This window comes from Haliotis rubra, unplaced genomic scaffold, assembly GCF_003918875.1.
Source record: "Haliotis rubra isolate DU_JTF1 unplaced genomic scaffold, ASM391887v1 Scf394, whole genome shotgun sequence".
In the NCBI taxonomy this organism is placed as follows: domain Eukaryota; kingdom Metazoa; phylum Mollusca; class Gastropoda; order Lepetellida; family Haliotidae; genus Haliotis; species Haliotis rubra.
The window spans coordinates 6,900-110,132 of NW_025767073.1; the positions used below are offsets into that span (position 1 = coordinate 6,900).

The 103,233-nt window shown below is 41.2% G+C and overlaps 3 protein-coding genes, 1 long non-coding RNA gene and 1 pseudogene across 6 annotated transcripts; 2 read left to right on the plus strand and 3 right to left on the minus strand.

The window, feature by feature from the left end:
- Positions 1 to 5,266: 5,266 nt before the first annotated feature.
- Positions 5,267 to 16,416, plus strand: LOC124286879 (annotated as a pseudogene).
- Positions 6,560 to 7,107, minus strand: LOC124286880. Its single transcript, XR_006901140.1, has 2 exons — positions 7,064 to 7,107; positions 6,560 to 6,940 (listed from the first exon to the last, which is right to left on the minus strand). It is a non-coding gene; the product is annotated as an uncharacterized LOC124286880 (long non-coding RNA).
- A 5,627-nt stretch (positions 16,417 to 22,043) lies between the features above and the next one.
- On the plus strand, positions 22,044 to 28,537 carry LOC124286859. The gene is made up of 4 exons (XM_046723304.1): positions 22,044 to 22,648; positions 23,292 to 24,443; positions 25,128 to 26,311; positions 28,444 to 28,537. Exons 1-3 carry the CDS (start codon positions 22,582 to 22,584, stop codon positions 26,150 to 26,152), a joined length of 2,244 nt encoding a protein of 747 aa, XP_046579260.1. The 5' UTR covers positions 22,044 to 22,581; the 3' UTR covers positions 26,153 to 26,311; positions 28,444 to 28,537.
- Positions 28,538 to 32,426: 3,889 nt separating this feature from the next.
- Positions 32,427 to 72,158, minus strand: LOC124286883 (GTPase-activating protein and VPS9 domain-containing protein 1-like). The gene is given in 22 exon segments (XM_046723321.1): positions 32,427 to 39,726; positions 40,410 to 40,548; positions 41,185 to 41,299; positions 43,460 to 43,526; positions 44,275 to 44,398; positions 45,534 to 45,668; positions 46,329 to 46,749; positions 47,369 to 47,440; positions 49,157 to 49,198; positions 51,377 to 51,461; positions 52,194 to 52,466; positions 52,469 to 53,340; positions 53,832 to 53,913; positions 54,282 to 54,392; positions 55,912 to 56,084; positions 57,710 to 57,994; positions 61,573 to 61,702; positions 64,136 to 64,293; positions 64,978 to 65,176; positions 65,574 to 65,705; positions 68,906 to 70,132; positions 72,106 to 72,158. Coding segments are annotated over 21 exon segments (5,007 nt in total). The 5' UTR covers positions 70,025 to 70,132; positions 72,106 to 72,158; the 3' UTR covers positions 32,427 to 39,453.
- LOC124286882 (alpha-(1,3)-fucosyltransferase fut-3-like) lies at positions 64,292 to 83,829 on the minus strand. Of its 3 annotated transcripts, XR_006901142.1 has the most exons (4): positions 83,623 to 83,829; positions 81,591 to 81,653; positions 77,646 to 79,783; positions 64,292 to 64,332 (listed from the first exon to the last, which is right to left on the minus strand). XR_006901142.1 is itself a non-coding variant. In XM_046723319.1 (3 exons), exons 2-3 carry the CDS (start codon positions 81,593 to 81,595, stop codon positions 78,511 to 78,513), a joined length of 1,278 nt encoding a protein of 425 aa, XP_046579275.1. In that variant the 5' UTR covers positions 81,596 to 81,653; positions 83,623 to 83,829; the 3' UTR covers positions 77,555 to 78,510. The 3 variants fall into 3 exon arrangements, 2 of the variants coding, with proteins under 2 accessions (XP_046579275.1, XP_046579276.1); XM_046723319.1 differs by lacking the exon at positions 64,292 to 64,332 and having other exon boundaries at positions 77,555 to 79,783; XM_046723320.1 differs by lacking the exon at positions 64,292 to 64,332 and having other exon boundaries at positions 77,555 to 79,783; positions 83,403 to 83,829.
- Positions 83,830 to 103,233: the final 19,404 nt, after the last annotated feature.

A 103,233-nucleotide genomic window follows, 5' to 3' on the forward strand; every position in this document is an offset into this window, starting at 1 on the left:
CGATTGGGGCGTAACTCAACTTCCTCCGTACTCGGAGTCGGATAAAATGGTAATTAGATCTACTTACACCAGATTGTATTCAGTGTGTGTAAACATAGACCCAGGAAACTATTTGCCCAGCCGTTGCTGTAATGGTATAGGTGTATCACTAAACTAAGCAAGTCTAGGTTTTCCACTTGTGTCTGAACCCACTAGTCTGTAGACATATACCGGGCACTCTCGCCATTTTGGTAAGGGATGTGCCTGAGCTCCTTCCTAATTAAGTAACGCCCATTTTACATCCACAGTGCGCTTGTCCCACACAAAATGACTGGAATGGAATGTTTCCGCGAGTAATGCTACTTCCACGAATTCCCTGTGAATCCCACTATAACTTTAAAAGTCTTATCGAATATTTGTTTGATTTTGATGTATTGATGCCCACTTTTCCATGTTTATGAGCTGCTTTAATAGTCAGTTTCGCATTTCAGTTATTTTAAAAGACACAAAAGTAATTGTAGTCATATTTTGTTGTGCTCCTACACCCAAATAATTAACTTAAGGTAGGTGCACATGAGCAAATCTGTGGTGGGGCATGTAGAAATGTAGTGGGTGGGGTGAGGGGTGACGTGAAGAAATCTTAGAGGATCAGCAGAAGCCTTTAAGTGATAGTATGTGGTCCTACAGACCTACAGAATCAGTGTACAAACTGTCCACATATATATCAACACAGACAGGATTTGTCACGATGAGTGTAAAACGGACTGATAAAACGAGGTGTATGATCATTTTTATTTGTTTTATTTACCATCTTTATTTCCACAGTTTACATAGTACATAATAGAATACATTCACATGAGTATAATTAATACACTTTCACAAATCCCCGTATTACAATGAATAGACATCTTAGAATATGTTTTGCATACTTTATCTCTGTGTTTCAAATAAAAGTAACAGTAATAACATACTCTTACAATATGTTTTCTGACGTAATATTTTATGTAAATAGATTGTGGAAAGATGACCAGAAGGTAAAGAACTCACTGTTACTGCATGTAGAGTAGGCATTGTATTTTGTAATTTCAAAGTATTTTGATATCTCACTTACTACATGCTTGAAATTTGGAACTTGTTTTTTATTTTTGTGTGTATATTACCTGTTTCATAACAAGACATATTGCATTTAGAGAATTATTGTTTTCCCCCTTAAATCCAAGTAAGATGTTTTCTGGTGTAAAGTCAATGTTGCCTTCAGTTCCAGTCATTAGCCATGTGGTCAAACTCTCCCAAATCTTTTGACATGACAACAATTACAGAATAGATGGACAATTGTTTCTAGTTCCTTTGAACAGAATGTACATTTAGACCGATTCTATTTAAGAAAATGTTTGCTGGTAAAATATCATATAATATCTTCATCTGTAACCATTTCAAGTTACTACATGTTGTACATCGATTTGCCATCATATATATGTTTCGTAACATTGTGTTATCATACTGTGTTACAAAAACTCTTTTCCCACTTTTTATGGGCATATGATTTAGTGTAATTAGGGTCTAGTGGAGAAAGATAAAAGGTTTTGGATATATTGAATGGTAGTATTTTAGTGAAGATTGATTTGTCTTCTCTTTAAGCAGGCAGTTATGGAAGATTTGATACTATGATATCTTAAGATATTAGTTTTAACTTGATAAATTTTATAGTTCTTCATTAGTATAGCATTCCCCTGTAGTTGGGTTCATTAGATCATAAATAAAGTGTATTCCTGCATTGTACGAACTGTTTATAAAAATTGTCTTGTTACCTATGTTAAACATATAATTAAACCAAATACATTGATTGGTTTAACATGTCGTTTGAGTTTAGTGTCTTATACTGCTTTCGTAAATATAATCCCCATGAGGAGATTACATCTCTGATTCTGTGTACTCCATTAGATCGTATATCAGCCTTGTGACCTCACCAATATATCTTCCTGGTACAAAACCTTTTGGATCATCATTTATTATTAAAGGTAGTATCTTTTCATTCTATTGGCTATAACAGCCGATGATATTTTATATGAGGTGTTAAGGAGAGAAATTGGCAGCCAACTTTATAAAAATGGTTTTGGTTGGTTTTTTGGGGGTAGGCATGTAATTAATCCTTGTTTCTGAGAAACTGATAGATTTTGTTTCGATATGCATAATTTACAGAATTTATCAAGAATTTATTTAAGTCTCCAAAATAATTTTAAAATTTCGTTGTAAAACTGTCTGTCTGTTTTCGGTGTATGATAAAATGAGGTGTATGATAAAAAGGGCGCCAGAGCTGTTGTTATGACAGATGTTATGTGTTGGTGGCTAAGGGTCAAAACACAGGCAAATTTTCACAGTACTATGATGAGAGTATGATAAAACGGGCTGATAAAACGAGGTGTATGATAAAACGAGGTGTATGATAAAATGAGGTGTATGATAAAACGAGGTGTATGGTAAAAAACGGGCGCCAAAGCTCTTGTTATAACCGATGTTATGTGTTGGTGGCTAAGGGTCAAACAAAAGGTAAATTGTCACAGTACTATGATGAGAGTATGATAAAACGGGCTGATAAATCGAGATGTATGATAAAACGAGGTGTATGATAAAATGAGGTGTATGATAAAATGAGGTGTATGATAAAACGGGCGCCAGAGCTGTTGTTATGACAGATGTTATGTGTTGGTGGCTAAGGGTCAAACCAAAGGCAAATTGTCACGGTACTATGATGAGAGTATGATAAAACCGGCTGATAAAACGAGGTGTATGATAAAACGTGGCGCCAGAGCTGTTGTTATGACCGATGTTATGTGTTCGTGGCTAAGGGTCAAAACACTGGCAAATTGTCACAGTACTATGATGAGAGTATGATAAAACGGGCTGATAAAACGAGGTGTATGATAAAACTAGGTGTATGATAAAACGGGCGCCAGAGCTGTTGTTATGACAGATGTTATGTGTTGGTGGATAAGGGTCAAAGCAAAGGCAAATTGTCACGGTACTATGATGAGAGTATGATAAAACGGGCTGATAAAACGAGGTGTATGATAAAACGAGGTATATGATAAAAACGAAGTGTATGATAAAACGGGCGCCAGAGCTGTTGTTATGAGAGATGTTATGTGTTGTGGCTTAGGGTCAAACCACTGGCCAATTGTCACAGTACTGTCATGAGTGTTGTGATAGAACGGTTTCTAGAGCTGTTGTTATGACAGATGTTATGTGTTGGTGGCTAAGGGTCAAAACACCGGCCAATTGTCACAGTACTGTCAGCGAGTGTTGTGATAGAACGGTTTCTAGAGCTCTTGTCATGTCAGATGTTGGTGCCAAGCATGTAAAATCTATATCTTTCTACAGAATGTGTGACAGGGGTGGACAATACTCCATGCTATAGCTGCGATGGATGATTGCTTAGCCCTAATTTCCGTGTCCAGTTAGAAAACAATAGACCAGCAAAACAAGCAAAGGAAGTTGTCTTCCGGACAGGTTGTCACTGACGGCAAACACATTGATAAATTTGCTATTTTGGTTCAATAAAAATGTATCTGTTGTTTACTGATCTTTTGTAAGAACGAAAATTCTATTTTCAACAGCTTGTCACAAGTAAACCCAGCATATGAGGTAAAGAAATGTACTTTACAACTGATAGTGTTAATCTTCCACAGCTTTTGTCACCAGTAAACCCAGTAAATGATGTAAAGAAATGTACTTACAACTGATAGTGTTAATCTTCCACAGCTTTGTCACCAGTAAACCCAGTATATGATGTCAAGAAATGTACTTACAACTGATAGTGTTAATCTTCCACAGCTTTGTCACAAGTAAACCCAGTATATGATGTAAAGAAATGTACTTTACAACTGATAGTGTTAATCTTCCACAGCTTTGTCACGAGTAAAACCCAGTATATGATGTAAAGAAATGTACTTACAACTGATAGTGTTAATCTTCCACAGCTTTGTCAGAAGTAAAACCCAGTATATGATGTAAAGAAATGTACTTACAACTGATAGTGTTAATCTTCCACAGCTTTGTCACGAGTAAAACCCAGTATATATGATGTCAAGAAATGTACTTTACAACTGATAGTGTTAATCTTCCACAGCTTTGTCACCAGTAAACCCAGTATATGATGTCAAGAAATGTACTTTACAACTGATAGTGTTAATCTTCCACAGCTTTGTCACAAGTAAACCCAGTATATGATGTCAAGAAATGTACTTACAACTGATAGTGTTAATCTTCCACAGCTTTGTCACGAGTAAACCCAGTATATGATGTCAAGAAATGTACTTTTACAACTGATAGTGTTAATCTTCCACAGCTTTGTCAGAAGTAAAACCCAGTATATGATGTAAAGAAATGTAATTTACAACTGATAGTGTTAATCTTCCACAGCTTTGTCACGAGTAAAACCCAGTATATGATGTCAAGAAATGTACTTACAACTGATAGTGTTAATCTTCCACAGCTTTGTCACCAGTAAACCCAGTATATGATGTAAAGAAATGTACTTTACAACTGATAGTGTTAATCTTCCACAGCTTTGTCACGAGTAAACCCAGTATATGATGTAAAGAAATGTACTTACAACTGATAGTGTTAATCTTCCACAGCTTTGTCACGAGTAAACCCAGTATATGATGTCAAGAAATGTACTTACAACTGATAGTGTTAATCTTCCACAGCTTTGTCACAAGTAAACCCAGTATATGATGTAAAGAAATGTACTTTACAACTGATAGTGTTAATCTTCCACAGCTTTGTCACCAGTAAACCCAGTATATGATGTCAAGAAATGTACTTACAACTGATAGTGTTAATCTTCCACAGCTTTGTCACAAGTAAACCCAGTATATGATGTAAAGAAATGTACTTTACAACTGATAGTGTTTATCTTCAACAGCTTTGTCACAAGTAAAACCCAGTATATAATGTAAAGAAATGTACTTTACAACAGTAATAACAGGGTATCCAATTTTGCCACAACAGAAAATGTGGTTATCCTGATTGGGCAGCACTCACGCACGCATGCACCCAACACACACTCTCTCTCTCTCTCTCACTCACTCACTCACTCACTCACTCACTCACTCACCTCACTCACTCACTCACTACTCACTCACTACCACTCACTCACTCACTCACTCACTCACTCACTCACTCACTCACTCACTCACCACCACACCACTCACTCACACTAAGACTATAGGTGACCCTTTGCTGCTCCACTACATATTGTTTTGCTATATGTTCTATAGCAGGTTTCCATGCAGCCCAGGATGGAGGCAGTATTGGTTGCTGTGGTTACATCTTGTACTTGGTATCAATCATCTGTATGCTAGCAACCATTCCATTCTCCCTCTGTCTGTGCACTAAGGTAAGATCAGTGCTTTCAAGGGTGTGGACATGTCCAGTTAGCACATCATTTAATGGGGTCAGGGGCTCGATCCAAAAGACCTATTGAAGTGCTATGAATGTTCTGTGGATTGGGCCCCTGAATGGAATCTTTATGGTGCGGTCCCAGTGCCGACCTTCACGTTACTCGACCTTCTCGACCTGAAGGTCGAATTGGGGGTCGAGTTTGTCGAGTCTCAGAACGAGTTAGGTCGAGTCAGGTCGAATCAGGTCTACCAAGCTTTGAAAAATTTGTGACATGTCAAAAATTTCCCCGACTTCCTCCTCGACCTTCGGTCCGAGATGCTGTCGAGACCAGGTCGAGAATAGGTCGAGGTAGGTCGAAAAAGGTCGAGTTTAGGTCGACATTAGGTCGAGTTGGTCGAGTTGAAGGTCGAGCTGGGCTGACATGCCGATCTGTGTTCGTCTTAGAGTCGATCTGTACTCGGCCTCGATTCGACCTCGACTCGACCTTGAGTCGACCAACCTCGAACTGGACTCGACTTGGACTCAACCTGGAGTCGACCGAGTCGACATGAAGTCAACCTATCTCGACCTCAACACGACCTAATCGAGTCCGCGCCGACCGCATAAATGGTCGCCATCTTCCCAGATGCTTCATAAAAGCCAAACGGCAGCCAGTGGTAGCACATCATCTCCACACCAACATGCTGCCACCCAGAGGTCCACCCTGAGCACACCACCCTCACCTCCAACACGCCGCAAAGCAGCGGAACAGGCTGGCATCTTCCCCAGCTTTGACTCCAGTGCTGCAGCAGGTATATCTCTGTACCTGCCAAGCGGTCTCTTTGAACCCTACACACACCTCAGAGGATCAGTCACATGTTCAGGACTCTCAGCAAGGACAGTGAAACTGAGAAGTAGAACTTGGTACTATATATTGTCATGAGCACTTTATACTGATGTGAAATGTTACCTTCAGATTATTTAAATGAGTTTCAAATACAAGATTTAAAAGCTTTTTTTATCTGATATTTAATTTGTATTTTCCATCCATTGCTAAGTGTAAATGTAAATACATCTTGTAATGATTGTAATAAAGTTTGTTTTGTTCATCATGTATATAGTTAGTTTTCATTGTGTGTTTTTCGCATTTACCAATTGTAAATAGTGTAAATAAAAACAAACAAGAGTTCCTTTGTAAATGAAGTAGTCCTAAATAATAGAGTACACTTTAAAGTCATTGGGATATCATCTTCTCTTGCCAATGAACAGCTCCTGGGCCCATGAAATAGTCCTTCAATAGTTTCTTTGGTTGGCGCCATCTAGTGGGGTAACGTTCCTCGTACCCCGGTTACCCCTTTAAGCAGCTGTGTGTAGGAGCGCCACTTGCCTGGGGTGAGTGAACAGTCCCCATTCCCCGGTCTATGAGGTTCATCTGACTGTTCCGGTTCCTCGTTCTCAGCATGTTGTGTAAAGTGACGCATGCCTGGGATATCTGTTTAGGGAGCCGAGGAAGATCTGGAACCTCATAGCCAGAATCCCGAAGGTATTCTCCACCACTCGTCTGGCCATAGACAGTCTGCAAAAGTCACAAATTAAACATTTTTAAGTCAAATGCATACAAAATTCAAAACCTTTGATATAATATTGCAGACACCCAAAGATACTAAGTTATAATTTGTTTATGGAAAAGAATAATTACCTGCAGTTGAAGATCTGCTGATCGGGGTCCATCTGACGCATGGACTTCATCATCCAGGGCGGAGTGGAAAGGCATCGTCTCCGATGATGAAGTATGGCACACCATACGGGAAATACAAGGTCATCGCCTTCCATCTGATCTCGTGAATGATTGAAGACCATCAGCGCCTGATGCTGATCCCTTGGCCCCAACGTTGACCCACGGAACTTGTAGTCGGCATCCGCGAGTGCAAGCAAGACAATAGAGAAGAAGTTCTTGTAGATGTAGAAGAGGGACCCGCTTTTCGGGGCTTCTTTGATGCGTATGTGCTTGCCATCAAACGCACCGGTGCAATATGGAAATTGCCACCTTTCCTTGAAAGCACGGGCTACAGTATTCCATCTACTCTGATCCCACTCATCTGACCAATACTCAGCTTTGAAGGCTTCAAGGATAGGATTGATGTGCTTACGGCTGAGGCTTTGGCTTTGGAGGAGGGTTGGCATTCTCCAGGTCATCCACCAGTTCAAGCAGGTGCCAGGCTATCTGCACCCAAATGGTAAGCAGTCTTCGCTTCTCGGGCTCACTCAGGTTTATGTCAAGGTTCCTGATGGTGATGGAACCTTGCAGTCCTCTAATTGAATGGGTACCTGGTGAAAATGCACCCTGTAATTTATACAATTTGAAACCAAGGGTCTACTCGGCAGAAAAAATGGAATTTCCTTCGAGAACCAGTCGCCCTGGTTGAACACAGGTCGCGGTGAAGTCGGGCCGGTCGACTTAGGGCGAAATTAATTCGAAATTAGGGTCGATATACAGGTCTAGCTGGTCGAGTATAGGTCTTCTTCAACTTAGCCGACCTAAGTCGAGATAGGTCGACTGAAGTCGAACTAAAATCGAACCAAGGTCGTAAAGGTCCTTACGAGGTCGTTATGAGGACGTTTTGAGGTCGAGATACCCCCAGGTCGAGACCGGTCGAGTAGTTTTACGAGGTCGAGTCGGTCGAGCTCCCGAGGTCGCCACTGGGACCGCACCATTACGATTAGTTTTAAGAGTGTTTTATGCTTTTTGGTTTGGTTTAGTTTGGTTTTTTGTTTTGTTTTTAGGGTTCCCCAAATCAAGTATACAGAAATATGTAAGCAGGTGTAAATTGCTGATACAACCAGGTTCTCCAATAAATACCGGTAAAATATCAAAAGTTAACAAAAGTCATCAGGTTCAAAAACTGGGAAAATGGAGACCATTTCTTTTTAAATTTATCAAAATCATTTTTTCTTTTGGAAATAAATTTTCAACTATTAAAACTTTAAGAAATTGATCAATTTTGGATACATTTTATTCAAAGTGCAAAATGTATATCTAACCTTTATCAGAGAGGATTATATGATTTAATAGTGGGTCTTCATCTAAACTACCAAACCAAACAAGGAATAATCCAATTTTTCAAGGTCATTCCAAAGGTTTTGGTTCCATTACTATCCCAATAAACGTGGCATAAATTACCATATCATTACAAAAGAACATACTGCATTGTCAACCAATCTTATTTTCACCATTTCTTTTTAGTATAAATAGTTCCTTGCAGGAACTTTTATTGAAAGTTTGTTGTTTATATGAGTGAGATATACAAAAGGAATATGCCCAAGCCATCAACAGCTTGTGGTATTTGACTAAGGATATAAATTATTCATGAAGACATATTTATATTCCTCCAAACATATCGTATTTGCATCATAATGTTTTGGTTGCAAACTATTCATGCCATCGCTACTAGGGCTGCGCAATATAACCGGTTTACCGGTATTTACTGGTTCAGACATGAAAACGATACGTATTGCGATACGCTGATCGAAAACCGGTATTTTGACATGCATTCGGAAAACCTCGTAACACTCGGAAATCTTCGGATATTTCCGTTTCTTCAGTTGTTCCTTTCCTTTTTTGTATTTGTGCCAAATATTGTTTACATTTGTTTTAGTCATGATTAAAAGTTTTTATTAAATCTTAATCAAGCATAGTGATTTTGTTGTGTTTTTGCTTTATAAATCAGGCATTAACTCGATTATACGTAGTTTTTGTTGAAAAAACCTTCTTGCAATATATTGGAATACATATCGCAATATACGCTTTGCATCGCAATATATCGCAATATGAAAATTCTCTCTGCAATACCCACCCCTAATCGCTACTCACCCCTTGATGACTCGTTTATCAGATCTGATCTCCCCTGATGACAATATTCATTTTGAACTTCGCTTTTATGTCTGTGTGTGTGTGTGTGTGTGCGTGCGTGCGTGCGTGCGTGCGTGCGGGTGCGCGCGCGCGCTGGGGTAGCCTAATGGTTAAAGCGTTCATGCGGAAGACCTGGAGTCGATTCCGCACATGGGTACAATGTACGGAGCCCATTTCTGGTGTCCCCCTGCTCTGATATTTGTGGAATATTGTTAAACGCGGCATAAAACAGCACTCACCTTTAAAGCGACCCATTTTCTCCACAGCAGCATACAGTGAGTGAGCGTGTGTCAGCCATCCACTGTATTCTGGGACTCGGTAGTTCCGGTAGATCTTGCAGGAATTGGTTCTCAGCACACATATGTCTTCTTTGAGTGGCATTTTAGAAGTTGGGAAGTACAATATGATGCACTCATCCACCAAGCCCAATCTACTGTATAAACTCTGCTGTATAAACATCTCATTATTATTTGTACATCGTTGGATTCCACGCCTGTCCTTTGTCTACTCTCTGGCTTCATCAGCTTACTGCCTTGCCAATTATGTTAATTATGTTGTTTTCTTTGTTACATTGTCACATTCAGTATATATATATATTTCCTTCTTCATGTTCCATTAATGCTTGACAACGGTACAAGAGTCTGTATCGAAAACGTCGCACTCACGAATAAAAGAAGTTGTTATCCATAAAGTTTGTTGTATATTACACATATGTCCCATGTTTTTTACAACAATGTTTTATCAAAATCCTTTATAGTCACTGGTCTAACCACTGGTATTATTGTCACATTGACCTTCATTTCTCCTGAGATTTTGACAAGTTACATCAGATGAATATAATTGATAAGAGGATTAAAAAAACCCAGGTGATTATTTTCAGTTCATCACAATATTTTTTAGAATTATTTGAATATCAATACTGACAACATTTATGATGTGGCGATCTTTGTAGGGTGTGTTTCTCAAATATGTAGATAGCCTTCAGTGCTTGTGACCATTAAAGGTAGGGTTCAAACTTATACACACATGGGGTGTAGGCACATAGCCTGGTCCAAGCTGTATTTCGATGCAAAGCAAAGCAGTATCCCAGTACAAGCCATGATATATCTTGAGTTACCGGTTCAGGATGACTTTAGGCCATAGTATGTAAAGAAGTATGTTTATGAAGGCTCACAGCAAAACGTATGGATGAAAACAGCCTACAAAAACATACATTTTGAAAATATATTTATCTTTTTCTAAATCTAGATTTGAATTTCCCACTGCATCACTATACGGGGGATGTTTCATTCAGGGTTTCATATTTCATGCCGGCTGAGAAAATGACCCCTTCCCACTCTGACCCCAAGCTGTGCAGGGTTAGGGCTGTACATGTATTTGATGCTGACATCATTTTGTTGGAGTTTTTAGAAAATAGTGAGTGAGTGAGTTCGGTTTTATGCCGCACTCAGCAATATTCCATTTTCAGAAAATAAGTATAATTTGACTCTTGCCACTCATGGGCAGATAACATCTTCACTGCTGAGGAGAAGCCAATGGAAGACTAATTGGAAACCCATGGGATATTTTGAAGTTTACACTCTGGCCTGTAACTTTTGATATAATCTTTCATCTTTGGGACAGGTGCTAAATCATTATGAGAAGGTGGTTATATTCCGACTTGGTCGACTGAGGTCCCGACAAGACAAGAAACCAGGTAAAATGTTTTTCTTTGTTTAAGTACCACCTGACTTCCTCCCCATTGTCATGTCCCACTGGACACCCGTGAAGATCCGGGTGAATGGGTCTTCAGAAACCCATGCTTGTCGTAAGAGGTGGTCAAACTCGCTGACTTGGTTCACACATGACATTCCAATTGCATAGATCGACACTCATGCTGTTGATCACTGAATTGTCTGGTCCAGACTCGATTATTAGCAAACCGCCGCCATAGTGCAGCATTCAGATAGGAATAGGTTCCCAGCAGGCAGCGCTGGTCCAAAAAGGTTTCCAAATGTGTTAGCAAAATCAGGCTTTGTTTGTTGTTTATTGTTTATAATATCAATCACTAGCAAATCCCCAGATTCCAGTATATTCAGATCAGTATATTAATGATGGTCAACAGAACAGCGCACCTGGTATATGCAAATGAGCCACAACACAAGGGAAGGTTCACAGGCCAGTGGCCAATTTGCCCACCTTATGCATTCATGCAGACCTGACACTTTCGTCTCATTGAGGCCACAAAATGATTTCCATTCCAGGCATTTTCTTCATCAACCCATACTTGGACTCCTTCATCAAGGTTGACATGAGGACCCTGATCTTGATGTGCCGCCCCAGGAGGTGGGTGTCATTGGGTTTAGGGGACATTTCATGCGTGTGGTGGGTTTAGGGTTGAGGATGGTGTCGCTGCCAGGATGAAGCGTGGTTTGATCACAAAGAAACAAGGAAGTATATCTGGTTGGGGTGGGTTTGGATGGTGTCGCTGCCAGGATGGTGGTTTTATAACAAAGTAACAAGGAAGTTGTCTGGCTGGGGGTGGGTTTAGGGTTGAGGATGGTGCCGCCAGGATGGTGGTTTTATCACAAAGTAACAAGGAAGTATATCCGGTTGGGGGTTTGTTTAGGGCTGAGGATTGGTGTCGCTGCCAGGATGGTGGTTTTATCACAAAGTAACAAGGAAGCATATCTGGCTGGGGGTGGGTTTAGGGTTGAGGATGGTGTCGCTGCCAGGATGGTGATTTTATCACAAAGCAACAAGGAAGTATATCTGGTAGGGGTGGGTTTAGGGTTGAGGATGGTGTCGCTGCCAGGATGGTGGTTTTATCACAAAGTAACAAGGAAGCATATCCGGCTGGGGGGTGGGTTTAGGGTTGAGGATGGTGTCGCTGCCAGGATGGTGGTTTTATCACAAAGTGTATATCCGGTTGGGGTCTGTTTAGGGCTGAGGATGGTGTCGCTGCCAGGATGGTGGTTTTATCACAAAGTAACAAGGAAGTATATCTGGCTGGGGTGGGTTTAGGGTTGAGGATGGTGTCGCTGCCAGGATGGCGGATTTTATCACAAAGCAACAAGGAAGTATATCTGGTTGGGGTTGGTTTAGGGTTGAGGATGGTGTCGCTGCCAGAATGGTGGTTTTATCACAAAGCAACAAGGAAGTATATCTGGCTGAGGGTGGGTTTAGGGTTTAGGATGGTGTCACTGCCAGGATGGTGGTTTTATAACAAAGTAACAAGGAAGCATATCTGGTTGGGGTGGGTTTAGGGTTGAGGATGGTGTGTCGCTGCCAGGATGGTGGTTTTATCACAAAGTAACAAGGAAGTATATCTGGTTGAGGGTGGGTTTAGGGTTTAGGATGGTGTCGCTGCCAGGATGGTGGTTTGATCTCAAAGTAACAAGGAAGTATATCTGGCTGGGGTGGGTTTAGGGTTGAGGATGGTGTCGCTGCCAGGATGGTGGTTTTATCACAAAGTAACAAGGAAGTATATCTGGCTGGGGTGGGTTTAGGGTTGAGGATGGTGTCGCTGCCAGGATGGTGGTTTTATCACAAAGTAACAAGGAAGTATATCTGTTTGGGGAGGGTTTAGGTTTGAGGATGGTGTCGCTGCCAGGATGGTGGTTTTGCCGCGACAAAGTAACAAGGAAGTATATCTGGTTGGGGTGGGTTTAGGGTTGAGGATGGTGTCACTGCCAGGATGGTGGTTTTATCACAAAGTAACAAGGAAGTATATCTGGCTGGGGTGGGTTTAGGTTGAGGATGGTGTCGCTGCCAGGGATGGTGGTTTTATCACAAAGTAAGAAGGAAGCATATCTGGCTGGGGTGGGTTTAGGGTTTAGGATGGTGTCGCTGCCAGGATGGTGGTTTGATCACAAAGTAACAAGGAAGTATATCTGGCTGGGGGTGGGTTTAGGGTTGAGGATGGTGTCGCTGCCAGGATGGTGGTTTGATCACAAAGCAACAAGGAAGTATATCTGGCTGGGGTGGGTTTAGGGTTGAGGATGGTGTCGCTGCCAGGATGGTGGTTTTATCACAAAGTAACAAGGAAGTATATATGGCTGGGGTGGGTTTAGGGTTGAGGATGGTGTCGCTGCCAGGATGGTGGTTTTTATCACAAAGCAACAAGGAAGTATATCTGGTTGGGGGGTGGGTTTAGGGTTGAGGATGGTGTCGCTGCCAGGATGGTGGTTTTATCACAAAGTAACAAGGAAGTATATCTGGTTGGGGTGGGTTTAGGGTTGAGGATGGTGTCGCTGCCAGGATGGTGGTTTTATCACAAAGTAACAAGGAAGTATATCTGGCTTGGGGGTGGGTTTAGGGTTGAGGATGGTGCCGCTGTCAGGATGGTGGTTTTATCACAAAGCAATAAGGAAGTATATCTGGCTGGTGGTGGGTTTAGTGTTGAGGATGGTGTCGCTGCCAGGATGGTGGTTTTATCACAAAGCAACAAGGAAGTATATCTGGTTGGGGGTGGGTTTAGGGTTGAGGATGGTGTCGCTGCCAGGATGGTGGTTTTATCACAAAGTAACAAGGAAGTATATCTGGTTGGGGTGGGTTTAGGGTTGAGGATGGTGTCGCTGCCAGGATGGTGGTTTTATCACAAAGTAACAAGGAAGTATATCTGGTTGGGGGTGGGTTTAGGGTTGAGGATGGTGTCGCTGCCAGGATGGTGGTTTTATCACAAAGCAACAAGGAAGTATATCTGGTTGGGGGTGGGTTTAGGGTTGAGGATGGTGTCGCTGTCAGGATAGTGGTTTTATCACAAAGTAACAAGGAAGTATATCTGGATGGGGGTGGGTTTAGGGTTGGGGATGGTGATGCTAATGCCACACTCTGAATACCACTCTGAAAGTCCTTGAAGACGATTGAAGTCGTTGAGAGCCCGCATAGTTGTGTCTATACTCTGTTTCTGACAAGGTGTTGACACGTGACTCGGTGACAGTGGCAGTCGATGCCGTCATCTACTACCGCATCCAGAACGCCATCATGTCTGTCACCAATGTCCGTGACGTTTACAGCTCCACCAAACTGTTAGCAGCATCCACACTCAGGAATGTCCTGGGAACCAAAGATCTCAGCCAGCTTTTGTCAGAGAGGGAAGCTATCAGCCATCTCATGCAGGTATTAAATATACTGTAGAAATAAAATTACGGGTGATAACTATTTTCTCAATGTGAGTGCATAGGAGTGCAAAGGGAAGAACAGCCAGGTGTGCGTCAAAGGATGGATACACAGCACAGATAAATGTATCAATATCTATGTCGGCACTTGTGTACGTGCCTCGCGTACACCTGGTTGTCCCTTTCTCTGCACTCCTCCCTCGTAACAAATAGTCAACTGTCAACATTTTAATGATAGTTTGTTAAACAAGTTTTTATATATGTAGGACATAAATTCTGCAAATAACTCCCAGATTTGATCTAATGTTTTGATTATGATCAGCGTTTCATTGAGTATTATATGTTTTCGTTTTCGAGTTCGATTGCAATTCATGGGTCTGCTTTTAAGCCAAATGGACTATAACATGGTTAGACATGACTGAGTAGACTTAAATATGATGAGCCTAGACGTGTAACATTCGGGAAGGACTAATGACATTTCCTACACTACCAAGTTTTAATAAGGTTATTGACAACTGTGTAAGTGATCATGTTTGTGGAATGCTGATAATAAGTTAAATCTATTCCTATAGGTCATTAGTTTACACGATATAACACATCGTATCACAGTACAGATAATGTTGAATTCACTTTTCATCCCGGAAGTAAGTATGAGTTAAATATTACAACAAACATTTCTGTTTGTGATGAATTGTCAGTGTTTTCATTGAACATTTTGTCGTCTAGAGTTTACTAGCGGAAGCGACTGCTCTGTGGGGAGTCCAGGTGGAGAGAGTGGAAGTGTAAGTAGAACCCGTTTGTTTTCAAATTTTCTTTCATTCACGACCTGGTTTCATGACTCATTTTCAGCGATCCCTTGATATACTTTTCGTCATTATTCTGCCGTTTGTACCATTTGTACCATTTCCGGAATGACACGAGTACTTACGAATGCCCTTTGCACCAAATGGAATCTGTTTCAGGCCATTAATGATTTTAGTCATTATCTCGTGCTGAAATTTTGAATTTTCCTAAAACCAGGGGGTTATGATTGGAATGAAATTGAAAAGAATTGAAAGATGTTTTTTTTCCCAAAGTGATCCCTGAAACATATTGTTGGAGAAATACAAAAAGCACCTTTTCTATAGCTACATCTCCATAAATATATGTGTTGATAGTACACTGTAATACCGAGACGGTAGAATGTTTTAAAAGTGTCTCCCCTCACCCCAAGTCTCATCATCATCATTACAGCAAGGATGTGAGACTGCCTCGTCAGCTTCAGAGAGCCATGGCTGCTGAGGCTGAAGCAACACGAGAGGCTCGGGCCAAGGTACGTCACTCTTCCATGATTGTTCCACTCAAGTTGTGGATGAACTCGAGATTTTTACGGGGACGTCCCACCGCTCGGTTTCATGGTCGTTATGAAGCTGGATATGAATATAGGGTCGTTGTTCCTATGGTCCTCCAATATAGATTGAAACACTGTGAAAGCTCTATGCGCAGTGAGAGATAGAACACCGGTCTGGTACAGATCACCAGTGTACCAAACAGTCTAGGCCCGTGATGACTACTGGATGTGCTGGTCAGACTAGGTGACTTGGTTGAATAGGTGTCATTATTCGCGGGCTGTTGCTCATGACATCAATCTCTGGTTTGGCTGACCCAGACTCGATCATGTGCAGTTCATATAGCTGGAGTATGGCTGAGTGTGCTGCTAATCAACAACAACGATACAACTGAGACAATAGCTTATATTGATTTACATATGTGATAGGTTGAAAATTCTATAACCTTATGTCACATGGTACATTCAGGTTACATAGGACCAACTCTGACCTTGACCTTGGTATGACCTCTTGACCTCTTGTTGCAGATTATTGCTGCTGAAGGAGAACACAATGCATCCCGAGCCCTGAAGGAGGCTGCAGATATCATCGCGAAATCTCCCGCTGCTCTGCAGTTGCGTTACTTGCAGTCTCTGAGCAGTGTCGCAGCTGAAAAATTCGACCATCATTTTTCCCTCTGCCGATGAACATATTGGATGGACGTCTATCAAAATGAAGTCTGAGCGCAGTCTCGTGCGTGGTTGAGAACGCTATTGTTATACAAATGGAATATTTCTGAGCGCATCTTTAATAAACGCACAAAGAAGCTTGGTAGAACTAGCTTGTCATGAAAGTCATTAGTGCATGAAAAGTCTTCAGCTACAGTGTTTGTGTTATACGCACCAAAAATTAGTTAAGGAACACTCATACATGGCATCGGTGTCAAAAACAAAACCAAAATTAATAAAATTGATAATTTAATTTTTAAGGCGGAATAGACACAGGTTCACACAGGAGAGCGATCTATTGTGCATTGTCCTGTTGTAACAAAGGTTACAGACTTAAGACACGATCTGGTTGTGGACGAGATATGACTTCCTCTGTTCACATCAGCCCTGACATCCTGGCATAGAACGGACAAGCCTCTGTCTCCTTGTACTTGGTATTGCCTGCCATTGAATCTTGCTGAAGAAGTCCCTCTAGCTGAAGGTTTTCTGATTCGGAATAAGGGTGGTTGTTTTAACAGCATTTTGACACCGAAGACAATCAAAGATTTTCTGTTCATTCATTTTGTTCAGATTAAGGGTGTTATAATTTTATAACTGTTTCACCAATTAACAGAGTTTTACGATAAATTATGGGAACCTAAGAATAGGGTTTGATACTGAGGGAGTTTATGAAAGCTAAGATTTGTGAAGATTTTCTTCTTTGGCATCTGTAAAACGTTAAACATATGTAAACATAAGTTTTTCAGTTTGGCATAATGGGAAGAAATTTATCCTGCATGACTGAAAAAATACGATTTGGCTGAATTTCTCCAATCCAGCCCATGTTTAAGGAGGGGCTATGGGGCAGCCTAGTGGTTAACGCGTTCGCTGAGGACCCGGTTCGATTCCCTACATGGGTACAATATGTAAAGCATATTCCTGGTGTCTCCCGTTGTGATATTGTTGGATTATTGCTAAGGCGACGTAAAGCTCAACTCACTTACTCCCAAGTTTTAGGTACAAGTAGCCATGTGAGCACATTTTGGTGAAGATGAAACCATGGTCCATAGCTGCGATAAAATCGTTGAAATACCATATTTCCTCCACTAAACGCCGGATCAAATAAGCGAGGGGGATACATCAGCTGGCGGTTTAAGAAATACTGTATTTCCTCTAATACGTTTTTTAAATAAATGTATTCTCCCTTGATCCAAAAATGGATTTCTTAAGGAATGGTCCCTAGCTTTGACGTAACGTTCACTAACAAGTAAGTACTGTACACCCAGTAAACGGAATAAGCGCCGGGTCTCCAATATGTGCCGGGCACTCTAATATGTGCCGGGTCTGGATGTCCGTTTAGAAAATAAGCGCCCAGCGGAAATACGGTAAGTGTTGGGTCTCTAATACACGCCGGGTCTCCAATAAGCGCGGGGTACGTTTTTCAAAATGTACTTTCCCTTGATCCAAAATTAGAATTAATAAGGATCGGTCCCTTTGGTCATTATAAGTTGTTCACTGGTTACGAGGAGGACATGGGCTGATGTACCCTCGATGTTTGTGTATGTTTGTTTGAACATAAAGAAACATCGAGGGTATATCAACCCATGGGCCCCGAGGGACCAGTGAACAAAGTATTTATTTTACCGAACACCTCAGTGGTAATTTTGAACTGTTTGAAGCACGGGTATCGGATCATAGTTATAAGTATGGAGTACCAGACGACAAGACGACAAGAAATTTAGAGTTATCTCCCTTCCATCGATTTGAATGCGCAAAACATCGGTAATCTCCGTACATCATATGTGTGATTCAATGTTATTTTAACCTAGTGGTTAAAGCGTTGGCTCGTCACGCCGAAGACCCGGGTTCGAATTCCCACATGGGTACAATGTGTGAAGCCCATTTCTGGTGTTCCCCGCCGTGATATTGCTGGAATATTGCTAAAAGCGGCGTAAAACCAAATTCAGTCAGTCAGTCAGTTTAATGCCGAGCGCGTATTAGAGGAAATACGGCACCTCTAAACCTTCTGTCCAAATATTGAAGACCCACATCGTTGGAACATGGTGACACGTTTAAGGTTCTATTGTTTAAGGGGAGCGGTGGGGGGCTAGCCTAGTGGTTAAAGCGTTCGCTCGTCACGTTCGATTCTCCACATGGGTACATTTCGGGTGATATTGCTGGAATATTGCTCAAAGAGGCGTAAAACTAAACTCACTCACTCATTCAACAGTTGTAAATAATATTATGTGACAATTTGTATGACAGATTTGCTTTTAAAAATGACAGTATTTGTTTACCTCTTAGGTAAATGTACAAACCTGGTCTCACCGCTGTATGACTGAAATAACGCAGAGACGACGTTACCTTGGGTCTCACTCACTCACTGTGGGAAACTTCACACGTGCACCCTTTTGAGACCAAAATAACGACCTATGACATATGCGCTTGCTCTGGAAAACCCCACAAGTGCATGCTTACTATAACATATTTTTATCGTACATTACATCCATTTATACAGGGAATATATATATAAAATGAGACATGTCTTATGCATCGATCACCTATGGTACTTGTACGCTATTTATTTTATTTTAACTTTGTTCCTAACCTCCCCCCACCCTGTTTTTTTTTATTCAGGTCCCACAAACACACGCCCACAATTTGATTACGATTTGTCAAATTGTTGTTTATTAATTTGTTGTTTAATGCCGTACTCAGTAATATTACAGCTCTATGGTGGTCTCCTGTAAATACTAAATAATTGAATCTGGATCATACAATCCAGTGATCAACATCATGGCCTAGATTTTCGAAGCTCTCTTAGCGCTTATAGCGTTCATATATCGGCTCTCACTGACTGATGCGATGCACTAACATTACACTCCCTTTCTTTTGAGAACGTTTACGAAGGGAAAAGTTATTGGCCATATTTATAAGTCTCTTTGGAAGACACTCGAGTCTTGAAATTAATCTTCCACAAAGATAAAGGTTATTAGCCGTAATTAACAGTCTTGTGATTAAACTTTCATGCAACACAAATTCCACACGAAATATTAAACCTTTTCACAACTTGAAAGTCACAACATATAATCTACACTTGTTCCGAGGCACCTAAAATCATATATCACTGTTAAGCTGAACTTAAAAGAACACGCAAATTTAAAAAGTTGAGGTTGAGCTGTTTAGGTGGCACTACATGTCTGCTGGATGTGGGCAGTGGTGAACCAGGTGACGTTGTCGTCGATGGCGATGCCTTCACCGGAACATAGGAGATCGTTGTGACGTCGGCAGATCTGCATCTGCGGGTGCTAGCATGGATGCCAACTGCTGTCGTTTTCTTCGAAAGCGACCTGCTGGGGAGTCGATGGATGGCGTACGACTTGGGTTTGACTATCACACCATGGCCTAGAATCTTCGAATAGACTCACTGTCCTGGGTCGAGCTGACCTAGATCTCTTGCCTGGTGTCGCTTATCAAAGTTACGCTTCCGGTCTGCTTTGATTTGCTGTCTCTTTCAACTTCAGCTGACATCCGGTTGTTTCGGGTTGAGTAGCTCCGGGAGGGCATGCAGGAATTGTCGTCCCATAAGGAGTTCTGCCGGACTGTAACCATTCTGTCGGGGCGTCGTATGGTAGGATAATAGGGCTAGGTATGGGGCCTTTTCCTTCTTCAGTAGGAACTTGAAGGTCTTCATCTCTCATTCTGCCTCACGGCTGCTTTGAGCAAAAGTAGGACTAAACGTTACATGAGTGAATCCACATCCCCTTGAGAATTCTTCGGAGTAATTGTTCGAGAACTGTGGTCCATTATCAGACATGATTATCTCTGGAATACCATGTCTGGCGAAGATAGACTTCAGGTGCTTCACTACGCCTAAGCTTGTAGTTTGAGATAGTTTGATACCTTGACAGACTGTTTTGCCCGTCCACGGCTTTGACTATGCTTTGGTGTCCCTTGTGTAACTGGTCTAACATCTCGAGATGCATCGACATGCTGATGACTATTATGTTGCCCATAGGCGGATCCAGGAATTGGAAGGGTGGGTGGGGTTCAGGGGTTCGAACCCCCTGAACCCCACCTTAGCTCCGCCATTGCATAACATTAACTTCAATGTGGTCTTTAGTCATTTTCAAACAAAAAGGTGTGTGTATTTCGAACCCTCTTTTGGTGAATTCCTGGTGTTTTTTCAATAATATCTCTACATTGTCCCAAATTATGTTGGATTGGGACAGTTGATGATGTGGTCTGATATTGCTGATATTCTGTCAGATTTAGTGGTAGATGATAAGTATTCTTTGATTCTGATATTTATAGGCCGGGAGGTTTCGCCTACATAGGCCTCACTTCAGTCACAGTTGATTTTATACACAACACCTTTGGGTTGATCTTGTCGTTTAGAGGTGTTCCTGCCATTAGCTTTCAGTAGGGTTTTCAGTGGTGTAGAGCTGGTAAAGTAGGTTTCGATGCCTGCTTGTCGCTTCAGGAGACGGCTGATGTGGTGGGAGGTCTTCCCTATGAAGGGGAGGGAGATACGAATAGGTGCTGGTTCAGGTTTGTTGGAGGCCGGTTTTCTTGTTGGGTGGAGTGTGGAGCTGATAATTTCATAGACTAGTTTTGACGGTTAGTGGTTGAACTTGTTGAAAACATGGCGGAGGTGCTGTATTTCTGTAGTGGGACTGGTGGAGGAGAGGTTGATGGCTGGTCTGGTGAGGGTGCAGATAATGCCAGTTTTGGTTCTCAAGGGGTGGTTGGAGTCAAAATGAATGTTTTGGTCGGAATGGGTTGGCTTTTTTATAGACACTGGTTTGGATCTTGTTAGCTGGGGTTCTGGTTACGAGGACATCTAGAAAAGGAAGCTGACCATTCTGTTTCTACGGTGAACTGGACCCGGGGGTGCTGTTGGTTGAGGTGTTCCAGGAGGGCTGCTGGGCCTTGGTCTTGACGAAGAATAACAAACGTGTCATCGACCTTCCTGTACCAGCAGGTTGGTTTGATGGTTGAGGTGCTAAGTGCTTGCTGTTCGAAGGAGGTCATGTAGATTTCTGTGAGTATTGGGGACGGAGGGGAGCCCATGGGCAGGCCGTGGATTTGTTCATAGTTGTCGTCTCCCCAGGTGAAGTAAGTGGAGGTGATGCAGGCAGAGGTCAGGGCAATGATGGAGTCAGTGGTGAGGTTGGTGTCAAGGGGGGTTCTAATTCAGAGATGCGTCGGCGGAGGATTTGGAGAGTTTCATCTGTCCGTTACAAAAATAAGCACCCGGGCGCTTATTAGCGGAAATACGGTAAGCGCTGGGTCTCTAATACGCTCGTTGAAATACCTCTAAACCTTCTGGTGAATTTATATTGAAGACACACATCGCTGGAACATGGTGACGCGTTTAAGTGATCCATGTTTTATTAATTGTTTAAAGGGGCGGCCGGGTAGCCTAGTGGTCAAAGCGTTCGCTCGTCACGCCTAAGACCTGGGTTCGCTTCTTCACATGGGCACAATGTGTGAAGCCCATTTCTGGTGTCCCTCGCTGTGATATTGCTGGAACATTGCTAAAAGCGGCGTAAAATTAAACTCACTCACACTATTAATTGTTTAACGCCTAACGGCTTTATGGCGGCGTTTTGTAAATAATCGGCCTGGATCACACAACCCAGTGATTGCAACATGAGCATTAATCTACGCAGTTGGAATACGTTGATATGAGTCAACAGAGTTGTAAAATTGTCATAAATAAGAGTATTAGACTTTCCTCGTAAAATTACCCATTCAAAACGCTACTCTCACAAATAACAGTTTTCAGAGCATTTTCAATGTATGTGTTTGCGAACTCTTCCAATAAATATTATCACATGTTTTTCTTCAATTCGCCATGTTTACAGACCACATTGAGCAGGAAGTTTATTAACAAAGGGAATTAAAGGGAATTTCCTCACAGGGATGAAATATAACATCCTAGTAGCTCTGTTGCAAATATTCCATAGACTTACCCACTATATTTGAAATATCCTTACAACCAAACCGAACCAATGGTTTCCTTGCCACATGAAGGATGTCAAATCGTGATGTATATAGCTGGGCTGGAGCACTAACTATGCGCTGTCTCGGTTTGGTGGACTCTACTCATGTTAATCTGATTTTCAGACATGTAGAGGCATCTCAGAAGGCATCTGACCCATTGTTTAGACACTAACCAGGGAGAAGCTATGAAGAAACTGATGCACATAGGCTTCTCTTTGGGTATTCTTCTGACACTGCTGCATGGCGTCAAGGGTAGGTAACTCCAGCGTCTATTTAACTACAGTATGGACCATAAAACAGCATTACCTGCCCATTTTCTTATCGTTTCTGTACCATTTCGAAAAACAATTATTTTGATATATTTGGACAGCTTGATAACTTGGAATACAGAAAAGCGTAAAGTTTTTTTAAATTTCATATACAAACACATTCTAACGAATTTGATCCTAACGTGATGACAAATTAAAGAAAAATTTAATAACTTTGCAAGAGAATGAATATAAGTTGATGAGTATACCTTAGGTATTTCATACACACGATTGAACGAAGATATAGTAAAGTTCACTTGTACCATGCTCCGACTGCAGTCCCTTTGATCTCAGGCGTGGTGTACACCACCGTCAACTTGGTATATGTCGTTTCTGAATGAGAAGTTTATTCGGGAGTTAACGCCCGTCTTTAAGTTATTTACTATCGATAGGGAAACACCCTTGTGTCGTTCTTGATGTTGTGTCGAAGCTGGATTATACGTATTTCATATTTAGTCAACATTTTGCGCTTGTGACGAACCTCTTATACCTCGAAGTATCCGTCGAACTTCGACACAGGGGTGTTTGACTCTGTTTTTTCTGATCATAAGGTATTGATTTAATACCGTGTTGAAATGACTTTACAGGTGAAGACTACTTGGTGGCCGTGGCATATAAGGGTGAAGACTCGCACATCAGGTTCACAGCAGGAGAAACTGGGGGCCTGGTGGAGATACAGTATCCGCACCTCACCTACAGAAGGGTCGATCTATTGGGTCCATTCAGTTACGTCTCGTCCATGGTACGGGATGAAAATAAAATCACGAGCAGTTTAGAAAATAAGGCTGTCGTTGTGAGCGGAAGTGACGAAGATGTGAACATTGTGGTAGATGCTGACGGTATATTCTCTCCACTTCCTATATCTGCCCTTGGGACCAAGTACATTTTACCTTCAAGTCTCGCAACTGACAATGATTATCAATCCTTGTTACTAATAGCTACATACAACATCAGCACTACTGTTGATATATTCCTCCGAATGAACAGAGGAAGTATCAGCTTTGCCAATTACCGTTACAGTGACGGTGATGAATTATCCCTTAAACTTAATCCGTATCAAACGTTCAGGATGTCCACTCCATATGATCTGAATGGAACGGTCATTGACAGTGAACACAGCATAGCCGTCTATAGTGGTATTGAATATGCCTCCAAGTACACGGTGTATGACCAACTACTGCCGGTCAAACACTACGGACAGGAGTATGTTGTTGCTGTAGATGACACCAAAGTGGAGCTGCAGATCATCAGTGAACACAGCCACGTGCAGATCACCTTCAGTTCTGGAGCCACAGTCTCTACCGGCGAGCGTCGCCTCTATAACCGTTCACTTGAACGGGGAGAGAGTCTTCACTTCACCGCCACACGCCCGGTACTGGTGACACTCAGTCGAGGTGATGGTTACAGCAGTTCCTTCACAACCGTACCACCAGTACACTCGTACGTCACTCACAGAGGAGTCTTGCTGTTTGGTGAAGATCTCAATATAACACAAAAGATACTTACTGACAAGAAAGCCATTGTGTTGATTAAGGACAAAGAGGTCAACGACCTTTTGACATGGAGGGGTATAGAAGGAAGCAGATACAAAGTTGGCACACTGGTACAGTGCAAGTCAGGACGTATATATTCTACATCCATATCCAGCGACTTCCCCTTCACAGTTCTGTCCTTCTATAACGGATCGGTCTATAACAGCGGCTACAAAGTGTCTGTAGATGAACCGGAACATTATACAGGTATGTGGTAGTTCAATTAATTACACTGGCGTAATAATAATAAAATATAACAAGTCTTTCAAGAGAACCAAACAAAGGTGATACTATTCACAGAGGGCAAGTGAAGAATATATCAGGCTCGGCTAAATATACTCATGGAACCAAATAAGGGAACACATGGAAGTACAAGTCTTCCTTTATTCTTTTCCGGGTTTCATCACAGGTATGTATTAAAGGAATAAAGGAAAACTGGTACGTTCATGTGTTCCCTTACTTGTTTCCATGAGTATACATAAGATTCTTTCTTTGGTGTGTAATGTTTGCGTTATTTTGTCATTTTCATAAATAGAATTGTACGGAAGTTTCCATGGCTACTGTCTATACACGTGCTTTAGCTGACGTTATACTGCTAGAAATACTGATTAATTACATATAGGCACATACAGAACATAATGTCTGATGTGTTTCTTCGTGTTTAATTTGGGCGGTGGGGTAGCCTAATGGTTAAAGCGTTGGCTCGTCACGCCGAAGACCCGGGTTCGAATCCCCACATGGGCACAATGTGTGAAGCCCATTTCTGGTGTCCCCCGCCGTGATGTTGCTGGAATATTGCTAAAAGCGGCGTAAAACCAAACTCAGTCAGTCAGTCAGTCGTGTTTAATTAACTAGTGGTTAAGAAATACATGCATGTACTTTGTCTTATAGATCCAAGTTACTTGATGGTGATCTTCGAAAAGTACAGACGTAGACCTCGGATACTCGCCAGTGCTGGAGAGACAGGGGGCCAGTGGCAGGTACAGGATCCACACTCTGGGCGAGTCTGGTCTCGGCGCTTCAACCCTTACAACACAGACTACTTTATCCCCAGTACCAGAACCACCAGTGTAGTGCTTGTTCATGTCAGAGATGATGATATTCAGATCAGAGGGACAGTGGATTCTGTCACATTATTCTCTCCCCTTCCTGTGTCGGCACTAGGCACGAAGTACATCATGTCTTCCTGTCTCCCTTCTACTGACAACATTCACCGGGACACAACGTCGTACATGTCCGTCTTGGTGATAGGCACACACAGCAAGGAGGCGGATATTGACATCATCTTCAGACTGGACGGCAACGTCACCTATGACGGCAGGACCTACATCGACGGGGACACTCTCAGTATTAGATTGGATAAGTATCAGACTTTCTCCTTAAACAGTTCATCTGATATGACTAGAACCATCGTTAATGCTACGGAGACAATAGCCGTCTATAGTGGAACATACGTTGTGAGCATTGCACTCTTCACTACTTTCGAGCAGTTGCTGCCTGTGAAACATTATGGACATGAGTATATTATAGCTATCCAGGACCATTACCATGTCCGCTCATACGTGAGTGCCCTGCCATACCAGCTTCAAGTTGTTACTGACCACAGTGACACAAGCATCATGTTTAATAACGGTTCTTCCATATCAGTGGGTGAAGATGGAGTGTACCGTACACAATGTGGAAATAATGAAACGTTCTACTTCAACACCACAAGGCCAGTTATGGCCACTCTGTGTACTTCGGGAAGGCATTACTATTCTGATGGGCTAGTTGTAGTGCCCCCGGTAAGTCTTTATTCCAAGTTCACAACACTACAAGCCCCAGGTACCATGCAGATATTGACAGACCAAAAAACAACAATGTGGACGTTCAACAAGCCCATTACAATCCCTCTACAGTCTTCAGCCCTCCGGTGACATGGAAGAATCTGTCAGGTACAAGATACAAAGTGGGGACATTGAGAAGCAGGAGCTACACAACAACCATCCGTTCTAACTCTACCTTTGCTGTCCTTGGATACAATCTTTACACCGTGTACAATGGAGGATACAGTTTTAGCACATATCCAGATACAGGTTTGTCTGATATATACAAATATTTAAACACACACACACACACACACACACACACACACACACACACACACACAGGCAGACAGAGGGGAGAGGAGAGAGAGACAGGTGTGCGTGCGTGCGTGCGTGCATCCATCCATCCATCCACTCATACATGCATGCATGCATACATGCATATATACATGCATACACACACACACACACACACATACATACATACATACATACATACACATACATACATACATACATACATACATACATACATACAGAATACACATACATACACAGATGAATGTATCTGTATAGAAGGTAGACCCCTATATTCTCCACGTCTATAATCTACCCAATATGTATATGAATGTATCTGTACAGAAGGTAGACCCCTATATTCTCCACGTCTATAATCTACCCAATATGTATATGAATGTATCTGTATTGAAGGTAGACCCCTATATTCTCCACGTTTATAATCTACCCAATATGTATATGAATGTATCTGTATAGAAGGTAGACCCCTATATTCTCCACGTTTATAATCTACCCAATATGTATATGAATGTATCTGTATTGAAGGTAGACCCCTATATTCTCCACGTTTATAATCTACCCAATATGTATATGAATGTATCTGTATTGAAGGTAGACCCCTATATTCTCAACAACAAGGAGAGTTCTGTGGATATACACCTTCTTTAATATGATATGAGCGACGTTTCGGTGTAGCTACTAACACCGTTATCAAGCAAATGACGTACAATACTAGATGCAAGGTATATTTATATACATGGTAAAGTTGAACAGTAAGTGATGATGTTTCTCCACGTTTATAATCTACCCAATATGTATATGAATGTCCCAGCAGCTATTTAAACCAAACGTAAGCAGAACCTGACAATAAAAAACTGTCGCAATATTTGCCATGTAGGGATTATCCGTCTACAACGGAGGTTACACTTTCGGAACAGGTAATACTTAATGGCCACAGTTCTGTAGATTAAACACAATAGACCACGTCTATACAGTATATCCTAGTCTCTTGATCCAAGTGTATGATTTGCACTGCCTTGTACAGGACCAGAGGTATCCAGTTGCCTTGTCCCTACTTCCCAGCAGAGAATGGACACCCCCACAAGTAAACTTTCTCAATACTGATGTGATATGATGTGATACATTTGTATATGATAAATAAATCATCATTTCATTGTGATCAGAAAATGAAATTTAACAGAAATAAATAAATTATTTTTGTCCTTCAGCTACTTCAACTAGAAGAGTCCACTTTTAGATCATAGGGGTGACACTAGTTTATCATTGCGTAATCAGCAGTCAACAGACCATAAGATGTTGTTTTAAGACTGTAGGCTAATTGAGATGTAGGCGAATAGAGAACAATCCGTTTTCTGTACAGTTAATCTTTACAATCAAGGTTTCACAATCAAAGGCCTTGGTGATAAAAGTGCCAAAAACCCACTCCACAATCACAAGACATTTCTGTTAAAAGCAAATCCTTCTTCAAACAACTTCGGAGCAAGAGTGGTATTAGTCAGTTTAAAACTTTCCATAGAGAAAACGTTCCATGACTGTGTGAATGATTATTCTATTTCTATTCTCCAGTGCAGGAGTGTCAGACATAACAGTTCCAAACACGTTTATGTTGAAATGAGGAGAAACATGCCACTACTATGGAGAAACACATGAACCACTAACTAACGAATTGATCTTCAGCAACCCATGCTTGTCGTAAGAGGCGACTAACGGGATCGGATGGTCAGGCTCGCTGACTTGTTTCAAATATGTCATGGTATCCCATTTGCGTAGATCGATGCTGATGATGTTGATCACTGGATTGTCTGGTCCAGACTCGATTATGTACAGACCGCTGCCATATAACTGGAATATTGCTGAGTGCGGCGTTAAAATAAACTCACTCACCTACTTTTATCCCCATGATATAGTTCTATGAACGTGTCGGGGGACTAACTGTTATAATCTGTTAACATGTTCCCAGGCGATGGGGTGGATTAGTGGGTAAAGCGTCATGCCGAAGACCGGGTTCAGTTCTCCAACAACAACAAACAGCTAACTATCTTTAACAGCCAATTTATATATTAAAAGTCAAGTATAATTTTCAGGTGGCAACCCGACCAACACTGCTATGATCGTGGGTGTAGTCTGTGGAATAGTCATTGTGGCTCTCCTGGTCGCCTTTATGGCATATGTACTCTACTCTCTGTGAGTATTTATGAGTTTACCATTCTTTGTATGTTGTGGTAGGCTGTGAGGTGGGGTAATAGTAGGCTTGTTTGTCCTGTGAAGATCCGGGTTTAGAATTGGCCTTCAGCAACCCAGGCTTGTTTGTCCTGTGAAGATCCGTGTTAGAACTGGTCTTCAGCAACCCAGGCTTGTTTGTCCTGTGAAGATCCGGGTTAGAACTGGTGTTCAGCAACCCAGGTTTGTTTGTCCTGTGAAGATCCGGGTTACAACTGGTGTTCAGCGACCCAGGCTTGTTTGTCCTGTAAAGATCCGGGTTAGAATTGGCCTTCAGCAACCCAGGCTTGTTTGTCCTGGTCAGACCCAGATCAGGCCTGTTGAAGAACTGGTTTTCAGCAACCCAGGCTTGTTTGTCCTGTGAAGATCCGGGTTTTACAAGGCTTGGTCTTCACTGGTCTTCAGCAACCCAGGCTTGTCAGTCCTGTGAAGATCCGTGTTAGAATTGGTTTTCAGCAACCCAGGCTTGTCAGTCCTGTGAAGATCCGGGTTAGAATTGATCTTCAGCAACCAGGCCCAGGCTTGTAAGGGACGACAAACAGGATCGAGCGATTAGGATTGCTGACTTAGTTGACACATGTTATCCTATCCCAACTACATAGATTGAATCACTGGATTGTCTGGTCGAGCCAGACCACCGCCATATAGCTGGAATATTGCTGAGTGCGGCGTGAAACAACAAATAATAAAAGAAATACAATTCCACGCTATATGGACACGTGTCGGCCAGTCCTTCTTTTATCTACCCGTGAAGATCCGGGTAAGAATTGATCTTTAGTAATCCATGCTTGTCGTAAGAGGCGACTAACGGGATCGGGTGGTCAGACTCGCTGACTTGGTTGACACATGTCATCGTATCCCAATTGTGTAGATCGAGTGAGTGAGTGAGTGAGAGGGTGGGTGGGTGGGTAGGTGAGTGAGTGAGTCCAACGGATGAAAAGATCCGATGTGATGCAGGTCTTGGACGTTCCCAGCCCATTAAGAATACGAATACACTTTGAACAAGGTCCGTGAAAAAGGTTCTTAAAGTATGCCATTTAAAAGATTCTGACAACTGTCGATTATTTATCAGTAATGTCTCTTCATAAATTGTATATGTTTCAACGTAAATCTACCCGTGAAGATCCTGGTTAGAATTGATCTTCAGTAACCCATGTTTGTCGTCCGAGGCGACTAACGGGATCGAGTGGTCAAGCTTGCTGACTTGGTTGACACATGTCATCTGTTTCCAATAACGTATACCGATGCTCATGCTGTTGATCACTGGATTGTCTGGTCCAGACTTGATTATTCACTGACTGCTGCCATATAGCTGGAATACTGCTGAGTGTGGTGTAAAACTAAACTCACTCACTCACTTAGAATTGGTCTTCAGCAACCAATGGTTGTCTGTCCTGTGAAGATCCTGGTTAAATTTTAGAAGTGGTCTTCAGGAACTGTCGATGTATTTCTCAACATTTACATTGTTTCTGATGAAAGCGTTTCTTCTTGTAGACGCAGGAAGACGTTGCCAGTTAAGGGAAATGCAAAACCAAGGGATGACATTCCCTCACCTACTTACTACGACGAATTCGAAGTCACTCAAGGTGATGACATTCCTTCACCAACTTACTTCACAGAGCCTCACGTCGACGAAGTCGCTCAAGGTGAACAAAGCGAGCATGTCTACACGGAAATAACATAAAATATCTTCTCGCCTGACAATACAAGGCATGTTTACAGCAATGCTTCAAATTTAATTTTTTCGGGTAGAATAAATATAGAGATATTTATGCAAATGGAAAACAGTTATCATGCTCTATTGCTCTATTTTTGCAACGCTTTGTCGAACATCCATGCCATTTCTTAACATCCCATGAACAGAAGTTTGAATTTGAAGTTTTACGTTCATAGGTGGGGTGGGTTGTGGTGGTAGGGTGGTGCTCATTAAGTTTGTACATGACATGAGTGGGTGGGGGGTGTTGGTAGGGAATTGTCACTTAATTTGTACATAAACCTTAATGGGGGCTATTCACATTGTATGTGCTTCTTCATAATAAAAACATCATTTCGCACACCTGTTAGCATGGGTTGCTGAAGACCAATTCTACCCGGATCTTCACAAGTGTTTTGTTGAATATGCAAATAAAATCATATTTTTTCAGCTACATTAAATCTTAGGAGAGATACCCCAAACTGGCTTTGAAATATTTCCCAAACGGCACATTTGTGTAACCTTGCTGCGATACTCCAGGTGGAATTTTGAAATGAATACGCTGAAATAAACTGAATGGCCCTAGAAACTTGAGACAAATATATCCCCAGAGATACCCCAACAGTTAAAGTATAAAGCTGATTAGATTTATCTATGAATATATTATGACTCTTGATACACGCCAAGATCTATAATTACATTTCCCAAAACGTTTGGAAAGCGAGCGTACAATCTCCAAAACAAGATCGTTAGAAATACATGAGAGTGAGTGAGTAGATTTGGTCTTACGCCGCTTTTAGCAGTATTCCAGCAATATCACGGCGGGGGACACCAGAAATGAGCTACACACATTGTATCCATGTGGGGAATCGAATCTGGGTCTTCGGCGTGACGCGCGAACGCTTTGACCACTAGGCTACCCCACCGCCCAGGGGCCCATGAGAGCCGTTATGTAAACAAACGTACGTGCGTGTATGGCATTATCCTTATTAAAAAGCATGAAGCAATACAATTCTATAGGCCATGTTCTTTGTACTTTCAACATGACGATACATATTTTTCTTCATTTTTTAAATAAAGACGTGTTGCTAAAAAACGATTTTAGTACTCGGGATTTTTATTATCAAAGCACGCAATCATTACGCGCGTTCTGATTGGGTTGTCGTATATTCGCACATAATAAGCATCAATGGGGTGGGGGTGGGGGTTGTTATGGTAACCGATGGTCTTGTCCGTAAAGCCAAGCATCTTTGCAGCGATCTCCCTGAGAAATCGCTACATCTCACCAAGATTTGTCTCCTGAGATGACGAGTATTGAATGATAAATCATGGTCGCCAGGCCGAATGGACTGATATATGAAGATTAGATCTAGTATGGCAGTAAAGTCCAGATGATTCTGAATTCCATTTATCATTTTTTCAAGGATAATATTGCGGGAAACACACCCATTCAGTTTCTGTTCATGATGATAAACGTTTTGTAAACTATAGATTGTTTTGATGTACCACTTGGACAGATAGCAAGTAGCAAAGCTTTACTTGGCCCTTTTGACTTTTCTTTGGCCCTTTTTACTTCTTCTGTTTCGGCCCTTTGGCCCTTTTGACCTGTTGCCAGCTAAATGATGGATCGGAAGATTCAAAGCATTTTCATAAACTGAGGGCAAATCTTTCAAACTCTTATCTGTACAGTGTGGAAGGATAAAGCCAATGAACCGGTGAATTCAAGTCCTTGTTGAAATATAACAGTACTTCTGATGTATAAAAGAATAGGAAATGTTCTGGGTGGGGAAGACTAGAAATAGGCTTCACACATAGCACCCACGTGGGGAATACGAAGGTGGAAAACACAGGGGAGAAAAAGACTTAAATGTTGCTATTGTTGAGGTATACATGTACAATACTGGACGCGACATCTAATAGGGGGGAGAAGAAAGGGGGTTCGAGACTCAGACATTCTCCTTCTTCTTCAATGTGGAGTTTAGTCATTTACATTCTAGTTCTGCAATGTGGACTTTAGTCATTTTCAAAACAAAATGCCCCCAAACCGGATCCGTCCGTGCATCTGCAGTTTGCCATCAAGGGATCTGCATCGGGAATGAATGAATGAATGAATTAATTAATTTGTTAAACAGCTAAACCAATAAAACGACTGAGCAGAGGGAAACTTAATATTTATTCATATATATATATTTTGGGAGCGTCCACCTTCCTCCCTTGTATAATTATACACATAAACATATATATTAGACAGTATTATTTGGCACCTATACTTCTATTTGTTGACAAAGGGGGGCTGGCACAACACCGCCAGGGAATATAGAACCACAATCATAATTAAGACACCAACATCATATTTATATACAGTAAATAAAGCATTAGTACTGCACAACAATGTATCAAAACATTAAACATAGACAAGCTGGGAAGCAAGGCCTTTCTGATGAACCCTCAAGACAGCTGAGAATACTGACGAATGCCTACAATACAGGATATAACTTAGTGAGCAAATATATATGTGATTTAAAACAACAGGGTGTCCGGTTTTATGCATCTTTAGAACTATTTCACAAATATCACAGTGACAGCAGAAACTGGCTTAATTTGTTGCACCCATGTATGAAATCTAACCCAGATCTTTTCGCATAAGCCAATGCTTCACCCACATGACCATCCCTTTCCTCCTGGCGCTAATAACATATACACCACAACTTATAACGGATCGAGTGAGTGAGTATGGTTTTAAGCCGCTTTTAGCAATATTCCAGCAATATCATGGCGGAGGACACCAGTAAAGGGCTTCACACATTGTACCCATGTGGGGAATCGAATCTGGGTCTTCTCTTTGATGAGCGAACGCTTTAACCACTTGGCTTAGCCAATGCCCACTTATAACTGGCACAGAATGGTTGTGCATGGTCCCGTATTGAAAAAGGCTATTGGTTTTTGCCAATACCAAGAATGTCATTGTCTGCAATAATTAGATATTTAGAATATTTCTTTCACACTCTCATCGAGAGAGAGACAACTACTTAATGCTGTACAACCAATACTTTGTATTCCATAGTGGGACCTTCAAAACCATTATGTTCAATATTAGATTCCAGTTATTATCTGCTGACTATCATAACCGAGTATGTTGAGTGGCAGTGTTGAAGTTCCCATATTTGGGATATTCAGATATTTGACAAAACATACCAACATCAATGCAATAACGATCATACCATAACTGAGTCTTCTATAATGAGGCTACCTTGAGGGTTGATCTTGCGTGTAATAACAATACTTGCTTCCTGAGACAAAACAATACAAGAAAGCAAGCTGCACCTGCAGGGGTGACAGCCTCTCAGGTCACCCCCAGCAATATATGTATCAGTGAAAAATGGGGGTGGAGGGTGGGAAAGACGGGATATGGAGAAGGGGTGTGAAGTCTTGCCTGCATATTGCCTTTGATCAAATGAAACATTGCTCACATGTGTTTCCATGTTTCTGTCAGTCAGCCATCAGTGCTATCCCAAAATCCAGACAAGTTATAAATATCTTTTAGCAGGCAATGTGCAGGTGGCAGGCAACATGGAAATGACATTAAGACAAGGAAAACTAAGTTCTATTGAAAGTCAACTTCGTTATTGCAATGAATGTGATGATTTGGAATAGATACTAACACCGAATCTACTACAAATATTGATAACCGTGTTCGTATCTACACCAAAACATTGCATTCATTGCATTAAAAAAGTTGACTATCCACAGAACTTGGTTTTCCTTCATCTTCACAACTTCTAAAATGCCTCTCAAAAAAGACATTAAGAATTTAAGATAATCAGAGCATTGGCAATTTGACAATGTTGTCAGTACTATTATATCATGCTAGTGTCATCCCTTCACGAAAAGGAATGTCATACCCAAATTCCAGTTCTTTGTCATACTAAGAGTCAAATCAAATGCTGCTATTAACAGAATTACCACATACAGTGATACACTGTTTTATCAAAGGTGCAAGGACTTATGTAAATACTTTAAATTTTCCAATGTTAGACACAGCTGTAAAATGACTAAATCATGAATCCACAAGGACTAAGCTTTCACTTCCATGTGAGGAATCGAACCCGGGTCTTTGGTGTGACAAGACAACACTTTATCCACTAGGCTACCCCACTGCCCCGAGTGAGTGAGTGAGTGAGAGTGATATGGTCAAATGCAGCTCTGAGAAGTATTTCTGTTACATCACGGTATATCAGCTGATGAGGGAGGAAAGCCCCAAGTGATGCAGGTACCGTTTACTTGTCAACTGAACCCAAGGACAGGTTGGATGCTCTTAAACCTGCAGACATTATCAGGGCAGAAATGGGATTAAAACTCACTCAGCTATTTTTCTATCAAGCATAAGGGACACAACTCAGGAGAGCCAATCACTTTCCTCATCACTTTTTATCTCTGTGCTGATAACATGTCCTCAAATCAATCTTTTTGTTTACAGCTGACATTATTAAGTAATAATGAACATTAATACTGTTTCAATAATCATTTTGCTTGTGTTCACTCAATCTATTCTCCATCTAAATACTGAACATTACACTTGACAGGTAACAGAAAAATAACACCCAAACTGTGCAACAAAAGCTCATGATATGTGGTTGTGTAATATCAAAACTACTGCACTTCAAACATATTCTGCATCAAAAACAAATACAAGAATCTAATAACTCTAGCACAGAAAACACTTCTAAAATGATTTTAACAAGCAGAAACAGCATGTCATAGTTAGGTAATGTTATTAAACCTGTACAAGATTAAGCATTGTAAAATAATTCAATTCTGTTGCAAGAACTGTTCATAGTTAGGCATGTAAGAAGCATCTTATTCAAATGTACATACATATAATTCAAAATCATCCATTACTTATAGTATGGCAACACATGTTGCCATGGTAACAACAGACAGACTAATCTTATAATTCTGTAAGAAGGCGAATCTTAAGTACTCATTTTGTAACTTTGATTTGATTCAGCTAAAACAATTTAATGACTGAAACACAATAGATTGAGGAAGTGACTGTGAGGAGAATAAACAGCAAGAGTGAGTGAGTGAGTTTAGTTTTACGCCACACTCAGCAATATTCCAGGTTTATGGCGGCGGTCTGTAAATAATCGAGTCTGGAACAGCCAGAACATAGTATAAGTGCATTTCATTGAAAGAAAACAAAATTGAAAAAATATCCAATAACAAAAACTTTCTTAACTTAACAATTAAGAACAAAACCTATGTTAGGTTTTAATTATCAAAGAAAGATCAAATTAAGCAACACTGCTGGTTTAGCTTTAATTGTTCCAAATGTCAAAATACTTTTTTAATTCTAAAGGTGTATTTGCCCTCTCCTTTCAGTGTAAAGTTTCCATGGTTACAGACATACAATAATTAGGATAATCTACCTTTTTCCACAATAATTGAACTCTTAAAAACATACACACCTGTATTCATTATGTAATACCTTTAGTTCCCTTTGACCATTTCATTCAGGTCTGGGCAGGTCATGATAACAATCCTCAACAAGAATCCTGTTTCCATGGTTACTCTTAATTCCACTATCCATGAATGTATTCCATCATCTTATCTTAATTTTCTGTTATGACCTTTTTCGTTGAGATACTTTCCTACTTTAAAGATGCTTTCCGTTTTACACATGCTCTCAAAACCATACTGACATGATCTCACACCTCTTAAGAGAGTATGAGGTGAGGTGAAATTGGGTTTAACGCTGTGCTTGAGAATATTTCGCTCATATGACAACGTAAGAGTATGAAAACTTCATTCTAGTCTAAAGAAAGGAAACATTGTTCACATAAATGTACTATCTTTATATCTTTAAGAACTTTTTATCAAATCCTGTTAAGACGAGAGGTTCTTCCAAAGGTTGTGAGGTGTTAAAGACTTGTCTAACAAATTGCAATGGACAAGATGACAAATAATAGTGAGTTGGGCTTTACACCGCTTTTAGCAATATTCCAGCAATATCACAGCAGGGGACACCAGCTTCACACATTTTGCCCATGTGGGGAATCAAACTCGGGACTTTGGCGTGATGAGCGATCACTTTAACCACTAGGCTACCCACCGCCCCTGTCAAAGCATAAATTACATTATACTATAAGCATAAATCACAGCTACCGGTAAGTAAATAAATTTCATTATCAATATTTAATAACTGACAAGTTATTGATCATGACACTGTTACTACATGCTTGGCATTGCTGTGTCAGTGTATGAAGTGGTAAACATGGCTGAATGTGACTAAATCTTAATACACAGACTAGACAATCACAACTGTATGTAAAAATACTCTGATTAAGTGAGACAGGAATCTAGAAAAACACAGGGACAAGAATGATATTTTTACAGAGCTTCGAATAACATCCTCTTTAATTAAAAATATGTTGTGTATTTATTCAGGTTCCATTCTTTGAACTAATACATTTTACTTCAGATATCATTAACTAAATATCAATTATCGCAAAATCGTAATTACTTATGCCAAAACTGACAAGAAATCCCATAAGATGACAAACCCTCCATTAAACCCGTGTCCTGTTCAAGGGAGTTAACTCTAAAATGTTCTTGACACCAAACAGGAGTGTGAGTATTGATGACAGTTAAATACCATCTTCAGCAACTAATTACAGATGGGCTTCATATACAAAGCAATCGTCCTCTGAATCAAACTCAAACCTTTAGTGGGATAACCAAACCATGATCCACTGGACTAACCCAACTCCTGTCCATGGGAGAAGGTCAGTAAAATATAAATAATAATAATAAATAAATCCCTTGCAGACCCATGGTGGGTTGGTGCAGAGGCAGTGGTGTTCACATAGCTTTTGGGAGAATATTTTGCAGGTAAGGGACAGAAGCATGTTTAGTTTCCATCTGCTTCAAGATTGGAGAGATATAGCAAAAGTACTAAACATACCATAAATAATGATTTCACACCCCTTCCTTATCCAACGTTACATTGAGAACATATCACATACATATCACATGTTGAATAGAGGCATAGTGAAGAGGAGTGAGTGATCTGGACTTGATTGTGATTTAGATAAGTATTTCAGAAATATCTTTGCATTTCATTTCCTCAGCGTAACGTTGGAAGTAAGCTTGAAAACCATTACAGTCTGTTTGATTTCATTTGAGACCGATGAACTGCTCACTAACACAAAATCTAATAATTGCAAGAAAACCAAATTTTGCACAGTGACATGAAATCGACAGACCAACTCTGATGATTTGTCTCATAATTTTGGACACGAAAATAAAAAGTTGTTTAACAAACGATCATTATATTGTCACTTTTTCGCTATGTATTACGAGGGGGACCACTTGCTGGTAGAACAGCCAGGTGTGCGAGTTGCACATGTGAAATTGAAATTTCAATACACACGCTTGTTGATTACCTGGCTGTTCTACCCGCTCTCCCCGACAATTGTGTGACTGATATGAACAGAGATGCCTGTTGTCTGGGTGTAGTGACACGCAATCAAGTAAGACTGACCAGCAAATTCCTACCAACAGGGACCTCCTCTAACCTGGAATTTCATCGGGTGCATGGTGAGTGCCAACAAACCAAGAATCAAATCACAATTTGGAATTCAAATCACTGACTTAATGGACATCTTAATAATTGCAACCAATTTCAAAAAGGAATAATGATAAGAGAGATAATTATCCATATGGAAAGCTATTCCTTAACAAGTCATTGAATATTTTTCTTTAAAAAAAATGAAAATCAACAAACAATGAATGCTTGAACAAGTCCTGCAAAACAATATGAGTGACATTATTATAATCAAACACTAAGCCCACATAAGCATAAAGCAAACTATCTAAAATTAAATTATGCCTATTGAAATTTACATGGTAAGAAATCGTTCCAAGCAGAATGTACAATGTTTTCCTTGTTAAGTGGATAGACACAAGTGACTTTTTACAACACAGACATTCATAAATCTGACAACAGGATAACAAGTGGAAGAATGTTCAAGTAAAATATAACAAAGTTACTCTGACTAAACAATGATCACTGTTTCAACACACAATAACATCAATATGCTCATGTAACTCTCAACAACTTAGTCCACTCTATCTAATAAATCAAGCATTACTTTCACATTTAACCTAAGTCTATCATCACAGTCATCAAACATAGCAAAGACATAGAGTATATCCCCCTGTAATTGAGTTGGTCTCCATTTAATCATGAAACAATACATTCCAAGTTATCTCCCTTGATTCTCCACCCCGAGTTAGATGAAAATTGAATGAACAATAGAATAGTGCTTGGAAAACTCAATAAAGTTAAAGCTGTTTTCCCAACATCATGCAAGTTTGTTTATATAAATAATGGTGTCGTGTTTTCAACAGGGACAGAATTAATAATAGTTACATTTCGAAAAAAAAGGAATAACAAGATAATTGTGTTTCATGAAATAGTTTCCATAATCAGTTAATAGAAGCCATTGTATGTTGCATACGTACATTTCAAAATTACACCTGATGTAATACTAATTTTATGTAATGTAGATGTTTATTCTCAATATGTTGAACAACATATAAAACAGAAATATGGCAAAACTACAAGATAAAAGATATTTACTAGCATTTTTCAACATAATGCTGCCATTCAGGACTGAACACATCAACTTATTGAGATCAACTTGTGTTGTACGAACAGAATGAAGGGAGATAACTACAGCCTGTCTGTCCATGCAACTGAACATCTACCAAGGAAAAGACATACATAATTTATTGATATCAATAATCATTAATAAAATTTATATAAAGTTGTCAAAAATACTTTGTTCTTGTGGAAAGTGTCTTGCATCATCAACCCTGTCGGGACATCTGTGTTGACCGGCATTATACCAGCTTGAAAGAACTTAAGCATTACAAATCCATCTCGTCATTCTTCTCCTGGTTGCTGGGACCAGGTTTCATGTCCAAGCAACTAAAAACAGCATCCCAGGACCAGGGCCAAGCATCCTGCCCGAACCAATAAAGACAACTGCAACATCACATAATGCCCTTCGATCTCGTGGTGTTGCTTCAATTCTTCAGTTTCGTATCCGATGAAGAAACATGCTTTGAGATCCTCTGGTCTGGAAACAACCGTCCATGAATGTGAGCTCATCATCTAGGTGGAATAATCCATGGTCTTGATGAACTCGACTGCTGATGAGAACTGCATCCACCAATACTGCTCCTCCCCTGCGAGTCGACTCTCGTAGAAGCTGTTCACATACTGTATGGTAGACAGTAGACATGGTGGGTTGGCCTTGATAAGGACAAATATAAGTACTGGGATGAAGTCGTCGGCCGCGGGCACAGATTTCTCGTTGGCCATACTCAGAAGGTTCATGATGGTGGTAGAGCATCGCAACACGCATTGAAGCTTGTCCTTTGGGGTCTGAGAAGTATTGAACATTCCTTTCTTACAACTATTAACAGCAGTTTTTGATTGTTATTTAATTTAAGCCATATCATAGAAGCTGATAAATAATGAAATCAGAGTGAGTTTAGTTTAACCACTAGGACACCCCACTACCCTCTGGGGCTTGTCATGCAAAACCGAACTTCAAGATGCATATTGTCACCTCCTGGGTCTAGCTCTCTCTCTCTCTCTATATATATATAAGAAAAGGAATGTAACGAGGTCAAAACACCAAGTCAGGATGAATTTATCAATGCTCACTCTAAGTATCCCTCTAAAAGTATACCCACATTTCCAAACAACAGATTTAGTAAGAACTTGAGACACAGACAAAAATCAAAGCCATGCTTTGGGACCTAGTACCTTTGAATTCGTTTAGAATATGTCTCACTAAAGTCCCGAATTTCTGAATCAATTGCAACCAGCACCTGTCAGCAGGCTAATCGCCATGCTCTCTGAGATTCAAAAACGTAACAGCCACAATAAATTTACCTACATCTATTCATCTCAATCAGGTGTGGGTGAGTGAGTAAATATTGCTGCATTAGCAATTTTGCAGCTATTCGCAGCCAATCGGCTGTGACCATTTGCCATTGTGTGGATCTTAGCGAATGCTGATTAGTATCTTACTAAGCCACCTCCATCCCAGCAGAACCCACCTTGTATGCATTGATCATGTAGATCTCGCGCTGAGCTGCCGGCCACGGACACTCAAAGTGGTACATGCGGGGTATACACAGGTCCTTGTGTGTCGGAGTAATTAGTGCCGACAGCTTCTTCAGATGCTGATGGAAAAGTCTGCAACACACAGAATTTCATGCATGCATGGAAGACAAAGGGTTAACCAAGTCCAAGAAAGAAAATCGATCAAACTCCAAGGAAGAAAATCGATCAAACTAACTGAAGTTGCTGTTCAGTTTGGGTTCACTATAATTCGTGAACTTTTTCAATACAAAGTGAACATGAAATCATTCCGTGAAAACACTGAAACTTTGTTCCCCTGTTTTCCAGGTGACATAAAGTGGTAAGAACATAGCCGACTCAGATAATTTGACCACTGCTAAATGGCTGCCATGATGCAAGAAAATAAGATTTTAAAACATCACCGCAAGGGACTACCAAAACACAGGAATATGAAAAGAAGTCTTACAATATCTATGTTTGAAACAATGTTTACTACAGGAGTGATAATACAAATTCATGTGACTGTATCCCAATTGGGTAGATTGATGCTCATGCTGTTGATCACTGGATTGTCTGGTCCAGACTTGATTATTTGCAGACCGCCACAATATAGCTGGAATATTGCTGAGTGCAGTGTTAAACAACAAACCAATCAACCAAATTCAAGAAATTTCATTGAAAAAGACAATTTTGGTATATGTGAACAGAGGTTTAACAATGTCTAGGTTAGACAGTCATTGTTTGACTTACTGGTCCCTCATGAAGTCTCCGTCTCCATTTGGAAACATGGCATGACTGTACACTCGACTCATCAGCAGGCGTTCCACGGCCAGTCGGGCGTCAATCAGCTGGTTCTCTGTGGCAGCTGCACACAAAACATACATATTACTCAGAGGAAACCATTTTGCAAAGACAAGCTGCACTGCCATACTTTCAGGGTTCGATTTTGGTTCTTTTTCAGTACCTACACCGAGTGCAACATGGCTGATAGGTTTGGCTGCACCATCCAAATTTTGGTTGCATCACAAAATATTGTCACTAGTTATAAAAAAGTAACATACACATTTGTTTGGCAATTATCATAACAAGTACTCAGCATACATTCATTATCATGGGGTGATAAGTGATGAATGATTCTGTTTCAATATTGCTTTACCTTTGTGTATGAATTTCAACTATATGATAACTTCTACATAACTCATTTAGTACACAAATGTTTCTGCTCGTAACAAGAGAGTGAGTGAGTTTAGTTTTACGCCGGACTCAGCAATATCCAAGCTATATGGCGGCGGTCTGTAAATAATCGAGTCTGGACCAGAAAATCCAGTAATCAACAGCATGAGCATCGATCTGCGCAATTGGGAACCGATGACATGTGTCAACCAAGTCAGTGAAACTGACCACCCGATCCCGTTAGTCGCCTCTTACAACAAGCATAGTCGCCTTTTATGGCAAGCACATGGGTTGCTGAAGACCTATTCTAACCCAGATCTTCATGGGTCCTGCTCGTAACAAGCTGTGCGCTGAGAAACATATTACTTCAAGTCACTTACTTCCCAATTAAAACACAAGATGACAGCTATAGGATGTTGGAGAATTTATTGTTACCAGGTGCAACCTGTTACTAAAGGTAACCTGCACCATTCAGTTTTAGCATGCACCAGTGCAGGTTGTTATTAGCGAAATCGCACCAGACCTCAGATGATAATAACAAGTGATCTATCATGTTCTAACATCACCATGGGAAACATAAATGTGCTCTACTGATCTATTATGCACCAAGATCACCATGTGTGACAGGTAGAGGCTTCTAGTGACCTCCTCTAGTCTGAAATACACTTGGAGACAAGCATGGTGTACTAGGGATCCATAATGCCCTTAGACCCCATTTTAGACAGGCATGGTGTACTAGGGTTCCATAATGTCCTTAGACCCCATTGGAGACGAGCATGGTGTGCTAGGGTTCCATAATGTAATTAGACCCAATGTTAGACAGGCATGGTGTACTAGGGTTCCATAATGCCTTAGACCACATTGGAGACTAGCATGGTGTACTAGAGTTCTATAATGTCCTTAGACCCCATTTTAGACAGGCATGGTGCACTAGGGTTCCATAATGCCTTAGACCACATTGGAGACCAGCATGGTGTACTAGAGTTCTATAATGTCCTTAGACACCATTTTAGACAGGCATGGTGCACTAGGGTTCCATAATGCCTTAGACCACATTGGAGACGTGCATTGTGTACTAGGGTTCAAAATGCCCTTCAACGCCATTGAAGACAAGCATGGTGTACTGGGGATCTATATTGAGCTTAGGCCTCATTGGAGACCAGCATGGTGTACTAGGGTTCCATAATGCCCTCAGACCCCATGGGAGACAAACATACTGGGGATCCTTAATGCCCTTAGACTCCATTGGAGACCAGCATGGTGTACTAGGGATCCATAATGCCCTCAGACCCCATTGGAGACCAGCATGGTGTACTAGGGTCCCATAACGCCCTCAGACCCCATGGGAAACCAACAGACTGGGGATCCTTAATGCCCTTAGACTCCATTGGAGACCAGCATGGTGTACTAGGGATCCATAATGCCCTCAGACCCCATTGGAGACCAACATACTGGGGATCCTTAATGCCCTTAGACTCCATTGGAGACCAGCATGGTGTACTAGGGATCCATAATGCCCTCAGACCCCATTGGAGACCAACATACTGGGGATCCTTAATGCCCTTAGACTCCATTGGAGACCAGCATGGTGTACTAGGGATCCATAATGCCCTCAGACCCCATGGGAGACCAACATACTGGGGATCCTTAATGCCCTTAGACTCCATTGGAGACCAGCATGGTGTACTAGGGATCCATAATGCCCTCAGACCCCTAATGGGAGACCAACATACTGGGGATCCATAATGCCCTTAGACTCCATTGGAGACAGGCATGATGTACTGGGGATCCATAATGACCACTGATGTGAACCATTGGATCAGATGTTACAACAGTGTGAGTGAGCACTGACCTTTCCATATTGAATCCTGTTCCATCTCCCGGTAGAGAACCTGTAAGAACCTGTCCACCAAGTCAGTCTGAAAGAGAGACATAGAGTGTCATATATAACAACAGAAGGAAAATACCAGTCAAACATAAATTACTTAGTTACCAGTCAAACATATATTTAGTTACCAGTCAAACATATATTTAGTTACCAGTCAAACATATATTTAGTACATTCGAGGGCAAACATATCGGGGTTAATATTTTTCATACGATGCCCTAGGGCAAAATATCACTTTATCATGGTGACGTGACGTCATGAACAATGCTATGACGTCACGTTTCTTCTGAGACGTTGCGTTCTACATGCGGCGACGGCGGGTAGACAGCCTACATTTGAAAGTAGATTTGGGTTATTTTCCTCAATTTGACGACTTCGGTAATAAACAGAATATTATATGAGTGCCCATATCATACTATGTTTACGACACTCATGCCTAAATATTGGTATATCCCCCGCTCTCGTTTAGGCGTTCGTGTCGTAAACACAGTATGACATGGGCACTCATATAATATCCTCTATTTAGTTACCAGTCAAACATCACATATTCAGTTACTAGTCAAACATCATATTTCATAGATACCCCTGCTTAGGTAACCCTGCTGGGTCAAGGCATCCCCAAACTAACCCTGCTGGGTTAAGATACCCCTAAGGTATACCTCAAGATTGAGGCATCCCTTGGATATCCCTAAGGTACCCCAGCTCGGTCAAGGCATCCGTAAGGTATTCCTGCTTGGTTCAGGTATGCCTAAGGTATTCCTAATCAGCTATGACTCTACCTTCTCATCCGCCACAGTGAGCTTCTGGAAATCCGAGATGAAGTAGAGGACATTCTTTTCCCTCCTTTCTATGAACAGCCGCACGCACACATTAACCATGTGTTTGTTGCAGATCTCCTTGTCCCTGAAATACACAGAACACAGTCATTTGCAACAAAACACGGCCAGTTGTCAATCATTCCACAGTCAGTTGCTATAGTTATCCTTGCAGCTGGTTACCACGTTCTAATGCCTTACTCACCAAGAAAAGCTATTAGATGATACATTATGATATATCCATGTACCCGTGAAGGTCCGGGTTAGAATATTGATCTTCAGTAACCCATGCTTGTCGTAAGAGGCGACTAACGGGATCGGGTGGTCAGACTCGCTGACTTGGTTGACACATGTCATTGGTTCCAAGTTGCACAGATCGATGCTCATGCTGTTGATTACTGGATTGTCTGGTCCAGACTCGATTATTTACAGACCGCCGCCATATAGTTGGAATAGTGCTGAGTGTGGCGTAAAACTAAACTCATTCACTCACTCACATCCATGTACAGGGTGGTGGGGTAGCCTTGTGGTTACAGCGTTCACTCATCATGCCAAAGACCCAGGTTCGATTCCCCACATGGGTACAATGTATGAAGCCCACTTCTGGTGTCCCCCGCCATGATATTGCTGGAATATTGCTAAATGCGGCATAAAACTAAATTCAGTCAGTCAGTCAGACATCCATGTGCACTGTGGTACACCATGATACAGTATGGGTCAATGAGGCTAACCATAATACACCGCTGTACAGTACAATACCCTATGGTACACACCTGTGACAGGTGAAATTGGGTTTAACGTCATGCTTGAGAATATTTCGCTCATATGACGTCGTGCATGCGTGTGTATGTGTATGTGCGGCTGCTTGTACTAGCCCAGACTAAGCTGGTTTTATAGTGCTAGCCCACTGAGATACCATGCCGGAGTGAAGCATGAATACCCCACTCAGACACATTATACTGACTCCAAGCCGACCAGTCCTTGTTGTACCCATTAATGCCGAGCGCCAGGCAGGGACCAACAAGTACCATATTTTAACGTCTTTTGGTATGACGCGGTCGGGGATCAAACCTGCTCTCCGGCGGATGCTCTAACCACTACACCACGGAGGCGGTTACACACCTGTGAGATACACTATAATACAGTGTCATGTACACCAAAACCTATGATTCACTCTGATACACCCCTGTACAAGAAGGTACACCCTGGTACACAGGCCTCACCTCTGTATCCTGTTGAGGAGTCTCTGCAGGTAGGAGTGAGACATAAGGAGACCCTGGCGGCAGCGGATCAGGTAGGAGATGTAGGCCGACCGGCTGCGGTACTCCTCCCGCAAGGCCTTCACCAGCTTCTTACAGCTGCAACATGACAATGGGTTGGTCACTCCAAGGTACACTGGCATGCCAAAGAATAGGGGTGACTATTGAGGGGAAACAACTATTGCGATAGCAATAGTCTATTGCAACATACTATTGCGACCAACTATTTTGTTTGGTCTCACTTGAAGTCATTTCCCAAATGAATGTATAGTTAATATGAAATAAAAACAAGCTGAAGTAATTTCAGTGTCTTTTGATAACTGACAAGAAGCTTGAAACCCAGATCAAGTAAACAGTCATGTTTGTTTAAGAGGTAACAGGGCGGATAACTCTAAATGAAAGTGAATGAATCTGGTACTTCCTGTATTTTGCGCTGCGCATCTATCAACAGAAGTCAATTACTAAACTATCGATAGTCTCACATACTATCGATGCATCAATGATTTTTTCGTTTCTACCATCGATTAATTGCTATCGGAGACTCAACAATTTCTATTCATCGATAGTTTGATGCATCGTTACAGCCCTACCAAGGAACATTTCAATTATTGCATTAGCTTTTTGTTCTGCAATCTACACACAATTAATAAGTCAGTTAGCCAGTGTATTGCAAAATGACTCAATCCAAATAAAATAGGTAGAGGGTTAAGCAGGAGAATCTTAATCTTCATGATATGGACAAGTCTGGAGTATACACACCCATCATTGTCAAACTGGCGTATACATCGTATAACTTCATGCAGCTGTGCAATGACATCCTTATTCTGGAGATTAATGGCTTCAGCAAGCTGAGCCCGGAGAAGGCTGATCAGGTCATTGTCCTTCTTGGGCCCGGTGTCAAACTCTCGAGGACTGTGTGGCTGGCTGGTCATCAACTGGTGCAGGGATGTGCTGCCCAGGAAGTCCCCAGCACTCAACACCATCCTCAGCTTCCGCTTCGCATCCATGAACGCGAAGCAGCCTTCCAAGTTGCTGGGGTCGTAGAACGGCGGACCTTCTTCCTCGTCCTTGCTCTTCATCTGACTCTGGTATGCAGAGTCGGTCAGCTCTGACTGGTCCTCAGCCTGCTGGTCTTGGGGAGTTTTCTTCCGGTATTTGTCCAGGATGTCGAAGGAGCTCTCTGTGGGTAAAACACAGCTTTCTGAGTTGCCATGTTAGAAATTATGAACATGAATACACTATGCCATTTAGAGAGTCAAATGTAACGTATGTTATTTTTGTGATTACATTTTCTCAGTAAAGTACACATTCTGCACTTTTGTTGGGTTGAGACCCATCCAGGATTCAAACCCACACCCTCTGAGTCAAGCACCTAATAGGAGCATACAAAGTGACCTCAACCCAACATAGCCACGGTGGCTGAGGGGATTAGACGGCTGACTTTGAGTGCTGGCGATTAGGTGGGATGGGACCCAAATAAGTACTAGAATCTGTACTTTACTGAGAAAGTGTTATCCCAAATATATCACATGTTACATATTTTTGTATAGAAATATGTAGTGGTAGGAAAACAAATATTGTAAAATGAGTTCCTGATGTAACAAAACATACTGTGTTGTCAAATTATCTCTTTAAGAAAGAGCGAAATTATGAGTGAGCGAGTAAGTTTACTTTTACGCCACTTTTAGCAATATTCCAGCAATATCACGGTGAGGGACACCAGAAACAGGCTTCACACATTGTATGCATGAGGGGAATCGAACCAGTGATGCGTACTGTTCAGATATCGTGACACCCACCTGCTTTTGGGTCCACTTCAGCTTCAGCCGCACCCTTCCCAGAATCCTCTGTGAAGGAACTGTCGCCTCCTGCTGAGAACACAATGTCACATCTGGAGGGAGTGAGTGAGTGAGTGAGTGAGTGAGTGAGTGAGTGAGTGAGTGAGTGAGTGAGTGAGTGAGTGAGTGAGTGAGTGAGGTTTTAGCAATATTCCAACAAGAACACTGTGGGATACACCGGGGTGGAGTGAGTGAGTGAGTGAGTGAGTGAGTGAGTGAGTGAGTGAGTGAGTGAGTGAGTGAGTGAGTGAGGTTTTAGCAATATTCCAACAAGAACACTGTGGGATACACCGGAAATGTGCTTCACACACATGGGCTTTCAAACAGGGTCTTCTGCATGACCAAGTGAATGCTTTACCCAGTACCCCATCGCTCATGACTCATCATTCAACACACAGAAAATAAAACCAGTACCTATTATCAGACTGCTTTCTTAACACATAACTGTTGAAATACTGAATAAAAAATGTACTGAGTAATCAATCTCAACATTTCTTGTTTGTTTTCTTTCACAATAATCTTTTTCTGTCAACGACGCTGATGATTGTCAAGTCTTGGCCAAACAAACCAGTGGTCGATATGATAAGCATATCCATGAAACAGGAATTTGATGACATGCAATCTACAAAGCCTTGATGCCTGACCACCCAATAATGGTGGGACCTATTATCCCCATGAAGGTGTATTATTTACTAACAGGCTCCTTCAGATGCCTGACGTGGAAGGCAGGAGATCAGCTGCCCAATATAACCACTCTCTTACCCAGAGTTCCATGCGACCAGCATAGTACCTCTGCCACAGGCCAGAAAGATGTGACAATTCGTCTACTTAAATCTACTTAAACTTCTTTGATGGAATGTGTTACTTTCACTGAGAAAATATCCAAAAAGGTGTAACACTATTTCAATTTGCGTTGCGATCCTTTGTTTACATAGGTTAAGAGGTTCCACATGTTGTCATCGAAGCCCCATGGAGAGCTAACGATGCAGTAACTTTGATGTAGCTTGCCTAAGATCAGTCTCTACTTACTTACGAATATGTGTGTTTGTTTACAAACAAGAGACGAGTCAGGCAAATTAGCCTGTGGCAGTGATGTTATGCTAAGTCATTACTGCCCCGGAGTGTACAATATAACACATGCAGGGTTCATACAGATTATCAGCCATCAAATGGGTTGTATGCGACCAGGGGCTGCAATTAAGTGGGGCTGTAAAGTTCTCCCAATTAGGGCCTTTTTAGGGCCTTTCAAGGCCCAGTCAACAATATCAAGGAACCATAGACACACATAATGACATACACCACATAAGTAGTTGAATACACACAAGGTTGGTCAAATGTGGGATCAACGAACATCGCAGGGAAATAACTCTTAGTTACATCGCTGCACTAGGAAAGTTATGTTTCACGATGGAGATTAAATAACACCTAATGTCATTTTTATTAGTTTCCTGGGGCAAATCACGAATGTAGGGTCTTAGGGCAATTCACTGGTAATTAGAGACTTTTCAAGGTAAATTAGTGGCCTTTACAAGGTTAACACGAATGTAGGGCCTTTTGGGGCAAATCACTGGTAATTAGAGCCTTTTCAAGGTAAATCAGTGGCAATTTGGGCCTTTACAAGGTTAACACGAATGTTGGGAACGGCGGAATAAGAATTACGGCCTTTTCAGGGTAATAAGTCAAGATTTTGGGCTTTTTCAAGCCTGTGTGAACCCTGACATGAGTGGTCCATGACTGCTGCATACTCACCACCTAATTCCTTATCTGTCTTCAGAGTTCTTCTTTTGATGCCTGAAAGGGTTCATTACATAATCATAATCATGGAATTTCTAATATTCAGAAAGCATCAACAAAAACAAAATGATCCTCATCTTAATTTCAACCCTGGCACTGTAACAACATGCAAATACTGTTGATGTGAACTTAGCACAATCTATACTACCCATCAAAAGTTTAGATACACTAGTGTAAATGTAGCCACTTACTTCAGTCAACTGTTCTAAACTAGATTTTGCAAAAAATTCCATACTGTTTAAAGCTACTGTTTACACATGAACTGATATATTGTAAAACAAAGTCGTAACGTTGAAAAGATTATTGTCATAAGATCAATAAATGATGAAACTCAGTGAAAATGTTTCGAATTCTTAACGCAACTTTACATCAAAACGCAGCTGTTCACATGCCCGATGTTTGCACATGCTTTTCAGCAAATTTGATGCTTGATCCTCCTGCAGTTCATCTGCATAAGGTTTGCAGTTGGTTCCCCCAAGTTAGTGGAGAAATTCATCTTCGATGTAGCCACATATATATATACATAACTTATAGTGAGTACTTTAAGTGAGTCTAAACTTTTGATGGGTAGTATATATAGAGTGAGTGAGTGAGTTTAGTTTTACGCCACACTCAGCAATATTCCAGCTATATGGCGGCGGTCTGTAAATAATCCAGTGATCAACAGCATGAGCATCGATCTATGCAATTGAGATATGAAGACACGTGTCAATCAAGTCAGCGAGCCTGACGACCCGATCCTGTTAGTCGTCTCTCACGACAAGCATAGGTTACTGAAGATCAATTCTAGCCCGGTCAAGCTATCTAGACACTTCAGTCAGCGAGCCTGACCAGTCAGCGACAAGCCTGACCTAGCCCGGTCAAGATCCTGTTAGCCTGACCACCGATCCTGTTAGTCTCACGACAAGCATAGGTTACTGAAGATCAATTCTAGCCCGGTCAAGCTATCTAGACACTCTTCAGTCAGACCAGATCCTGTTGACCCACAAGATCCTGTTAGTGAAGATCAATTCTAGCCCTCAAGCACGACAAGCATAGGTTACTGAAGATCAATTCTAGCCCGGTCAAGCTATCTAGACACTTCAGTCAGTAACTAGACCTTGCGAACTTACTATGTTTTTATGACACTTTCAATATTCCAACAGGTGACACACCAAATGGGCCCATGTTGGGAATCAAACCCCGATCTTCGACGGGCTGAGCGAACAGTTAAACCACTAGGCTATCCCCGGCTTTAGATCAAAGAGTAACTACTGGGTGGAAATTATTGTTCCAAGTAATAGAGGGCAGTAGGGCAGTGTAAAAAGCGTAAAACCATACTCACTCACTCCTGAGCATTAACAAACATAGAGGGTACATCAACCCATGTCCCCCTCATGACCAGTGAACAACTGATATCAATACCCTCCAATACACATACCTTTTCCATGACCCCACTCTAATATTAGGGATGGGAGGTAATACCGGTTAACCGGTATATTGCAATTCGAACTCACTATACGATATATTGCGGTACACTTTTTGCAAACCGGTTCACCCGATAACGATCGGCAATTTCAGTGACCATGATCGGTAATTTTCATGAAGTAGTCAAAATACTAATAACCTTTGTATTTCCTTTTTATTATTATACATTAATAGTTTTGAGAAAGTTTATTGGTCATATAATTGGTTTTCCATGACATTTAAACCATATAAATAAAATACATAGATTGGTATCAGCACTCGTTGTATTGATAAACAAACCAGAATGGCGGACGCCACTGCAGACGCTTTTTCTCCAGTTCAAAACTTTAGAGCAAAATCTTCAATTTCAAAACATTTACAATTAATCTCTTGTACAATCACATCTGAGTCCTGACAGTGGCCAGTGGCCAGTGGCATTGTTTCAAAAGAAAGGAAACAGTAATTTCATTACCTTTAACATCTGTTACACTTTCACACTATATGGCAATACATATTGCAATATGCTGACACATATCACAATATATCGCAATACGAAAAGTTTGGCAATACCCAACCCTATCTAATATATACAGATTTTCTTTCTTATTTGAAAAAATAGAACAGAGTCACATTTTCCTACCCTTTCCCTATTCTAGAGTCTTTAGACCAACCTGATCAGTTCAACCCTACCCTGTTAACCACGAAGGCTACCACTTGTCTACACTGTACCTTTGTGTATCTTCTCCTTTACACTCTTAAAGAACCCCTTCTTGTTGATCTTATCAAAGCCTTTCTCATCATTTTCAGAAAAATCCTGAAACAAAGAGAATATAACAATTCAAAATATGAAATATAACCTTTTTTGAAAGATAATATGACCGATAATTTTTCATACATATTTTATCAACATTTATTTCTCAGTTCAACAAACACAGGTTACGTGCACCTATCTGAACCTAGAATCCCCGCATCCAGATATATCCCATCCAGTAGTGACAAGTAATGTCAGTTAAATTTAATCTGTAATATCGTTAAATATTGACAATACTGTCCTTCTGAAAATGATCATAATGATTGGTTGAGTAATAATAAAGGCTGCAACGAATACACTAGTGCTGGAAGATTATATGTTTTACGAAAATATAGTAATGAATATGAATATTATTCATGAATACATGATGGTTATTAACTAGGAATAAAAATAACATGTTATAACACTGAAACACGCGAGAGAGAGAGAGAGAGAGAGAGAGAGAGAGAGAGAGAGAGAGAGAGAGAGAGAGAGAGAGAGAGAGAGAGAGAGAGAGAGAGAGAGAGATGTGGTGATGAGAGGGGGGTAGAAGAAAAGGAGGAAGAGGAAAGGGGTGGGGGGAGAGATTCTGTTTAGGCTGTTTGCCTAAAGAGGGGTTACCATATTAATATTTATCCAGTTTTATATCATAAATCTACGTTTAAGTAAAGTTTTGAATTTTTGTGATCCTTATCAAAGTCTGAGTAGTATATAACAGATACCTATATGTTATTTCTTGTTCAGCCCATATCGTACCTTATCGTCTGATCTCATCGATACATTGTCCCCATTGGATCTCATGGAGAGCGTGTCCACACTTGCTTCTTTGCTGGAGCTAGCTGTATCATTGAGTCTCAGGGAGGCTGCGGAATGACTGCTATCGCTGCTGTCCCGACGTCCCCCACGCAAGTCCTCCTGGCTCGTTGACTTCACCGTCTCTGCCGAACTCTGCAGCTGACCTTGAACTTCATCACTACTGGATACCGAGATGAGAATTTCACTGGTTGCCCTCTGAGCTGATGGAGCTGTGGGTACAGGGAATATCTGGGTGGCAGAAAATGAGGGTGGGGCTGACATGCGGGAGGGCAGGCTGCAGCTGGGAGGGTGGTGACAGGGTGCTCTGACAATCCCCCTGCCCCCTCCAGCAGGTCGCCTGTACTGCTGTTCTCGGGTGACAGTGGATCAAAAAGACTGAGTGTCGCAGATAATCGGTTTTCATTGAATTTCACATTCTGCTGTTCAGACAGTCCTACAGCTTCGACTTGATCTGCCAGGCTGTTAACATCTACGGATATTTCTATACCCTCATCAATGTCCTGGTCGTTGATGGTGGTGGTCGTGGGCAGCTTTTGGGCGTTTACTGGTTTGCCCCCTGCACTTCGTGCCATTGATATACTCTCAAATTCTGCCCCAAATTTTGGTCCATCTTTGTTTCCGCCGATGCCATTACTTTTGGCCCAGGCCTCAACCTTGGCAGAGTTGTACCCTCCGTGAGCTCGGTTGTGGTGGTGATGGTGGTGACTACGTTTATGGAATTCTTTAGGTCTTGCTCCACAATGATGATCTTTTGGTAAAGAGAGGCTATCACTTTTTGACGTCACAGTTGCATTCTGGCGATGCTCAGACTCAGTGTTGCCTGTCCTGCCATGACTCTGCCTTGAGTCTGGAGATGTCCGATTCTGACCTTGACCTTCAGCCTTGACCTCTGGTTTTGGAAGTTTATCCGCTGCTGCAGCTTCCACTGTCTGATTAAGTTGAGATGTTTCAGCACTTGGAGTGATATCATCAGCAAAAACATCCTCTGAAAACACTTCCTCTGATCCTAGAGAGTCAGCCCTCTTTACAGAGTGTCCTTCTGCTCCAAACCCCAGCAGGTCTCGATCACCTGAAGGACTGTGTCCTCCTGCATAAACAAGTAGTGAGCAATAGTGAGCACTTTCAGCAATATTCCAGCAATATCATGGTGGGAGACACCAGAAATGGGCTTCACACATTGTACCCATGTGGGGAATCCAACCCGAGGCCTTTGGCGTGAATTAGCAAACACTTTAACCACCCCCACAAACAAGTAACCATGATGCAGCCTGATGTATGCAAATAAATAAGAATCAGAATAGTTTTAAGATAGCTGCAACAAAGGTTGATTGGTGTGGTGCCCTATTATTTTGAGACAGGTCTTTTGTTAGGGATTACAGGAGGCTTGGGAAAGCGTATACCCACTGTACTCAACAAAACAAAAATAGAACAGCAGTCCCACTAGTCAGTCAAGTAAGGTCAACTGAAAACATGATAGTTCTAAATTTAATGAAAATAATTTCCAGCCATTTTCAAACTTGTTCCATTTCTGATTTCTGATTGGTATTAAGCTGGATTGATTATTGACAGGAGACTTACCTGAAGCTAAGGGTGTGTCCTCCAGACTCTGGTCATCAAGGTTGTCTGATCGCTCCATCACAGAGCTCATACTGATGTCATCCTACGAATAAAATTACAGAGAGGGGTTCATAACAGTCACCTGTTAACTGTTTCATTCCATTTCTAATACATTTATTTTTAAAATGTTGTTCCCTCCAATGACTGCTACCACAGACTAAAACTACTACGTTCCTTACAACAACTTTCATCAGGCTTGGAGAACTGTGTTCCTGACAACTACTGCCATCATATACTAGTGGTACTTTGTTTCTTAGAAATACTGCTAACATAACACAAGATAGAAAAAACAAGTGTGTACACTGGCTATAAGTACTATGTTCCACACAACAATGGCTAACACAGGATGTTTTCCTAAAAACTACTTTCAACTCAAGCTACAAGCACTATGCCCATAACAATTACTAGTACCTGATCCAGGTCTGTCAACAGTTCCGACTGTTTCTCATCCGTGTCACTGGCCAGGACGTCTGTGCTCCATGCATCGCTCGCAGTCTCAGACATCTCAGACAAACTTGGGGGCTGGTGGAAGAGAACAGATGTTAGTCCTCTCCAGCCATTTACATAGCAGTCGTACACATTAAGGGGATCCTGGGGTCATTCGGACTAGCTATTCTCGAAATGTTCATAGCCCTACGAACTTCTTAAGCCCACTCTTAACACATTGGCTACGATCAAAGTTAAGAATTCTTAGGGCTGTGAATGTTTCGAGTATAAGGGCCCTGGTTTGCAGCTTCAGAGTTGTTATCTGATCTACATTTTAAACTTATAACATTGGGCCACAACTAACGTAATAGGGCCTGTAAGTAGGTCACAGCACTTTGCGAGACCTTAGTACTTCCAGTGACAAACATTTCATATCTTTTGGAATCGTCTCATGGTTTGTCAGTTGACAGTAATGAACCGATAATCCTTGCAGGATTGAACCGATAATCCTTGCAGGATTAACAAATTTCCGATCTAACCATCCCCTTTGCCAACTACTATCACTGTGACAGCCAAGCATGGTTGTACACTTGGTTCGGTCTAGTAAAGTCATATTTAGCAGTTGTGCAATTTGGAACCAGTTCTTGAATAAATCCTTTTCAACTTAAATCTTGTACTGGAAGTAAGCTGGGCCCCGTCTCGCATATTGCAAGTTGGCGCTGGCAAAGGAAGCCGGGAACCAGTTTAGTACTAGAAGTAGTCCCTCGTGAGACTTACAGGCCCTATATGATACACATCATGACCACTGGGTAACGAATATGAATATTAGGTAACAAATACAATAACAAGCCAGCAATTGATGCATTGTTCAAAATATGCAGTGAAACAATAACAAAATACATTATTGAACGTTTTGACATGTTGACAGTTTTAATCTATCAGGAAAAATTACCAGGAACCACATTACTGTCAAACTAAATATATAAGAGAGTTGACTGTTATCTATATGTCTATATATTGATTTTACAAAATGTCATTGTGATAAATAACATCCAAATTTAAGCAAAAACACTTCTAAAAGGTTCATGAATATTTGATTTTTGTAATCACTAATAATGAATTGAATTCAGAAAGGGATATGGCTTGATGCACTGAATCCAAGTGAATCACAACAGCCCATGTATACAAAGATTAACAGACTTTTTAGCCAAATTCTGCATACTTAACTGCTAAGCATGTGTTAATTGCTTAAATGTAAAAATATCTGTAGTAATATTGTAATTACAGATCTTTTGATTGTCAGGTACTAGCTTTACTCTTTTCTTTTGTTAAGAATGAAAAAGATGTGATGCCAATCATCTTAAACTTTAAATATAGGGTGAGTGAGTGAGTTTAGTTTTACGCCATGTTTAGCAATAATCAAGCAATATCACGTCAGGAGACACCAGAAATGGGCTTTACACATTGTGGGGAGTCGAACCCGGGTCTTCGGCGTAATGAGCGAACGCTTTAACCACTAGGCTACCCTACCGCCCCTTAACATAAGGTACTGACTGAGACCTCAATGACTTTCAATATTCCATTGTGTTTACAAAAGACTCATGCTGTTACTCACAAATGCATTATCTGAGTCTGCGTCTCGTGGAGCTAACAGGAACGGCGGCGGCCTCCCCATCTCCTCTGCAACTTCCTCTAGTCGTTCTAGCTGGTTCTGCTCTGGAGGTTCTGAGTCACTTGCCAGAACATCCGTGCTCCAGGTGTCACTCACTGTTGACTTGGTTTCGTCCCCTGTGAGAATAGTAACAAAATTGATGTCATTCATAAACATACATGGCGGGTGAGTATTGTTTTATGCCACTCTCTGCTCATCAGGGGACACCAGATATGAGCTTCACATAGTGTACCCATGCTGGGAATTGAACCCAGGTCTTTGGTGTAATGGTTGTTGTTTGGTTTGATATTTAATACCACGCTCAGCAATACTCCAGCTATATGGCGGCGGTTTGTAAATAATTGAGTCTGGACTAGACAATCCAATGATCAACAGCATGAGCATCAATATACGCACTTGGGATACCTTGACATGTGTCAGTGAGCCTGACCACCCAAACCCGTTACTCACCTTTTAGAACAAGCATGGGTTGCTGAAGACCAATTTTAACCTGGATCTTCACGAGTTTGGTGTAACGAGTGAACGGTTTGGTGAGGTGAGGTGAGGTGAGGTGAGGTAAAGTGCGGTTTAACATCATACTTGAGAACATTTTGTTCATATCACCACATGGGTGTGTATGTGTAGCTGCTTGTACTAGTCCAGACTTAAGCTGGTTTTATAGTGCTAGCTCACTGAGATACCATGCCGCAGTTATGCATGAATAGTGAGTGAGTGAGTGAGTGAGGTTAGATTTACGACACACTCTGCAATATTCCAGCTATAAAATAATCGAGTCTGAACCAGACAATCCAGTGACCAACGGCATGAGCACCGATCTGCGCAATTGGGAAACAATGATATGTGTCAACCAAGTCGGTGAGCCTGACCACCCGATCCCGTTAGTAGCCTCTTACGACAAGCATGGGTTACTGAAGATCAATTCTAACTCAGACCCTCATGGGTAAGGGTACCCCCTCTTTTGGTGGAGACATTTATACTGACTTGTTGTATGCATTAAAGCCGAGCGCCAGGCAGGGACCAACACGTACCATATTTTAACATCTTTTGGTATGACACCCCGGGGGATCAAACCCACGACCTTCTGCTCTCGTGGCAGACGCTCTAACCAGTACACCACGGAGTCAATGAATGCTTTGGTGTAATGAGTGAACACTTTAAGGTCTGGGCTACCTGACCATATAATATACACAAGACAAATGTGAATGAGCTGGATGTTATGCTGCTTGTAGTAATATTTCAGCAATATCACTGCGGGGACACCAGAAATGGGCTTTACACGCTGTATCCATGTGGGGAATCGAACCCAGGTCTTTGATGTGATGAGTAAATGCTTTAACCACTTGGCCACTCACTTCCCAAATATACACAAGACCAGAAAAGGGTGATCCAAGCTATTATTCAGTTATCTTGAGTGAATGAGTGAGTGAGTTTAGTTTTACGCAGCTTTTAGCAATATTCCAGTAACATCAAGGCAGGGGACACCAGAAATGGGCTTAACACATTGTGCCCATGTGGGGAATCGAACCCGGTCTTCAGCGTGATGAGCAAACGCCTTAACCACTAGGTCTGAAAATCATGATGATCGACATTGGTTCTGAATCTCTCCAACTCTCTGTATCCCATTTGCATAGACCAATGCTCATACTGTTGCTCACTGGATAGACTCCATCATTTACAGCCCACAGCCACAAAGCTAGAATATGGCGTTTACCGACACACAAACAAACAATCTCAAACTCACTTTCCAGTTCGGCCTTGATTTCAAACTTGCCAAATCTCTCCGTCACATCCACCCTGTTCTGCTTCTGTACAGTTTCTGGGACAGGGACTGCAAACTCAGCAGGTGCTCTCTCCTCCACACTCCCTGCCTGGGAGAGGGGTGTATCACGCCCGCTGATGCTCGGAGACCCACGGCCACTCACATCGGCGGACATCATGTCGGAAAGATTGTCGTTGTCGTTCTCCATATCCACGGAATGGCTGGATGCTGCCTCGGATATGGCTTCCTGATAGTCGCTGGTATTGCCTGCAGAAACTTATAGCTCTCACCATCACAACATATTTTCAGCAAGAAAAGAATGCTAAACACAATAAAACATATGAAACAAAAATAAAACAAAATACTACAATGATTCTAATAACTATAACATGTATCTGAATACATCATAATTCCTCTCAGTGAAGGATCTTTAAACAAGGCCTTAAGAAGTTATATATAATCTAGGCAGCCCTAAGATATTCCATTCTGCACATGAGGGTTAAAACAAGCTATAATGGCTTCCATTCTTACTTAGAAATTCACAAAGCAATCAATCAACTGGTTGATAGTATGAGCTGCAGTCTACACAGTTGAAAGTCAATAACAACATGACCCCATGTTAGTGAATTTTGTATTCACATACAATGTATTCCCACTTCAGATTGTACCTCATTGACGAAGCTCTTATGTCATATTTCCTAGTCATATCAAGGGTGTCAGATCAAGGATGTGCCCTCATCATTCTTTCCACCAGTAAGATATGAGTGTATTATGACATATTCCCCTTGTCATATGAAGAGTGCACTAACATATTTCCCTAGACATATCAAGGGTGTGCCCTCATTATTCTTTCCACCAGTAAGATATGAGTGTATTATGACATATTCCCCTTGTCATATGAAGAGTGCACTAACATATTTCCCTAGTCATATCAAGGGTGTGCCCTCATCATTCTTTCCACCAGTAAGATATGAGTGTATTATGACATATTCCCCTTGTCATATGAAGAGTGCACTAACATATTTCCCTAGTCATATCAAGGATGTGCCCTCATCATTCTTTCCACCAGTAAGATATGAGTGTATTATGACATATTCCCCTTGTCATATGAAGAGTGCACTAACATATTTCCCTAGTCATATCAAGGATGTGCCCTCATCATTCTTTCCACCAGTAAGATATGAGTGTATTATGACATATTCCCCTTGTCATATGAAGAGTGCACTAACATATTTCCCTAGTCATATCAAGGGTGTGCCCTCATCATTCTTTCCACCAGTAAGATATGAGTGTATTATGACATATTCCCCTTGTCATATGAAGAGTGCACTAACATATTTCCCTAGTCATATCAAGGGTGTGCCCTCATCATTCTTTCCACCAGTAAGATATGAGTGTATTATGACATATTACCCTTGTCATATGAAGAGTGCACTAACATATTTCCCTAGTCATATCAAGGATGTGCCCTCATCATTCTTTCCACCAGTAAGATATGAGTGTATTATGACATATTCCCCTTGTCATATGAAGAGTGCACTAACATATTTCCCTAGTCATATCAAGGATGTGCCCTCATTATTCTTTCCACCAGTAAGATATGAGTGTATTATGACATATTCCCCTTGTCATATGAAGAGTGCACTAACATATTTCCCTAGTCATATCAAGGATGTGCCCTCATCATTCTTTCCACCAGTAAGATATGAGTGTATTATGACATATTACCCTTGTCATATGAAGAGTGCACTAACAACATATTTCCACCTAGTATTATGACATATCAAGGAGTGTGCCCTCATCATTCTTTTTCCACCAGTAAGATATGAGTGTATTATGACATATTCCCCTTGTCATATATGAAGAGTGCACTAACATATTTCCCTAGTCATATCAAGGGTGTGCCCTCATCATTCTTTCCACCAGTAAGATATGAGTGTATTATGACATATTACCCTTGTCATATGAAGAGTGCACTAACATATTTCCCTAGTCATATCAAGGATGTGCCCTCATTATTCTTTCCACCAGTAAGATATGAGTGTATTATGACATATTACCCTTGTCATATGAAGAGTGCACTAACATATTTCCCTAGTCATATCAAGGGTGTGCCCTCATCATTCTTTCCACCAGTAAGATATGAGTGTATTATGACATATTCCCCTTGTCATATGAAGAGTGCACTAACATATTTCCCTAGTCATATCAAGGGTGTGCCCTCATCATTCTTTCCACCAGTAAGATATGAGTGTATTATGACATATTCCCCTTGTCATATGAAGAGTGCACTAACATAAATCCCTAGTCAGTTAGGGACAGCTTACTGATGTCATATTTCCCCAATCAATGTGCACTAACATCATACATCCCATCACAAAGAAGAGAGCACTAAACATTAGTGTAACATATATTTCCCCAGTCAGCATCCTATTTCCCCAGTCAGATAAAGAGAGCAATAACAACATATCTCCCAGTCAGATGCACTAACAGGATATTTCCCCAGTCAGATTAAGAGTGCACAAGCATCATATTTCCCCAGTCAGATAAAGAGAGCAATAACAACATATCTCCCAGTCAGATGCACTAACAGGATATTTCCCCAGTCAAATTAAGAGTGCACAAGCATCATATTTCCCCAGTCAGATAAAGAGCATAATAACAATATTTCTAGTCAGTCAGAGCAATAACAGTCAATAAGAGTGCATCATATTCCCAGTCAGATGCAATAACAACATATTTCCCAGTCAGATGATATTTCCCCAGTCAAATTAAGAGTGCACAAGCATCATATTTCAGTCAGATAAAGAGTGCATAACAACATATCTCCCACATGCATAACAGAAGATAGAGCTAAATAAGAGTGCACAACATCACATTTCCCCAGTCAGATAAAGAGAGCAATAACAACATATCTCCCAGTCAGATGCACTAACAGGATATTTCCCCAGTCAAATTAAGAGTGCACAAGCATCATATTTCCCCAGTCAGATAAAGAGAGCAATAACAACATATCTCCCAGTCAGATGCACTAACAGGATATTTCCCCAGTCAAATTAAGAGTGCACAAGCATCATATTTCCCCAGTCAGATAAAGAGAGCAATAACAACATATCTCCCAGTCAGATGCACTAACAGGATATTTCCCCAGTCAAATTAAGAGTGCACAAGCATCATATTTCCCCAGTCAGATAAAGAGAGCAATAACAACATATCTCCCAGTCAGATGCACTAACAGGATATTTCCCCAGTCAAATTAAGAGTGCACAAGCATCATATTTCCCCAGTCAGATAAAGAGAGCAATAACAACATATCTCCCAGTCAGATCACATCCCCAAAGAGAGCACAAGCAACATATTTCCCCAGTCAGATAAAGAGAGCAATAACATATCTCCCAGTCAGATGCACTAACAGGATATTTCCCCAGTCAGATTAAGAGTGCAAAAGCATCATATTTCCCCAGTCACATATAGAGAGCACTAACAACATATTTCCCCAGTCACATAAAGAGAGCAATAACAACATATTTCCCCAGTCACATAAAGAGAGCACTATCAAGATATTTCCCCAGTCAAAGAGTGTCCTAACATGTTATTCCCTCCTGAACACTCACTCCCCTAACATGCTAGTATAAAAATGAGTCAGTGAGTGAGTTTAGTTTTATGACGCTTTTAGCAATATTCCAGCAATAACACAGCGGTGGACCTCAGAAATGGACTTCACACATTGTACCCTTGTGGGGAATTGAACCTGGGTCTTCAGTGTGATGAGCAAAAGCTTTAACCACAAGGCTATCCCACCACCCAGCTAGCATAAAGTGAAAGCTGTAGTTTTACAAGCTTACCTATGGATTCCTGGTCGTGTGAGAGAGAGAAACGCGTCCTCTTCTCATGGATCTCAATAGGGCCACCATCACTGATATCGGTGTTGTATTTCACCTTTCTACGACGATTCTCCTGCTCCCATGACAAAATCTGCAAAAAACGGGATTAAAGAATTGATTTCAATATTTTTGCGATTATGGAGATAAATACATTATAAAAGACAATGCTCACACTGAAATTTCACAAAGCACAAGGTGTTTTTACATTTATCATTCCTTAAACATACTAAAGTCAGTTCTTGTAAATATATATCAACAGCAATATAACAGACTGATTATTAACACAAAACTAACAGTTGACAATAATGGGCAATCAATGGCAGACCTCAAGTACAATACTGCAAACAAGACCCACCCCTTTTTCATCTTCAGGAAACAACAGTTCATTAGTAGGTGTGGTATATTATATTATTGGTTTATGGAAACAAACACAAATAAAAATTGTTGGTTAGCCAATAAAATGCCAAAGAACCACATGCAATTTGTTTATTAACGATTAAACAAATTCTAAATGTCACTAATTTGTATTACTTTCATACTGTAGTGAGTGAGTATAGTTTTATGCCACCTGTAGCAGTAATCCAGCAATATCATGGCTGGGGACACCAGAAATGGGCTCCACACATTGTACCCATGTGGGGAATCGGCATGACGACTGAACGCTTTAACCACTAGTACCGCACCTTTTCATAACGTAAACAAAACCTGGAATTACTGACATCCTTCCAGTGATGGTATTTCCTAATGTTAACACAATGGCCACAGCTTTAATACAGTGATAAATCTACAAATTCAACTGCCCGAGTCCCGGGACTCACTGAGCTGAATAACTATGAGTCCCTCAGAACTTTTATGAGTCCTTAACAAAAATTAATGCCACAAATATTATTCAAACTGGTTTATTGTTACTATAGGTTGCACAGGTGAGTAAGACTTTGGTCTTGGGTTTTTTACAGAACAGAGCTGGTAGTACCTAAATCGCAACAAATGGAGACTCTTCCATTTTAACTTGTAATTCATACCCTATCACATCAGACACAGATGTAAACAGATCACTGGCAGTGGTTGGAGAATCATAGTTGATTTTACCTTCCTTGAGAATTTCAATGTCTTCGTTTTCAAATTCATATAAAAAGTCAACAAAAGCGTTTAAACTTTGTCAGTGGGATGTTTTCACAAGCTAACCAATGAACAGATTTCATCAAAGTGACATCTGCTTTGTCTTGTTTTTCATACATACGTGCAGTTGCAACCTGGGAATCATCACAAAGTTTTGGAGCCTGAACGAGGAGAGTTTATTATCATTATGATAAGATGTCTGGTCAAAGTTATATTTTTAAAATTTCTGCATTTAGCATCTTGTGTCATACCATTTTCAGTACATAGTTTACAAAATATTAAATCACCTTTCCTGTCATAAGTCAGCCATAACCGGTGATTATTCGCCAACCTGACTGAAATGTCCTAACTTTGTGTTTTCTGACAGTATCAATCTGGGTGGCATGTGGACTGCTATATTATAAAAATAACAGCAGGGCTCTTCATGACCTTTGACAAGCAAATGTTTTTTTAACTAGAAAAATAAAAGGTTACTAGCCAGACCCATGTAATTTCACTGTAATATTTTGTGAATAAAGTTCTACAATTCCAACTGAAGTTTTGCTTTATTTCTTCACTCTGTTCAGTGATCCAAAAACAAATTACATCAAAAGAAATATGCCAACTGGAAGCCACTTTAACAAGTATGAACACAAATAGTAACTGTCTTACTTTAACTATTAACATTGAACGAATTATATCATAAATGTCATCATAATTATAAATGAAATGATTCATTTATATGATTACTTTTCCAGGACTTGAGATTCAGAACCTTAAACAACAGAATGACATTCTATTTCAGCAGAACTTTAACTCTGTCAAATGTCACTTTCACTTTCAAATTACATGCAGATAGATTTAACAGTTGTTCAGCTACTGACTAAAGCTGCCTGCTTTTCTCTAACTGGTACTGAGAGCTCAGATTTTGTCTTCACACTTGGATTCAGTCACAATGTTCATTGACCAATCAGTTTGTCTTGATAAACCTCATTTGCATATCGCTTACCTCCATTAGCTTGTTTGTGTCTATTTATAGAGTGTAAAACTAGGTTAGTAGTTTTGCACATGCTCGAGCAATGAATCTTGGGATCTCATTTGCATACCGCTTACCTCCCTTTGTGTGACCTAGATGTCTATTTTTGGAAACGCGGAAATGAACTTAATATCATGACGAATGAAAGCTGCGATCGTTTTAAAAATAATGTGTACTTATTAGCTGTTAATTATTTGAGAATGGGGGAAGTTAATCTACGAAGATTTAGCCATGTTTACTTTGATATTGCCTCTCCACAAAAATAAACATTAGTGTTTCATCAAAAGCTTGCGTCCAGGAGGACGCTCATGTAAAAAAAATATGAGTCCTGTCAGAATTTATTGCGTCAGAGACGCGGGACGCGGGGGTAGATTTATCCCTGTTTAATACCTTATTTTCTGCCATCATCCCTGGACAATCAGTTCCCACACCAAGGGAGATAACCAAGATGTCCTCGATTGGCTCTCCTGTCTTCGAGTCTCCATCTGTTGCTTCCCCATCCTCGGCAGACACCTGTAGATTCGGTAGAGAATTCTTCTTCTTCAAACCTGCAGAGCCAAACAAAACTCCTTTTACACATGAACAATCTCTCTTCTTCCAACACACAATTTAGTTTGAAAAAACTAAGACCTGTGACCGTCCTTAATCATGCGATCTTGTTCACACTGACCAGACATTAGGCATTACAAACTTTCAAAATCATGGATCCACCTCAAACTGGTGGAAGAATTTATGAAAGTGGAGGAAATACAAAGATATATTTCACAAAATCAATCAGATACAATCATATCTTTTTTATTGTGAAGCATGGCAATCGGCAATATTTTCAGTAGTGAGTGAGTGACTTTAGTTTTTTTCCACTTTTGGCAATATTCCAGAATTATCATGGCAGGGAACACCAGAAAAGGGCTTCACACATTGTAAGCATGTGGGAAATCGAAACCGGGTCCTCGGCATGACGAGCGAACGCTTTAACCCCCAGGCTACCCCACCCGCCCCATATTTTCAGTAATACCAACAGGCCAGGAAAAGATTAAAGGCACACCAGAAGTTGATATTACCAGTGAAGTTCCAGGATAGAACAGCTCTTAGGCAATGCCTGTTGTAAGAGGCGACTAACAGGATTGGGCAGTCTAGACTTGCCACATTTTCTAAACTTGCATGGACTTTCTTCAATGTAATTTTTCAGGGTCTGTATGACAGACTAAAGCAGGTGATACAGATGGCCTTACCTCTGAAGATCTTCTTCTGATTGTTGGGAGTGCCAGGAGGGGTAGGGTTTAGAGGAGTGGGTCCGTGAGCTGACAGGTGGTTGTCATGACCTTGACCTTGTGGCATATCGGATGGCAAACACACAAGCAGCTCCTGCAGTGTTTTGCGACCAGGTACTTTGTCATCGATGCCAGCGCTGGTATTCCGCAAACAGTTCACCTGAAGACAGCAACAACAGTGAGTGAGTGAGTGAGTGAGTGAGTGAGTGGTGCGTTAGTGGGTGGGTGGGTGGGTGGGTGAGAGTGAGAGAGAGAGAGAGAGAGAGAGAGTGTGGTTTTATGCCACTTTTAATAATAAACCAGCCATATCACCTCGGGGGACACCAGAAATAGGCTTCACACGCTGGGAATCGAACCCAGGACTTCAGTGTGACAAGCAAACACCAAACAGTTACCCCATCACCTGAACAGTTATAATGAAGGATGAAGTCACAAAGAAGAAAACAGATCAGACACAATTTATTTGAATGTAATTTGAAGCAAACATAATCACGAGACCACCCCACCATCCCCAAACATTTAGAAAAATGGTAAAGAAGACACAGTGATTCTCTTACCAGTAGGTTCAGCTGAGGGTGTGTGAGGAGCACGGTGGAGCGGGCAGCACTCTGGAACTGACTGATCCCCATGATGGGGACCTCATCGCCCACCCCATCCACCAGGCAGTCCAGAAACGACGACATGCATCCCTGGGGAAGTAAACAGAATATCAGTTGGTATATATATGACATATCCTACACCATGTGAATTTGTCTTGACACAGGGAAATGTATAAGTTGTATCGAGGCTATCAGTCATATGTTATGGTATATAAATGACATACTCTATCTACATCATGGACACTGACAGGGAAATCAGTTGTTGGAATGCTTCACATATCCTACATCGTTTCATGGGGAAAGTCTAGACACAGTGAAATAACTGTCATATCAGCTGTAGGAATACAGGTGAGTGAGTGAGTGAGTGAGTGAGTGAGTGAGTGAGTGAGTGAGTGAGTGAGTGAGTGAGTGAGTGAGTGAGTGAGTGAGTGAGTGAGTGAGTGAGTGAGTGAGTGAGTGAGTGAGTGAGTGAGTGAGTGAGTTTAGTGTTATGCCTCTTTTAGCAATATTCCAACAACAAAACTTTTTTGTTTTAGAATCATTTTTGAAGAAATAATAAATGGTTTGCTCCAGAAAAGAGCAGCAATTTCAGTCGAAGTCAAACTAGTTGCCATGAAAATGCAAAAAAAAATATTTTATTCAGAACTCCAAAAATACCACAAGGCATCAGTTCACCACCATCTATAGATGGACAGAGTCCATTTTAATACCTCTGGAAAACGTGTTGTTTGATTGGTATTCTAGAAGTTGGCGAGTATATTACAGAGCATACACATGATCAGGATGATACAACTTCATGGATATCAACTTTTTGTTCATTGCATTGAGCAACATCTAAGATCTTGATGTAGATTTAGATTCTAGCACAGATATTTAGCACTGTTAGCTTGATAATGGTTTAAGAACTTACATCTAAATGTTGCCCAATGCGATAAGCAAGCAGTTGTTATCCATAAAGTCATATGCCTGATTATATCCTGATTATATCCTGTTTCACTGGAATAGTCTTTGACTAACATCTAGTCTCCGTAATGAACACATGTTAATGAATGTCCGATCCTACTAGTAGAGATTGCAATCGTAGTCTCTACTGGTAGAGACTCCGATTATATGGAATAACCTATGCAAGCAATTTGGCAGCTTGGTCTCATGATGTAAATACAGCATTACAAACCATTTTTATTTTTAATTTTGATATTGTTTACAGTGAGGTATTAAATGTTTGTTATCAAAGTCTCAGTTAAAAGTAGGAAGTTCATTCATATGTATTTCACCCATCAACAACTAACGTGTGCCAAAATAAAGTTTAGTACTTATGATTATGCAGTGTTTGCCATGACGCAGAAAACCTGTGTATTTGTCTCACAAATTATCTCAAATACGCAGTGAATTTATAAGCTCGCGTCATTGTTGAGGCAATGCTCGACCTGGGCTGTTAGTTCAGATAACTTTACTTTAGTTTAAGTTTGAGTACATATTGTAATTTATTGTTGTTTAAAACTACTAAGTTTAATGTTTGCCAGTTAACTGCTCAGTGCTGATTAAATACCTGACCTGCCTTACTTGGACCTGTTGTTATTAAACAATAACAGTTGATCTCTTGATGAAAGAAGTTGACTCCCAAAAACATGTCCATGACTCCCTCTCATGACACCAGGGAGTCATGATGACTCCTAAATTTTTATGACTAGGGCAAACACTGATTATGCAATTGATCTTGCTTGTAATCAGTTTTGTAATACAGTCATCCCTCGCAATAACGCTCTTCGCGATACCGCGGATTCGGTTAAACCGCGGGGTAATCCGTGGCTCCCATAAAAAAAGTTGCCCAGTGATCACACATATTCACGTGATCGAAAATAGCACATCAACAAATCTGCTGTTGAGCTCTGGTTAATCACGTATTAAACTAGTGAAATTCAGTGCGGATTGCAATTAACAGTGTTTATCGTATATATCCATGTTTTTTCAGATGCTTAAAACATGCAGGGTCTTTTTCAATAATAATTGATAAACAGCGAAACATCGTAATAACTTTATCTTAAAGACATGTCGATTATCAGCCGAGTACTTACAACGTTTGCTATGATGCAACACACCGCGTAATTGCGCGGGAATACACCGCCATCAGAGAATGTATGATGTCAGAAAACACATTTTATTTGATTAAATTCAATCCCATTTTCATTTATTAAAACTGCTTACAATAACAACGGAGAAACATGAGTGAAATGGCATTACCTCATTCCATACAACACCCGCTTACCACATTCTTGACCCCAAAACCCGCATTATTGACTCGTTGAAGTCATATTTGACAATTAATTGCCAACATTTTGTTTTTACAATCAAAGTGGCACGTACCGCGGGAAGTCAGCGGTGACTTGTCAAACTGTCTCCTACGTAAAATGTATCCAGCCAGATAACCCAAAGTGCTTAGCAATGCTTGTTATTATGTTAAATATGTTCGTAGAAAACATGCATTATACTTATACGATAGCAATATATAAGATCTCTGTTAGAGTAACTGCTTGACATATCAATTATTCTGATAATGGAATAGAAATTCCTGGTTGTTATATTTTCGGATCGCTTTTAAATGAATCACGGTACATTGGACCAAAACATCGTATGTGCGCTTCCAGCTGATTGCTATTCCGGTTTAGTTGAATAACAGGTAGCATGACAGGAACAACAATTGAATTATCATGTCTTGTGGTGTTTGATTACCAAAGTTTCATGTACATATCACGTCTATTTTTATTTACAAACTTGTTACTTTTTTTCACTTCCAACAAAAGCGATATAGTTTTGACTGGACACAATAAGCTTAAATAGCAGTTTTGTTATGTCCATGGAAAATCACGATTTTACTTGGCCTTTGTTCACAAGTTATGTAATCAAGTTATATAACTGCTGGTGTCTAATAACGCTGGGGGTCATCCATGGACCCCAAGACCCGCTGATTATGGCGTAGGATGCCTGTATATGTATATGTTAGTAATATGATCTCTCAAGTCACATTTGTATTTATTATATATACACTTCTCAACTCTTGGGTGAAGTCACTTCTAGCTTGAAAATGGTGTTAGAATCTATACCAAAATGTCGCTTTTTGTAATAAACAAAAAGTTGTTATCTATAAAGTTGCATGCTTTATTACTGGCTCTCCAACTTCTAGAATGCTGATCAAACAACTAAAATATTTTATTCATCTGTATTGGTGAAAAAGTTTCAGAAACTAGAAATGACTGACACTGTAAACTAAATATTAAGTGGATGAAACTCACCTTCTCAAACCTTCCGTATAAATCCCGCAGCTTTGGATCAATCTCATCCCATTGTGAAATGGCAAGAACCTGGACGATCTGGGCCATCTGCATCAGGTTGTGTCGTGCGATGTGGCTGATTGGGACATCAGATGTGATACCATATGGCTCAGGATCACAAATAGCGGGACAAATAAATAGGGCAAAAATAAGATCAGCACACGTCGCCCGCACTTCTCCAGTAGAGAGTTTGTTCCCTTTAGTGAGGGTCTGAAACACCTGGGCCACAATCCAACTGATGCTAGCCGGGAAGCAGTGGATGTTGCTCTTGATGGAGTTGATGAACCGTGTACACAACAGCACTAACTTATCAACAATAAACTTACGGTAATTCTGAACTTTCAATTTGTAATCATCACTTCCTGGTTCACCAAACCTCTTCTGCCTCTCTTTTGGCGGAAAACGAACTAAAGCTTTATCTGGATCTATATCATAAAACCATTCGTCTTCCATCAAAAGTCTCATAACCGGGTCGTGAAGAGCGGCTGTGAGAAAGAGACGGGTCGAGAACAACATATCACTCAGCTGCTTGAAGATGAGGCTGAATGCACAGTTTCCTCGTCTGATCAGTCTTCTGGGGTTGTCGTGACCACCAAGCTGAACATCGATCAGCGTCTTTAGAAGCTGCAATACATGTTGCTCATCTTCTTGTACAACACAGTTCCCGTATATGGCTGACATGATACTACCAATGACTTTAGTGGTGGTTGTAATGTTCACCTTCTCTAGAGCACAGACACAGTGAGCCAGGAGTACTGGGTTTTCATGTAGATATTTAAACAAGTCGCCATACTTCGAATCATGATGTCCAAGAACCTTATAACTATCCTGAAAATTAACACTCTCGAGTTGATTGTTTTTGGCACAGATTTCCTCCGAAGGAACATCATGGCCCATAGCCTGCAGATGGTCTAAATTCAGTTTTTGTTGTCTAGAAATCCATGAAGCATGAAACAGGTCTTCACCAATTTTGCGAACTTCTTCGTACAGTTTTTGAAGCTGGTCCCTCTCCATGCCCACAAAGAGTTTCTCCTGTCGGAGGTGCTGCCCCAGCTCCAGAAGGTCGTGTAACACACTCATGGCTGCTGCTGTGGCTGCTGCTGGTACTATATCTGACAGGCAATCCAGACACTGCTAGTAGGGTAATTTAGTTATCACCCATCATCAAGTCAATTACTGTTCATGTTTCTGCAATCAAAGCAGAAAAATGATAAACGGAATAATGGGTTGTAAATTGTCCCAGAAAATGCTGCTGAAAAGAACCTCTAACTGTTCAAAACAAAACAATTGTCTGCCAAAATTCCTGAAAGGTTAATTTTGGGTTCTTTTAGGAAAATAATTCAGGCTTGTTCTGTGTTTTGAAGCTATAACTGAACAAAATATCAAGTCTCCATACAAATAGCCCCTAACAGAACATCAAGTTGCTAGTCCCTTAAGTTACCTTTAATCAGTGTGCAAAATAGCTGCTGGCCCGCTAGCCCATAGCTAGTAAAAATCCAGGTGGGCCAGTAAATCTCCATAGTCACTGGCCCGGCTGGCTAGTGAATTTACATGGCGTCATTTTGTAAATATATCACTTGCTAAGTTATAATACACTTTAAATCATGCAAACTTATGGCCTGATAAAAAATGTTTATCATATTTGCAGCTTAATGATGAAACCCTTGCCAAGCCTACTATAACTTATTCTCATCAATTTTTGTAATCTTTTGCCTAGCTTCTACATTCAAATTTGGGCAAGTGAATTATTTTGTGGGCTAGTAACTTTGAGGCATAGCTAGCCCGACTGGCTATCACAATTTGGAAACTATTTCACACACTGCCTTTAATATTAACAAAACTTCTTTAGGCAAGTACATCAGTCCTAATTTCTAACCCTGAAGCAAGTATCATATCTAAACTCAAACTTATTTACTTATAATCATAATAAAATGTTGTGTGTTTGAACAAGCCAGGAAGGTGAACTTTCTCATGAGATGAAATTTTGTGAGGGAAGCATTCAGGCCTGCATATCTGCTTTCAGTAAACAAGACTGAACCATCTTTTACTGAGTGTACACAAAGATCAATGAAATCTGTTCTATAATATTGCTCTGTTGCATTTACCATCAAATAAAAATACCATCAAAGGCACATAAGTGTTCTGAGGGGCTGAGATAAAAATCAAGATTTCAAAAATTGTGGTCGTACAGAAAACATTTCAGAAAGCTGACATATGGTATAAGAACCCACTCATCCTCCAGTTAGAATGTCACTCTTGATTCACTTACACAACCTGATAGGAAGGTTTCCTGAGAGACAAACATACAAAGGTATCAAAGCAAAAGATCAAATTTTAGAGTAGCTAGTTCTCAAACAACTTCATCCATGTATTAAAGGGTTATCATTCTTTTCCAAGAATTCATCAACATCATGATTCTGCTGACAGTAATATAGTGACACATTCCATCTAATGAAACACAAACTCATAAAAGTTGACATTTTCTGATCTGATTACACATTTATTCACCATTATTTCATACTACTGCATTTTGTAACTGTTCCAAAGTGTCTTAAACTCTACATTTCACAATTTGAAACAATAGAGATAAGTGTCACATAAAATTAGAAACGACAAAAACGTTAATATGTTGATAGATATAGAAATGTACACCTTCTGAAGCCGTTTGTCTCAAGTAACATCACTGCAACATAATCTGCTATCTTCAGTTAACTGCTAAATGTTGAAAGGATTTATTGCTGTTACTTCATGATATGTTATCCTACATCCCGCTATCTATAAAGCCCACTTAATATCATGCCATCACTGACATAACGGATTGTTTCGTCTTCTCAGCTTGATTAAGCCCTGGAACGCGGAATAACTAGAAAACACTAGAATAGTAATCGTTATGGCTTTGCAGTTCATTAAATGACATAGACTAGGCAGTAAGAATGGGTAAACACCTTGCTGACACTTTGTAAACAAACAGATAGAGCGGTACAATCACCAACACCAAAGGGGGAGGGGTGGAAATATGGTCAGAAGGCGTTTAGTCAACAAGTCAGATTATGGCGCAATATTGACAACTAACATATTTACTCATGGTTAATAAGATTGCAAAGAGCATGCATAGGGTGTAGATGTTCATGTAACCGCCAAAATAGCAACAAAATCCTTACAGTGCACTTTGAAATACTACGGACGTCGTCGTCCATTTTCGACTCTTATTTACTTCGATTTACGCATGCGCAACTTCATAATGGAGCTGTCAGTTTTTGAATTGTTTTGCAAAATTAAAAACTCCTTTCTTTTGATAACATCTACCTTTTTCCAGTACAATAAAAGCAAAACTCAATAATTAGTTTAGAAACTTTAATGTTTAAAATGTGTAGAGCGTAATGGCTTTGAAATTGGACATATATCCCATTGTACAAAGTGTACTCCCTCAACATACAAGAACGACAACTCTCGTTACCGTATGAGTCATCGCTGAGGCCCTTTATGGGTTTGCTTCTGAAAAGTTAACACGTGTAGTTGTTATTTTCTGCATAAACACACTCGTGAGTGTACTTATATGTACATGCTTATCAGAACACCAATGGCGAAAAGTATATCTTAGGATATATATATTGTTAACAGTTTTAGAGACGAAGAAAGTCGTCACATAATAAACATTTAATGAAATATAAGTATTGTTGATTGATGATATATTGTTTAGCCGTTGGGATTAAACAACACCCTTAAGCCGAAAGTATCTGCAACGCTTTTATAAAAATAAATGTTCATTTATTCTTTGCCAATACATTTTCAACGAGGCGCATGACGTCTGTATATTTGGGTGCCAAACACGTATCCCCTTTTTGCAAGATGTTTATCACTTTACATCATCACTACTAGTTTCAAGTCCTTCCACTATATTATATTTGAGCCATGTAACGACAACCCGTTCTACATCAAGGAACTGACATTGGGTGAGCATGGTTTTATGCCGCAATATCACGGAGGGCGACAATAGAAATAGCTAGGCTTCACATATTGTATCCCGTTGAGAATAGAACCCGTGTCTGCGGCGTTACTAGCAAGCGTTCTAACCACCAGGCTACTCCACCGCCCTTGGTGATGTACACTGTGATATATGCGTATCACAGCAAATACCAGAACAACACAACACGTCGCCTCATTCCTATAAGGGGATGTGTTTCAAATATAACTTGGTATCTAACCAACGTCAATTACGATGTTAACTGTCAACAAAACGGCGTTTAAATAATATGTTTCAAACTTGATCTCTGATGTAAACTCGTTTATTAGCGTTTATTGGGTAAAGGTAAAAATGTGTGACCGTTCATCGATCTTTTGGAGTTTCAGAGAACTCTCTTGAGAGTGTATGCGCTAACTTTTTGTTTGTTTGTTGTTTAACGCCGTATTCAGCAATATTCTAGCTATAACGGAATCGGTGGTCAGGCTCGCTGACAGGGTTGACACATGTCATCGTATCCCAATTGGGTATATCGATGCTCATGATGTTGATCACTGGATTCTCTGGTCCAGACTCAATTATTAACAGATCGCCGCCATATAGCTGGACTATTGCTGAATGCGGCGTAAACCTAGGCTCACTCAGGTGTTCTAAGGGGTTGGTGCTTTCGCGAGGACTTTCATGTGTTAGAACATAGGCGGATCCAACCGCAAGCACCCACCCACCCTCTTTTTTTGTCCTGATAGTTTATTATATGACCATTGAAAACCCTCGTGAAAACGGGTGAAAATTAACGGTGAACCCCTTTCTAAAAAATCTGTATCCGCCTCTGTAGAACGCACACATAAGCATATCCAGTCAGCTTTGTACAAAGGTCACGTGATCTGAGTAGATTACACACACATGCATGCATCTATTCATTGCTGGCTCGCGCTGGACAGACGACTTATGTTGTGTACACGAAGTAATGACGTCATATATTACGAAACATATATACACCCTAATCCGGAGGTCAAGCTCACAAATACCAAACACCTGATTAGGCCAGGCTGTGAACACGCAAGCCCGGTTTCAATCAATTTTATGGTATAAATTGTTTGTACCTGGATTGACAAATTACAAATTGTCCACATGTGTCCATTCACCGATGCTCCCTCTGTGTTCCCCGAGTCGGAACATAACCTAACGTTCTCTTTTCGGTTTTGTTTTTAACGCCGCACTATTCCAGCTACGAGGGTCGGTCAAAAAGTAATCGGCCTCACCGAGCAAATAATACAAATGCTGCTGTTTTTATGTTTTATTTTCCACATATTATCTGTCAACCTCAAGCAAATTGGTTTTTGCTATATTCCAGCCTCACGATCCCCATTTTGTTTGACTTTTATCTTGATACTTCCAAAAACGCAAAATCTGCTATAAATGCATCACAAACTTCAGGAAACAAAATATGCAAGAAACATTCTGTGTGTCTGAGATAGGTAGATGTCGGCTAGACTCAAATTTATATATTAAAGTGCATAAAAAAAAACAATTTGAAACTACAATCGTTTGTTAAAGTGACACCAGCTTTCATGGCGTAATCATAAGGACCTAACGTATGCTAATGCTTTCACTTTTTCATACATGATGCCACGGGTTCAAACTAAATACTGAATGGTCACACAAGTGTCAGCTCTCAATATATTGTAAACAGGGCCAGCTTGAATATCTGGACACAATGTTTTTTAAAGACTTAAATGGGTGTGTCCTAAAACAAAAAAAACCCCGTCTTAACATAAATCAAGCAATCCAATTTTTTTTAATCTTTGATTGTTGATAATGACGGAAAGTCATATTTTACATCATGATATTATCTGAGGGCATACCATTATCCAAGAGGTATCAAATGACAGATCGTTCTTCATTTTCTGTCATTGTTTTCGAAATATTATACCCCAATGTGTTATCATGACTAATATCTCGTTAACCACATTACCCACATATGTGGAATTTTGGATATGGCTTTGACAATGATTCCTTCACAATAAAATGAAAGCTTTTCAAACATTGGACATTGAGAATATAGTTAGGCCGACTACCGTTTGACTGACCCTCGTGTATGGCGGAGGTCTAAAAAGTACCGAATCTTGTCAAGAGAAAGCAGTAATTGACATCGTGAGCATCGATCTACGCAGTTGGATACGAGGACATTCACCAACCAAGTCAGGGATCCTGACCACCCGATCCCGTAAGTCGCCTCCTACAAGCATGGGTTGCTAAAGACTATTCTAATCTTCACGGTCACCCGACAAATACGTTACATCAACCAAAGTCACCCGAGGGGCGGTCGACAACGACTTTGTCTCACCGCCCACCTAAGTATATCATTATAAGGTATGTGTTATGCTTAAATGTTTTGGAGGGGCGGTGGGGTAGCCAAGTGGTTATTTAAAGCGTTCGCTCGTCACGCCGAAGACCCGGGTTCGATTCCCCACACGGGTACATTGTGTGAAGCCCATTTTTGTTGTCCCCCGCCGTGATATTGCTGGAATAATGCTAAAAGTGGCGTAAAACCCAACTCACTCACTTAAATGTTTTGGTTCGAATAGGTAAGATATTCTTTTATAGAAGACAATAGAAAAATAGATATGTTTCATTCAGAAAATGTCGTAAATGTCCCGAGAATGGCGCCATACATCAATAATTCGAGATACAAAATAACGGTAAGTATGTTGTAATGTAAGCGTTCTGAGTTTTGAACGGGAAACAAAAGAAACGCAGCCTGGTTCCTGGGGTCTGCTGCGAAGGTTGAAATCCAGGCTTAAAGGAAATGTACCTTACATATTAGCGGGGTGCATTGAACATATCAAAATCGGTCAGAGCCAACCAGAATCCGACTTTTCTGTGCGTAAAGATACGATGAAGGAAAAATTGTAACATTCCCACTGTCTGGAACATGCCCAGGTTTGGAAATAAAAGAAAATCAGGAAATACCTCATTTGTTTGTCAAACGTTCGTGATAAACTGACGTGGGACTTTATTTTATATGCGCAAAATTACGGTTACTTATAATCAATCAAAACTTTACGCATTCTTGATTTTGCGACTCATCTGTCCACATCTGTTGGCTAAACAGGACATAGAACCGTCAGGCATAAAGCAAGGAATTGAACCAGGCATTCGTCGTAGCAAGAAAAACCGTTAACAACTGTGCCACGTAACAGGCAACCTATGATGGGGGTTCGAATCTCGGTTCCCTCTGATCATGCTAAGTTTGTTAGCACCAAATACTGAAGTATTTTGTTCGTTTCACAAAATCGTTAAACATAAAGACCTGGGGGTCCTTTCACGAAGCAACCTTTACTAAGGTTAACCTTAATTCCCATTCTTTAACATTGCACTAAGGTTACCTTAGTGACTTACGATCACGTTAGTGCTTTGTGAAAGGAGGCCCTGGGCCCTTATTCTCGAAACGTTCGTAGACCTAAGAATTCTTAACTTTGATCGTAGCCAATGTGTTAAGAATGGGCTTAAGAAATTCGTAAGGCTACGAACGTTTCGGGAATAGCTAACAACCTTAGCGTTAAGACTACCTTAGGTCTATGTTAAGATATGGGAGTTACGGTCACCCTTGACCGCTTTGTACAATGGCACCCAGCATTACTTCGGGTTCCCCTCCCACACGACACTGGTATGTCGTATAAGTACTGAAAGTGTTCTAAATAACGTAGGGCGGTGGGGTAGCTAAGTGGTTACAGCGATCGATCGCCACGCCGAAGACCCCGGTTTGATTCCCCACATGGGGAATTAGGACCGCCTCTGTGGTGTAGTGGTTAGAGCGTCCGCCCGGAGAGCGGAAGGTCGCGGGTTCGATCCCCGACCGCGTCATACCAAAAGACGTTAAAATATGGTACTTGTTGGTCCCTGCCTGGCGCTCGGCGTTATTGGGTACAACAAGGACTGGTCGGCTCGGAGTCAGTATACTGTGTCTGAGTGGGGTATTCATGCTTAACTGCGGCATGGTATCTCAGTGAGCTAGCACTATAAAACCAGCTTAAGTCTGGGCTAGTACAAGCAGCTGCACATACACATACACACTCATGCACGTCGTCATATGAGCGAAATATTCTCAAGCACGACGTTAAACCCAATTTCACTTCACCTCACCTCACATGGGGAATTATATTATTTATTATAAGGTTTGTTCAGTATTCTACACCCCAACTTCAAAAATGCCACTCAAAGAAGTTATTTACACGCTGCCGTATACTTGTAGCTGGAAAATTATCAGACTCCGCCATGTAGCTGGAATATTGTTGACTCCGGCGTAAAACAACATACTCTTCAAAATCATATGGAAGATGAGACATTTGAAACCTGCAAAGCATGCTCAGTTTCAAATATTGAGCAACAATTGATTAATGTTTTAAAGGCCACATATGCAAGGATGCAACTGATCTGGGCCTCCTTTCACAAAGCACTAAGGTGATCGTAAGTCACTAAGGTACCCTAGTGCAATGTTAAAGAATGGGAGTTAAGGTTAACCTTAGTGAAGGTTGCTTCGTGAAGGGACCCCCTGATCAACTACTGATTGCACATAAACACACCTGCTCAATTACCAGACTGAGGATAGTCAGGATACCTATATCATTACAACAACCGACTCGGGGTAGCAGGCCACTGCCAAGTCGCAGTTGTGTTTTCATTTATTTGATAACCCAAAACACAAAAATACAACATTCCCACAAAAAAAACATGAACAAGACCAAAACACATGTACAAGATCAAAAAGACATGCACAATAAGATCAAAACGCATGCATAACAAGATCAAAACGCATGCATAACAAGATCAAAACGCATGCATAACGTACAAGATCAAAACACACGTACAAGATCAAAACACATGTACAAGATCAAAACACATGTACAACACGATGTATCCCAGATTCATCAAAACAAGATCAGTGTTTCATATATTACTGTAACAAGTTGAATGTGAATATTAAATGTTGCAAGACTTCTCAAACACACCGATCTCCAAATGGTTGTCGTACGGTCGACATAGATTTGGCCAGTTGTCACTGGGGCGGAGGGGGAGCGTAGTGGGTAAAGTATTCACTCGTCGCGCCGAAGACACGGGTTCGATTCCCCACATGGGCACAATGCGTGAAGCCCATTTCTGGCGTCCCCTGTCGTGATATTGCTGGAATAGTGTTAAAAACAGCGTAAAACTAAATTCACTCACTCACTCACTCATGCGTCACTGCCTATCTTGGTCCTCGTCGCAATGCTAAGTAGGTCCGATACTTTTAATATTGACCTGCGTTAGTCGTAACATTAAGATTGCTCTGAGGAACACAAGAGTTCGTAAAGTTACGCTTCTCGTAAGTCCATGTGTAAGTATCGTACCTCTACCAAAGTCGTAAGTTCATGCCAATGGTAAAGGGTTTACGACAGCCTCAGCGTTACGCTTGCTCTGCGTAACGGATCCCAGGATGGAATCGAACCCGGGTCTTCGGCGTGACGAGCAAACGATGTAACCACTGGATGATCCAGTTAATGATTAATTCCTTTCTTCATTTATCACCCAACGGTTTCCCGAATTTTGGTTACTGAATACTGAGTTAATTTATCACGGCTGTAGAGTTAGAAGCACGTGTAGAAACCGGTTTCCGAGATTCAAGATCCAGCGGTTTTGTGCACTTGGAGCTTCCGTACCAGGAGAGGATGTCGCTGTAGGTTTTCCTGTAGTCGTCCACGTTCCACAGTCGCTTACAGATGTCACACATCATATTGCCCATATTCATATAAATATGTCGTATAAACTTTTTGTCTTCCCATCGGACAATCTGTTGCCGCGAATATACTGCATCATAATATCGCTTCTTCTTCAAGATTTCTATATACGCTGTGTCATTCTTATCCAAGTATTGAATATATCTTCCTAACTCGGCGATGGATTTATAATCTGCTGTGTTAATATATGTTCCTTTGGGGACAACGTTGGAATAGTCCCCACCCCCTCGTACTATAGGCACAGTTTCGGTCCCATAAAACCGGAAGAACACATTACTTATGTATTCAGAGCAGAACACCTCCTCAAACGCTAGATAGAATTTATATTCTCGGCCGACCTTGATAAAACAGTCCAGGTCCTGATTACAGAGGGTCCGGTTTACACAAGGTCCGTATACATCGACCTTTACATATTTGCGAAGTTGTTGGAGATACTCTTCCAGGCGGCTCGGAGTCTTGCAACTCTGCTGAAAGATGACAACTGTTCTCTTCTTCCTCGAGACAACGGTTGTAAGGTTATATAAAGGGACCGCCTTTTTCTTGACAATGGTTCCATAAGATATTCGAATATCAGCATCTCTTGTGTAACCAATCGTCCAATTAAAAACTGATTTGTCACTTAAAGTTGATTCAAGCTTTCTGGCAATTTCGGGAACATGGGGCCGGTTTTCAAAAAATAGAAACACTTTTCCATGTAGACGTCTATCAATTTTGGGAAGTGGGTGTCTCTCTAGAAATGTGCTAGAAAACATTACAGCATGACTGTCTCGGAGATATGTTCCTCTCGTGGTGGAAGCGCAGCGAACATCACCGCAATTCAGGGGATAAATGTGTTGGTCACGGCGTGCGTAGCTGAGGTCGGGGGCGTACGCAAAAATGAGTTTAACTTTGTCACCGCGTTGGTCCCCTGAAGGATGGTATTCCTTGAAGGCTATCCTGGCGATATTGTAAGGTAAAGGCTTAACGGTTGGAGGAGACACCTCCACAGTGGGAACATCGTTGAGGGGTATGCTGTGGGAGGTATTGGTGTAAAAGTAACGACAGATGAAGATGGTGATGACCACACACAGGAACAGCTTCACCAACGTCTGGGTGGTACATCTGGAAACCAGAGGAAGAAATTTGGTTTTGTTTCATAATATGAGGTATTTGCCAGTGGCTGCATGATAAATATATACTCATACCAATTATGGTTGTCACCCCCTTCAATTTTTTTAATTGGAGAGGGGGTGTGGGGTGGGTGTGTGAGGTGTGTGTGGGGTTGGGGTGGGGAGGGGGGTGACAACCATTATTGGCATGAGTATATGTTTACAAATTGTGGAGAACGGTAACTGCATGATAACTGACTGACTGACTGAGTTTGGTTTCACGCCGCTTTTAGCAATATTCCAGCAACATCACGGCGGGGGACACCACATGGGCTTCACACAATGTACCCATGTGGGGATTCGAACCCGGGTCTTCGGCGTGACGAGCCAACGCTTTAACCACTAGGCTACCCCACCGCCCAGCTGCATGACAAATATATGTTTACAACTTGTGCAGAACGGTAGCTGGAAGATAAATATATGTTTACGAACTGCGCATAACGGTAGCTGTATGATAAATGTATGTTTATGAATGTATGGATACTGGATTGGATATTACCGATTTCTCTCATTCATGGACATTTCCACTTTGTTAAGTAAGTATAGACCTTGTTTGTCAAGATAAGATCAACGCCCTCCGTCTACTTTTCGATTTTACATCAACTATACATGACATAACAACAGTCTGACACTTTGTAAATACACTTACGTCAATCTTACGTATCTCTAACAAACAAAGGACGGTGGGGTTAAAGCGTTCGCTCGTCACGCCGAAGACCCAGGTTCGAATTCCCACATGGGTACAATGTGTGAAGCCCATTTCTGGCGTCCCCCGCCGTGATATTGCTGGAATATTGCTAAAAACGGCGTCAAACTAAACTCACTCATTCTATCAGATACATTCTACACTGCAGGAGCACAGGTAATCAAATTGCTTATAACGAGAGTGAGTGAGTTTAGTTTTACGCCGCACTCAGCAATATTACAGCTATATGGCGGCGGTCTGTAAATAATCGAGTCTGGACCAGACAATCCAGTAATGAACAGTACGAGCATCGATCTACGCAATTGGGATACAATGACATGTGTCAACCAAATCAGCGAGCCTGACCACCAGATCCCGTTAGTCGCCTCTTAAGACAAGCATAAGTTACTGAAGATCAATTCTAACCCGGATCTTCACGGGATGCTTGTAACGAACCCTAATATACTGTTCACAGTTACCTCCCTTAAGAGTGTCTGACAAAAATAGTGACTCAGTGAGTTTAGTTTTACGATGCTTTTAGCAATATTCCAGCAATATCACGAACTCGAGAAATGGGCGTCACACATTGCACCCATGGGGAGAATCGAGCCCGAGTCTTGGGCGTGGCGAGCGGACGCTTTAACCACGAGGCTACCCTACAGTATCGTCTGAACAAATATGCCAGATTGACTCTGATGATGAACTCCTAACAAGACGTTACAGAACATCCATTCTTTCAGAGCACGATAGTGTGATGACTCTTCTCAAAAATAGGTGTTCCTTAACTTATTTTGAGCAGTCTATTTTCGATTTATGCGTTACACAAAAGGAGGGGGGTGGGGTTGGGTGGGGTGAGGTATTTTAGTGTCGGCTGTATATGCAACTTTTCGGGTTTTCTGGGCTAGAGAAATCGTGCTATAACCTGAGTGCTGTCCTAATCGAAGTCAAACCCAACTAACTCACTTAGTCTGAAGTGGCCGCCATGCAGCTGGAATATGGCGGCGTAAAGCTAAACTCACTCACTAGTCCCAAGTGTCGGTATTTAGACCGGCCGATGTGGCGGTTACATTCTTACCTCATGTTGGGTGAAGTCTTTGTTCTTGTCTATGTTGTATAATACTGTGACGCTGTAGAACCTCTGAAACAAACAAGTCACAGATACACGTGTAATAAAACATGTTTATAGTTAATTCCGGTGACAGTACAATATTACTAAAGTAGAACTTAATGAAATAGATTATCAAAGATTATATTTACACAGAAGAAATAGTTCATTGAATATTTTATTTATTCAGAAGAATATGTAATTATTAGGGGTGTCGCGATACGCGAATGTATCGATGCATCGATACATTTTTACTGACGATACGATATGCGATACATGCTTGCGTGTATCGATTCCTTTTTTAAAACTTTATCGATTCAAATTTTTATGCTATATCCATCTCCGTCAAAGTCTTGATAGTAAAATTACACCAGACCGCTCCGATAAATAGATGTAGCTCGCTTTACTTAAAAAATAGGTTGGAAACTAACAGTTGTTGTGATTGGCTAGACTATTTTGATGGACCAACCGTACGTTGCCGGTAAGGTAATGCTATGAAAAGGCGCGAAAATTATGTATCGCGATACGTATCGTATCGTGACCTTAAAATCGTGATACGTATCGTATCGTGAGATTGGTGTATCGTGACACCCCTAGTATTATGATAACACATTTTTATTGACTATTATGAAGTTTGAAAGTCAATTTTTGGTTTAAACATTTTATTATTATTTATGAAAATGAATTGGGATTGGTGAAGTAGTACTGCTTATGTTAACACCGCTCCAATGCAACATAAAATATAAAATGAAATGAAAGTTGAGACGTCATCGATATTGACTATTGCATAAATATATCGGCGTTTGGGTCGCTAGATCCGAGCCTGAGGCAGCAATGAACGATTTGACAAAAACAAGAGCCATAATTAAGATCAATATAAATCTTGTTTTCGGTTTTTGTAATTAGGTTTTAAAATTCTTTGAGACTGCATGACTCTTTGGTATTTGGTAGGGCATTCCATAAATTTATTGTGTCCGGTAGAAAGGGTTTGGCATAAGGGGCATTTCGACTGTAAATTTCAGAATTATTTCAGAGTTATTTCTTAAACTATAGCTTGTAGTCTCGGAGACGGAGTAAATCTGAGTACTAGGTAAATTAATTTCTCTTTGATCACGAAGTTACCTACACAAAGTGTTTAATTATTAAAGACATTTACCTGAGTATGTTAATCAATTTATTTTATAAAGTTTCATTAAGTTACCTCCACAAGATTCAGTTACATAGCAAATCAGTAATTAGCTAGGGTGAATCCATTCCATCAGACAGGGGGAGTATGGTGTGTTTTCGTTGTTAATTACCTACTCCACTGTCTCATAACTGGGAGTCTCACAACTGGGAGTTCTCACAAATGGGAGTAGACCGTTTTCACACACATTCAGTCAATGTTGACATTTGCATCTTTAGTTTAGGTTGACGAACTCTAAACCTGACTCTCGTGTTGGGTCAAAGAATATAGATATCATCTCTGTAATTTTCATCATATACAAGCATATTCAGCCGGGGAAAAAACCGCTACAAACTGGGTGCGAACGTAAGGTTGACGAATCATAAATTGTTGACGTCTCATGCTCTGATTACAGATCAAAGACGAGAGTGCTTCGCTCCGGTGAATGCATGCTTGGATAAGACCTATTGCAACTACTAGTCTACTAGCCCGTCTGCTTCTCAATATTTTAATCTTACTAACCTAGCGGTAAGTGAAAACAGATACAAAACGCCCAAGTTTGTCATTGCACACAAACACTCCTCAAATGGCTCAATTAAAAACATGCATGTGTGTACCTTGTCCGTGATCACGGGTAGCCTCCATGTTCCTGTGATGGGGTAGTGTTTGAAGCAGATGCACCCTTTCACTGTAATATACTACCGTCCAATATGCATAATATCGCATGCGTGACCATCATGTGTTAATCACACGAATACCCAGCCACATGCCACAAACGAGCAGACGAACAGCTGAAGCCATGTTGATTGTCGACTGTAATAGCAAGGTAGACCTCACCTTAACCAGTTGACGAGACGTCGATACCATTCACGCCCTCTGAGGCGGTTGACGACGATCGTCTGCTTGTAACATTGGCAGACGTCTGTTCAAGAAGTTTCAGGAAGACCGAGTTTAGACCGGAAAGGCCAGTTTCCAAGCTGTCCTTCAAGTCATAATAAGTCTGATGTCTAACAAAGTCGCCATGATGCATGAGCCCCCGCTTTGGTTCCGGGTGGGTTATCAATTTACAAAACCTCGTTATACCGCAAACCGAAAACGACCGCTAAACCTATTTGCAATTTTAATTTTGGTATATCAATTTCATATACCAGTACGCTTGGTCGGCTCAAGTATATAACTCGACATTGGGAAATGACACGTAGTCTTTATTCATGTGCGTTATAGCGAGGTGTTGATGTGGTCCACACCCAAGCCTGCTCACAAACAAATTGCACGGAGACACCCAGCGCAGGCAAGATGGTCCGTACAAGTTCACGATCCACCCAAATTCAAACAAAAGCATATATCGCGATGTAAACTTTATGCTATCATAAACTGGATCACGCATTAGCGCCATTCAAGGGCGTGTCACCCCTATAGGGCTACACGGTATTATCGGTATATCTCAATACGTTATTTAAACGATACGTGTTGCAATATTTTTTCTGAGAACCGATATTTTGGGTAAAGAACATATATGAAGTTTTTGTGATTATCTTTATGGTTTCAATTATAACCTACACATTCTTTCATTCACAACACATGTTTTCCTTCGTTATTCACTGACACAAAACTGCATACCGTAATGCTATAAATCATATAAAACGGAAAATAGTATCTTTGACTATGAAACCTAACATAGTGTTCATCACATGGTGGTGTTCATCACATAATGTTCATCAAACAGTGGCCATCACATAGCGTTCATCAAACAGTGTTCATCACATAGAGTTCATCACATAGTGTTCATCACATGGTGTTCATCAGTGTTCATCACATAGAGTTCATCAAAAAGTGTCCATCACATAGCGTTCATCACATAGTGTTCATCAGTGTTCATCACATAGTGTTCATCAGTGTTCATCACATAGTGTTCATCAGTGTTCATCACATACTGTTCATCAGTGTTCATCACATACTGTTCATCAGTGTTCATCACATAGTGTTCAACAGTGGTTATATCACATCAGTGTTCATCACATAGTGTTCATCAGTGTTCATCACATAGTGTTCATCAGTGTTCATCACATAGTGTTCATCAGTGTTCATCACATAGTGTTCATCAGTGTTCATCACATAGTGTTCATCAGTGTTCATCACATAGTGTTCATCAGTGTTCATCACATAGTGTTCATCAGTGTTCATCACATAGTGTTCATCAGTGTTCATCACATAGTGTTCATCAGTGTTCATCACATACTGTTCATCAGTGTTCATCACATAGTGTTCAACAGTGTTCATACACATAGTGTTCATCAGTGTTCATCACATAGTGTTCATCAGTGTTCATCACATAGTGTTCATCAGTGTTCATCACATACTGTTCATCAGCGTTCATCACATAGTGTTCATCAGTGTTCATCACATAGAGTTCATAGTGTTCATCACATAGTGTTCATCAGTGTTCATCACATAGTGTTCATCAGTGTTCATCATATATAGTGTTCATCACATACTGTTCATCAGTGTTCATCACATAGTGTTCATCATATAGTGTCCATCAGTGTTCATCACATAGTGTTCTTCAGTGTTCATCACATACTGTTCATCAGTGCTCATCACATAGTGTTCATCACATAGTGTTCATCACAAAGTGTTCATCAGTCTTCGTCATACTGTTCATCAGTGTTCATCACATAGTGTTCATCACATGGTGTTCATCAGTGTTCATTACATACTGTTCATCACATAGTGTTCATCACATACTGTTCATCACATAATGTTCATCCCTGTTCATCACATAATGTTCATCAGTGTTCATAACATAGGGGTCCATCACATAGTGTTCATCAGTGTTCATCACATAATGTTCATACTATAGTGTTCATCAGTGTTCATCACAAAGTGTTCATCAGTGTTCATCATATAGTGTTCATCAGTGTTCATCAAACAGTGTTCATCACATTGAGTTCATCACATTGTTCATCAACAGTCTTCACCACATAGTGTTCATCAAATAGTGTTCATCACATAGTGTTCATCACATAGTCATAACACTATCTCTGAGTGAGATATTCATATTAACTGTTGCATGGTTAGCGATGTAAACACAGGCACAAGTCCGGACTAGTAAACACAAGTGTTCAGTGTGCTGGCGATGGAAACACAGGCACAAGTCAGGACTAGTAAACACACGTGCACACGTGTTTAGTTGGCTGGCGTTGTAAACACAGGCACAAGTCAGGACTAGTAGACACACGTGCACACGTGTTCATAGGGCTGGCGATGTAAACACAGGCACAAGTAAGGACTAGTAGACACACGTGCACACGTGTTCAGTGGGCTGGCGATGTAAACACAGGCACAAGTCAGGACTAGTAAACACACGTGCATACGTGTTCAGTGGGCTGGCGATGTAAACACAGGCACAAGTCAGGACTAGTAAACATACGTGCATACGTGTCCAGTGGGCTTGCGATGTAAACACTGGCACAAGTCAGGACTAGTAGACACACGTGCACACGTGTTCATAGGGCTTGCGATGTAAACATAGGCACAAGTCAGGACTAGTAAACACACGTGCACACGTGTTTAGTTGGCTTGCGTTGTAAACACTGGCACAAGTCAGGACTAGTAAACACATGTGTACGCGTGTTCAGTGGGCTGGCGATGTAAACACAGGCACAAGTCAGGACTAGTAAACATACGTGCATACGTGTCCAGTGGGCTTGCGATGTAAACACTGGCACAAGTCAGGACTAGTAGACACACGTGCACACGTGTTCATAGGGCTTGCGATGTAAACACAGGCACAAGTCAGGACTAGTAAGCACACGTGCACGCGTGTTCAGTGGGCTGGCGATGTAAACACAGGCACAAGTCAGGACTAGTAAACACACGTGCATACGTGTCCAGTGGGCTTGCGATGTAAACACTGGCACAAGTCAGGACTAGTAGACACACGTGCACACGTGTTCATAGGGCTTGCGATGTAAACATAGGCACAAGTCAGGACTAGTAAACACACGTGTTTAGTTGGCTTGCGTTGTATACACTTGCACAAGTCAGGACTAGTAGACACACGTGCACGCGTGTTCAGTGGGCTGGCGATGTAAACACAGGCACAAGTCAGGACTAGTAAGCACACGTGCACGCGTGTTCAGTGGGCTGGCGATGCAAACATAGGCACAAGTCAGACCAGTAAACACACGTGCATACGTGTTCAGTGGGCTGGCGATGCAAACATAGGCACAAGTCAGGACTAGTAAACACACGTGCATACGTGTTCAGTGGGCTGGCGATGCAAACACAGGCACAAGTCAGGACTAGTAAACACACGTGCATACGTGTTCAGTGGGCTGGCGATGCAAACACAGGCACAAGTCAATACTAGTAAACACACGTGCACACGTGTTCAGTGGGCTTGCGTTGTAAACACAGGCACACGCCAGAAATGGGTTTCACACAATGTACCCACGTGGGGAATCGAAACCGGACCTTAGCTGTGACGAGCTTACGCTTTAACCACCGCCCTTACACTGAGAGCAAATCTACTGAGATCAAAGGCTTCAACCGTGGTATTTCGTATAGATTGAATTTGTACCTGTGAAGATCCAGGTTAGAATTGCTTTTCAGTAACCCATACTTGTCTTAAGAGGCGACTAACGGGATCGGGTTGTCAGGCTCGCTGACTTGGTTGACACATGTCATCGGTTCCCAATTGCGTAGATCGATAGTCATGCTGTTGATCACTGGATTGTCTGGTTCAGACTCGATTATTAACAGGCCGCCGCCATATGGCTGGGATATTGCTGAGAAACTAAACTCCCTTACGCATTGAATTTGTCCTGTTATAAGCAAGGGTTGTTTTATTTCGATGTTCAACTCGGCGTTAATTATCTGGATCACATTAGGCAAACACGACAATGACAGTACTGGTCAAGCGACGTTGACCCCAACAAACTCACTCACTCACTGTCACTCCCTCTTCGACTCTCGTTGGATCCACCCTGCAGAACAGTTTAAAAACTTGCTTTCGAAAAGGAGAAAAGGATCCAGTAAAAATAAATACGGTCCACACAGAATATAGATGTCTTGAGATGTCGGCAACCATCCACGAGCTGTCCGACACTGGCGGCGTCGAGCTGTCGGCCAAAGAATTCAACATGGCGGCTACAACTGACGGAAGGTAGCAGACGACAAATGAACAGAGAACCCAAACTGCCATCCGAGGGAACTTGAACGGTAGCTCCGTTTCAATAGGTGCGACAGCGCAATGTCTCCTAATGAATTCTCTACCTATTGAAACATAACAACCGAAAATTACCACCGCAGGAATAACAATCACAACCAACACGAGAACAGGAACAGTGTGGGTGTTAGCAAACACGGGAGAACATCCAAACGACATTTCATCAAATCTCTGGATCGACTGAAAAAACATGAGAAGTAGAGCTCCGCCGGAGAGCAAGAGGGACAGAACCACAGCTCCAATAATCCAGCACGCAGACGTCATTTTTGTATATAGTCGAGGTCTGCACAGGAACAGGTAGCGGTCCAGCACGCACAGCACCCCCTGGTAGACGTTCTGCGAATGGAGCGTGAGCCGCACGAGCTTCATGGTCGTCACGAAGTGATCACTGCAAGAAAAACGTGGGACGACACTGTAGAGGACCTCGTACAAGATGATGGTCAACCCTGATACCAGATTCGTGACGGCGATACAGGTCAAGCAGCGAACGGTTGGTGCGGATTCCTTGGTCTTCGTGTTGATGAAGACTATGAAGCTGTTAGCGATGACGATGGCGATGGAGATGATGATGTATACGGCTCCTACGAGTGGGTTGACCTCTCTTTCGTGAGGTATTGACGTCCATGGGGATGGATTTATATGTGGGGGATTCATCTTCAAAAGCAGGTCCTCGCACTGAGGGGATTCATCTTCAGAAGCAGGTCAGTCAGAGGATTCCACCAGGATGTCAGAGGATTCCACCAGGATGTCCACCAGGATGTCAGAGGATTCCACCAGGATGTCAGAGGATTCCACCAGGATGTCAGTCAGAGGATTCCACCAGGATGTCAGAGGATTCCACCAGGATGTCAGTCAGAGGATTCCACCAGGATGTCAGGTCCAGTCAGAGGATTCCACCAGGATGTCAGGTCAGAGGATTCCACCAGGATGTCAGTCAGAGGATTCCACCAGGATGTCAGAGTATTCCACCAGGATGTCAGTCAGAGGATTCCACCAGGATGTCGGAGGATACCACCAGGATGTCAGTCGGAGGATTCCACCAGGATGTCAGTCAGAGGATTCCACCAGGATGTCAGAGGATTCCTTCACAAAAAGTCGTGACGTCACCAGGATCTCTCTTATACAGATGATTCATAACCTCAGAGGAATTCACTTAAACAGAGTTTCGTGACGTCGTAGGGATTCCATCAGAGACATTGTGACGTCAGAGGAATTCCCTAACACAGAGAAACCGTGATGTCGAAGGTGTCCCTCATTCAGAACAGTCGTCCTATGTCCCAAAACCCTATCCTCTTTCAAGCGATTAGTTGTAAAGTAGGTTTTTAAAGTGTACGTGAGAAACGAATCTGGCCAGTCAGTTCAGAAGTTCCTATTGGATTAATATTTAGACGTTGTTTGCATTTCCGTTCTCTATGCAGCATGAAAGAAATATCAGCAGAATCTCTCGGAAACACAAGGTATGTTATATCCAGCAGGAATCCATTAGATTAGCTGAATCAGCGTTTTTATACTTCTTCTGGCGCTACTTTAGTTGGTCACGCACAAGCCTTGAACACCAAGCGTTTAGCGATCACCGTGTCTGACGATCTTGATCAGGCTGCGTACCAAAAGCCACATCAAGCACTAGCCTTGGCGTGTCTCACTCGGGAAACAACTGTTAACACGTCACAGACACGTGACCGTGACATCCACATGGCACATCTTCATCATTGATTTGTCCACTGAACAACAGGTGCGCGATGACAGCGTCATCAACACGACAGCGTCAACACATCACCTCTACGGACACCTTCATCAAAAGCTGTAAAACGATCTCTATGCAACACACGTAATATAACCGACCTGTGTACAGGTAGGCTGGGCAGAGATTGTAATTACCATCGCTACCTGCGATAAACATCATTATCAACTACATCGTAGGAGCTAATAAACAAGTCTATGACGCACTGACGCGGTCATAACAATGGGTCCAACTCGACACTCTCCTATCCAATTCCACGCCGCCTACCACATGCACCTGCCCTGTGACTATTCTAACAATTTACACAATGCAGTCAAGATACTACATGTGCTTTTCATCCGTTTCATTTTTGACGAGATAAATATATATAACATAATTGTTAACTTTCATGGTGAAAATATCCTAAAACGTGAACACTGTTTCCTTTCGTGTAGGGGCGGTTGGGTAACCAAGTGGCGAAAGTGTTCGCTCGACACGCCGAGGACGCGGGTTCGATTCCCCACATGGTTACAACGTGTGAAGCCCATTTCTGGTGTCCCCCCGCCGTGATATTGCTGGAATATTGCTAAACGCGGCGTAAAACTTAACTCACTCACTCCTTTTGTTACTCTGTTTACATTGGTTTTCACGTGCTGTCATTTAAGTCCCGAAGACGATCTAGCGATACCGTCACTTAGGTAATTATGTAAATCTATCTAGTCATGCACCTCACTGTCACACATGTAGGTCCAGATATATGTAATTATATAAAATGCGTAGAGTGCGCCGAAAGGCTTTATATACTCATGCCAATAATGGTTGTCACCCCCCTAACCACCCCAACCCCACGGTCCCTTAAGCACTGGACGTATTGTACGTAATACAAGCAAACGTTCTACAGCCTGCTATACGTCGTACTCATTTAAGCTCAGTTTTTCGTCCACCACTCGTATATTACCCATTTGCGTAAGTTTGATTATGAGCTGTATTCAATATTCTTTTTTGAATTCTGAAGTATATCACTGAAATTTTAAATGTCTTTATTTTCAAATTCGGTATTATAGTCAACGCCAAAATAGCTGTAATGACTTGCCAGACCGCCTCAATAAGTGTCGAGTGAGTGAATGAGTGAGTATGGCTTAACGCCGCTTTAATAGGTTAACACATGTATAAAACAATGCATCAACATAATCGCTGTATAAATTCATGTCACAAAAACATTTTAGTTTACTACGCAACTGTTTAAAATGTTAAAATGTGTATCTCGTACTTCTGTATATATGCTACCAAATGTTTAATGCATTTTGAATGATTGGTTGGTTGGTTGGTTGGTTGTTTAACGCCTCATTCAGCAATATTCCTGCTATATGGCAGCGGTCTGTAAATAATCCAGTTTGGACCAGACGATCCAGTGATCAACATCATGAGCATACGATGACATGTGTCAACTAAGTCATCAAGCCTGACACCCGATCCTGTTTGTGGACTCATACGACAAGCAGGGGTTGCTGAAGATCAATTCTAACCCGGATCTTCACGGGTCTATTTTGAATGAAGAAATGTTTTTGGACTATATTGAGACTATATTTGGGGGGGATGCACGGTATTACCGGTTTACCGCAATACGCTTTTCAAACGATAGGTGTAGCAATATTTTTTTCTGGAAACCGGTATTTTAGGTAAAACAGGTTTGGACATAATCTCTATCATGTAAACTACTATCTACACAGACCTTCGCCCATCTCTCATGTTTCCCTACGCAATTACCTCACAAAACGGTATACTTTACATACTATAATTTTTTGTATAATTATTCTTTTCATCCACTTGTTGATAATTAACTGAATCTCGAATAATTTATTTTTAAAATTCTTTCGATCCATAACATTTAAATCTGTTGAAAATATTACACCCAGGAGCTTAAAATATTCTGGATTCCATTGTATGTTCAATTGTAAATTCTTTTAATTTTTTTATAAAAGAAAGAATCACTATCCAATTTATATTTAGATTGATGTTATCAGAAGCATATCCTTTGGTTTTCCAGACATAGTATGTAGAAAATAGGACATGCATGTACAATCAGTGTCACTCTCTACCAAACATTTTAGCTCCCAATATATACACTGTTGACTGTATGGCAACATATTGCAATACAACCTATTTGCAAATACACAGCCATAATATTTGGACCAAATTAATTAAACCGTCAGTGCCACTGTCTCACGATTTCAAGTTTTATTTCAACGTGAACAATGTTGGCAAACGCCAAAGTATTGGACCAAGATGTCACGATCGCCTTTCTGCTTTAAAAAAATGTATGTCGTTCTAAGGTCGTTACATTCTGACATTATGCACAATGCGTTATATCACCATATCGACTTTCTAGCCAATATGACAATGTATATTACAGTTCTCTAGTTTTTTTCTTTGTATTGATGATCCATAGATTCTTAAGTTCAGCATTAGATTTATTCCCAGAACAAAAAAAACATTTTTTCGCATTCAATATTCAAATCCTGACATACTTTATCTCCACAAGTTGCTTTTGATCCGTTCCAGATTGCTTTAGTTTTATCAGTATTTATTGTTAGTCCTGACAACTTCTGTAAGGAACCCGTGAAGATCCGGGTTAGAATATTTATCTTCAGTAACCCATGCTTGTCGTAAGAGTCCACAAACGGAATCGGGTGGTCAGACTCACTGACTTGGTTGACACATATCATCGGTTCCCAATTGCGCAGATCGATGCTCATGCTGTTGGTCACTGGATTGTGTGGTCCAGGCCCGATTCTTTACAGACCGCCGCCATATAGCTGGAACATTGCTGAGTGCGGCGTGAAACTAAACTCACTCACTCACTCTTCTTTAAGGTATTATTGTATCAATGGCAGCATAAAGACATGTTTCTGTACCATCTAAAAACAATTCAGTATCATCTGCATATTGTCCCAATTTATACTCTTCATCATTAATTACAATACCCTTGATATTTTCATTTTGTCGTATCATGCATCCAAGGATCTCAGCCACAAAAAGGAAAAGATACAGTGATAGCGGATCCCCTTGTCTACCAGCCCGTTCATTTGAAAAGAAATGTTATAGATGTCCATTTAGAATAACACCGCAAATAATCTATATTACAGTTTACCTCAGAAAACTCGCTGGTGTGGTTACACAAGGTGTGTCTGTGACCTTGGTGTGTCTGTGACCTTGGTGTGTCTGTGACCTGGGTGGCCACAGTGTAGATGTGGAATCGATCGATGTGTGTACACAGTGAACAAACAGACACAGGAGGTGGAGCAAAAACTGCCTGTCATCTAACGGTAATAACCCGACATCGGACTCGTGGCGGAAGTTGTATGCAAAGACGGCGCCCGACGTTGCATCCGGGGATTTCTTTAACAGTGAGTCGCCCAGACATAGACGAGACATCAGGCCGCTATGAAGGATTTCTGTGGGTGGGTGAGCGAGTGAGTGGTTGGGTGGGTGGGTGAGTGAATGGATGGGTTGGTGAGTGAGTAAGCGAGTCAGTGACTATAACGGCGAAGACGTATCTCAGATAAAATCCCATTTAGTGGTCGATGGTCTGAGCGCCACTATTGACAATGAAACAGCCGTTAGCAAAACGATTGACTACATCTATGTCTACACATGAGATTCCTGGTCCGCTTTGTGGAACGGGACCAGATGGCTCTCACACAAAGCGATCATAGCAATTGCAAAGTATGCTAAAGTGGTACTGTGACCTCCCATGAGAGTGCACCATGGCGAGACAAAAGTCTTCGTAATAAGATCTTTCTGTGGTTCCAGTAGTTAGAGTGGTCTTAGTCCTGAGCTCAAAACTACTACCACCACCACCACCACCACCACCTCCACTACTACTACTACTACTACTACTACTACTACTACTACTACTACCACCACCACTACTACTGCTGCTGCGCTTTTTCAAACTACTACAGCGATTTCTGCTACTGCTACTGCTGCTGCTGCTACTGCCACGACGACTACCACTACTACTGGGCCTATTCAATAATAAGCAAAACTATGGAAACAGAAACGGCTAAAAACAATTTATCGTTATAACAGCGCTACTTAAAAAATAATACTGTTTACAAAAACACGGACATTTGGTAAGCATGTCTTAGTTTATCGAGCAGTCAAATTTATTTCTCAGCTTCCTAGGGACTATTGCAAGGTAAATAGACAGATGGATTTATGGATGGATGGACCATGAAACAAACATGAAAACATAGCCTTTCAGAACCAAACCTAGAAAACAAATAATGTCAGCTCAAAAGAGGCGTGTTGACATAAGGTAATCAGTTGTCCGAGGTACCTGGAAGATGCTCACCGCCGTCGTTTTGGTCGCTGTCTTCAGCATACAGGCGACATTGTCCGGTGCGTATAGGCCCATTGAGGTTCCACTACACTAAATCAGAATCACATGTTCCCTGAGCGAGCAGCGTATGTAAACGACTGAAGAGACAGAGACATGTGACAGCTGTGACTGGATGAAATAGTGTAAGATGTTTATGCTTTTTAAAAGTACATCCATCCAGTAATTAAAACTGACTACAATTTTAAGTATTTAGTGCTGTCATTTTTATCACCATGACTTATGCTTATTGTGTGTACAGATATTTTCCAATAGGTGACGTTTGGTGCGGAACTGGGGGTGATGTGTTCCGCTTCCTGTGCTCGGACGATGAGCAGGACAATTTGGCCAGAAAATTTGTTTTATTGTAGTTTAAAGGTCTGACTGTATCTATGTGTACATGGAATGGCTGTTGATAGCCTGGATACTGTTTAAAAAAATATAAGGTTACTACAGAAGTCTATGGGAAAACATTTGGTGTTGTGTAACCTGTAAACGCCTTCAGCAGGTAAATGGGGAGGAGAAGATTTGTTCCTCCGTGCACCGAAACATTTTCTTTACAAACCAATTTAATCGTTCGACAAACTGCAGTCAAACACCGCTGTGTCGAAGTTGAGGGGGCCTACGTTAATTCTTCGAGTTGAAAAAGGTTTGACACCAATGCTGACACATTTAGAAAAACGTAGGGATCAAGATTTTACTTTGAGAAACCGCACGTTCGATACAACTGTGTTTAACTGTAGCTGTCTTATTTGCCATTCGTCTCTTTTTGAGTAAAAAATCCCTTTTGGGTACTCCAGAACAATGAGGTACGGTGGGGTAGCCCACATGACAAAATCGTCCGGAAAGAAGGTTTTCCAGTTTGACAGGGTTTCAGTATAAACATTTTGGAATGGCTTGGACGGTTTCTGGTTTTTCTATCGCAGGTGCGAATGGGTATTGTAACCATCTGCTGACTAACTCAAGCGGCTTCATCGACAGCAACGACTACATGGACGCAGATCCCGGAAGTCATGAGTCATTCTTCCAGATTCAGAAACCCGCAGGGTTGTTAAAAGACTGGTCAGTTCAGCTGAGGTAAGCGTCGCCTTCACTGTCATTGAGCCCAGATTTACGTGTGCTCTTCAACCACCAGGCCACCTACGAAGTCCGTCGAATGCAATATTAAATCACTGTTAAATCACATAAAGTACTGTTTTTTGGTGACCGTTCATCTGTTGCCTTAAACCTATCAGTTTCAGAGAACTGCACATGGAAAAGTGCGCCCAGTGTTCTTGTGGGTACCTGCGGTTCGTCAATGGCAACGTGACACACGACATGATCTGCGACGTCGCCGATGTGGCGCTAGACTACGCCTACAGCGGTAAGTGAATCACTTTCTATGCTCTGCACTGTTACTACTGTTTGTTGTTGCATCTGCAACTACTATTGCTGTGACTGCTGCTTCTACTTCTTCTATATTTATCATAAGTATTATTACTGCTGACGGTCAACCCATGACATGTTGTAAGAGGCGACTAACGGGATCAGACGGTCTGGTTCCTGTCTTGGCTGATGCATGTCAGTGTATCACGGTTGTGAAGATATATCTATATTTTATAGTAGATATTTGTTGTTGTAATTTGTTAACATTATTCCGACTGCGTGGATGGCTATTCTTAACATCACACTACTAACATTCGTCACCTCTCGACCTCTCTTTCCGTAAGCTCAGAGAAGCTATTAGTGGAATAGCACGAGTTGTCCCTTGAAAAGGCTGGCTGCCTCCCACTGCTGCATCTTCTGCTTCCACCACTGCTTCATCTGCTTCTACAACTGTTTCACTGCTTTCATGGCGGTGGGGTCTAATAGTGGTTAAAGTGTTCGCTCGTGACGCCGAAGGGCCGAGTTCGATTCCCCCCCCATGGGTACAATGTGTGAAGCCCATTTTTGCTGTTCCCCGCCATGATATTGCTGGAATATTGCCAAAAGCGATGTAAAACCAAACTCACTCTTCTGCTTCTACCATTGCCTCTGCTTCTCACACTGCTTCTTCCATTGCTTTTTCTGCTTCTGCTTCTCACGCTGCTTCGTCTGCCTCTACCACGGCTTCTCCTGCTTCTCACGCTGCTTCTTCTTCGCACACTGCTTCTACCACTGCTACTTCTTGTTCTACCTCACACTGCTTCTTCTGCCCCTACCACTGCTTCTTCTGCTTCTACCACTGCTTCTTCTGCTTCTACCACTCCTTCTTCTGCTTAGACTATCACTGCTTCTGCTTCTCACATGGCTTCTACCACTGCTTCTCTGCCTCTACCACTGCTTATTCTGTCTTCTGCTTCTACCACTGCTTCTTCTATGACTACCACTGCTTCTTCTGTGACTACCACTGCTTATTCTGTCTCTACCACTGCTTCTTCTGTCTTCTACCACTTCTTCTGCCTCTACCCCTGCCTCTACTGCTGAAATTAATGGAAATGAAATGTGTGTATGCCTGATAAACAGGAACAGTTTACAGCATTGAAACCTAAAAGGCCGGATTTGACATATTTCATTTGTTGGGATCGAATCTAAGATTAAACGAGACTTACCTGTAAGTTGAAGGTTGATCTAGATTATATGAAACTAATCACACGTAGGAGGGATCACGTGAGATAGCGATAGCGAATCAGGAGTCAGACTTTAAAGTGTTTGAAATGTCCACAATAAGGGCGGGTGAAACTGTCAAGTTTGAGAGGGCACATGATCCCTCCTACTTGTGATTAGTTTCTTATAATCTAGATCAACCTTCAACTTACCGGTAAGTCTCGTTTAATCCTCGATTATATTTCAACCAATGGCGACGTAGATCGTGATCACGTGAGATGTTCAAAGCACAGGGTTTCAAACAAATGACAGAGAGCTAAGTAGAAGCTTATAGAATCTTTAATCCACCAAGCCTCTTGCAAGGTAACACATCAAGCATTGGTACACAAAGATAACAGTGAGATCACGTGATGTGAGGTATGATACCAAACTTAGTTGTTATTAAGAAAGGCTAATGCAAAATTATTGTCAGTCACTGGTTAGTCATAGAACTCAGAAAAAGTTGCAGAACTGCTCCAGCTAGCTGTTTTCAGTATATTCTGGAGCGGTACAGAATGCCTCAAAGCTGCGCTGGTAGACGTCATTCTGGTACTGTGCTGGGTGAAGACAGTCATGTCCACCCCACTCGACTGCAACACCTGCCTAATCCAGAGAGACACAGTGTCCATCTTGTATCTTCCATAAGATGTATGTAGGGTACCGTTGTGGATTTGCGCCAGGATTGTAGGATAACACTGGCAGCTCTGTCCGAAACTCCTCTCCGTGTGAGAGATTGCCTGATACAGGAAACCCTGCAAGTTTCATTCTGCTGAGTGGGTGTCTGTTAGAATCGTTGTGAGGAGGGCGGAGAATCTGGGAGACTGGCGGACGAACTAGAGTGAGAAGTCTGATGAGTCAGGGGAACCATGGCTGCGTCGGCCACAATGGAGCAACTAGCAGTCCTTTGGCCTGGTCCTCCCCCACTTCAGTATGTTCAAAGGCGGGAAAGCATAGAAATAAGTATTCCACAATAGTGAATGCGTCAATGGCACATGAATCTAGGTCTGGCTTCGACCAAATGTATCTGGTCAGTCTATTGTTAAAAATCTCGAGGCAAACAGATATATGTCAGGTTGACCCAACAATCTACATATTTCATGGAATACTTGTTCAAATAAATACCACACAGTATTGTCCTTCATCAGTCTCGATTCTCTGTCTGCAATCCCATTATCTTCACCGGGGACATGACATGCACTCAACCATATATCACGTTGTTTTCACCATAGCCATATTGGTTTCGTTTGCAAGCCTGTCAAGTTGTGGTTTGTTACCACCCATATTGCATATGTAACTGACAGCCGTGGTATTGTCCACCATACTAGTAACTCTAATGTGGCAGATGTGTTGAGTAGAGCAGAAAGTGCGCAGTGCCAAGAAAGCGGCAAGTAGATCAAGGTAATTAGTGTGTTGGACCGTGTTATCACGGTAACCCCCCATTACCCCTACATGCCACTACCCCTACAGGTCTACTCCCAGTTGTGAGAACTCCCAGTTGTGAGACGCCCAGTTGTGAGACAGTGGAGTAGGTTCTTAGCAAAGAAAACACACCTTACTCCCCTATCTGATAGAATGGATTAACCCCAACTAATTATGGATTATCTATTTAACTGAATATTGTAGGGGTAACTTAATGAAACTCTAAAAGATAAATTAATTTACCTACTCAGATTTACGTGTTTGAATAATCTAGCAATAACTGTTGTAACAATAATTAATCCAAATGTATTTATTAACCTTGACTGCTCTTTCCGATCACCATTATGGCAGGCCTTCAACAAGTAGAATATATCACCAGTTCAGGATAATCTTTTTCAGTAATTCAGTATCTATTGAAAACAGGGCTGTTCCCACTTTCATCGTAGGGATGGAAGCACCACCTGTGTGCACTGAACCATTAATTAATGTGTCTCACAACTGGGAGTTCTCACAAATGGGAGGACACCCCCCTACAGCTTATAACAACATAGTTTACGATCTGTTGCACTGTTAATCCCCTGCCTGTTACCTATTCCATACAATGGACTAATCCACTTAAGAGACATAACAACACACAACTAAAAGATTGTGAGAATGATTTTGAAGGTTGATATCATTTGTCATCATCAAGATTTTAATAAGGATTAACAATTATTTGCCATCATGAATAATTGATGAACATTAACAATTAATTGTTACGGGACCATCGGCCGCCGGTAGACTGAGTTCCGCAGGTACCACCCCAGCCAATATCGGCAGCGTCAGAGGTGAGGGTGATTGACGGGGGGCTGCACTATGATGTGTTTACTGGCAATACACACGTTTTAACCCACCACTGAAGGTCGGCTCTATGATCTGCAGTGAGTTCAACAACGCTGTAAAAGTTACCGTTTGCTGCCGGTGTCAAGGCGACGAAAGTTCAGGGGACCGTACTGAACTCCGGGGAATCATACTACTATGTAGCCAATAACCTCCTCTCTGATTGAGCACGTATGTTTATTGAGCTTTGTTGCACAAGCGTGTTTCACTAACTGAGCTTTAGATGAAGCAGGGGAAACCGTGAGTTTATCACGTATCCAAGGAATGTTAATTCCTGGGTCGGCAAGAGTACTGATTTCTCGGAGTGTAAAACAAAGCCAAGACTTGTGAATAACTCTGCAGTTTCCGACACACTCAGAACATTAATGCTGATTGTCACCGACAATAAACGAATCATCTGTATACAACGTTAGTATGTCCACGTGATCTGAGATAAGAGAACGGCTTCGTAAAGTATCTTGGCGCACATCTAAGTCCACTGGGCATGACTGTAAACTGATATAACTGACCTAACCAAAATACTTCCAGATACTTTGATGATCTCGGTGATCAGTGACGGCGTAATCCGCATCTTTGAGGTCTATTGAGGCCATAAAGCAATCCTTGCGCACTAACAACAAGGCGGATGTGGGACTTCCCATTTTGAAATGGACATAGTCAACTCTTTCGTTGAGATGTTCAAATTTAGAAAAACTCTGTAGGTTGCGTTTTTCTTGAGTCTTATGAAGAAAGTCGATATATAGTCACCCTTTTCATGATGAGAAGGTATAATGTCACCTTTCGCTAAGAGTTTCACTATTTCATCGCCAATGATAAAATATTCCTGTTTCGAGAAGTTATTTCTTTAGAAATGTATGACTGGACATGCAACGAAGCGAAGTCGATGTAACAACCCGTCACGGTTTGGAAAAATGAATGGATCAGAGGACAGGGTTTGCCAAAGACGGACACGGTAACGTAGTCTACCGGCAATAAGACATTGTTAGGAATGCTAAGAGAGCTCAACTCTATAGCAGCACTTGCTAGTGTTGCCACCCCTTGGGTTTCAGCTTGTGGTGGGGGTCGCCTAATCTGTCTCACAGTCCCTGAACCACATTAATTTCCCTACTGCCAAGCCCTCTCTGCAGTGCTAAAGCCCTAAATAAAGCAAGTTTAGATTTCCTCAGGTTCTGAATCTCTGGTCTCCCTAGGGCTCCTTTTCAATATAAATGGGCTTGTTTGTTACTATCAAAATTATATATATTCAGAGACTAAGCCTTAGTCTAGGGGTCGCCCTGTGTCTACAAAACCAATGCCTCGTGCCTGGTTGCCATGGTGACGACCGCTAGCATAGGCCGGTGTCCTGTTGAAACTGGGTAGCTTGTGATAGGGCACTGGCGCTGTCGATGGCAGGTCACGTGTAGTGCCAATTGGTCGGTCATGCTCATCGACTTGATTGTCTCTGACAAGTTGTCTCCAAATAACAAGGTAGATACTGGAGTCTGAGGGGAGCACAATTGCTGGAATTATTATGTGAGAGATGTGGTCGAAGCGTGTCTCGACAGCGGTAGTTTAACTAAGTGTTCACATGAGCTAACAGACTGATGGCATATGTCGCCTGTTTTGCCAAAGACTTACTGTCTAACTATTGAACCGACTTCTCCTTATTCTTCACCTGGAGAATTTCACTTGCTATGTTTAGCATGGGCACTGTTGCTCTGATGACTGGGTTCTGCAATTTCTGAACTCTGAGGTCATTGGACCGTTCCTGTGATATCAGTTTATCCCAAATTTCTGAGAGGAGTAATTAAAATTATACGCACTAAGAATGGATATTCAAGCTCAAACGGTAATTATACACACTTTGAGCGAAACTGGGCTTAGATCAAGTCACTGAATTGTCAGAGCTTGATCACCCGTGTCTTCTTCCTGGAAGGTTCGTTATCGCAAATGACTCCTGATTCGCTATCGCTATCTCACGTGATCACGATCTACGTCGTGATTGGTTGAAATATAACCATGTCCTTCAACCACCATCTCTCTCCATCAGTCGCTTATTGGTAACCATGCACTTGAAACGAAAATAAAAACAGAATGAAGTCTCCACATAGGCGGATCCAGAGGGGGGTGCAGGTGTGCGCACCCCCCCCCCCTTTTGTGCTGAAAGTTTGTTAAATGACCATTGAAACTGGGGTGAAAATGAAGTGTGCACCCCTCCTTTTCTCAATAGTGTGCACCCCTTCTCAAAAGCTGTATCCGCCCCTGCTCCATGTGTTAAAAGCAGTTTCTAGGGCTGGGACGGGTAGGAAAAATTGGAATCGAGTACCCGCATGTACTTACCCGAATCGGAATCGAGTACCCGGAAATGTAAGGAATACATAGCTTCAGTCAACTTTCTGAATATTCAATCACGATTTGACCAAACCTCAAAGGATGGCAATGGGACATTGAACTGATCTTAGGCTATTTGATTTACGTCTGTTTATAACTAATATAAAGAGTAACACCTTTACTTACATTGTTACTAAAACACAAAACATTTGTTAAAACACAGAAGTTTTCATTCCGCTGTTACTGTGATTTGACTTCTCACTGCTCATGCGCAGATAAATTACCGTCGTTGATAATAACCTCTATTAACTGGACAATGCAAAAATGTGTGTTACGTTAATAATGAAAAAGACCAGTTATTCATTCAGCCAGTGGACAACTACGTTCATGTGTGATATTCTAACTGAACATATAATGTTTTACATGCAGACTTTATGTAAACTTGCATAGAATACAATTTGATTGATGTATTTACTGACCGGGGAATTGTGTAATGAGATATAGACAGGCAATTTAATGCAACTGAGTTAAGCAATATAGCAAAATGCTTGGCTCGCATCTGGGAAGACTAATATTTTGCTCTGTTGTGCAACTCAGTTGCATTACAGTTTCCCTATTAAATGAAAAACAAAAACTATTGTTAAATCTGATATTCTAAAATTGTATCTCTTCATTGGAATAACTGTATGCTGATTAACATTTGTTAAACTATAAAATGTATATGTTACGTGAGTTCTGCTTCTATTTTCTGGATCATCTTCCTTCTATTGTAATGATAACCAGTCGAACATTGTATTTGCAAATGAGAATGTTAATTCCTTAGTTTTAATTTATATTCCCAACACATTCAATCATTTAATTGCAATCTCTTTAATAGTCACGTATTCATGTTAAACGCAAATGTAAAACTGTGTTTCATGAAATTGAAAATAAAATAGAAATGTACATGTAATCTTAAAAGCTTGATAAGCAATGAACACAAGTACACAATGTAATGAACACGTTTATTGTTTAGGTTGTGTTTTTTAGTGCAAGATGTTTTGCATTGACCTTGTACAGCTTCCGCAGTAGATTGACATATTAGATTGAAAACCGTATGGGTCTTCAAATTTGTAACTGTGTTAAATTATGAGATTAAGCATATCCTGATCTTGGCGTGTCAGCTTCATAAGGGATGAAGCCCAGGAGTAGCGCAAGTCCCACACCTTCACCACTTCAGAATTCACTCTGCAGGGTCTAACACTGATAAATCTCAAAACCATAAGCAGACTGTACTATCAATTTCAGACATGATACCACAGAGTCGGCATTTGGTTCTCTTGCCATTTGCATCAAGCTCAAATTGAGCCCAAACACTCAACTTAGCATGCGTGTCGTCCATATTGCTCTAGGTTAGAGTTACCTGCCCTTGTCATTACTGAGTTCTCTCCCTTTCCGGGTACTCGATTCCTTGAAATAGGACTCGATTCCAGCTGTACCCGACCCGGATTCGAGTACCCGAGTATCCGTCCCAGCCCTAGCAGTTTCTATGGTAAATACACTGACACAACATACCCTGTCTGTTACAAGTCTACATGGGCGACGAAAAGTCCTTGACCTTCATGTTCCGGTCCGAAGGGCTGCCAACACAACACAAGGGGTTCGCCCTCCAATACCACGTGACTCCGGGTAGCCGCGCTCTTTGCGAAGGGCATGTCTGCAAGTGCAGTGATGACTTCATTCCTGACTTTATGGGGTGTTGCGCATGCAACAGGAACCATTCCGGCAATGGTTCAGAACCCTTTCCTGTTCACAACTGTAAGTTGATTTACGTTTTGTGTTGTTTGGCAGTAGGAGTAACACAGAAGTAAAAAAAAGCCTACTATCTGGAGTGAGTGAGTTGGGTTTTAGAAATATTCCAGCAAT

Excerpts from the sequence above, each read along its gene's own strand:
- LOC124286859 (XM_046723304.1), top strand. The coding sequence starts at position 22,582 with ATGAAGAAACTGATGCACATAGGCTTCTCTTTGGGTATTCTTCTGACA. Across the intron at positions 22,649-23,291 it reads ACTGCTGCATGGCGTCAAGG|GTGAAGACTACTTGGTGGCC; the intron begins GTAGGTAACTCC and ends ATGACTTTACAG. Across the intron at positions 24,444-25,127 it reads TGAACCGGAACATTATACAG|ATCCAAGTTACTTGATGGTG; the intron begins GTATGTGGTAGT and ends TTTGTCTTATAG.